The sequence below is a fragment of the Ochotona curzoniae genome, unplaced genomic scaffold (genome assembly GCF_017591425.1).
Source record: "Ochotona curzoniae isolate NIBS_2020 unplaced genomic scaffold, NIBS_Ocur_1.0 scaffold_1852, whole genome shotgun sequence".
Lineage (NCBI taxonomy): Eukaryota > Metazoa > Chordata > Mammalia > Lagomorpha > Ochotonidae > Ochotona > Ochotona curzoniae.
The window spans coordinates 10,600,639-10,744,817 of record NW_024467087.1 but is presented as its reverse complement, the minus strand read 5'-3'; the positions used below and the strand labels follow the sequence as shown (position 1 = coordinate 10,744,817).

At 42.1% G+C, this 144,179-nt stretch overlaps 2 protein-coding genes across 7 annotated transcripts; one reads left to right on the top strand and one right to left on the bottom strand.

The window, feature by feature from the left end:
• The first annotated feature begins 43,154 nt into the window (after positions 1 to 43,154).
• On the top strand, positions 43,155 to 105,806 carry FHL1 (four and a half LIM domains 1). Of its 6 annotated transcripts, none has more exons than XM_040999632.1 (7): positions 43,155 to 43,240; positions 100,966 to 101,147; positions 101,452 to 101,626; positions 102,230 to 102,399; positions 102,887 to 103,073; positions 103,724 to 103,923; positions 104,353 to 105,806. In XM_040999632.1, exons 2-7 carry the CDS (start codon positions 100,992 to 100,994, stop codon positions 104,434 to 104,436), a joined length of 972 nt encoding a protein of 323 aa, XP_040855566.1. In that variant the 5' UTR covers positions 43,155 to 43,240; positions 100,966 to 100,991; the 3' UTR covers positions 104,437 to 105,806. The 6 variants fall into 6 exon arrangements, with proteins under 6 accessions (XP_040855566.1, XP_040855569.1, XP_040855570.1 ...); XM_040999631.1 differs by lacking the exon at positions 43,155 to 43,240 and adding an exon at positions 93,270 to 93,303; XM_040999635.1 differs by lacking the exons at positions 43,155 to 43,240; positions 103,724 to 103,923 and adding an exon at positions 92,935 to 93,035.
• Positions 105,807 to 112,372: 6,566 nt separating this feature from the next.
• MAP7D3 (MAP7 domain containing 3) lies at positions 112,373 to 134,564 on the bottom strand. Its single transcript, XM_041000054.1, has 17 exons — positions 134,480 to 134,564; positions 131,366 to 131,464; positions 131,188 to 131,271; positions 129,963 to 130,126; positions 127,566 to 127,680; positions 121,894 to 122,267; positions 121,716 to 121,774; positions 121,019 to 121,214; positions 120,643 to 120,784; positions 119,442 to 119,577; positions 118,202 to 118,343; positions 116,818 to 116,922; positions 115,836 to 115,889; positions 114,710 to 114,818; positions 113,580 to 113,742; positions 112,964 to 113,107; positions 112,373 to 112,685 (listed from the first exon to the last, which is right to left on the bottom strand). Exons 1-17 carry the CDS (start codon positions 134,562 to 134,564, stop codon positions 112,373 to 112,375), a joined length of 2,484 nt encoding a protein of 827 aa, XP_040855988.1.
• Positions 134,565 to 144,179: the final 9,615 nt, after the last annotated feature.

The following is a 144,179-nucleotide window of genomic DNA, read 5'->3' as shown; positions in this document are numbered from 1 at the left end:
TCATTGGACTTTTACTCAAGAAAATATTGTCTCAGTCAGAAAAATAGTTCCAAGGCCATACTTTATATTTCTAGTTAAGTGTTATTTCTACAATCCTATTCTATCCTACATGGCAGAACTGGCATTCAAAGAGATTTGAAAAAGGATTGGAACCATAAGCTGAAATACAACAGAAACTTTCTCATCTGCTAAGGAAGCTTAAATTACATGAACATTCAAAACTGCCACATCATGCGGCTGACTCGCACAGAAAATGTGGTCAACTAAAGCTCTCAAGTCTCTGTGCACTGCCAAGTAGGATCTTCCTCATGCCCTACTTTAAAATTGTTAGACATCAAGGAACATCTTGTTGGTTTTCATTTTAAAAATATGAAAGTTTAGCTTACAAAAAGTGTATAGGTATTAAGCATACATACAGATGCACGCTTAATAATGCCTTTAATTGATAAGTTCCTTGGAATGGTTGGGAGGCTGGGTGTGGCTTCTCCCCTTATCTCTCCCCTCCCCTCAGATACGGGAAGGAAAAAGAGAATGTGAAAACAATGGTCTCACTCACTTTCCTCTAGCCCTTGACCCTTCTCACCTTAGTCAAATATATAAAAATGATCAAAAATAAAATTTATACAAAAAGAAAGAAAAAGATAAGTTTAGAGGTGAGTATGTGGCACAGTACTTAAATTGCCACTTGGTATGCCCCCACAGTGTATTGGAGTGCCTGGATTCAGTGGTAGATCTCCTCCCTTTTAGCTGCCTGCCAATGGGCCGCATAAGAAGCCACAGGTGATGGCTGAAAGCACTTGGGTCCCTAACACCCATGTGGGAGATCTAGGTGGAGCTCTGAGTTCCTGGCTTCAGCCTGAACCAGCCCTGCCTGTTAATACACATCTGGGAAGCAAGTCAGCAGGGGTGGGGAAGCTCTCTCTGTCTCTGTCTCTCTGCATTTCAAATAAAATTAAACTAAATAAATGAAAGCTTTGTTAAAAAGTTTTTTTTTTTAAGTGTAAATGCTTTTGAAATCAATGTATTTTTCCCATCACACATTTCCTATGACCTTTTGGAAATGCCTTTGCATGTATACACACAGGTGTCTGTAACCAGCAGTTACACAGAGACAAAACATCACTAGCACAAGAAGGTTTGCTTTTCTCTCTTCCAAGCCATTAGCTCTCACCCCAAAACAACCACTTTTCTCATTTCTAACACAATTGATTAGTTTCTACCACTTTTGAACTTCATATAGTTGGAATAACTCAGGATGTATTAATTTGTGAATGAGTTGTTTTTGTTCATCGCTGTGTCTGTGAGGGCATCCATAGCATTGCATAGAATGTAGTTTTTTTCATTGCTATGTATAGTTCTTTGGGTGTATCTAATACAATTTGTTTTTCGTGTTCCTGTTGATAGAAATTGTGTTCCATTTTTCAGACCTAATATAAATAATGTTACCATGGATAATATATACTTCCAGTACATAAGTATAAGTATTGAAAGTGTATGCACCTATAAGGGCCCTTCCTATATCACAGTGTGTATGTGTGATTGGCTTTAGTGCATATTGTTACATATTTAAAAAATATATATTTTTGGGGTGGGTGTTTGGAACAGTGGTCAATATGCCAGGAGGTAGGGTAGAGTGGGAAGTTTCACAAAACTCTCAAACATGTAAAATATGTGAGAATTGTTCATCTTACAAAAAATAAATTATGGGCCCCGTGCGGTGGCGAAGTGGTTAAGGTCCTCGCCTTGCACGCCCAGGATCCCATATGGGCGCCGGTTCTAATCCCGGCAGCCCCGCTTCCCATCCAGCTCCCTGCCTGTGGCCTGGGAAAGCAGTCGAGGACGGCCCAAAGCTTTGGGACCCTGCACCCGCGTGGGAGACCCGGAAGAGGTTCCTGGCTTCAGATCGGCATAGCATCATAGCATCGACCGTTGTGCTCACTTGGGGAGTGAATCATCGGATGGAAGATCTTCCTCTCTGTCTCTCCTCTCTATATATCCTCCTTTCCAATAAAAAAAAATAAATCTTTAAAAATAAAATAAAATAAACAAAAATAAATTATTTCTTAAAACGCAAAATCTTAACTAAAAAATAAAAATGCTGCTTGAAATGCTCACGTCCCATATCAGATTGCTGTGCTCTTGTCTCAGTTCTGCTCCAATCCAGCTTCCTGCTAATGTGCAACCTGGGAGGCAACAGGTGATGGCTCCAGGAAACAGGTTTCTGTCATTCACATGTGAAACCCAAATTGGCTTGGGTCTGGCCCAGCATCAAGCGTTGTGAGCATCTGGGAAATGAACCATGAGATAGAAGGTCTCTGCCCCTACTTTTGCCTTTCTAATAAAATGAAAATATACTAATTGAAAAAATTTTAAAGGTGACTTCAGGCATTGATATTTTGTGATAGCCTGTGTTATGTATCCTTGGCTTGGTTACATTTACTTATCCTGTAATCTTCTCAGTGTTACCATGAAGATGTGCAGATGTGACGAAAGGCCACAATCAGGTGACTGTCAACATGAGGGGGAGGTGTTCTCCAGACATTATGGACGGGCCTGATGGATTCAGGTTAAAGGCTTCAGGTGCACAGCTTGAGGCTTCTCAAATGAAAAAGAGATTTTGCTTGTGATAAAAGATTCTGCTCATGCTAGATAATTCCAGACTTTTCCTCTCAGTCTACTCTGTAGATTTCAAATTTGCTTTGTCAACCTCTACAATCACATAAGCCAATTTCTTACAAGTTTCAAAATATATCTTATACTGGTTCTATTTCTCTGGTTGAATCATGAATGATACAGATTTTTGTACTAGAAGCAATTTTAATCTGAGCATTCTGTGCTCCAGCTGACACATGAAATTATTAACTATTGTAAATATGAAAATATTCTGAAAACCAAGATTCTCCCCAAGCATGAAACATTATTAGCAAATTTCTTTTGATATTCTGCCAATTCACACCAGTGTGGATATACTTGCAGAATATACATGTGCTGCAGTATCTGTCCTCTTGGGTTGGTATCTGCACAAGATCAATTGTAGAACCCAGTTGTTGTCTGGAATGATAGTTAAACACACAGTTGTCTAAACATACAACATGTTGAATATACTTTAGAATATCGCAATGCAAAACTTGGTACATAAAATCTGACTTTGTTTCTACTTATTCTTGGCAAGATATGAAGCTTCGTGGAAAGACTAGAATTCAGGAGGAGTGTGAACTCAAACTGAGTTGACATGGTCCTGGGAAGACTATGAATCTCTCAATTTTGTGGCACCAACTAGAATTGGTCAAATGGGAGCCTCCTCAACAGATAGGTCTACCTTCTAACCATTTGAATGTGATCCTATTTAGAAAATGGATCCTTTGAAGATTTTAGCTAAGGATCTTGTGATCATTCTGCATTACCTGAGTGGGTCCTAAGGCTAATGACAAATGTCTGTATAAGAAACAGGTGAGAGACAGGCATTGAGGCACAGTAGATTAAGCTTCTACCTGGGATGTCTACATCACAGCTCTTATTGTTTGCTAGATGGCAAGTGACACACATAGGAGAAGCAGTGTTTCTCCTTCATTTTAAGATCTTTATGGTTGAAGGTGGTTTTCTTCCATGGTTCAGCAATGCCTTCTACAACATTTCCATTGTTCATGCTGCTCCAGCCATTCCAGCTCCTTCAAAAATATCCACTATCCCCTGTCTTCATAACCTTTATATCTGCTATTCCTTCTGTCTAGCAAAATACCGGATACCTGCATGATCTGCTCTCATTTCATTCAGGTCTCTGCCAAAATATAAAGCTTTCTTCATAATCCAAAACCACATACCTCTCCAATGCTTTCTTGGGTTTTATGTTTTGCTCCCACCATCTGACATGTTTATTTGTGTTGCATTCCATTACAATGTAGGCTCCAAGAGGACAGGAACAGGGATTGTGTCTCTGTTGGGAACTGCTGTATTCCTAATGTCCAGAATATTTCTGAATGTATACACAGTCTACCTGAGTAGAGAAGTAAACATTCCATTACAGTGCTCCCTGCTCTAAACCAAATTACATAGGGTATGTGTGAGTTTCCAGGTCTAGAATGTGTGGGAGGGGTGTATTTCAGGGAAAGGAAACTGAGACTATCATTGTTTGAAGATTCTGAATTTTAGCAAGACACCCAAGTGACTGATGCCCACAGTAAAGTTTGAGAAGCATTGAACTAGATAAAATGGGGATGGAGAGGAACAAATAGATACAGGATCATATTAAGATGGAACTGAAAAGATTGAGCCACTGATGTATTATCCTTTGAAAGCTACTTTATTCTTCCAGTTACTGACTTCATGTTTTGATCAACTAGAGCTCAAAAGTGACCAGGTCCAACCACAGCTAGGAGTTGGCCCTCTCTTTGCCTGTAGAGCTCTCTGTGGACAGAGAGCTGGATTCTTTTCAAGAGCTCCAGCAGATGGCCCCTTGTGCAGCTCCAAATCAATAAAATGTACAATAAAACAGTGTAGGATCATTCCATGTGTTCTTTGTTTTAGCCAAAGAAGACTGAGACTCCAGCTGTTGCAATTTTTTAAAATTTCTTCAAAGACAACATTTGACTTTTGTTTAAAAGCACTGGAGGGGAGGGTGGAATTGAATTACCTTGAGAAGTTTTGAGTGGTGAAATGCAAGCATTTTAATAGTAAAGTTAAAAAAAAATCTTTGTGTTCGTTGTGGATACGCATCTTAAACTCAAGAGTTCATCAGTTTCTATAATCTTTGTTTCGGCTACAGGGTATGGTGAATGGGTTAACATGGTGCATCATTAAATCCCAGAGCATCCAGGAAAGAATCCCTTTCCATGAATAATAACTCCCATATGCCAGTTTTAGAAGGAAACTGACTTCACCCTTGCGTCAATAAGTTTATTCCTGTTGGATTAGAATGACAGTTGCTTCAGCTGTTGACCTCTTGTTTCTTTGCCTTTTGAAAACCCCAAGGAAAACTGTCAATTAACAAAAGAGAGTACTTGCCGCTCACTAGACCACAGCTGCCATGATGGAAGAGCACTGGACTTCTGATTGAGTAATTTCAAGTTGGGGGCAAGGAGGTCAGATACTTACTCAGCAGATACTTGTTGCTTGTCTACCAAGTTCAAGGCATTGTAGTAACAGGTTTCTTAAGTAACTCTGGTTAATCTAGTGAGCAAAAAAGAATCACTGGGAGGAAATTAACTTGCAAATGATTGACTGGAAGGCTGGTGAACTAGGCTTGGAAAATAGTCTGAAACCAAGGGATGCTCAGTGATCAGAGTTCCAGTACGGGTCGCATCATCGGATCAGAGTGGCTACATGCTTCTGTCATCCTTCTGCACATGGTCATGGATTGCAAGAGCATACTCACTACCAATGGCCACTGGCTGCTGCAGCTGCTGTCATCAGAAGGAATTCAAGTGCGTTCCTTGCTCCTTTTTGACATTGGGTTTAGATGTTAGAATTAGACAGATGTCTCAAATTTCAATCTCTGGCCAAATTTCTTTATTGAACTCCAGACAACTATGTCGATGAGCCTCCATGATGTCCCCATTTGGGCAGCCAGTTGACAATTGAAAGTTCTAGGGGCTGATAGAAAAGTTTTGATTTCCCATCTCTGATCCTACAAACTTGTGTGTCTCACAGACTTTCTGCCATGGCAAGGAGCATCACCAACCACTAGAATTCAAATTCTAGGGATTGCCCTCCATTTCTCTCTTTTATTTATCTTCCACAGTCAATCCATAGCAACATTCTAAGGTTTCTAATTCCAAAATATATCTCAAATTTTATCTCCTCTTGCCACCTCCAACACTATTACTGTACACAAGGCCATCATCGTACTTTTGCATGAAAGCAGTCACTTGTGCCATTAAAGACATCAGCAGGAAACAGATGGTACATTTAAAAGAGATTAGCCAAAGAGAGTGTTTAATGATGTGACTATCAACCATGGTGTAGACAAGGTTAACAAAACAACCAGAAGATGATGAAACACAGAGCAAGGAGCCATAGTTGCCCCAACACAGTTATATCCAAGGCCTGGTTGAGAAAAGAAGGAACTGGGATTAGGGGTAAGTAGAAATGAATACCCTGAATTCTTCTGCAGCCTTCTGATCTGCTATCACCTCCTTTAGTTAAAATCAATCAAAATGCAGCAAAGAAACTCTGGAGATGCTGTTTCCAGGGTTTAAGCTTCAGCATCAAGAAAGAACAGAGAACGTAATGAGAGAATAGGCAGAAGGGTTAAGAGGAATAACCAATGTACCTTCAGACTGGCCACTATGCTTTCACTCTTCCCTCTGCTCCAAACCCTGAATCCGGTACCCAGAGCAGTCCCAGTCAAACCATGCTGTGTGCTGTTTCAGCCCCTGCAGTGGCTTCTGATTACTCAGAGTAAGATCAAAGCTCCTCACCATGGGCTATATTGAGTTACATGGTGTGATCCTATCTCTTTGGTACTGCCCCACACCCCATTTCTTTTGCTTACTAAGTTTCAGGCAGGTGCCAAGATTATTCCTGTCTTAGTCTTTGCATTTGCTTTCCCTCAGCTTGATATATTCTTCCTTTGGATCACTGAATGACTTACTAATTAATTCCACTAATGAGTCCATGCATTTAGGCACTCTATCACATGGCCTTATTTTCCTCACAGTGTCAATTTTTTTTCTTAATTTTTTAAAGTGGCATTTTTATTTTATTTTATTTTAATTTAAAGATTTATTTTACTTTTATTTGAAACTCTGAGTTATAGAGACAGATACACACACAGATAGAGAGATCTTCTGTCTGCTGGTTCACTCCCCAAACAATTGTAACGGTCAGAGCTGGGTCAATCTGAAGCCAGGAGCCAAGAGCCAGGAACTTCTTCCTGTCTCCCATGAGGGTGCAGGGGCATAAGAACTTAAGTCATCCTTTGCTGTTTTCTCAGGCCATCTTCAGAGCGTTGGATCAGAAGCAGAGTAACCAGAAATCAAATCTTTGCCCATAAGGGTGGCCGCATCACAAACAGCAGTGTAACTTATTATGCCATGATGCCAGCTCCAGTGTTTAAGGATTTTGAGATTCTTACTCCATAGCTAAGTTCCATTCAAGATGCCTAGTTGATCATCTGAGTAGCGATGTCAATAAATAGTTGGAAGTCTTTGCATTGTTCTTTTAGAATGTATAGGTTTTATTTTTAAAAGTGCTTAATTTATGCAAACAAAAATTCATAAATCCCCATTGTCCTGTTCATTGAATTTATGTATTATACAGCCCTTGTAATCAACACCCCAAACTATAAAGCATTTCCATAACTTCAGTATGCTCTTCCATCCTCCATTTGTAGGCAGCACTCTCTCCTCCCATGTGTGATTTGATTTTTTAAAGATTTATTTATTTATTTATATTGGAAAGGTAGGCTTACAGAGAGGAGAAACAGAGATTTTCTATCCACTGGTTCACTCTGCAAGTGGCTGCAATAGTTGGAGCTGAGCCAATCTGAAGCCAGGAGCCAGGAGATTTTTCTTGGTATTCCATTCAGGCGCAGGATCCCAAGGCTTTGGGCTGTCCTCAACTACTTTCCCAGGCCACAAGCAAGGAGCTACATGGGAAATGGAGCAGTCGGGACGTGAACCAGCACCCGTATGGTATCCTAACATATGCAAGGTGAGGATTTAGTCACTGAGCCATCGCACCGGGTTCTATGATCTGATTTCTGTCATAAAGTCTGGTATTTTTCTGTTCCTGTAGTTCATATAAATGGAATCATGCATTACACATTAGTATGTCTATGATTTTGTTCAACACCATGCTTTTGAGATTTACCCATGTTGTCACATATATCACTAGTTGGTTTCTTTTACTAGTAATGAGGCTTTATGTTAATTTGTCATGAATTTGTCCTTTCTTCTGCTAATGTATATGTTTTAATCTTCCATCCACTCTGATCCTCCCATTGACTGTATAAATAAGGCTGTCATGAGCAACCTTATGTGAGATTTTGTGTGGACATCTGCTTGCATTTGTTCTGATTAAATACTTAGTAGTGAAATTGCTGCTTGAATATGCTAGATGATTTTCCAAAGTGGTTTATCATTTTATACTCCCACCAGCAGTGTGCGAGATTTCAACTTGTCCACATCATTACTTCTATTTTTTATTTTCAATTTTTATTAGTATAAAGAGAGCAGATTCTATTCATTCTGTAGATGCAGTTAGCGGGCAGCTACACGTCCTTGCTTGTCCTGCTTCCCTCTCCCATCCTTCTAGGTTTTTGCTGTCCAAAATGGTGTAAAATGTTATAGTTTGTACTTATTTGGTGACTAATAATGTTGAGAATCATTCCAATGCTTCCTTTGTAAAGTGTTAATTTCAAGTCTTTTGCCTATTTTTCCTTTGGATCTGTCTTTTGTCCTTTGTTAGCATACATAGCATACCTAACAATATAGTGAATATTTTGCCCAATATGTTCTTTGATTGTAATTTTATTTTATTTGTTTGCTTGATTGTTTTCTTTTTAAAAATTTATTTAAGGGCTGGCATGGTGACATCACTGGCTAAAACTCAGCCTGTGGTACTGGCATCACACATGGGTTCTGGTTCATGTCCCAGCTGCTCCACTTCTAATCCAGATCCCTGCTTATGAGTTGGCAAACAGCAGAGGATAGTTCAAGTCTTTGGACTCCAGCATCTATGTAGGAGACCTGGAAGAAGCTCCTGGTTGCTGAGTTTGGACCAACTTAGCTCCAACTGTTGGCAAACACTTGGAAGTGAATCAACAGGTGGGAAATCTCTGTCTCTCCTTCTCTCTGTAAATCTGACTTTCAAATAAAAATAAATAATTATTCTAAAAAAGATTTAAAAGTCAAGAGTTACAGGGAGTGGGGGGTATCTTTCATCTGTTGATTCATTACCAAAATGGCCACAATGGCCACAACTGGGCCAGGACAAAGCCAGTAGCCAGGAGCTTCATCTAGGTCTCCCACATGATTGGTGGGAACCCAAACTCACCTAGGCTGTCTTATGCTCTTTCTCCTAGGCAGGGAGGCAGATTGGGGGTGGAGTAGTCAGGACACTAACCAGCACCCCATGGGACACCAGTGCCACAGGCAGAAGCTTTACCTACTCCACCAGAACATCAGCCCCTGATTGTTTATTTTTTTTAAAAAAAAATTATATGAAGTGAACAAAATTGACATATTTTGCCATACAGATTCAGGAGCATGGTGATGCTCCCACTCTGCCTTCCCTCCTGCCCGGAGCCCCCATCCAGCCTCCTCCTTCCTTATGTCTTTCTTTTCTTTTTCTTTTCTTTTCTTTTTTTTTTTTTTTTGTGTGTGTGTGTTCCAACTTTTACAATGGAATCCTTTCATTTCTCTTTGCAATCACAGGCTTAACACTCCATTAAGTAAAGAAATTAATACTTAGCAAGTGGAAAATTGAAAACAAAGCAAAGCTACCTACTATTCCTAAGGGGTATAGATAAATGTTATAAACAATAATAAACAGTAATCGTATCCCAGAATGTCAATCTTGCTCATGCAGAGTACATTTTTTATACTCTCTCTGTTAGTTACCACAGATCAGGAAACACATACGATAGTTGTCTTTTGGGGACTAGCTTATTTAATAGTGTTGTTTGATGAGGAGAAACTTCTGCCTTTGATTCGATTTCTGTTTCTTTTTGGACAGTGCTTCCTGTGTCACATTTAGGAGAATATTACATATCGCCAGGTCATAATCACCTACATATTCTTGTAGAAGCTTTACAGTTGTAACCTTTACAGTTAGCTATATGACGCACTTCAAACTAATTTTTGGGTGAGCAGTGAGTGATCAAGATTCATTTGGGTTGTGTCAAATGTATCATACTAATACAAGGTGTTAATAGTAGGGGAAATTGGTCAATTGTATTATATAGGAACTCTGCACTGCTAGGCAATACTTTTAAAAGATTGATTTATTTACTTATATTGAATAGGCAGATTTACAGAGAGACGGAGAGACAAAGATCTTCCATCCACTGGTTCATTCCCCAAGTGTTGAGCTGATCTGAAGCCTGGCTCCTGGCTGCAGCCTGGCCCACGCCCATCCTTAGCTAGTATGAGCACTTGGGTAGCGAATCAGTGGGTTTCATTAATATCAAATTACCTTTGCACATTTGTTGAAAATTAATTGGCAGCACATGTATGTGGTTATCTCTGGACTACAAGCCTAGTTCAATTGATCTGTTTGTCTTTATGCCAATACCACATAGTAATTTTAGGATAAAGCTTTCCATTTATGTATTATGTCATGAAAAGCTTTTTTTAATTTTTTTTGGTTTTGTTTATGTTCTTTTCACTTTCATATATCCTTTAGAATCAGCTTGTCAATTTCTACAAATGTGATTTATTGGGATTTTAAATGGAACCTCATTAAGTAGAACTTGAGTAGTGTGACATCTTAATAATATTGGTTCTTCCAGTTAACATATCTTTCCATTTATGAAGATCTTCTCCAACTTCTCTCAGCAATGTGATGTAGTTCTTATTCAAGAGATCCTGGATATCTTTCACTGTATTTCCTGAGTATTTACTTTTTAATGCTATCATCAATAATAATGTGCTCCAAGTGTTTATTCCTTCAGTTTTCATTGTCAACGTATAGACACTAGGCTAACGCAGCAGGCCCTATTCTGGGATTTTACATAATCCAAATGAGCACCTTTTAGCTGACTTGTTCTTCCCCAGCTCTTTCTCTACGTTTGTTAACAGCTGGAGAGCTCCTAAAGCTGTCCTGCTCCAGGACTATGGGCTGCAGTAGAATGGTCAGGTCCTTGTCTGACTTTGTAGGGCACTTAACAAGCAACTACAAAAATGCTAGCTAAACAAAGAGAATGTTATCGACAGACTTCTTGGACCTCATTCTATACTCCTGCTGATTTGCCTTTGGAAAATTGCAAGATCTTTTGCAATAGTAGTTGCATATTTCACATTCTGCTTCTTAGCTATTATCTATACATTTTGATTGGGCCACATGACACTAACTAATGATCTGCAAACTTCTGAGAAGCTCATCTCTGGAAGAATGCAATGGAATATTCTCTCTGTTTTTAATATTTGAAATAACTTTATGATATGTTTATCTAAAAATGAAAAGCAAACCTATTATTTGTTCATTTATAGCATTGGAGTGTACCAGTTACACTTAATCTGTGTTTGGCAATTTGAAATAGGGCTTTTAGAATGTTTCCATTCCTGGGTCCCTTTCAACATTTCTGAACTTCAATGAGGTGAGATGAACATGCTACTAAAGTAACAATCTGTAAACAGGGGAAAATCAAGCCATATTAAGCAGCTGGAACCAGATTATTGCTTGTGTAACATTCCTCTGTGGAAGGCTAGCCCTGGCAAAATGTCTGATCTCAGTTAAATTGCCCAATTTTCCTGACTGTTCGGCTTTCCATCTTATAAATTGGAACTAACAGCATAAGCTTTGAGATGAACAATTAGGAGGAATATGTTAACAATTACAGAGCTTTTTTTTTCAGGATTAGGTGTGATTACCCACATGAATCACTTAATCTGATGAGAAAATAACTGTCATCCAATTATAACACCTCCTTAGATGTTCTAATGAGGATCTCTCGAAAAACACATAGGGAATACACTTAAATGGATAAAATCTGTGGCATATGAATGGACTGATATAAAGCTGCTTTTAATAAAAGACACTTGAGAATAACCCTCGCTCACCCTCCCACTCCATCTCATAGAACCCATGAGAACAATTCTCTCAGGCCAGGAAAAACTGCACTTATATCATGAACAAAACTGTTATTTATTTTATAGATAACAAAGTTGAGCAAAATTTTGGTTGACTTAACAGACAATATGAACTCGATTTTGCTTCTTTCTTTTCTGTGTCCATCAGGAAGCCTAGAGCCAGGGTTGTGAACCACTTTTGAAGTTCCAATAAACTCTTTCAAACTTTCTTTTGAATTTTATTTTGTTTTCCTAAGTGTTAGTCTGTTTTCTGTTGCTATAGCAGAATACTGGAGACTAAGTAATTTATGAAGCAAAGAAGTTTATCTAGCAGGACTCTGGAAGCTCAAGTCCCAGATCAGATTGCATCTGGCAAGGAACTGATACTGCATTGTCACATGGCAGAAAAGCAGAGGGCAAGTAGAGGCAGACAAGGCTGGAGCTGCTTTCCAACAACTCACTCTTGAGATAACGAATTCACTCCTGCAAGAAAGAAGCTACTCCAGCAAGGAAGGAATTAATTTCTCTTAAAGAGCTCATCCACCCATACAGGCCCCATGATCTCTCAACTCCGCTACATCAGTGATAACATTTCAATATGAGTTTCAGAAGGGACAAGCCATATTCAAACAACAGCACCTACACACACTTTAACTTGGGTTATAAGTTTAATGACTGCTATTTTTATCTTGCTATACCACATAGCTTTATATGACCCATTACATATCCTCTTTGAAAAGTGCTAGTCAAGCAACAAACCACTACCTTAGTTACTTATAACCAACCAAGATGTTGCAGGAAACATCATTCATGTTAACTATTTCAAACTTAAAGTTTGTCTATTTTATTTGAAAGCCAGAATGAGAATCTATGAGTGTCTGTGTAAGGGACAGAGACATGCAGAGAGAGAGAGAGAGAGAGAGAGGGAAAAAAAACTGCACGCACTGGTTTGCTCCACAAATGTCCATCATATCCAGAGTGGTACCAGGCTGAAACAAGGGACACAGAATTCCATCCAGGTCTCACTCATGGTGGCAGGGACTTGAATGCTTGAGTCATTTTGTACTGCTTTCCATTGTGTGTGTAAGCAGGAAGCTGGATCAGAAGCGGACTTAGGATTCAAACCCAGGCACTCCAATAAGGAATGCAAGTGTCCCAAGCAACTTTACCACTGTGCAATATGCCTGACTCCGTTCATTGTTTAAGAGAGAGTTTTGTGGGAATTGACTCAGACTCCATTAACTTACATGGTAGCTTGACCAGGACAATCTACAAAAAGAAGTCTGCTCCTAACTACTGCACTCAAACACTCAGTTAAATAGCTTTGAAATTTTAAAAGCCAAGTTAATTCCTTTGCTTTCAGATATTTCCCAATTCTCATTGACACCCTGTAACCACTGGAACAGAAGGCCATGGGACAGGAGAGTTTGATAAACCTTTTATTTTCTCTGAGAAATGAGGAACAGGCATCCCACTACCTAACAGCCTGGAAAGTCCAAATGAAGCGATCCTTGTCACTCTCTACAGCCTCATTTCCCTCTCTGGCTCTTCTTCTGCAGGCCACCGTGGTCTTTTGGCTAGAAATGTCTAGGATTTTCCCTCCCATTTTAGAAACTATAAATTGTTTTCCCCATTACTTGGGATGTTCTTTTTCCATTCCACCTTGGCTGATCCCATCTCACTCGTGAGGCCGCGGCTGAAATATCACCTCCTGGGAGAGGCCTTCTATGACACCCTCTTTTTTACTTGTTTCTTTTATCGTAACACATGGATGGGGGAAACACAGGAAAGAAAAAACACAGGATGCAACTCTCCAGGATCCCTGAGGGCAAGGGGGCTAGGAGAGGAGGAAACACACAATTCAATCTTCATTTGTCTAGCTTGATGGAACTAATTGAGAACTCTGCATACTTCCATGGGTAATAGATAACTCTGATGTAGTTTCCTGATTCATGCAACATGTTTCATTAACATACCCATTGACTGGTCAGAGAGAAGTCCCTGCTTTAGAAAAGCATAAAAGTCTGAGTGAAGCAACTCTGAACAGGCAGCCTAGAGCAGCCAGTCTTTTGGGGCCAACCTCAAAGAGGAGGGGCAACAACCTGGAAGACAACCAGCTCCAACACAAGAGCTGTGCTGCTTCTGGAGAATCCAGCAGGAAGAATCTGCCACATCCCTGCGACAAGACACAGACATGTAGATGGTAGTAAATACCTCTTCCTATTTTTTTCTAATGTAATGGTACAGAACTCCTTTGGTACTTTTCATGCACAGTTGTATTACTTGTCACAATATTTTTATTCTAAAACCATCATTTTCTCAACTTGAAACTAAGACCATAGTGATTATATACCAAATTCTGTCAAAACACTTGTGTGGAAATAGTCAGATGTTGGTTTTTCAAGTGTATATTTGGTCAGGATATTCTTGATAATGCAGTATTGGAGACCATAAACTCATAGATGCAAGTAGTACAAGCCTCACACAGTATCTTCTTTAGCCATTTATGAGGCAATAAAATCTGCAGCACTTCAGAGCTTAGCTGTCCTCCCGAGGTAAACATCACCCTGCTTTACAGAAAGACTGAGTTTCCCTCCTTTTCCGTCATTTCTTTTTCTTGGTGGGGGAAGAAGAGGTAAGGGTGGTATAAGATATTGTTGCCATACAAAGAAGCATCTTTTTAGAAACAAATATTATTTTAGAAACCAGCAAGAAGGTCATTTGGTCTTACAGAACTGTTTCAGGATGTGCGAATTGATCCACTCAACAAATATTTATCAGGCTTCTATAGGTGCCAGATGCTGATGATACAGCAGTAAATTCATTAGATGATTATGAAGGAGATTACATTTTAATGAGATTCCTAACAGCAGAAGATCTTCATGGATATGAACTGAATAATTCTGGCTGAATATTTGCCTAGCCAGCTTCACTCACACTCTATTATCTTTGCCCAGGACTAGGACATTACTTTTCTAATTAAGTTTTTTATCATCCACAGGTCAATATTCATAGTGCATTCTGAGTTACATTTCTTTTTATGGAATTGCATAATTTATAATATAGTACTGGAATATATTGTTATTGCTGAACAACAAATAACTTCTAATCAAATGTGATATAATGGAGATCCACATTCCCTCCTCCCCACTTACCAACCCCAGCTCTCCTCTCAGAGGTAGCCACTTACATTGCTAGCTGTTTCTTGCAGTCATTATGATCACATTTGTTTACATGGTGATTGCATCGGTATTTCTCAATCATCAGTTCCAATCATCTGTTGATTTTTTGCTCAGCTAGAAAAACACTAGAGAGACGAACACTCTTGTACTATATGATTGTATTGTATTTTAATTATATTTTAAAATAAAACAAGTGTGTTTGCTATTACAAACAAGTTGATGCCACTTGTTGTGAAGTCAAATAATGTACTATGATTAGTTTTCTTTTCTCGTAATTTATTTTCCTGGGGTTTTAAATTCTTTTATTTCTTTTTATCTGTCATTCACATATTTAAAATTATTTATATCTTCTCTGCTATATTGTCCGTTCTATCAAATTCTTTCCTATTTTAGTTCCATCCCATCACTTTCCCAGGGTCTACCTACCTGCTCCCTAGGCCCACTGCACACTCCCTCATGCCATTCTCCGAGGCTGGAGTCAGCTGCCTGCATTTCATTGCTTCCTATGGCATTTCTTATTCCCTCACGTGTTAGAGTGTATCATCTAGTGAACATCTGGCCTTCAAGATAACTGCCTGAGCTCTGTTTTCCGTTCTCTACTACCACGATGTGTAAGCCCGACTGTATTCCTTACCATGCTATCTCACAAAAAGACTTTTCAGGATCAGGTGAATCCTGATTGAGAAACAAAGCAAAGCATCCCATTTCCCAGGGGAGTTGGAAGCAATCTGTGCTAATGGATTCAAATACAACATTAAGGGGAGTCAGTGAAGAGCCAAGCTGGGTGTCTAAGGGATTGCACATGAGATGATACATGTATTTATTCTGAATCCGGTCATTATTATCTTGCCATAGCAGCTGGAAATGTCACCGCTGAGTGGACAGTGGACATGTTTTTGTGTTCTACACTAGTAGGTCGGTCCAGTAAAAACACGTGAAGTTTTTGTTTTTTTTTTTTTTTTTGGAAGATGCATGAGTAGTTTCTCATCTATTTCATTTCATTAAAAAATATATTTTTTGATTTAAAGGCAGGGAGAGCGCGGGATGGAGGGAGCGAGGCACGAAGGGAATTAAGACAGGAGGAGAGAGAGCTTGAATTCCTTGTCATTGGTTCACTTCCCAAATGCCCAATCTGAGTCTCTGGTATGACTGGCAGGGAATCAAATACGTGAGCATACTCCTTGCAGGGTACACCTTAGTAGGAGACAGGAGTGGAAAGCAGAACCAAGATTCAATCCCAGGCATTCATAATGGGATGTGGGCCTTGCTGGTGATGTCTTAACTGCTATATCAAGTAACTGCCTCCACCCTCGGGGCTGGTGCAATGGCGGAGTAGGTTAAGTGTCCACCTGCGGTGCTGGCATCCCATATGGGTGTCAGTTTGAGTCCTGACTGCTCCACTTCTGATACAGTACTGGCTATACACCCAGGCCTTTAATACATTTAGAATTTGGTTTTTGCATACGATGTGAGACAGGAGTATAACTTCATCTATTTTGTGTCTGGATAGCCAGTTCTCTTAGCATTATTTTTTGAAGACATTATTTTTGTCCTGTTGTGAATACATTTGGCACCCATGTTGAAAATGAATATTGATGCTATGATGGTTCATTTCTTGATTGCAAATTATATTCCCCTGATTTCTGTGTCTATCCTTATGTTTGTACTATTTTGGTTTCTGTCATTTTGAAGCAAATGTGAGTCCTACAAATTTGGTTTTATCTTTTTCAGTACTCATTGGCTATACACGACCCCATACAATTCCATTTAAAAAATTGGCTTACTATTTCTGGGGGAAAATGGCTGTTGAATTGTTGGTTCTGGTTGTATTGAATTGTAGATCAGTTTGGAAAATGTTGCCACTTTAACAATGTAGTGTCTTTATATTTATTGGGGTCTTTCATTTCTCTGAATACTGTCTCATAGTAGTCACAGGACAGTTTTCCACTTCTTTTATTAAACATCTTCCTTGGAGACTAGATGTGTTCCCTTGTGGTTAAGACATCTGCATCGTATAGCAGAGTGCTCGGGTTCTACTCCTGGCTCCAACTGCTGGTTATTCCAGTTTCAGGCTAACACACAGCCTGGAAAGCAGTGATGATGACAGCTCCTGCAGTTGGGTTCCTGCCACCAGGACGACCTGGACAGAATTCTGAGCACCTAACTTTGTCCGTGGCTGGGGGCTCTTCAGAGCATGTGAACCAGAGAATGAAAAATCTCTTTCTCTTTTCCTCTCTCTTCCTCTTCCTATCTCTATGCTTCTCCGATAAATAACTATAGATCTATTTCAACATACAATTTAAAAAGAGAAGTTAAGTAATCCATATTAATTTACTAATTTTAAAAAGTATTTATATCCAAAGACGGAGAGAGAGAGAGATTTTCCATCTGTTGGTTCACTTAGCATATGATTGCAATGGCTAGAACTGGAGCAGACCTGAGCTGGGAGACAGGGGCAGGAGCTTTATCTGAGTCTTCTACTTGAGGTTAGGAGCCCATGAACTTGGGCAATCTGCTACTGTTGCAGGCTCATTTACAGGAAGCTGGATGAGAACTGGAGCACGGAAACACAAACTAATGCACCCATGAGATGGCAATGTAGCAGGCGGCAACTGAACTAGCTATACCACAAAACCAGCCCCTATTTTATTAATTTTGTTTCTGGATTATTATTAAAATGCTTCATTTAAAAGATAAAAAATTGCACAATTAAAAAAGTTGCTAATATTTTCTGGTTATTGTTTTTAGGAATTCCAGTGCTTTCCAATGGTTCATACAGTAATAAAGGTTTAGAAAACTATTCCATTAGTATTTTTCATAATGTGGAAACAATTGACTTCTCTAATGAATTTAATACTATCATAAAAATTCTGGACCAACCTCAGCCTATTTGAAAGCAAAGTCAATGTGCAACTACTGACTTCGGTTGTTTCAGAATCTTGTCTGCTAATTGTTAAAGTATTCCATGTGCTTCTTGGGTGAGTGCATATGTCTATAGTTATAGTACTTTGTCTGAAGGACACGGGAAATTCCTGAGTCCTGGTATTAATCTTCCTCTTTCTTTAATTACCTGAACATCAGATCCAAAGAGATTACAATCTTCTCAAAGACTAACATCAGGACTCAGCTATTAATGTTCTGCATGAATTTTGATGTGTGCACTAGACACAAATTCCCAGTAACCCTTAAGTAGAGAAATTATTTCCTCCAATTCATATCTGTCCCAGCCTGTACAGCCAGCATACTGGCCTCTCTTTAAGTTGTTGTTTTCACTGTTACATGCTTACTTAAGCAGTGAGCAACTTTATGAACACATGTAGTCTACCAGTTCACACTCAAACATACAGAGTATACTGAGTTATTTTACCCAAAACAGCATTTTGCCTTGGTCTTAAAAAAAAAGTTTCCATGCTAATCAAAGCTGCAAGTGTTTACTCAGATTTTCTGCCAACTTAAAAAAAGAAAAGAAAAGAAAATACACGGCGTGGAAGCATTTCCAAAGTTGAAAAAGAGGGAGGGTAGGGGTCTGTGAGTCAAGCTCCGTCTGTAGACATGTTTTATTTGGCCTCTGTGGTATTTTAAAACTATTTAACTTAGTTGCCAACATTTAAAAATCAAGCAGTTTCTCATAAATGTCTGGATTTCTGCCTTTTCTTGAAACAGCGGGCAAATGTCAGAGGCCCATGACAAAGCAGGGCAGCCGGCCTTCAGCGGGTCAAGGGTCCCCAGGAGCAGTTTCCTCGGTTGCACCAAGGTCAAAGCTGGCTGGCTGCCAGCAAGCGAACCCCTCGCCTAAGCCAAGCCCCTGCTGAGGTAGGTATTCAGGTATAAGTTTAAGAAAATCATTACAGCCCAAAGTTGGTCAGCAGCGAGTTATTTTATCTATTTCTCCAGAACTGTTTTGACTCAATTGCCAAGATTATTATTTATAAAACAGACAAAATTAAAGGAGTCATAAATGTGTATAGTACTTTCTTGCTTCAGTGGCCTCCCCATTGATATATTTAAGCTTTTTTATTTTAAGAGCTTTGTTAATTTTTTCAGATTTATTTATTTTTATTGGAAAGGCAGATCGAAACAGAGAAGAGACAGAGAGGAAGATCTTCTGTCCACTGGTTTACTCCCCAAGCCAGAGTTGAGCCAATCTGAAGCCAGGAGCCAGGAGCCTCCTCTGGGTCTCCACATGGGTGCAGAGTCCCAAGGCTTTGGGCCGTCCTCGACTGCTTTCCCAGGCCACAAGCAGGGAGAGGATGGAAACAAAAGGAGAGATCTTACATCTGCTGGTTCAGTAGCAAAGCGGCCCTAATGGTCAGTACTGAGCCGCGTTGAAACCCGGAGCCAGAAGCTTCTTTCTTTCTTTCTTTCTTCTGGCTCTCCCATGTGAGCACATTAACAAAGAGATGAATCAGAAGTGGAGCAGTTGGGATTTGAACGAGGAGTCTATCCTTGCAGGTGACAGTTTAACCCACCATGCCACAATGTTAGCCCCCTTTTTCTTCTTATAGAGTCCACATCCTTACTTTCTTCTTCCATGAGCTATTATTTTTCTTTTTTAAAGTGCTTTTATAAGGGGGCAAACTTTGACATAGCTAAATTGCTGCCTGCACTGCCAGCATTCCATATAGACATGGTTCAAGTCCCGGCTGCTCCACTTCTAATCCAGCTCCTGGTTTTCCCAGGTATTTTAGCAGGAGCTAGACCACAAGTGAAGCAGCAGTAGCTAAACTCAGTGAGCAATAACATTGTCCTTGACATAGGATCTAGAGGAGCCATGACCAATCAAAGCTCAATTATGTCCCAAACAAGGAATCTCCATTGTTTTAATATGTTTGCCAACTTTGATATGACTTCCTCTTTAAGACTTTCTTTCTCTTAATTGCATGTGTATCTGAGTAAGAACAAGATAGGACTTAATCATCCATTCATTCGGTACATGCTTACTTAACTAGATGCCAGGTGGCGCCTTACGATGTTGGGATAGCACAGCTAACAGAAGGGATCAAAATCTCCTGCACTGCCACATGCTAGTGGAAATGAGAGATAATAAGTAAGCAAACAAAACCAGTTCTATCAAGACAGCAAGAGGGGAATGTGACAGTGAGCAGATATGGGTGCTATTTAAAGAGAGTGCTGAAAGATTGGATGGCAAGGAGGCAATTCTGCGAGGGTGTGGGAAAGAGTGACCGCGGAGAGGGAACAGGAGGGCCCAGAAATGGAGAGCTGCTTGCTCAAGGCGTTCTGTGGATAAACAAGCGGGAGTGGCCGAGCAGGGGCTGAGCAGGGGCCGAGCAGGAGGCTGGCAGGAGCTGGGACCCGGGAGGGAGGCCAGGGCCCAGTGGCCTAGAAGCCTGGCTCTCTTCTCCTCCATGGCTGTTTTCTTAATCAGCTTCACCGAGAAGCGCCTCTTATGTGATCCCCAAATATAGGCCTAATCTCTACCAAACATGGCCCTCATTCCTAAATCACTCCAGCCTGGAAACAAGCAAAGAATTCATTTTCTTCCATTTTTGTTCAGTGTTTCCACAACCATGAATCAATGAACAAATAAATTATCATCTAACTCTTCAGAATGTAACTGCTGTTAATATTCAGCCAACGCTGACTGCCGTTTAATCCCAGACTGAGAGGAGCTGTGCGCATTTATATCATAATCATATATGGTAAAAATCTACATGTGGTAAACCAAACTAAGAAAATGATGGCATGAGTGTGATTTAACCCAAACAGAACAAAACTCTTGAAGTCCAAGCTCGCCCATCCTCAGTGTGTCTCTCAGGCCTTACCCCCACTTGCAGAATGCTAAACAAGGGAGTCTCAGCCTATGAAATCTGTGACTTCATTTAAAAACATGCTTTACACTTATCAATGGCTTCCATTTCCTAAGGGCTAGGAAAAGGAATAATCCATGAAATATTCTGAACATGTACTTTATGTGTACTATTGTTGTGGCTGCTTTTCCTTTTTTTCTACGAAGATATTGATTGTACTTAAACAGCAAAGAACTGCAATATTAATGGCAGAAGTTAATTAGCTTGCTTTTATCAAACACCATGCTTACTGCTATATTTGGCAACTGAACTGATAGGGAAAGTGGAGGCAGAATTAGTCAGCACATCAGCCTGTTAAATATCAAAAAGCAGAGGAGGTCTTTTGTCTCAATGCTGAGCCAGAGACTGAAAATGCATCTAATTTTAACATTTCCAGGGGAGGATGAAAAGATGTGAAACACAATGATCAGGAAAAATGTCACGCACAGCCTAAGTACACATTCGTCAGAGGAAAAATGCCAGGAGTGTGGCAGCATAAGTCAGAGACTTGCCCAGAAGCCAGGATGCATCATCACAAATGAATTCTTCAGAATAATTCACCATTAAAAGCCCAGCTTTTCCTTACATGCACGAAGAGGTCATAGGGAGTAATACAGAATATTGAGTAGGTGGCAGGTTTTTGTTTTTCCTGGAAGCACTTTAGTATTTCAGGGTATCATTAGTGCCATTGATGGAAAGGATTGAAGTGACAAAAGAAAAGCTTTCTTTTGGGTAAGCTTTTATTTTCTAAGATTCTTTTATTTTGACCTCATACATCTATTTACAGATGGGGTGGGGAGTGAGGTGGGGCATCCTGTGAAGATAGTCCAGCAATTCAAATATATTTTAAAGGCCTAATTGCATTACAAAGGTATGTCCTACATTCTTGTTTTTTTTCTTAATTCATGTCCATTTAAGAAGTGGGGAGATAGAAAGAGTGGGGGAGAGGAGAAGGAGAGAGAGAAAGAAAGGGACGAAGGCAGACAGCAGACAGAATACTCCCATCTAGCAGTTTATTGCCCAAATGCTAGCAACAGCTTAGACTGGACCAGCGTGGGCTCCAGCGGGGAGCCAGAAATTCAATTATGGTTTCCCATGCAGGTGGAAGGGATGCTTGTGCTGTCACCTCTGCCTCCCAGAGGTGGATGCAGGAATCTTCAGTGTCTAACCACGAAGCGAAATGCCTGTACTGAATTGCACATTCTTGCCAAGTGAAGCACAGAAAAAGAAGCTTGAGTTTTGATCAGCTTTGATAATTCCCTTATTTTGATATCCACAAAACCTGCATCACTGCTTGGCACATAGAGGGTCTCAGTAATTATTTGCTGAATAATAAAATAAGGGTTTCACATCAAGATGCTGAAATGAGCATATGCATAATTCTCCCCACATTATTTTAAAATCAGAAATGATCTATAAGATTTTTAAAATGTATATACATATATTTTAGAGACATATTTTTTAAAGATTTATTTTTTTTTAATTTTTATTACAAAGTCAGATATACAGAGAGGAGGAGAGATGGAGAGGAAGTGGAACTGACAGGATTAGAACCGGCAACCATATAGGATCCTAGCACATTCAAGGTGAGGACCTTAGCTACTAGGCCATGCCGCCAGGCCCTAGAGACGTATTTTGAAATTTTTATTGGAAAGGTAGATATACAGAGAGAAGGAGAGACAGAAAGATCTTGCTTTTGCTGATTCACTCTCAAGTGGTTGCAACAGCTGGAGCTGAGCTGATCCGTAGCCAGGAGCTTCTTCTGGGTCCTCAACACAAGGGGTCCCAATGCTTTGAGGACCCACCACTGCTTTCCCAGGTGACAAGCAGAGAGCTGGATGGGAAGTGGAGCAGTGAAGACACAAACCCAGTACCGATATGGGAAGCCAGCACCTGCAAAGCGAGGATCTAGCCACTAGGCTATCATGCCAGGTCCCTAAAAAATATATTTTAAAAGCCGTAACTGGGGCCAGCTTTTGGCATAGTGGGTAAAATAAAAGCCTGTGACCTCAGCATTCCATATGGGTGCCAGTTCGAGTCCCAGCTACTCTGCTTCTAAGCCAGTTTCTTGCTAGTGGCCAGGGAAGGCCCATGAAGGATGGTTCAAGTTCTGAGGCCCCTGCCATTCATGTGGGAGTTCTAGATAAAGCACCTGGCTTCACCAGGGATCAGCCATTACAGTCATTTGGGGACTGAATCAGCATGCACAATATCTCTCCTTGACTTTTTTCTTGTCTCTCTGTTACTATGCCTTCTAAACAAACAGCAAACAAACAAATAAATAAATCAATAAATCTTAAAATGGCATGTCTGAAGTCAGCACAGTGATGGAGCAGGCTAATTCTCCACTTTGTGGTGCCAGCATCCCATATGGATGCCAGTTTGTTTCCTGGCTGCCCCACTTCTGATTCTGCTCTCTGCTTATGGCCTGGAAAGGCAGCAGAGGGCAAATCAAGTCCTTGGGACTCTGCAACCATGTGGAGACTTGAGGGAAGCCCCTGGTTCCTGGTTTTGACACGTCTAACTTTGGGCATATGGAGAATAAACCAGTGGATGGAAGAACTGTCCTTGTCTCTCCTCTCTCTGTAAAATCTGCCTTTCAAATAAAAAATAAATAAATCTTTTAAAAATGCATAATTAATAAATGCCAGAGAAGTGTTGCTATAGAGGAAAAAAGAGAGAGACTCCAATGGTAAGCCAGGAGGAAGGCTTCCATCCAGCCTGTGCGAGAATGGGAACAAGCTTGCCTAACGTGTCAGGAACGGGAACTGGGATCGCCACATGCAACCTGCCTGGTCTACCTCTCCACCAGGGTTGGAGCAGGAGCTCCTGCTTGCCTGAGGCAGGAGTCTCTACCTAACGTGAGATATTTTGACCTGAGTTTGTGCCATGTGAGTATGGGCACTGGAAACCCTACGCCTTGCATGAAGAAGCCTTTATCTGAGCTTTGGATAGCTTCAGGAGCCAGGACTGAGACCACTTGAAGAATCACCTCCATGGGGATGGACATGCAGAAAAAGTTCCCCCACGAAAATTCATTGTCAGACAAAACTAGAAAATTCATGGGGAAACTGGGCACTGAAAACAGATGAGCAGATCTAATTTCTGAGGAAGCGTAGAAAAAGAATGATCTAATAGGTACTTTCCACAATGGCAATAGCAATTTATGTTCTCACCAACACTGTGCAAGAGTTCCTTTTTCTCTATGCTTAGGCACACATACTCTTATCGTTCTGATGATACTCATTTAAACTAGAGGGAAGTGCTATCGTGAGTCTGACTTGCATCTTCCTGCTGGTTAGTGATGTTCAGCATTTCTTCACGTACCTCTGTGTCATTTGTATGTTTTCCTTTGAGAGATGTCTGTTTAGGTCTACCACGCAGTTCTAAATTGGATTGCTTTTTGCTTTGCATTTGAGTTCATTATAAAGTCTGCTTATTAACCCCTTGACAGACGTGTGCTTTGCAAATGTTTTCTCTCATTCCATAAATTGTCTTTTCACTCCACTGGCTATTTTCTTCATGGTGCAGAAGTTATTAGTTTGATTAAACCCATTTGTCAATGTTTCCTTTTATTTCCTGATTGAAAACACACACACACACACACACACACACACACACACACACACACACACCTTACCCATTGTGATGTTCCCTATATTTCCTTTTTTTTTTTTTCATTCCCTTTATATTTCTTCTAGTGATTTCATGGTTTCAGGTCTTACACTTAGATTTCCAATCTCTTTTTTGAAAATCTATTTATTTTTATTGGAAAAGCAGATATACAGAAAAGAGGAGAGAGAAGAAGATCTTCCTTCCAATGATTCACTCTCCAAGTGGCCACGATGGGACGGGAGCTGAGCCAATCTGAAGCCAGGAGCCAGGAGCATCTAACTGTTCTCCCGCGCAGGTGCAGGAACTCAAGGCTTTGGGCCATCCTCAACTGCCTTCCCAGGCCACAAGCAGGGAGCTGGATGGGAAACGGGCCACCAGGATTACAACCAGCGCCCATATGGGATCCCGGTGCATTCAAAATGAGGATTTTAGCTGCTAGGCTATTGTGCCAGACTCAGATTTTCAATCTTTTTTGAGCCAATTTTTATATATGGTATAAGAAAGAATCTCGTTTCATTCTTTTGCATATAGGTATCCAATTTTCTCAGCATCATTTACTGAAAAAACGCCCATTCTCCAATGCAAGTTTGTAGCACTTCCGTGAGGAATCTGTTTGCTATAGCTAGGACTTTACTTATGCAGTCTTTATTCTGTTCCTTGGTCTGTATATCTGTTTCTACAAAACAAATGTGGAAAACAGCCAAATGATTACTGAAAAAACTAAAAATAAAAATAAGAAACCAGTAGTGTGATTCATCCAGTTAAGTTACCAGTTGGGAAACTGTTATCTTATATGGGAATGCTGGTTCAAGTTCTGGATGCTGTGTTTCCAATCTAGCTTGCTGCTGATGCTCATGGAAAGACAGCTGACTAAAGGCCTAAGTATTTTGATCCTTGTCATTCTTGTGCAAGATCTGGATGGAGTTTCAAGAGCCTGCCTTTGACCTGACCCAGCCCTGGCCGTTATAGCGTTATAGCCATTTGAGGAATGAAACAGTGGATGGATGATCTCTCTCTCTGTGTCATAGAGTGAATCAGTGGGTAAAAAATTTGTGTGTGTGCCTCCTTCTCTCTTTGTTTTTCTACCTTTAAATATATAAATAAATCTGTTCAGAAATCAAAAACAGAAGTGTTTTATGACTCAACAATACTACCACTGGACGTACAGATAGACATTCCAAGGAAATGAACTCAGTCTGTCAAAATATCACGTGCACCCCATGCCAAGAAATAGAAACACCTTGTGCGTCCATGAATGGACAAAGAAAATGTAGCCTACACAAACAACGGAACACGATTTCAGCCATAAAACATGATGATATTCTGTTATTTTTTACAACATGGGTGGACCCAGAAGTCATTTTGTTAAGTGAAATAAGCCAGGTATAGAAAGCAAAATACCACATTATCTCACTTACACGTGAAACCTATAGAAATAATCGCAATGGTGATTATCAGAGGTTTGAGAAAGTGGAGTAGAGGGTAGGACAGGGTGAGATTTTTTAACAGATCCTAAGCTACATAGTTAGATTGGTAAAAGAAGTTCTGGTGTTCTAGTACACAGTGGCATGATTATACATAATGACAACCTATTGTATATCTAAAATACGCTGGAAGAAGGGGAGCATTAGGATAGCACTGAGATGCTCCTTAGGACACCCTACTAACAAGTTGGCACGCCCAGGTTATGAAGTCCTGGTTTTGCTGGCTTTCCAGCATCTTAATAATAGGTACCTAAGAGGCAGCAGGTAATGGACCAAGCTGTTGAGCTCCTGTCAGCCTTGTGGGAGACCTACGTTGCATTCCTGGTGCCTACCTTTAACCTAAAAAAAGTCCCAGATGTTGCAGGCATTGGGGATTCCTCAGTGGAGGGGAAAGTTCTTTCCCTGCCTTTGTAATAAATCATTTTTTAAAATCTAGAAGAAAGAATTTCAAATGCTTTGCATAAATTTATGATACATATTTAAGGAGATGGATATGTTTATCCTGATTTATATATTGCACAATGCATGTATGTATTGGGACATTACATGGTGTTTCATAAGTATATATAACTTTTGTATATTAGTTAAAATAAGCACTGTATTGTGACAAAAATAACAGTAATATAAAAATAAAACATGAGAAAAATGTAGTTTGAAGCAAGCATGTTTAAAATATCCACATTTAAAATTTTGATTTTATTTAAATATAAATTTTGTATTTGCAAGATCTGAAATATTACATATATAGGTATCTGCTAGCATCTACAAAAGGCATTATGTAAGAAAGATAAGCCAAATATTAAAGACTCTGATTACCTAAATAGAGTATGAATGGCATGCAAGGGAAGGCAGTAACATTCTGTAGGTACATCTTTGGATATTTTATCTTTCAATTATATTAATGTTTCCTAAATGCATATATAAAAATGTTTTAAAATGAGAAAAAATTCAAATTTCATATAAGCAAATAAATCAACCTAACCACACATCTACATTGGAACTATAACTGTAATTGAATAAAAAGTGTTGGCCAAACAATTCTGATAACAGCGATCCCACGGTGCGCACTTGGTGGGATAAAATATATAGACAAAAGTAATGGAAAAAGTAATTATTTAATTTTAATTGTTTTTTAATAGATTCAATCTTGTTTGTATTTGCAATTCTAAGGATATAATGATATTATTATGATTAAGTATCATTATGAGCAAATGAGTAAGTTCACTGAAATATGCACACACTTTAGAAATTAGGATTGTCACTGTGGGAAAAAAGAAAGACATGTTCTAGTATGGGAGCAGTGGAATAATCATGTGATCGTGCATTATAACAGTTGTTCATATGAACTAATGATTTAAAAAGAGGTTAGAAGCAATGACATTCCAATTGGGGTCAGCAGCGAGAACCTGTATTATGTTTTCCAAACATGGAGTACATGAAAATAGTTGCTGCAAAGGAGTTTAAAACTCAAGATATTTGTCACAGATCAACAAATGTCTAAGAATTCATACTAAAGAAAACATAGGAACTACATTCTAGGCCTCCAGCATCCCAGCAAGAAGTTTTGTAACTAAATGTCTTGCCCTGACAGACCATCCCGTACCAGGGGGAAAAGCTGGGCTTTCCATTCTCTTCTTCCTTTGACACTGGAAGGTGATACCACTGTGGTGATACAGGCATGCACTTCAGTGAAGGTGTTTGCAGTTGAGCTAGACCCTGAAAAAGCTCACAACCGGAAACCACTCACTGACCACACTCCTCACAGTCTTTTCGTGAGGAATGATCTGGAAAGTATATTGCCAAGTCCACCACGCTATTCCTAACTAAAGAGAAGTAGACATTCCTGAAGAAGTGGCTTATTCCATGGTCAAAACAAGCAAACAACATGAGCTAGAACATCTTATAAGATGGGGAAGCAAGGAAATGCTTCATTAATCTATGTTGATATTAAATAAAATGCAAAAATGAGGAGGAAGAAAGAAGATCTCTCTCTTTCTTTTTTTTTTTTTTTTTTTTTTTTAGTGGCTCAAAAGAAAACTTTATTGACCTGGCACATAATGGAAGTAGATGGTGGCATGAAGGTCAGGCTTCCAGCATCGCACCACAAGAAGATCTCTTTTTACAGGACAATTTCAGTCAACAAATGTGTAAGAAGTATCAGTGACAGAAAATCACTTTGTAATTATCATAGTAATAATTCATACAGCCCAAAATCATTTGTGTGCTGCAACTATTAGTTGAAAGCAGGTTAATAAATAGTTAATTTAAGCAATGTCAAAGTATCAGGGAAAGGTATTCCTTAATGCAGATGTTTGTTTGAAAGTGCCTGAACTGGGGCTAGCACAGTAGCCTAGTGGCTAAATCCTCACCTTGCAAATCCCATGATCCAATATGGGCACCAATTCGTGTCCCAGCTGCTCCACCTCCCATCCAGCTTCCTGACTATGGCCTAGGAAAGCAGTGGGGGATGGCCCAAAGTTTTGGGACCCTGTATCCATGTGGGGAGACCCAGAAGAAGCTTCTGGCTCTTGGCTTAGGATTAGCTCAGTCCAGCCTTTGCAGCCACTTGGAGAGTGAACCAGTGAACAGAAGATCTTTCTTTCTGTCTCTCCTTCTTTCTGTATATCTCTCCTTCCAATAAAAATAAATAAATCATAAAAACAATTAGGTGCCTGAATTGAGGGATGAGAAGTTAGTAAGTAACAATAGTAGAGCATTGAGAACACAACATTGCTTCTGATATATTCCTACCAAGAAAAGGAACAAGCAGACACTCAAAATGAGGGACATTCTGGGGAGAAAAACTGACCTCAGTTTTTAAAAATGTCAACATCATGGAAGTTAAAAAAAAAGACAAGTTGATTTAAAAATTAGATCAAAGAGGTTAAAGGGACGTGACAATGATTTTGAATTTAAACTTTGAATTTAAAACATATATAAAGGATATTATTGGAAAGGCTGGGACAAACTTGCTTAATAACTCAGATTATATTGAATTTCCAAGTGTGGTAATTGTACAGTGGTGATGCAGGCATATGCCCTTGTGTCTAGAAGATACGTGTTTAAGCATTTAAGTATAAAGTGCCATATTGTCCGCTACTGCAGCTGTCAAGTGTTCATAGGCAGAGACATGCTCAACATGTGCCAACAAAGCAAATATGGAAAAAAATACTAACAATTGGTGAATGGAGGTTAAGGCTATATGAGATGTCATTATATAATTCCTGCAGCTTTTCTGAAGGCTTGCAATATTTCAAGATGAAAATTGGCGGAAGCAAAAAGCAGACAAAACTGTAAGCCACTTTTTTTTGGAGATTAAAACAAATGCAACGAGCAATAGAAGCTGGAGTTGTGATGCAGAAGGTTCAGTAGGCTACCACATGTCATGTGGCATCTCATGTCAGGGTCCTGATTGGAGTCCTCTCTGATCTGCTTTTATCTAGCTCTCTGTTACTGTCCTCAGGAAAGCACTTGAAAATGGCCCAAATTACTTGGGCCTTGCCATCCACATGGGAAACCTGGATGGAGTTAAAAATTCCTTCTTCAGCCCAGCCCAGGCCATTTTATGGCTGTTCGGGGAACAAAGCAATGGGTTAAGGTTCTCTCTCTTCTCCCCTCTCTCTGTAAGTAAAAATAAATTGTTACAAGGGAATCAATTAGAAAGAAAAAAAACTGAATAAAGTCTAGGAAAATAATAGAATTAGCAACATTAAAAGTTATTTCTTTGAAAATAAGAACATTGAAAAACCTTTAGAAAATTTATCAAAGGAAAAATACTAAAATCAGAAATAAAATAAATGCATTTTCATTGTGTTATGGAAACTCAAAGGATGGCATGTGAATTCTATGAGCAAACTCGTGTCAGCTTAATTTAGATATCCTAGATGAGAGAAAAATTCATAGAAAGAGACAAATTGGTAAAATGCCTTGAGAAGGAATCAAAAATCTACAAACAACACCTGCTGGCTTGGATGTGTGGAGAAAGGTACCCTACTTCACTGCTGGTGGCAGTATAGGCTAGTACAGTCACTATGGAAGTCAGTATGAAGAGTGTTAAGAGAACTGAAAGTGGATCTACCGTATGACACAGCAAGCCTACTGCTGGGAATATATCCAAAGGAAACCGAATCTGCATATGAGAAATATAATCCTATATCTACAGTGGCACAATCTACAATAGTAGAGGCTTGGAAACAAATGTCCGCCAAAGGAGGAATGGATAAAGGAACAGTGGTACATCTACTCTATGGAGTACTACTGAGTCATTAAAAATAATGACTTTACCATTTGCAACAAAATGGTTCCAACTGGAGATCACTATTCTTAGTGAAAGAAGCCAATACAAAAAGGAAAAATATCATGTGTTCTCTCTGATATAAGGCAATCTTCATGCAAAAAACAAGATCAATAGATGCATGGGTAAATATGTTTACACATATATTCATCTAGCAGAACAATATAATGGAGGCTAGCATACACAGAAGTGAAGATACAGTGCAATATGTGTCTCTACTCCAGAAGATGGTCTCCCAATGAAGCTGTTAAATATGTCTTTTTTTAAAAAAAAAAAGATTTATTTGTTTTTATTGCAAAATCAGATATACAGAGAGGAGGAGAGACAGAGAGGAAGATCTTCCATCCTATGATTTAATACCCAAGCAACTGCAATAGCCGATGCTGTGCTGATCTGAAGCCAGGAGCCAGGAACTTCTTTCTGGGTCTCCCACGCAGGTGCAGGAACCCAAGGCTTTGGGCCGTCCTCGACTGCCTTCCCAGGCCACAAGCAGGGAGCTGGATGGGAAGTGGAGCTGCTGGGATTAGAACCCGTGCCCATATGGGATCCCGGCACGTTCAAGGTGAGGACTTTAGCCGCTAGGCCACCGTGCTGGGCCCTAAATATGTCTTGACAATACAATACTGGACTTTCTACCATTGTCTATGCCTACAACATAATGACATACCTATACAGCAGAATGCAGGGCTTATGATTGCTGCAGCAGTGTACTATTGTAATAATATAGAGGAAAGCAGTGGTTGGGGAGGGGGAATGGGATGATGGAAGGGGAAATTTCTGACCTATAGATCTTCCTCTCTGTCTCTCCTCTCTGTATATCCGCCTTTCCAATGAAAAAATAATAAAAATAAATCTTTAAAAAAAAAAAAGAGCAGATGTAGATCTTGCACTATGACACAACGAGTTAAGCCACTGCCTGCCGCCTGCCATTCCAGCATCCCATATAGGTGCCAGTTCAAGTCTTGGCTGTTCCACTTCCTATCCAGCAACTTGCTAATGCATTTTGAAAAGCAGCAGAAGATGGCCCAAGTGCTTGGGCCACAGCTCTTGGCTCCTGGCTTTGATCTGGCCCAGCCCTGATCAGCCTGGCCATTTGTAGATGGAACTACCAGAAGACCCCTCTTTCAGTGTCTCACTCTCTGAGAAACTCTGCCTTTCAAATAAAATAAGTAAATCTTTTAAAAAATGAAGTAAAAAGCCTGAATAGTTTTGTAACTATATAAAAAGAACATACATAGATCATTTATAGTCATTCGATTTTCCACTCATGTGCCAAGATAATAAGGAAAGAAAAAAATTTAAAAAAATAATGCTAAATTCCTTGGAGACTTACATAGAAGAGAATGAAGTGGACTTCTTGCTCAGAGCCCATACATACAGTATCTATAAATGGATCAAAGACTGATAAGAAGAGCTGAAACAAAAAAAAAACTTAGTTTTTAGATTTTAAAATATGATTTATTTATTTATTTACTTGAAAGGCAGAATGAGAGAGGAACTTTCATCCATTGGTTCACTTTCCAAATGACCGCAATGGCCAGAGCCGAGCCAGTACAAAACAAGATACAAGTAGTTTTTCTTGTTTCCCACGTGGGTTGAGGGGCTCACTCTCCTCTGCTGCTTTCCCAGGCACATTAGCAGGGAGATGAATTAGAAGTGGAGCAGTCAGGATGCCCTGAAGAAATGCTGGCCCCACAAGTAGCCACGACATCAGCTCCAAAAATGTAAATCTTTTAAAAGAATATATAGGAATAAATCTTGATGACCTTGGTAAAACCTTATTAGCCATGACACTAAAGGTACAAACAACAAAAGAAAGTAGTTAGATTTAAAAGTAGCTGCTTGTCATGCCAGAATTCATGTCACAGCGCTGGTCGGATTCTTGCTATTCAGATTCCAATCTGGTTCTGTACTAATGTACTTGGAAATGCAGAGGATGACCCAAGTGTTTGGGGACTCTGCCATCTGATAGGTAGGAGATGCAGAACAGAGAAAGAAAGACAGAGTAGGAATTCACAGCCAAACTGAATTTATTAAAAGGTTGATAAATTTAAAGAGAGTGGCCAACTGCCAGTCTTTTATAGTTGTGAGGGTTTTGGGGTATTTTGAGTCATGGGGGACTTTGGAGAAATGAGAAAGTGGGCCAGGACCGGAGTAGCTTTTCACAGGCTTTCCAACCTTGGCAGGTCTTGCTCCATGGAATGAAATGTACAAGATAGGAAGTAGAACAAATGGCTGGCTGGTCTTTTGAAATGCACTGCAAGAGTCCCCAGCTGCCTCGGTTTACTGTTTTGGTAGTTCTGATGGCGGCTGAACCAGAATGGCAAGACTTGTGTCCTTGCTGCATTACCATCCATGTGGGAGATCTGGATGGAATTCTAGGCTCTTGGCTTCAACCTGGCCCAGCTCCATCCATTGCAGCTATTTGGGAAATGAAGCAGAGGGTGGAATATCTCTGCTTCTGTCTCTCATATAAATGAAACAAATATTTTTTTTAAAAAACCTTGTTTATGGGGTTGGTATTGTGTTACAGCAGGTGAAGCTGCTGTCTATACTGCCTGCATCCTATATGGAAACTGGTCAAACCCCAGCTGCTTCGATACTTATCTAGACCCCTGCTAATTGTTCCTGGGAAAAAAACATGTGACTCAAATACTTGAACCCCTGCATCTATGTGGCAGACCCAAATCAACTTCCAGGCTCTTGAGTTTAGCCTGGTCGAGTCCCAACCAAAATTGGCCATTTGAGGAGCCATCCAATAGAGGATCCCTTTCTCTCTCTCTTTTTCTCTCTCTGCCTGTCATATAAATAAATACTTTTAAGACACATTTTTTAAGTTGTCAGCACTTAAAGCTTTTGTGTTTTGTGGAACATTGAATTTTGTGCCCACACTAACCATGAAATACATATGATGAAGTTCTATCTCCTAATGGGATTATATTTGGAGATAGTACTTTTAGGAAGGTAATTAAAATTAAAATGAAATTTTAAGGATGTGGCTCCTGTTCAATAGAACTGTGTCTTCACAATAAGAGACAACAGAGAATAATTCTCCCCCATCACTCTACCTTGCTTATGTGCTCTTTCTCCCTGTAGATAAGAAATGCCAAGGGAAAATGTAGACAGAGGGTAGCCTTCTGCAAGCTGTAAGAGAAAAACCACCAGAAATTAACCCCGATGGCAACCTGATCTTGACATTTTCAGTCTCCAGTACTGGGAGACAATACATTTTTGTTGTTTAAGCCACCTCATCTGTGATGATTTTATGGCAACCCAAGCTGATTACTGTGTGCTTCAAAGCATACCATCAAGAAAAGTAATGACAACTCATAAAATTGTCAGAAAATATTTACAAATCAGATATTTGAGAAGGCACTTGTATTCAGCTCTAATAAAAAAGACAATGAAGAGTGTTGCGAATGCAAAATGGTGCAGGCACTTTGGAAAACAGTTTGATGGTTTTCCTAAATGTTACACATGAAGTTTCCATTGGATTCAGCAGTTCTACTGGGCAAATATCCAAGAAATTGAAAACATATTTCCATATAAAAACATGTATGCAAATATTCCCAGCAACATTATTCATCATAGTCAAGAAGTGGATATAGCTCAGATGCCCATCAATTGATGACTAGGTAAGCAAAATATCCATTATATTGGCATATTGGTCGGAAACACATAGGATGAATCTTGAGATATTCACGGTGAGTAAAAGAAGTCAGGTACAATGACCCTGTACTGTATGATTCCATTTGTACTAAATACTCAGAGTAGACAATACTGTTGAGCAAGAGAGTAGGGTTGCTAGTAGCTGGGTAGAGGGCAATAGGGAATGACTTGTAGAATGACTGGTAATTAGCCTTCTTTTGTGATGATGAAAATGTCCTAGAAGTAGAGGTGCTGGTTGTACAATGCTGTGAATATATTTAACAACAACAAATGATACACTTGCAAGAGCCAACTGCTATGGTAAGTAAATTATATTTCACACACAAAAAAACAAACTTGGGCCAGATCTGTGGCACACACAGCAAATTACGCTGCCACCTGGGACACCAGAATCTCTTATGGGCACTAATTTGTGTCCTGGATGTTCCACTTCTGATTCATCTCCCTACTAATGGCCTGGGGAAGCAGTGGAAGATGGCCTATACACTCGGGTCCATTTCAGTCATGGAGGAAAATTGGGATGAAGCTCTGAGCTTCTGACTTGGGCCTAATGCAGCTCCAGCAATCTGGGGAGTGAACATGCAGATGGAAGATTTTTCTCTCTTTTTGTCCCTTCCTCCCTTTCTTTAACACTGACTTTCAAATAAATAAATAAATCTTTAGTTTTAAAATCTTGACCTAAAATGGTGGAGGAAAAAAAACAAACAAACATGGGAAGCAAAAGCAGAGTGGGAGAAATTGCCTTGTTTGGGAGGATGGAGGTACTGATTACATTTGGATTAAGGGATAGAAATAGAATGCACAATTTCAAAACAACTGAGAGAGGAGAGGAATGAATAATAAAGTCATAAACTTGAGCAGTACAGGCAAAGATAAGTAGTAGAATCATATAAACCATTAGTACCATAAAATTATAAAGCATAACCAGCTTAGACTAGTGGCCAACTCAAAGAGAGAGAGGAATAAGACTGGAGGCAGTGCCAGTACGTAATGTTTATGTATAATAGTCAACTCTTTTATTTCCTAAGAGAAACACTTAAACTATTAACAGTTAATTTGGGGAATTGGAGCATGAGGGGTTTTTTTTTGTTTTTTTGTTTTTTACATTATCCTCTGTTCTTTTTTTTTTTAATTTAAAAAATAAGCAAATAGATGTGGGGAAATGTACTGGTTTGATTTTCATTCCACTTTTATTGATTCTGTGTGTTATCTGGATTGAAACACATAACTTTTTTTTAAAAAAAAGATTTATTTCATTTTTATTGCAAAGTCAGATATACAGAGAAGGGGCGAGACAGAGAGGAAGATCTTCTGTCCGATGATTCACTCCCCAAGTGATTGCAATGGCTGGTGCTGTGCTGATCCGAAGCCAGAAGGCAGGAGCTCTTCCAGGTCTCCCACATGGGTGCAGGGTCTCAAGGCTTTGGGCCGTCCTTGACTGCTTTCCCAGGCCACAAGCAGGGAGCTGCATGGGAAGTGGTGCTGCCGGGATTAAAACCGGCGCCCATATGGGATGCTGGCGCGTTCAAGGCAAGGACTTTAACCACTAGGCCATGGCACCAGGCCCCACACAACATTTTTTAACATGCTTTCTAAAACTTTAGAATAATCTGTTGTGCATGTGAGAAAATAGGAATACCAAGACTGAAAGGTGCAAGTGACATTTAGTTTAGTAGTTGTTATACCCATATCCCACTTTCGGGTGCCTAGGTTATACTCTCTGCACTCGAGCTGCCTCTTAATGTGTGTCATGTGAGGCAGCAGGATGGCTCCTGTCATTCACGTGGGACACATGGATTGAGTTGCAGCATCTGATTTTTGTCCAGTTTAGCCCAGTCAGGTGCATTTGGAGAGTGTATCTTTCTGTCTTCTTGTCCGTTTTTTGTTTCTCCTTGTCCATTGATTTGTCTCCCTGCCTCTCAAGTAAATAAATGAATAAATAATTCTTTAAACAAGTGAAAACATGGTTAAGGACACTAACATTTTTAGAACTACTCTATTTCTGACGTTGTACCTGCACCAGGCAGCACTGGGCCAGACTGAAGTCAGGATTTCCTTGTCCCTGAATGTACGCAAGGACTCCTTGCAATTCTTCCTGTGTGTCTGGGAGGGGAGCATCCCACTTAATGGAAAATGGCTTTCTGTCTCTCTCTTTCTCCCTTCCCTGTCTCTGTCACTCTGGTTTATAGGTTAAAATAAATACATTTTTTAAAGAAGGACATCCGCATCTAGATTTTCAGTTTACTAAAACTGATCTGCCTGTGGATATAGCCATTTTATTTTAGAATGTCAATACTAACTATATATGAAGCTTAGATTCCTTCATAGTGAAAAACATACCTCAATGTGTAAGGAGGTACATGGATTTTCAAAATTATTTTAGGGAGCATACGAACAAGAAGACTTGAAGGCATCTGGGTTGCAATTTACCCTGAGCCATACAACCAGCAAGAAGCCAAGTTCTATCTTCGTCCAATATCTGCAAGAATCTAAATCTCTTGGTCCTTTAATAATATCTAACAAAGACAAAATGGTCAGTGAGGGTTGCTAGGCACCTAGGTTACCCAGGTCCTTGACTTTGTTTCAAGAGAGAACTCTGGAGTGAATCAGAGAATAGCAAATAGTGAGCCACAAGTGTTTTATTGAGAAAGCAAACAAACTACAGACAGAGTGGGGCCTACTCAGAGGGGAGTGGCCCCATCTTTAAACTGTGTTTAACACTATATGGCCATTTAATGAAAGGAGAGGCACATTCTAATAAGTGGGAGGGATATTGATGTTTATTTTTTTTTCTGGGAAGTAGATCAAGATTTCCCAGAATCCAGCTAACAGCCCTTTTGTGTCTTATGTAGTGCAATGTTTTCTCTCACAGCAGCTCGTAGGTGTATTATAGAGCATGCTGGTGCATTACAATGAGCACGTAATGAACTGTAGGTCACCTTTGGCCCCCTAAACTGGTATAGCCGGGGTCCTGTCAGGGGGTCTGTTTATCTTCAGAACAAGGGGAACCAAACACATACCCTGTAGGTCTTGAGATACAGAAACTTTTATCTCCAGCTGGATCAGCCTGCTTCCTCCAGCTTAAGGATTCTATGAACGTTGGTCTTAACGATTAACTCCAGTCAATTTAGAAATAATGTATTTGGTTGCTTAAGGCCCTGTGCATGGTGTAAACAGGCACACAATAATAGGAAACCCTTGTAGGAGAGATAAAATAGTTCTCACTAACAAGGGCAAGAAACATTTGTGGGAAATGCTGCGGAAAATCGGAGGGTACTTTTCAATAGGCTATCAGAGAAGAGTGTGAGTAAGTTCTGGCATAAGATATATGATCTTTGTGAAATGTGTAGAACTTGGATTATGGGAGAAGTAGGTACAAGAAGGCAGGTGTTTGAAGTTCAAAGGTTCTTGTCTCTGATAAAGGAAAGAATCCAAGGAAGAGATGAGATGTAGGTAAAGGTTAGCAGAGAAATAAGATTTAGTAGCAAAGTTAAAGTATACATTCAGGAGACAGCATGGGGGCTGGAATGATGACTTAAGTTGATAACACTGCCTCCTATGACACCAACATCCCATAGGGGTGCTGGTTCACAGCTAGGCGGCTCCACTTCTGATCCAGCTTCCTGCTAATGGCCTGGGAAAAGCAGCAAAACATGGCTCAAGTCCTAGGGGCCCTGCACCCATGTGGGAGACTAAGAAGAAGCTCCCAGCTCTTGATTTTGGCTTGGCCCAAACCTAGTCATCATGATATGGTCTAAGCATTCAGTTAGTTTAGGGTCATGAGTCTGGAAAGCACACTTTCCCTTCATGTGTAATATTTTTCACCCACCCATGCAACAGATGTCAGTGTATACCCATCATTACCTGGGACTTGGAGTGGACAGGATTGTCCTGTTAGTGGCCAATCCCCTCTTATAAAAGCCTGAGTGAGAAAGGGTTCAGCCTTTTGGGTATTTAAAAAAAATTATTTATTTCTATTGGAAAGTCAAATTAACAGAGAGAAGGAGAGACAGAGAAGAAGCTCTTCCATCCACTGGTTCACTTCCAAGTGGCTGCAACGGCCAGAGCTGAGCTGATCTGAAGCCAAAAGCTAGGAGCTTCTTCCTATTCTCCCATGTGGGTGCAGGGTCCCAAGGCCTTGGGCTATCCTCTGCTGCCTTCCCAGGCCCCAAGCAGGTAGCTGGATGGGAAGAGGAGCAGCTGGGACACGAATCGGTGCCCATACAGGATCCTGAAGCATGCAAGGCGAGGACTCTAGCCACGAGGCTACTGCACCAGGCCTGATTTTGGCTTTTGGCCATTTTGGGCACTGTGTAGATGATTGAGCTTTCTCTTCACCTCCCCCTACTCCCACTCTCTTGCTTCCTGCAGGCAGCCTCTGAGAACAAAAGGTAGTAATTTCTCTCCCTTAAAACAAAAAGTATCAACTTCTCCCTTCTCTACCCCTTTTCTTTTTGTTTGTTGGCCCACGTTAGTTTCTATTCCTCTCCCTTCGAATAAATTTTACCACTTGTTTATGCCATATTGACCTGAGAAACAAATATTTGGCCTAAAACCTAGACCACAACAATTGCAGACATCTGGAGAGTGAACCAGTGGATGAAATATCTCTATCTCCGTGTGTCCTTCCCTCTCTCCCACTCTAAAACAGATAAATAAATCATTAAAAGAACGTGAGCAAAGCTGCTAAGATTTGGGGTTATCACTTTATATTATCGGAAAACACAGAAAGTAGTGCTTGGAGCGGAACCTTTCAGGAAAGTTTGCAGATTTCAGGGAATTTGGCGACTTCCCATTTTCTGGTCTTTATAGGAAGTCTTAAAAGTGTCAGGTACATGATGGGAATAGGAGTGTAAGTCATGGTAATTGTATTATAATAATGTTATAATAAGCTATAGGTCATCAAGAGAACATGGTCAGCAGCCATATTGGATATTTTAGCAACACTGGTTCTGAGTGGCAGCTTTGCTACACTAGTGCTTTAGGGGTACCAACCATAGGAGAAGTTTTGGAGACAAATCTGGGAGGGGAATGGTAACTCTTTCAGTCAGCCCTCTCTTCACACCTAAAGCATAGGAAGAATTTACTCATCCATCCATTTTTTTCAGTCTAAAAATCATAAATTACACTTATTAATCAAATGTAGTAAATGAGCCTTTAAGAGTTTCCTGGTGGGAATAAATGAACTGTAGAATAACATTTGGGGGACATCTGCAAAGTAAGAGTCCTGACTGGGTATTTGTTGGGATTCAGAAAATAATTTTAGTTAACTACTGTTATGTGTGGTAATCATTGTGCTTATGTTTATAAAGCAAAAATCTCTTTTAGAAACATACTGAAATACTTTTTGTTGGAGTGATATGCCATCTTGCATTTGGATTTAAAATGGTCCTAAGTGTACGCACTGGAAGGAATAAATCATGGAGAAATAGGTAAAACATAATCAATCATAATCGGCAATTGTTGAACTGAATGTTGGTTATGTGGAAATTCGTTATATTGCTTTCTTTATCAAGTATATGAGTATGTTTTCCCATAATGAAATATATTTATGAAGAATTGCTAATTCAGTGCACACCATGTGCCCAGAAACTGGAGACATAAACAGGAAGGGGCCTGTGATTCTGGGGAAACAAGCATATGAAATCATCAAGTATATCACCACTACCTTCTGTGCTTGCTAACAGTATGAACTCAGCGCCATGGGACTGATGATCCTGCCTGAATTGGTCAAGGGCCGTTTTAGAAGAGGAGAGGTTTTATTATTGCCGAAATAGAGTTTACAGGAAACAATGACTTGTTGTACATAAGGAAAGCTTCAAAAGTAGTGGAAACTTTTACTTTGAACATCTGGGATGATGGCATAATTTAAAAGAGGCAGGGAACACAAGAAGAAAAATAGGTCAGGGTGGGAGTGTTTGGCTTTGCATCTACCCAAGTTGAGCTTCCTGTGAAATATAGTAATGTCCAGGAAGTCCTTGAAACTGTGTTCTAGGCAGAAGGAATCACAGCCACAGAGTTCACATGAAGAATGTTTAGGACCCCAGACCCATCGAGTCTCAGTGGGAAGAAGCCGGAGGGAAGGCTGGCCTGCATGGGTAGATGTTCTCCCTGGGAATTAGATAGGATGCCGTAATCCACATGACTCAAATGTGCACAAAATGGAGCAACTGTCGACAGAATAGAGCCCTTTGCAGAAGGGCATTGAGGAGCACGAAGGACTCAGCACGACTTTGAAAACAGAATCATTTCTCGGAAAGGAGCCACTTTGGATGACCGCAGTAAAAGTGGTGAACACTCTCCTTTTGTTGCTTTGGAAATACAAGTGCAGGTTCGCATCATGGGCTCTGCAGTTAATGCCGTTTAGTTTTCAATCCTGGCTCCAAAGTTGCTTAACCTCTTTGAGGCTCCTTTTCCCTATCTGTAAAGTAGGGCATAATAGTTTGTAATGCACAAGTAAATAAATTGACGCATGTAAACTTTGGTATGTAATACACTTTCAATAACATACATTAGTCCTAACAGTAACTTTGGAGAAGGCAAAGGATTAATTACCTTGTATGCTGATGAGTGCTCCGCATTTCCTTCTAAGGATGTTTTAAATTCTGCTGAAGACTTTTCTTGTGCTTAAACAGACAGAAAATGAGATCAGATCTGTATACACAGCATCTGAATAGGCTTTTTAACTTTTATCTTTTTAATGCAGAAAACATCGTCAAAATGTAACACATAACTTTATAAATTAGCAACCTTCTTTTTTAAAATCCATTTTCTTTTTGTTTATCCAGCAACACAAACCGCAATATCCCGCAGTGTTCCCTGATCCACAAAGATTGAGTCAGAATCAAAGGATACGACATTTTAGGAAGCAGACAGAGCTGATCTTGAGTGCAGGCCAAGGTGAGGACAATGTGAGATGTGGGGCAACATGTCACGTACCTAGTAGGAGCATCATGAAGTTTGCAAAAGGGAGGGAGGGAAGAAATAAGTAAGGAAGACTGGCAGACAAGAACAATAGAGTGGAGTGGAAGGTGGGAGTGGGGAAGGAGGAGAGGAGGAAGGAATGAGGAGGGAGGAAAGGTGAACAACAGCCAACACTGATGTACTGCCAGAGCAAAGCCACAGGTTTGCTGAGGCATCTCCTTCCAGAGCCTTCCATCCTTTGTGCCTATTTCGTTGGACTGCACACGGCGCTGGCCTTCAGGAAGCTGCTTAGAGCTGAGCGGATGGTCATGCACCTTCTGAGCTTTGCCGTTGGAAAGACTGGCTTCCTCTTAGACAGTGTGTAGTGGGGCGTGGGGGTGTCTTCTGCCACCTAGAAAGACCTAACTTCTGTGCTTCTGATGGCTTTGAGTGGGGGGGGGGAGGCAAAGTCAGGGCTCCTGGCTGACAGAAGGAGAGAAGGGGACTTTGTAAGGCGCCCCCACTCAGCTGTGCACCTTGTGAAGATCAGGGTCATCAGATTCTAACTGCCTTTCCCCAGCACTGCTCCCCAGAAGCATACTGCTCTGTGGAGTCCTTACATCAGAGAGTACAAAACAGAGTGCCAAAATCCTCCCATCCAATCCAGCTCTCCTTCCAGTTGCCTAGGCAGGAGGACCTCAATCCTGAAGTCAACACTTCTTTTTCATGTCTCACCATACTGAGTACCCCTAAACTGTTTGCAAACAGGCTCTTGTTTCTCACATTCACAAGAGGGAAGAGCGCCTTCCCTTGCCCCTGCTCAGCCCTCAGGGCCCACTCCATTTCTGTGCTTCTTAATCTGTCCACCCTGGACTGCCTCTACTTCAAATCCACTGCCCTCTCCAACGCTGTTGCATCAAATCCTCCCATTTCACTCCACCTACACGGGCCCTAAAAATGTGTGCAAGTGAATATACACTCTTATGAGTACTGCTGTCTCTCAAAAGTCATGGGGAATCTGTCATTTCCCCCCTTTCTCTGGCAGATCCCCCCAACCCTTGGATGCTGAAGTGCCATGTAAATGTAAAATCCCATTGTACTGTATTTGCACACAATCTACTCACATTTTCTTGTGAACTTGCAATCACCTCTGAATTACTCAGATACACAAGGAAACACTCAGAACACAAGGAAAATGGCTGTTCTATCGCATTGTTCAGAGCATAAGGGTAAATTCAGACAGATGCAGTCATTTCTCCGTGTAAGGCTGACTGAGCCCATGAAAGTGGCAGGCCAAGTGTAAGAATAAAGCCGGGGAAATCAATGGGCTAGGACGCAGTCCAGGCTCCGGTCTCTGTCCACCTGCCCAGCCTTGCACCACTGCTCTCCCCAGCTCTCCTGGCTCACCTAACATAATAACCATTGCTTAATTTCAAGACGTCGATATTTGCCCCCCTCCACTTGGCTTTATTAATAAGCTTCCTCTTTCTGGATAGTGTCTCTCCGGCTGTGTATATGCTAACTTGCTTTCATCACTCTCACAGCCCACCTTAAAAACCATTTCCTTCTTTAAAAAAAAACCCACCATTTGAAGCCACCTTTTTTTTGGCTACCCAGGATAAATTTATTTTTTCAAGTCTGTACCATCTCCTCACTGGAGTGGAAGCTCCCAGGTCAAAGGAATAGCAGTGTCGACGGGACTTCACTGTATGCAAAGCGCCTGGCACAGAGCTTGGCACAAGGCGAGGCCTCAGTAAATTGAATGCTGAGTGAGTTGCCACCAGCCGCTTTGCGTGTCATCTCTTTTTAGTGATGTAACGCCTTCAGGAGGGTGGCTCGGGCTTACGGAAGGGGCTGCTCCTGCTCCCAGCGGTTTGCTACTCAGGGGAGGGGTCCTCGGACACCAGGGGCAAGCGCAGCCGCCGGTGGAGGCGAGGTGCGCTTCGGCCGCTCGCGGCTTCGCGGGGAGTGCGCAGGTTAGCGAGCCGCCAGGGAGGCGAGACGCCATCCCTAGCTCCACTCTCTTTGTTTCTCCCACCTCCCCTGCCCTGGCCTTGCTTGCCTGCAGTAACTCGTGACTCCCCGTGGGCCTGAGGAGCCTGCGGCGCTGGGGGAGGGCGGATGCGCCCCCAGCCCGCTCTCCTCCCGGCTTTCAAATCAAAGCGGGTACGCCTCCTCCCCGCGAGCCCGCGCCTTGCAGGAGCCGGGCTTCTCCCCAGGCGGGGGCACGTGGACTCGCCGGCTGCGTGGTGAGCCGCCCCCACCTTGCGCCCAGGCGCGCGCGCCCCGCACCGCAGCCCCCTCGCCGCGGGCAGAAGCCGGGCTGCTGCGACGCGCGCCCCGCCCCGGCCGCGCCCGCCCGCCCGCCCGCAGCCGCGCTCCCTCCCTTCCCGCCTCCCCCGCGCGCGCGCCTCCCCTCGCGCCCCTCCCGCGCCCTACATCCAGCGCCCGGCCGAGGGGGCTCAGTCCGCAGCCGCGCCGCCGCCGCCGCGCCTCGGCCTCGGTGCGGGCAGCGGCCGCAGACGCCGAGACAGCTTGCGCGGGCGAGCATCCCCAGGTAGTAAGCTCGCGTCCTCGCCCCGTGAGCGTGCGTGCGTGTGTGCCGCCCGCCCGGCAGCCCGCGTCCCGGGAGAGCCATTGCCCTCCTGCCCCGCCGCCCCGCCGCCCGGCCGCCCCGCTGTCCCGCTGCCCCGCCGCCCGGCCTTCTAAGGCTAGCTACCTGCGGCCGCGGGCCTCGGCCGCCTCGCCAGGGCAGGGGGCTGGGGACGTCACGGGCTGCCGGCTATGGAACCAGGCTTGGGAAGTGCCCTCGGGTGGGTGCCCGGCCTCCCCTGGGCTTTCCCCCCCCAAAGGGCTGGGGGAAGGGGGATTGCATGGGGGCGGGAGTGAAAGGGGAACGTTTTATGAGGAGGTGGGGGAGTGAGGAGGGAGAGACGGGGGGGGGTCTCGATTTTCTCACCAAGAATGGCGGGCAGTGGGTGTGGGGCGAGGTGGGGGCCCCTCTTGACAGAATTTTCGACAAACACAGCTAGTGGACCTTGGAGGGAACCAGGAATGCCAAGTGGAGGGGGTCCCTTGGTTTTCTCCATTAAGGATGGCAGGGGATTGACAAGGGGGTGGTCGGTCTGCGTGCGTTCCGAGCTAGTGGCTGGGGTGGGGGACGGGAGAGAGTGGAGGTGAGAGGGCTGGCTTGCCGGTAGGTGTTCGGGGATGTTGGGGGGTGTGGTTGAAGAGTGGGGGTGGTGTGTGGAGAGAATGCAGAGGCTGGGGGAGGGCCCGCGCTGAGTCTCTTCCCCCAGGGCCTGGCGGGGGTTTGGCGGAAGGAGGGAGGGTGGGGAGAAGGAGGGTTTCAGCATCTGAAGAACCTGGAGAAGCCCGAGGAGGAAGGTTCCCTTGCGGGGTTGAGGCTTCGAAGGCGGATTTTCAAAACTGCAGGGTGTGACCTTTCTGGCGCGCAAAGCGTGAAATCCTTACAAGATAGGTTCTAATCTAGGCTCTGGGAGAAAGGTTTCTGCTTTCGAAGTTTCTATTTCTCTTCCTCTCCACCTGTTCCTGGCCCTTCAGGTCTAGACCGAGTCTCAAAATCAGCTAAAGACAACGGAAAGACTGTGTGGGGCGTGTTCAGTGCTGTATTACTTTCTGCGTTTCGCAGTTTTTGAAAGGGCAAGACATAGCATCCGGAGCAGGTTGCTTAGCTTCCAGAAGAGCCGAAATAGTAGAAACAACGTACATCTTTGCCACTGGAGTAAACGTGGTCCCTTGTACTATTTAAATAAGTTCATTGGGATTATCTCAGCCTCCTGTGATTTTGAAGTTGGAATAGATCCAGTTCTCCTAATTGTAGCTGTCATTTTGTAATTCTTGCCTGGGTTGTCAAATCTATGGCATGGCTCTAGAACACTAGGAATTTCGTTATCTTGATGGAGACGGGTTGAATATCAATGTTATGTTGTTCTTTGGAAATTGGTTGAGCATCTGCAGAATAGCACACCTGTTCATTATGGGGCCCTGGAGATTTTGCACAGCCTCTCCCCATTCCGCAGAGTGAAGAAGCAAGGGTTGCTGGCTTGGAGGATCGTTGCCCATGTTTGCTTAACATGAACACACTTCGAGGAGGCATTGGCCTGCGATGTAGCAAGGCCACACTGCTTTTCCATTTTAGTTATGTAAGGTTGCAATCGAGTCTTTACGTAGAGTCTTTTAAGAATTCTTGTTTGAACAGAAATGATCATTTCTGAGCAGCAGAAATTTGTTCTGTTGGGCCACAGTGTGTGCAGAGCACCCCACAATAAATAGTTCAAGACCACCAAGGAGATTTCAAAATTCTAAGCGACTGTTCCAGTGTTTTAATTCTCAGAGAAGGAGCTTTTTTCCCAGTGAAGTCTATTTTTTTTTTGGTGGAGCTTTTAAAAAATGGGTAACATTTAAGTTGCTAAATTTCTTTTGAGTAATACCTGAACGTTGAAATTAGCACAAATTAAATTAATTGACCGCTTAACACTTGATTCAAGTTTACTGCTCAGGATAACCTATACATTGCTTCCACTTTTCATATGGTAGGCATGCTGTGCATATCTTTAAAGTTTTACTTTTGTGTGTCCAAAACAGAGTGGTGAAGGTAGTTACTTGGCTACACAAGCGTGTTGGTAGGAAGTGGGCCTGGGTTTGTCTAGACAAAGGACTGAATGTGGCTTTTACCTGACTTTCCAAGAACCTACTCTTCCTCTTGTGGGCGTGGAGGGGCACAAGATGAAGAGATTTCATAAATTAACAAAAAAAATTTGTTCCAATGATATAATTTGTAAGTTGGTTATTCATGTAAGCGATTGAACTCTATGTCTAAGTCTGGCCATTAAAAAAAGCAAGCTGGCAGGTGGTGGAGCAGCGGCAGCAGGGCAGTAGCGTGCAGAACTGCCCCTGGTTCCCCCTCTCCCTACAGCCCTCCCTTGCTACCCTCTCCCGTGCCAGCAGCATTGGCTTTTATAACCTGGTGGGAGTTGAACTACTGTTCCTTGTTGCTTGAACTTAGGCCTTATCTGTTTGGCTGCTTTCCCTCACTTGTGCCTATAATTATTTTGTTGTTCACTGAACTACCCAGTTGCTTTAGGGTAAAAGGGAGATGACTGTAGTAACTGTCTTAAAATTTCTCTTAAAAGATTTTTTCTTTGAGCTCCTATTTGATGACGACAAAGAAAGCTTTTTTTTTTTTTTGTTAGAAGAGTGCTTAATTGAGTAGAATATATTAGCTCTTTCATTTGTTTAAGCATTGTGTTCTGAGTTTTCCCTCCTCTGTGTTGGATACAGAACAGGTAAGAAATGGATCTTGACATTTTGGTGCAGTTACCGAAATGGAAAACAATGGGGCCTGTGCTGAGGGGGAGGCTAAGTTGCCAGTAACACTGCCATCCCATTACAATGCTGTTTCAAGTCGTGGCTACCCTGTTGTGATCCAGCTCTTTGCTATTGCGCTACTGCCATGTGCGAGACTGAGCGTTCTGACTCCTGTGTGTGGTGTGACCCGGCCCTGGCTGTGGGGGCCATTTTGATACTGAAACGGAGGTTAGAAGAAATCTGTTTTTTCTCCCTCCCTTCCTTTACCCTGCCATTTAATTTAAAATAAATAAAAGTTTTAAAGAAAAACTGAAAGTTGTGTATAATCAGGAGTTGAAGTCTTTTGGACATTAACATAGAATCTTTATGTACATTAAATGTGATTCAACCATGCAGTGAAATGCTTTTTTTTTAAAGATTTATTTTTCTTTATCTGAAAGCCAGAAAGGCAGAAAGGGGAAAGACAAAAAGGTCTTCTATCCATTGTTCACTCTCCAAAAACCTCAGTGGCCAGCCAGGGCTTGAACCAGGTCAGAGCCAGGAGCGAGGAACTCCGGCAAGGTCTTACATGTGGATGGCAGGGAACTAAGTCCTTAGGCCGTCTTCCACTGCTTTTGCAGCTGCATTAGTAAGGAGCTGGATTGGAAGTGGAGGAACCAGGACTGAAGCCAGTGCTTCCGAACAGGAGGCTAGCATTGGAAGCAACAGCTTAACGTGTTATCACTACACTATCGTTCCAGTGGAGTCAATTCTTTCAATGATTTATTTACTGCTTAAGTTCTATGCTTCACAAACTAAGACATTTCTAGTGAGTGGACACCCTATATCTTTACATTTTGTATTCAACCAACCATTCATTGGAAATATTTTGGGAAAGAATTGCTTTTGCACTGAACAGGTAACAGACTCTCTCTGGTTACTGGAACAGCTTTCCTTGTCAGTATAAATAGCTTCTTTCACAGCATTGACATGCATGAGATATTACAAGTACAATAGGGATGACTTAAAGTTTATGGGAGGATATGCCTAGGTTATTTACAAATGCTGTGCCATTGTAGACCTTTGAGTATATACAGATTTTGGTGATTGTGGGGCATCCTAACTAATTCCGTGGGGATACTGAAGAAGGACTGTAATATGGCTTATTAGTTATTTTTGGGTGTATGATCCTTTTACTTTTTATTTTTGTTTATTTATTTATTTGTTTGAAGGATGGAGATCCATGCTACGGCCGCCAGGACAGGGCCAAATTGAAGCCAGGAACCAGAAGCTACCCCCTACCCCTCAGGTCTGTGGGGAGTGCAGGAAGTCAAGTACTTGGAATAGCATCTGTTCTTTCCCAGGAACGTCAGCAGGGAACGGGATCAGAGATGCAGATTCACTGGGCCTGACACTGGTGCTCTAGTGTGGGATGTGGGCATCATGAAACAGTGGCTTAACCTGCTGCATCGTGACACCTCCCTGGTTTTTGTTTGATTTTTATTTGGAACGTAACTGGGCATGTAAGAAAATTTTCTGATGTAGTAAAACTCAATAGGTAAACAGGATGTTACAGAGTACCTGGCTTACAAGAGAAAATTGGAGTGCAGAGAAGGGAGGAGGGAGATAACTTTTAAAAAAAGATTTATTTTTATTGGACAGAGAGATTTATAGAGAGACGATAAAAAAAGATCTTCTGTCCGCTGCTTCACTCCCCAAGTAGTTGCAAAAGCCGGAGCTTAGCTGATCTGAAGCCAGGAGCCAGGAGCTTCTTCTGGGTCTCCCATGTGGGTGCAGGGTCCCAAGGCTTTGGACCATCCTCTACTCCTTTCCTAGGCCACAGTCAAGGAGCTGGATGGGAGGTGGAGCAACTGGGACCCAAACCAGCACCCGTATGTGATCCCAGTACTTGCAAGGTGAGGATTTAGCACGTGAGCCATAGTTCTGGGCCTGGAAGAGAACTTTTTAACTTAGGCAGTGGCTGGGAAGTCTGCATACCCCATAGTGCTGAGCTGATGAAGACCTGGCAGAGGGACCTGTGTGTTGGATAAAAATTGTTTGCTATAACTTCTGTGGATGTGCTTGCTGATCAGACTGATGAAAAGTAGTCTGCTTTAACTGTATTTACTGAAGCTAAGTCCATCTCTTGATTGGACAGGTAATGATTTCTCCCACAGTGCATATTGATGGAATACACTGTGATAATTCCATATGCATGTATAGTGTGTAAATCACTTTGATACAACGTACATGGGGGAATGGCATGTTTCTTGAAGTTTAAATTCAGCATGTATCACCGTGTACAGTAGTGAGATACACATAGCCAGCATCTCTTCCTGAGACTTAAGGAGTCTTCCAGTGGTCCATTGACCCCTCCCATTATTACCTTTCTCTAGTTAGCTTTGAATTATGGGCAACAATAGATAAAGAAGCAAGCCTGGAAGTGTAGTATTACAGCATACTTCAAGTGAACCTGTGATTTTCTGCAGGGCTATCTCCAGATGTCTTGGAGAAGTCCTGAATTTTTGTATTGGTGCTGGTGGTTTTCAACCAGAGTGATTATAGTGTTCAGCTCTGGGATGGTGTTTAAACATCCTCCAATATGCAGAGAAGTGTTCTACAACGAAAAAGTTGGAAATGCCAATGATGAGGTTGATGAGATTTCTTCAACATAATGCAATGAAACTTTACTTCTGGAGAGTAGAGAGCAGTGGCAGGGTCTTTGATGTGGCTGAGTAGTTGATTGGGTTCAACTGACTAGTCTTATAAGTGACTGGTTCTGAATAATTATAAAGAGTAATAATAGCTACAGTTCAAGAGGGTTTATCCTATGCATTATTTTTTTTTAATTGGAAAGGTGGATATACAGAGAGGAGGAGAGACAGAGAGGAAGATCTTCTGTCTAGTCGTTCATTCCCCAAGAGACCACAACATCCGGTGCTGCACTGAATCCAAAGCCAGGAGCCTCTTCTGGTTCTCAAGGCTTTGGGCTGTCCTCAACTGCTTTCCCAGGCCACAAGCAGGGAGCTGGATGGGAAGCAGGGCCACTGGGATTAGAACTGCTGACCATGTGGGATCCTGGCGCGTGCAAAGTGAGGACTCTAACCGCTACACTATTGCACTGGGTCCATACGCATTATGTTTGATTTTACAAATTAGGAACCATACTCAGGGCAAATAGCACTGTGTGCGCTGGGTCTCACAGCTGGTCAGGCTTCGAAGTAGAACTCAAAATTAAGTTCATCTTACTCCCTGAGGAACATAGCAGCCTCATGCTGTTTTCTTTGAGACATGCATTCAACACTCTTAGCAAATTGAAAATTATTACTTGTCATATGTACTGTTGAGTTTGCTTGAAAGTAATTAATACCATTTGTGTGTTAACATTTTACCACCTATGTATAGTCAGTGAGGAGTAGGGGGTTAAGGATAACTTACTGCACTTCCAAAAATTATACAAGTTTAAAATGCACCTGGTATCTATTTTGATTTGCATGGAAACACTTTAGAATGGTTATGATGCACGTTTTGTATATAAGAGTGAGAGAGATGCTTAAAGTACTCCATATTCAACAGTTAAACATGTGGTAGAATTTGGTTTTGGATTGATATTCATGATTAAGCTATTGTCCTTTCTACTTGCTCCTAAGTTTGGAGGTAAGCTGTTGAATCTGCTGATGAGAGCAGAATAGCTAGTTTGGGGGTTAAAAAGTCTATTTCAAAAATAACATTGGGGCTGATATGATAGATTAATTGGCTAATCCTCCACCTGCAAGCATACTATAGGGGTGCAGGTTCATGTCTTGGCTGCTCCACTTCCCTGTTTGGGGCCTGGAAAAGCAGTGGAGGATGGCCCAAAAAGCCTTGGGACCCTGTACCTGTGTTGGAGACCTGGAAGAAGCTCTGCAGTTCTGGCTTTGGATTGGCTTAGCTCTGGCTGTTGCAGAATATCTCTCTGCCATTCCTTCTGTCTGGAAATGTGTGTTTCCAATAAAAGTAAATAGCTCTTTTTTTAAAAAAAATAATAGATAACATGTTGTAGTGGCTAGCTTAGTGTGTTAAGCTGTTGCTTATGATTCTGGCATTCTATATTCAAGCACACATTTGATTCCCAGCCTCTGCACTTCTGCTCCAGCTCCAGGCCAACGTGCCTGGATAAAGCTGTGGATCATGACTCAAGTGCTTCCCTGCTCCCCATGTGGGAGTCACAGGTGGGTTTTCCGGCTCCAGCTGTTGATATAGCTAGGCCTTGGCTATTGTAGCCATTTGGGGAGGAAACCAGCTGATGGAAGATAGTCTCTCTGTGTCACTATCGTTTTTCTTTCCAAATAAATAATATATAATAAAGAAATAACAGGTAGAAGACAGGTTATACTATGTTTAGAGAATGGAGTGGCAAATTGCTGTAACTTCCTCAACTGGTGTGAATTTAGTTCCACCTGAAAATTTTCCACAGATCTATTTTTTTTTATTAACTTTTATTATTATTTCATTTTATGGCTACACATCTTTTCAAGTTGAGACTGTGACTGTCATTTTGAAGAACACCTATTTTCTGTGTTACCTGAAGTTTTGAGTCAGTGCTTTGATAACCAAAACCTTGGAAGTTAGCTAATTGTGTTTATATCCTTTCAGCAGCTGACCTTTGACCTTTCTTAAAAGTTCTGTAAAACTCAGCAAAGACAACATTTGGTTCTATCTTCTTTTTACACAGTTTAAACATTTGTGCTTGCTATGAAAGTTGTTTTTATAGTAAATATTAAACAATTCATTTTTTCATGTTGTGTGTGTTTTGTTTTGGCATTTAAATATTATTTTAACTTTTTTTTAAAAGATTTATTTTTATTATTTTTTTATTGGAAAGGTGGATATACAGAGAGGAGAGACAGAGAGGAAGATCTTCCGTCCGATGATTCACTCCCCAAGTGAGCGCAACGGGTCGATACTATGCCGATCCTAAGCCAGGAGCCTCTTCCGGGTCTCGCACATGGGTGCAGGGTCCCAAAGCTTTGGGCTGTCCTCAACTGCTTTCCTGGGCCACAGGCAGGGAGCTGGAAGGGAAGCGGGGCTGCCGGGATTAGAACCGGCGCCCATATGGGATCCCGGGCGTGCAAGGCAAGGACTTGCACCACCGCGCCGGGCCCTAAATATTATTTTAACTTTTGATGTGTTCTCTTTTAAAGCATAGGAAGAAAAAATATTAAAAACACAGTCCAGTAACACCAGTAACAATTATATTTTGTCTGGAAGGCAGTTTTTGTGTCTTTGGGCAGAAAAAGGACCTTGTGTTTCATTTCATTTACTTTAAATTGGAAAGGAATTTAAATCATGATTCTCAAGGGCCCAAATGCTGAAAAAAATTGTTATTTAGATAAAATACACATTTTGATTTCCACAAAGGAGTGTGAGCCATAGATTCTGATGATAATAACGATGTCCTGATTCTAAATACACCAATCAGCCACTTGGATAATCAGCTCTTGTGTGTAGACATCCATGGTGCTACTTCTTGATTTGGCCTTCCTCCATTGATGAGAAAGCCGACGTGAGTGATCTGATAACGTTTGAAGGATGCATAATCCCTTCTAAGATTATTTTTTTCAATGACATAAGTTGATTTTTCATTATAGGAAAGTACAGATAATATGGAGAAATCTCAAGAAGAAAATAAAATTAATAGGCCAACACCTAGAAATCGTTGAGAGTGGTTTATATGTCTCTTAAATATGTAGTGATTTTTTTTAAAGATTGATCTGTAAAGCGGAGTGACGGGGAGGGAAGGATGCATACACACAAGCACACACACGTATATATACCTTCTTTTTTTGGTCATTGTTTTTTGATACAGTTTCGTTGGCACTGGGGTCTCCCTTCCCCCTCTCCCACATTCCCACCCTTCCCCTCTCTTCTCCTCTCCTGTTTCACAATGCGTGTCTTTCATGAAATTACCCAAGTCCATCATGCTGCTGCTAGAGTGTCTCCCAATCATGTAGGGAACTGTCAGCCATTTCATGGTGAGTTCATTGTTATATCCAAGAATCCTAATGAAGGTACAATAAGGACTAGATCTTTGTTATTTATGGGCAGTAGCAATAAAAGTGATAAAAGGGACATTGACCATCATAATCACAATACCTTCTTTTTTTTTTTTTAAAGAATCATTTTTATTGGAAGGACAGATTTCCAAGAGAAGAGACCAAGAGAAAGAATTTCCATCCACTGGTTAACTTCGCAAGTGGCTGCAATGGCCGGAGCTGAGTTGGTCCAAAGCCAGGAGAGCCTGGAAAGCCAGGAGATTATTTTTTTTAAAGATTTATTTATTTATTGGAAAGTCAGATATACAGAGAGGAGGAGAGGAAGATAGAGAGGAAGATCTTCGTCCGATGATTCACTCCCCAAGTGAGCGCAATGGCCAGTGCTATGCTGATCCGAAGCCAGGATCCAGGAACTTCGTCCAGGTCTCCCACATGGGTGCAGGGTCCCAAAGCTTTGGGCCATCCTCAACGGCTTTCCCAGGCCACAAGCAGGGAGCTGGATGGGAAGTGGAGCTGCTGGGATTAGAACCGGCGCCCATATGGGACCCTGGCGTGTTCAAGGCGAGGACTTTAGCCGCTAGGCCACGCCACTGGGCCCAAGCCAGGAGATTTTTGGGGTCTCCTAAGCGGGTACAGGGTCCCAAGGCTTTGTGCCATCCTCCACTGCTTTCCCAGGCCACGAGCAGGGAACTGGATGAGAAGTGGAGCAGCTGAGGTAAGAACAGTTGTCTAAATGGGATCCTGGGGCTTGCAAGGTAAGGATTTAGCCATTGAGCTATCACACCAGGTTCCCTTATACACTTTCTATAGGCTAGTTCATTTCCCAGATGCTTGACTACAACAATCAGGGTTAAGCCAGGCCAAAATTGGGAGCTAGGAACTTCGAAGTCTCCTGCATGGACAGCAGGGCCATCTGTCTGTTCTTTCCCAGTCACATTAGCAGGGAGCTGTATCAGAGGCAGAGAAGCTGAGACTTGAACCGGCACTCCCCCAAGGGATGCAGGCATCACAAGCAGTGACTTAGCCTCCTTTGCCATAGTGCCAGCTCCAGGGCACAATAATATTAAGATGGTGGACCCAAGTTCATTGTGGTGTCAAAAGATTCTTGAAGCTGGTTCCCTCAACTTTTCTCTTCTACTAAGTTGATTAATAGAATTTTATTGCTGTCATTACCCTTGTCACTTCTATTTTATGCCTGACCAAGTTTATATATGTTATTGTTGTTAAACTAAAACTTTAGAATTGCACAGCCTGATGTCAGACACTGAGGAGAGAGAAGGATGACCAGCTCCTCAGACCTCACATTCGAAGCGGTAGGTGTTTCGCTGATGATGCAGAGACCCTGGCCTTGGGGTCTAGCAGAAACCTCAGGAGTTCCAGGTATCTACCATGCCCTGAGGAAGGTTCTGCAGCAGAATGAGCAAAACATACCTAGGTCCAGAGCAAACAGCAGAACCACTTTAACTTTTTGGTCCTCCCCATACATATGTAAAAGTGCCTTTCCTGCTTTGAAGACTCCTCCAGTTGTGACTTTTTGGTGGCTTGCCCCTCGAAAGAACAAGCTTGTGTGATGGCAGTACATCAGCTGTGGTGAAGGATACCAAAAGGCCAAATCATTACTAACTTCAGAAAACAATCGGAGCAGTTGTGGACAGTACAGAGATTGTTCGCATGCTTTTGCTGTACTGAAACTGGGCATTGGTGGTGGAGAACCTTTCGTTGCATGTAATCCTGAGTTGGATCTTCCCTGGCCTACACAGCAAGTGTCAACTACCAGGGCTTATAACATGTCTACAGGTGCAAAAATGAGAGAGCTTGGCGAATCTTGACACACAGTAGCCTGGAGAACCCCAGTTAGGGCTGTTGCTTCATGAAAGGCATTTTTTTTTTAAATTATAAAGTTAAATTTCTGTTGAAATTGTAGGAAAACAAGTTTAAAGATTACAACTGTTCCCAATACTTAAGTAGGAAGTTAAATTTTAGTGAATGCTGGCAGTGTGATGTCATTGAAACACACAAATTGTTTAATCTGGCACTCACTCAGAAGTTTCTTTAGCTTTTCTTCCCTGTTTCCCTGCCTCTTAACTTCTTTATGTAGCTGTGTGGGTCTCCATAGGGTGTGTCTCACTCTCACGGGGACTTTTTTTTGGTCCCAGGCTCACTGTGTGCCCACGTTCACCTGCTGCTATGTTTTCCCCACATAACACATGGTCTCTGCTGTCGTAAGCCTGATTCGGGCTGACCCAGAGAAGCTGATTTTGAAGGCAGGTGTCAGTCTATACAGGAACGTCACTGACAGATTAGAATTAAGCAAAAATGCGTGTGCAGATTGCATTGGCTGCTTATACAGTTACTTAACACCTGGTTGTTTCAGTCGACAGTAGACCATGTATAAAATGGTGATCCCATAGGTTGTAATGGAGCTGAGAAAGCACTCCTCATTCAGTATTGTTTACTGTCATTTTCTTGTTGTGTTACAGATCCTTGCCGTATTCAGTACAGTAATGTACAGGCTTGTCGCCTGAGCCATGGGCTATACGGTATGGTCTAGGTGTGTAGCAAACTGTACCACCTCGATTTGTGTTAAGCACAGCCTGTGCAGTTCCTGCAGTCACTTAACACATTGCTCAGAATACGCTTCCCACCCCCTGCCCTTAAGGACAGGATAAGGACACAAACTCTGTGTTTGTGTGTGTGCAATGTTTTCATTATTTATTTGAAAGGCAGAATTACAGAGGGAGAGTGGGGAGAGAGAGAGAGAGTATCTTCCACCCATTCACTCTCCAAATGACTGCAGTGTCCATGGCTGGGCCAAACCAAAGTTAAGAGCTTCCAACTCTGTCCAGTTCTCCTGCAAGGGTGGCAGGGTTCCAAATATGTGGGCCGTCTTCCGCTGCCTTTGAACACAAATTACCACTTCTTTTATTACCAGGGCCCTAGCAAATGTTAAACTACATGAAATAATGAATATGGGTACTCCTCACCAAGGACTTATTGTTTGAACAAATGGAAAAATGTACCCTTGCCGGCGGGTGTGGGTTTAAGTAGTTCTTTGCTCTGTTCCTCATTATTGCCCTCTAATTAGTATATGCATTATCAATAAGTGGCCAGCTCTTTCCTGCTTCCTCTAGCACACTGTGTTTCTCTTTTGAAAAAGAGTTTTCCTCTTGATATAAACCACAAGATTGACTTGCACTTCATTTTTGGACCTCTGTAGCTGCTATACACATTCATAGAAGACACATGTAGACTATTTTTAATGCGGCGAAACCTACAGGAAAAAAGAATACTTGGGATTCTAAGTCTTCCTTGTCAGCACTTTACACTGTGTAACTGATATATCATTTATCTACTTAAAAACTCTCTGGCTGTTATAAATATTCCAGTAATCAAGTTTTTCATGGCCATACTTCATTTTTAAAATTTTAGCTGATAACAAAAGAATTAAATAGGGCCCGGCGAGGTGGCGCAAGTGGTTAAAGGTCCTCGCCTTGCACACCCAGGATCCCATATAGGCGCTGGTTCTAATCCCGGCAGCCCCGCTTCCCTTCCAGCTCCCTGCTTGTGGCCTGGGAAAGCAGTCGAGGATGGCCCAAAGCTTTGGGACCCTGCACCTGTGTGGGAGACCCAGAAGAGGCTCCTGGCTTCGGATCGGCATAGTATTGGCCCGTTGCGCTCACTTGGGGAGTGAATCATCGGACGAAAGATCTTCCTCTCTGTCTCTCCTCTCTGTATATCTGACTTTCCAATAAAAAATAATAAAAATAAATCTTAAAAAAAAACAAAAGAATTAAATATACATCTTTATGTTACCAGGTGATGTCTCAATACATGTATAGATTGTGCAGTGTCTAATCACAGTCTGCATGGCTGTGTCTTCAAATTTTTAATGTTTCTTTCTGATGAAAGCGTTCAGAACTCTTCCAGAGTTTTGGAAAGTGTTCGAACCTGTAGCTCATTAAACCAATGAACAATTTACATCATCATAATCTCTTTGACAAAGCAAAAAGCAATTCAAATGGTCTAGGCGTAAGGTGATTTACTCCTTAGGATTTTCTTAAAGGGCATTAAAAACCGCTTTAACATGTGTCATAAAATGCACAACACAAAGAATGAACACTAATATAAACTATGGATGTTTTAAAATGATTTATTTATTTTTATTGGAAAACAGATTTGCAGAGAAAAGGGACATGTATTAATTATTAGCATTAAAAAATGTTGAAGAAGAACATCACATAATGGCCAAAAGATGCAAGAAGAGATCACCTTACTAGTTTCTTATGTTGTTTTCTTTTTCATTTCTAAATTTACTTGGTTTTTCTTTCTTTCTTTGCTATCTAGTCTCTAGCTAAAAGTTTGTTTCACTCATCTTAAAAATGGCTCTTGTTGCAATTTGTGGTTTTTTTTTTACTTTCAATTCCATTTACTTTTACTGTAATATTGATCATTTTTTGTGTCCCGTTCATTTTTTTCTTTTTTAATAAGTTCTTGCGATGCATTATTAGGTAATTCATTTCAGATATTTTGATCATTTATAAATACCTGCTGTTATAAGTGTCCCTTTCAACACTTTTTGCTACAACTTATGAATTTGGATTTTTTGGTATTATTTTCATTTCTTCAAAAATGTTTTTTTCCTATTAACTTCTTCAGTGACACATAAGTCATACAGTAATGTCTTTTTTCAGGAAAGTTTTTGATTTTCATTTCTTCAGTTACATTGTTAATTAAGTAGCATTTTATTTAATTCCGTAGTATTGTACGTTTTAAAACTTTATTCTTGTTGATTATATTTTATGGCTTTTCATCTAAGGGGATGTATAGTAACAGTATAATAGAGACTATCATATCCAAATGTGAGGATACAATGCAGTATGCATCTTTACTTCCAAATCAAAGATGGACTCCCAATGAAACTGTTAAATATATCTTGATGATAGGATGCTGGACTCTGCCATTGTCAATGCCTACAATGTTAGGATACACTTAAATAGCAGAATGATGGATTTAAGGCTGTTTATGAAGGACTTTACTATTGTAATAATATGGGTGAAATCAGGGATGGGGGTTGTGGCAGGAGGAGGGGAAATCCCAGAACCTATGGAATGGTATCATAAAATAAATAAATAAATGTTTAAAAAATTTAAATATTTACAAAGAAAAAAGATTTATTTATTTTTATTGGAAATGAGGATTTGTAGAGGAAGAGAGACAGAAAGAAAGGTCTTCCATTTACTGGTTGAGTGCACTTCCTAAATGACTGCAACAAATGATGCTGAGCCATTCCGAAGCCAGGAGCCAGGAGCTTCTTTGGGGTCTTCCACATAGGTGCAGGGTCCCAAGGTAGAATTCCAGTCATCTTTTTTATCTGAAGGGGAGTGGCTCCAGGCCCCTATTATTACCAAAATCTGTGGATGCTCATGTCTAACATGGCATGGCATTCATATACACTAATGTCCTGCACACTTTAAATCATCTCCAGATTACTTACAATAGTTAAGGCAATGTAAGTGCTATGTAAATTGCTGTTAAATTTTATTATTTAAGGAACTAACAAGAAAAATCTATGCATGCTCAGTTCACAGAGAGTTGAGTGCACAGGTGTCTAACCCCTGGCTATAGAGGGATCCCTGTGTGTGGAACGCCTGGGAGATGCAGTTGTCATGGCTTTGGAGTCAGTAATGTGACAGCATACTTTTGTTCCCTTACTGTTCACTCACCCTTTGGATCCTCATAGTTCCTTTATTCTGTCTGCTCTACCTTAATCCAGATATTTTAGGAATTCTGTTGAAGAACTTTGAGGGCCTCAGCACCGAGATATAATTTGGCCCAAGTAGTCATACTACCCAAACAGTGTACTTCTTCATTTTTCTTTTACTGCTTGTTTTGTTAGGTATCAAGTGGAACTCAGGGTAATTTGTTTTCTGACATAAAAATTGAAAGTTGAGTTTTTCACGCTTTAAGCTTATTTATCATTTGTGCACTCCCATCCTAATTTTTCTGTATGTTTATTGCTGTCCTCAAAGCAGGTGGTGGTGGCATGTACAATGAGGTGAAGGATTTCAATTGAGTGAAGCAGAGCTGCTCAGCTGCCATGCTGTAGGGAAACAGTTCAGAGTGCCACACTGAACTTATGAGAAGTATGGGACTAAGTGCTTCACAAAATGAAATCAACAAATGTTTATTAAGTGTTTACTCTGACGTACAAGGCACTTGGCTACGTGCACTAGATGATGTGGGAAATATTCAAACCAAGTAATCTAATCAAGCAAGGATTATCCGTTCTAATCGGACAATCTGTTAAAGATGTTAAGGATGAAGTGGACAATTCTGAACTGCATGTGGCAGAGTCAAAAGGTTTGAATCCTTGTCAGAGTGCTGCCCCTAACTATCCAAAACTGCAAATCACTTCCCTGCTGGGAGTTTCAGTCTGTCCAAAGGGAATCAGACTAGATCATTTCTAATCCATTTTGCGGTTTGGTTCATAGACGAATGTGGAACTGATTCCAGAAGATGGCATGTTCTCTTGCTGGATTAGTGAGTATTTTATATTTTTTGAAACGATTTATTTATTTTCACTGAAAAGACAGATCCATAGAGAGGAGGAGAGACAGAAATCTTACATCCACTGGTTTACTCCCCAAATGACTGCAATGGCCAGAGCTGAACCAATCCAAAGCCAGGAACCAGGAGCTCCTTTCCAGTCTTCCATGCTAATGCACAGTCTCAAAGCTTTGAGCCATCCTCTGTTGCTTTCCCAGGCCATAAGCAGGGAGTTGGATGGGAAGTGGAAGAGCCAAGACATGAACCTGCACCCATGTGGGATCCAGGTGCTTGCAAGGTTGGGATTAAGCCAGTTGAGCTACTGTACCCACCCCCTAAGCATTTTGTATTTTAGCTAAGACATCTGAGAAACTATTTAGGAGGGAAGGAGGGTCTATTGATGAGGCATCTGATGAGGTGGAAGGATAGCAGAAGGAAGATCACATTGTTGGGGCAGGGCAGGAAGTAGAGAGACGTCTGTGTGTTTTATAAAGCCATCATGATTTCATAATAGGACTCTATCCAAGCAACATAATCCAATCCAATCACTTTCAGTAGGCCCCACCTTCAAACATAATCAAACCTCCACCCTTAATCCACAACTTATCAACATTACTCCAGTAACCATTACATAAGACTTTGGGGGTTTAATGTTTGCAAGACTGGGGAATCAAGTGCTTCAAGCCATAACACCTGCCGAAAGAATAGCACATGTAATAGTTATAATATTTATGTTACGTATACTGGTACTGTACACTATAATAATACTAATTAAGAGTATAAACTGGTGTTCCTCAAAGTGAGGTTCTTGGGACAGCAGGATCACTAGGCAGGATCACAATGCAAGTTCATGGATCCTACCACAAACCTACTAAATCAGAAATGCTGAGTGTGGTGCTCAGATAATGTTTTATAAGCACAGATTCTCAGAGATTCTGATGCTTATTAAAGTTTGGCAGCTGTGAGATGGAGGGATTTTGGGAAGAGGTTCTCAACTTTATCTGTGCATTGGGTTTCCCTGGGTGAACTGTTTGGGAGTAGAGTGCTCTTTTTTTTTTTCTTGTAGATTTACTCATTGAAAGGCAGAATTGCAGAGAGGGGCAGGGGGAAGAGGGGAGAAGGGTGGAGAGGGCATTCTTCCATCCACTAAGTTACTCCTTAGGTGGTCACAACATCTGATCCCAGCCAGACTGACGTCAGGAATCAGGAGTTCCAACCAGGTCTCCCACATGGATGTAGGGGCAAAGGACTTGAGCCACTTTCCGCTACTTTTTCACGCACATTAACTAGGATTTAGATTGGAAACGGAGTAGCTAGGGCTTGAACTGGGATGCTGGTGTCACACTAAATGTCTTAAGCTGCTGTGGTTCAATGTCTGCCCCTGTTTTGAAAATAGTTTTTATTTGAAAGGCAGGATGACAACGAGGAGGGTAGGGGGAGAGAGAGAGAGAGAGAGAGAAACTGGCTCACCTTCCAAATGAATGCAATGGCCTGTCTGGGCCCAGCCAAAATAATTAGCCAGGAACACCATCTGTGTCTTGGACATGAATGGCAGGGACCCAAGAACGTGGACCATTTTGTTGTTTTCATAGGCTCATTAGCAGGAAGCTGGACCAGAAGCCAAACAGCCTACAGTACTTGAATCAGTACTCTGAGATATTTGCATTGCAGGCTTAGTGTCCTGTACCGCTGTCTTGGTCTGTGCTGCTATAACAAAAATATTTGAAACTGAGTTACTTAAAGCAGGTAGAAATTTCCCATAATTCTGGAGGCTGAATAGGTCAAGGTTCTGGAAAGTTATTTGTCTCGGGAAGGTTACTCTTTACTTCCCAGATGGCATCTTACAACTGTGTTACCTGGAAATGAAGAGTGCTGTGTCCTTACATGACAGAAGGCAGAAGCGCAAGATGGCCATACTGTGGGAAACCTCTTATAAAGACCTTAATTAATCCAGCTCACAAAGAAGAGTGCTTCATGGCCTAAATCTGTCTTTATATAAGGTTTATTTTTATTTGAAAAGCAGAGTTACAGAAAGAAGGATAGGTAGAGATCTTCCATCTACTGGTTCAAACCCCAATGGCTGCAATGGCTGGAGCTAGCTGATTTGAAGCCAGAATCCAGGAGCTTTTTCTGGATCTCTCAATTGTGTGCAGGGGTCCAGGGACTTGAGCCATCATCCACTGATTTGACAGGCCATTAGCAGTAAGCTGGACCAGAAGTGGAGCAGCTGGGACTCAACTGGTACCCACGTGGGAATTCAACACTTCTGTCAGAGGCTAAGTGTGGTATATCACTGTGCCACTCCCAAGGACCAATTGTCTCTTAGAGGCTCCACCTCTTAATAGTAGCATTGGCTATTAAGTTTCCATTCCTGAATTTTGAAGGGGACACATTCAAACTAAAGCAGGTACCCAGCTGTCACTATTTTCTTTGGTTCCTCAACTGTAGCCAGTTTTAAGAAACTTCTTTAGGGGATAGTGGCATGAGGCAAATCATCTCTCATTCTGAAGTGGTAATGAACTTCAGAGTCAGCCAAATCTGGAGTTGAGTATAAGGGATGATGAAAAGTGGCTTGGAATCCTCTTGGAAGACTGAATTTCATGCTAAGAAATGTAGTTAGAGATTACAGTGGACTGGCATAGGCAATGTGGCGCATAAGGGAAGTTGCTGCTGTTTGGGACATCCACATCGTATTTCAGAGTGCTTGGGGTTAAGTACCACCTCTGCTTCTGATTCAGCTGCCTGTTTATGCACTTGGAAGGCAGCAAAGGATGATCCAACTAGAGAGCTGTGTCCATACTTTGACCCATATAGGGGAGCTGGATGGATTTCTTGGCTGCTGCTTTCAGCCTTACCCAACTCAAGTTGTTGTTGGTGTTTGGAGAGTGAACAAAGTGGATGAGTGTTCATCTCTCTTTCTCTCTCCATATACACACACATTTTCTCTTTCAAATAAATAAATCCTTTAAAAAGATTACAATCACCTAAGAATTGAGGAGAAAAGGAGTAAACCATTTGAGCTGATACATTTCAGAGACTATTTTATGTGAAGACTGAGACCTACCCATAATCAAGAAGTCTCAAAGTAGTAGTGTTGGTATGAAATGATAATGGGCTAAGATAGTACTGTAGACAGGAGGTTACGGGGGTGAAAAAGTGTGAAAGCCCTTTTGTAGGAAGAGCAGGTGGGAATTGGTAATAGTTGTAAGGGGAACAGCAGACAGAATGTCTTTGGCTCAGGAATTCCTCTTGGACTCCTGGGAGGGCCAGTATTTTCTAGATGCATCTATCAGAACTGTTGCTTATGAATCTGTAAACTCCTTTGTCCCTTACTTCTTTGGTTTAGGAATTCTAATTTGTGGATATATAGCAAGTTACATAAAAGTTCAGATTTATAGTTATCTAAAACCTACTTGTGGTCTTCATATTGAGAAAAAATGCTGTTTGTGTTAATGAAAAAAAAATGTTTAGAGTTCTGGGAAAGTTTTAAACTTGGCAGTGACTAATTCAGGCCTATCAGTCACATTAAGCGAATTTTTATTTTATCATTTGTTTTGTTTGGGAGCTGCTGTAAGAGTCATTGAAAGGACATCAATCTCCATATCTTAAAAAGAAAACAAAAATAATGTTGACCATTAGGGCAAAAGACAAGAATTTCAAGGTTTTGCCTTTTGACTTTTGCAAGTATTTGCTGTTTCTTTTTTTTCCTTTCTGGATTTTGCCATTTGGTTTGTGTGTTTCCTATGCTTCCATTTGTTCATAATGCTTGGTTATTTTAAGTTTCTCTGTTTCATGTTTTAATTGGAAAGGGAGGAAAGAAGGGAGGGAGAGAGAGAAGAATGAGAATGAATGAACACAAATAAACAAGTTTTTCCTCCTCTGGTTCACTTCCCAAATGCCTGTAATGGCTGTGGCTGAAATAAGGAACCTAGGAGCTAGAAACCAAGAATTCAATCCAGGAGGGTTACAGGGATGCGATCACTTTTGCCACCACTTTTGCCTCCCAGGGTAAGCAGCAGAGGGAGACTCCAGGAGTGGAGCTGAGTATTGAACCCAGGCACTCTAATCTTGCATTTTAATATGTTTCTTTAACTGTTAGGCCAAATATCAAATATGTTTTTTCTTATTCCCCCTTTATGACCAAAAGATTGTTTAAGGTTGCTTGCAGTCAGTCACCCATGAAAATATCTCATTGGTATTTATTTGGGTCATGGTAGAATGCACTGCTCATCCTTCCACATTTTGATAGTTTATGGGTCTAGCCTGTCATGTCCGAAAGCAAAGACTCCTTTTAATTTACTAATTTAAAAATCTATGGGGCCTGCCTTGTGGCATAGCTGATTAAGCTGCCACCCATAACGCTGGCATCTGGTGTGGGCACTGGTTTGAATCCTGGCTGCCTCACTTCTCATCTGGCTCCCTACTTAGGTACCCGGGAAAAGCAGCAGAGGATGGTCCAAGTGCCTGTACCCCTGCCACCCACATGAATGAAGCTCCTGACTCCCAGGCTCTGCGTGGCCGAGTCCTGGCTTTTGTGGCCACTTGGAGCATGACCAGAAGATGGAAGATCTTCCCCACCCTGTTTCTCACCTTCATTCTGAGTCTCTGCATTTTGAATAAAATAGACCTTAAAAAAAAGAGAGAAAACCACGAAAGCAAAATCAGTATTTTAAGGAGTTACACATACTCCAACGCAGAGTTAAAAATGGCTCACTATGCCAACATTTTTGCAAATCTGTGCACTTTCTAGTTTTCTCAAGGAGCTGCAAAAGTCTGTGGGAAAATCTTGACTAATCATAGCCTTAATGTGTAGTAGAACTGGAAATCACCTTTAAACACATAACCTACATTTTCCCCAAACTGGGTGAGAATAAATCCTATCTCTCCCAAAATTGTGAAATATATCATGACACTATCATATAAAATAAATTTGGAAACTTGTGTTGAAGAAATGATCCTCCAGACTAAATCTTTTTTGAAATTTTTACTTTGTTTTTGAGATGCATAGTTACAGAGAGAGAGAGAGAGAGAGAGAGAGAGAGAGAGAGAGACAGAGACAGAGAGAGAGACAGAGACAGAGACAGAGAGACTGCTAGTTCACACCCTAAATGGCTGCAGCTGCTGGGTCTGTGCCAGGCTGAAGCCAGGAGCAATGAGCTTCAACTGGGTCTCCCATGTGGGTGCAGAGCCAAAACATTTGAGTGAACCATCCTCTGCTGCTTCTCTAGACTTCCAGCCCATTGACAGGGGGCTGGATCAGAAATGGAGCAGCGAGGACTTGAGCAAGTGCCCATATGGCATTGCTGCTTTGCAGGCAGTGGCTTAATTTTGTTATATCACACCAATGATCCCCAAATACAAAATTTGACTTTATTATATTTCTACGAGTATTAACATCCTTTTAGTTTTTGTTAAATTAATGTTGTCAGTGATTTATGTTGCCCACCTTGTTTAGGTTACAAATATTCAAAAAGTCATTTTTTATCTGAACCCTTTGTTTTCAATCAATTATTTTCCTAAATAACAGCCAGTTTATCAGTTGTTCTGCTAAGAGTAATGAGCCAGTGGTCATCTCAGTTGTCTTTATTAACATATTTCATATTTTTACTTAAATGTGACTTTATTGTGTATATATCAATATTTCTGATTCCCAGAATTGTGCAAGTATTCGCATAAAAGTAGGTTAAGTGAGATGTATACCACATATAATCTAATGGTGATGTTTGGGGTTTATCACTCTGATTTCTTGGGTGAGAGAATATTCTGAAGGAAGTGATTAAAGGGACAGTTACCATGATGGTAAGATTTGGAGAATTTACAGGAGACAATGGACTTGTGGAGATCATACATTTTGATGGATTCAACTGATCTTTTGTGTTCATTCAAGCATCCAGTGCCTCTGGATTTTATTTTTCCACACAATTCACCCAAATGACTGGTGACTTGGGGATCATTTAAATTTGGATAGCAGTAGTGGTAGGATCAGCAATGTTAAACCAACAAGAGTGAGTCTGTGTATTAAATAGCATAAAAGTAACTACTGGATTCTTCTGGAATAATGTAAGTGGTTTGTCTAATTTCACTTAATAATTCTGTTAAGATGAGTAATGATTTATCTTAAAATGTGACTGACTCTAAAATGTTGGAGTTTGATTTGGAACAATTTTGCTGTCATCACGTTTCCCAGTGTAGTTGGTAGCTGTTCTAACTCTTTGACTTGCACAGTAAAGCTTTGTATGACTGGTAAGGGCTGTGGATGTATGCTGCAGATTGAAGAGTATACACAGATATAACTGCCTTGAGTGTCTTCATCCTCACACACCCAGCCAAAGTTAATTGAGGCACAGTAGGACAACAGAAAGGTGGAGTAAGGATATACGTGTGGTTTGTGTTTCACTGTGACCTAATGCTTCTTTGTGAACTTGTTCTTGATTGTGAAACCAAAGGGGAAGGGTGCTCTAGGAGGCCTGAATTGGACCTAATGTGAGTGCCTTGTCTCCTCGGCCTTTGGGCCTTTCCCTCTTCTGCCCTCTGGAGGATAGCAGGGAGCATGAGTGTCAGCACTTCTGAAAGAGATTCTGGACTGGAGGACAATTCTCCTAACCCTTCTCCACCTGTAGTCCCTGTAGGTAGAACTGGTGGGGCTGGGAAACAGTCAGAGGGGTGGTAGGAAAGACAGTGGCAGGTTGGCATCTTCAGGTTGTTTGAGAACTGGATGGATTCCTTCGAGTGGAGCCCAGCATAAATCATATCCATCCAGGAAAAATCAATTGCAGGATTAGTAAAATGGAGTAGGCCATTAAGTCCAGAGGGTGATAGGTTCAAGTTTGCCATTCAAATTGGCGTTGAGTCAAAAGAAGGGTGTTTTTGGTGGTAAGGATTTGGGACAGCCTGACATCATTTTTGAATTTGATAAGATTTTGATTCTTTGCCTGCTATAATGCTGCAGTTATATATCTGATATTTAGTAACTACTTTCCCTGGGTCAGGCACAACCTGGTGCATTACATGTACCTTACCCCTGTGAGGTAGGTACCATTATGGTGTTCACAAAGGTTGGGCACCAATAAAAGGCAGAGCCAGTGGCTGAACGCAGGCAGTCTGTCCCAGGCTGCCCTGCTGCTAACATCTGTGCTGTGCTGTGTTCCAGCTGCAGCCTCACGAAAGTTTGTGATACCATCTAGAAACAGTAAGTTCCCTAAGGGTGGAGTGCAGGTGTGAGAGTAAGTAGAGCCTTTTGTATATACATACTATGCTGAGCACTAGAACATAGAAGAGATTTTTGTCTTTGTCACCAAGAAACATAAAGTCCTGTAAGACACACCAGGCAAACCATGGAACGGAGAATACATATTTATATGGTAGAATATGAAAATACTGTCTGTACTTAAGAATAGGTGGGAAAGAGACCAGAAGGTGTTCTTTAGAATTGAGTCACTTTCAGATACTGTCATAAATGTGCCTTCCTCTAAGGTTATGACCTTGAAAACAAGAACCCTGTTCACATGGCCAACAGGTTTGTTTAAAGTTTAGAAGAGTTGTCTTCAATTGTGATAGTTGTCCTGAAGATCTCTAAACAGACGAACCTGTTAGCCTGTGGAACTAACTGGATTTCTCTTCATTTTCAAATACATTTAAAAATTTAACCACTATTTGCTTGGCTGCTAACCTGGAGACAGTTGGTGGCAGGGGGAGAAGGTAGTTACAAGCCTGGTTATAACCCTTGGCTTTTATTTGCCTTATTTCCAAGAATTCTTCTTGAGTGAGAGCCTCTAGGTGTAAGAGAGCAGCGACAAAGACAAAATACGCAGGGTTTGCCTTTCTGGAGAGTCATTTCCTTTGCTCATGTACATTTCACGTTGATCTAAAGCGAGCTTGGTGAGTTTCAGGATTTCACCTCTGGGGGCTATGTGCAAGGAGCACACTTCCTTCCCCAGGCTGTTGTCTTTAAGGGAAGGTGGTGAGGAGGGGTTTTGCGGTTCTGTGAAGAGGCCTGTGGGGGGCAGCATGCGGTGGCTGTATTTGTGTCCAGCATGGGAACAGAACAGGGCACACCTGTTTGGCAGTGCTGCAGACCAGCCACACGGGGATGAGCCTGTCCAGTCGCCTGCATCATAATATTGTTGTTGGTTGGAGACAGCTTCATCAGTTGCACTGGCACCTAGTTTCCATGGCAACAACACTAAATATTCCTCTGGTGACTTGTGTTCTACATTCTGGCTGGATCAGAGCCCTCCTGTGGCAAAATATTCTAAAGATGTTAAGAGGGGGAAAAGGGCTCAACTAATAAATCTATTCTAAACGACTGAGTCATTTGTTTTGATTACCCGGGTGATTGCCAAATGTTAATTTAAGACTGAAATAGGCCATGAGCTCACTCCCCTAACAATGCTGAGTGTTTGAGCTAATACAGCTTGATAATGAGGGAGCCAGATCCACTGCCAGTGCTAATGTCATGATAAACAGACATTTGGAGAAATATGCAGAACATCTTGGCAGTTTTCCTTTAACTCTTAAGGGTTGTAAATAGAAAGTAAAATGTGTTACCATGAGCCATTTCAAAGGAAGTTGACTTTTTAAAAAGAATTTCTAACTTTTCATCTCAATTCTCATTTTTTCCCTGACTTAGGCACATCAGACGTTATTCTCAACTGCGTCTAACACTGCTGGAGACTGCGTGTTTTTCACACATCCAGTGTGAGGTGAGCTTTCTGAATTGGCCCACAAATTCTTACACTGAACCCCAGCCTTCCAATTTGTGGTGTTGTGGTGACATTACACAAAAACTTTATTTGTACAGAAGGTTTATGAGAGTTCACTTTAATGGAACTGCTGGTTACTCTAGATATTTTCAAGGGAAAATCTCATTTGCTTTGAATTTGGGGGCATGAAAGGTGAATGTACTTAGGCAAAACATACTGCTAGAAGGTTTTCTTGAAAAGTAAAGATCTGCTCATTTAACAGCATGAGCCGTTAGGGAGCAGGAAAGCTGCATGGTATAAACACTGCGATGGGAGGGAGGAGATTTGTGGACCACTGGGAGAAGGATGGGCTGACTGACTGCGTGAGGAGTCTTTCTGCTGTGGGTGGAAGGAGTGAAGTGCCAAACTGACACAGTCAAAGTTGGTGCTGGGAATACCAAAGACACTTCCTGTTGGGCTGTGTTAACATGGGTCAGCAAAGATTTTTTTCTCGTCTGCCCTCAAGTCTGAACAGCCCTGCCATGCTGGTGTGATGACATCTTTCATCTGCTGTACAGTGGATGGGCGTAGAACCCTCTTTGTTTAGCCACAGTGGCTTATTTATACTCTGATGGTCCAGGCGCCCTCATTTCTCTCTTTGAGAGAAGGGACCATTACGTTTCACAATAATGAAAGGAAGGAATCTACAAGATGGCTCATCCAGGCACACTGCAGGAGTGCTTACTCTTCTTTTCTGCCCTGGTGTCTGAATTTACAAAAGAGGATGTGACATTTGCTAGCACTGTGCCAGTCCAGATCGGCAGTTTACTTCAACAAAAGGCTATTGCATTTTATCTTCTTCACTCGCCTGTCTGCCCTTGCTCGCAGTAGCACAGTTAGTGTAGATAATTTTAGTTGGGGTAGTTACTTACTGAGCGATTCAAGTTGCGTTTGTTACATCTACATGCTGAAGAGTTCATAGATTTAAAAATGTAGGTAAACCGTCCCTTGCCAGAAATATTGGGGACAGGAAGTATTTCAGATTTCAGAAGTTCTCTCTTTGGATTTTGGAATGAAATATTCTGGGAATGAAATCTAAGTATAAGCATGAAACTCATTTTATGGCTCACACACACCTTGTATATATACCTTAAAGATAGCTTTATGTAGTGTTTACAGTGTATCTGAGTTAAAAAATGTATTTTTTGAGAGAAAGGAGCAACATAGATGCACACATAGAGAACCCATCCACCTATCTACTAGTGCACTCCCCAGATTCCCTCAATGATTGGAGCTGGGCTGGGGATGAAACTGGGAGCTGGGGCCTCAATCCTGGTCTTCCAAGTGGGTGGAAGAACCCAATTACTGTAGCCATCACTGCTGCCTGCCAGGATCCACATTAGCAGGAGTTAGGGTGTCAGGAATTGGAGTTGGGTGCTGAACCCAGGAATTTCTCTGCGGGTCACAGGTACCTTCACCTGCATCTTAACCGCCAGGCAACATAGCTCCCACTGTGATCCATCCCGTGAGGTTGAGTCTGAAATTTTTTATTTATGGCATCATGTTACAACTCAGTTTTGAATTTGGGAGCATTTTGAACATCATAGTTTGGATTAAAGATGCTCAATATATGTATCTATTCAAATACCTAAGTATATTAGATCTTTAAAGACTAAAATGGAAAAAGTTTAGAAATGCTTACTCTGAATTTATTAATTTTGCCCTTTTCATCAATTGTGGCTGTAGTCAGAAGTCCTTCCAATACAATAAAATGTCCAGCACCTCTTCTGAGCTGCCAGAGCAGGAGCCTTCATCTCCAGGTCTGTACTCTGCCATCCTGTCTTTCATAGCTTCTAATGTAAGATGGTTATTTTTGAAGTTAAGGATTAAGTGATACAAGCATATTAAAAACAATAGAAACGCTAATCCTGACAGAGAAAACCAAAGGCAGTTCTGTTTTAGGTCAAGTAGAACACTGAATCACCCGAGAGCAATTTGAGAGCATTGCACTCTGTTAAGGGCAGAGATTGTAGTTTTGTGTGCTCCCACAGTTCCTTTTTTTTGCCCCCAAGTTTTTCTACACTAACAGAGATGAAATTCTTCACGAAGTTAAGAGAGAAAAACGACCTTCTATCGTATTATCTGGGAATGCCAGCTATATTGAGCTTGGCAGTTCACATGCAATATTTTGTTCCTAGTAATTCCACTGCAAGCTGGGACTTTGACCAGCTCCATCAGTAGGAAGCCTCGGTAGAAACTGCGTGTACAAAGATGTGTTTGTAAAAGGCAGTTTCCTGAGGTTGTTTATTTGAGAGAGAGTAGAAAGAAAGATTTTGCTTCACTTTCTACAGCAGTTGGGTAGGGTTGGGTCATTCTGAATTCAGGATCTCAGTATTCCAACTAAGTGTTGTCTTACATGGGTGGCAGACCCAAGTCAGCCATCCTCTGCCACCTTCCCAGGCACATTATGAGGGAGCTAATTTGGAAGTAGTGAGGATTTGAACTAGCACTGTGTTATAGGATGCTGCTGTTACAAGTGGCTTCTTAACCAGCTGCACCACAGTGCCTGCCCTCAAATGGAATATTTTAATTGATTTTAGGAGAAACCACATATTTGAAGTGGTTTTTCATGGGGAATCCCTATACCTACAAAACTGTATCATGGAAAATAATTAATAATTTAAAAAAAAAAGAAGGAATACCATAGTGACATTACTGTTTCCAAACTTTGTGTCCTTGGGTTTTATTCTCCAGTGGTGAGTTTCTCAGGTGAGTCAGTTACATAGGCTCTGTTTCATTGCTTCACTGTGATAGAAATAGATAGCATTGTCCAGTTGTGTCTCGTGTTTTCTCGTCCTGTTTTTTTATTCCTCCACTCACTCAGGCCTGCTGTGTTCCATGCCAAGAATTTCATGGTGAACAAAGTCATACTGTGTTTTGAGTCTGCCATTCATTCCTTCAGGATAGAGTGTCCCTGGATTTTCCCTTTTGCAGATGGGAAAACTGAGGATTATCTTAGCTTTTTAGGTCTTTTTTTTTTTTTTTTGCATTACATTATAGAACAGTAAGTGGCCTAGTAAGGTATCCAGGGCTACAGTTCCGAGTCCCTATCTCTGTGTGCTCCTTGAGCCTGTGACTGAGGCCACCTCCAAGTAAGCGTGTGCCTGTAATAAAGTATGTGACAAGTGCTGTGGATGCAGCTGTGTCAAAGACCCAGTGTCCAGAAATGAAAACTAACGTCACATGTGTGTTTCATGCTCTGACTTTTTAGAAGTCTATTTGTAATAATTGAACAGTTTGGGAAAGTGGGCTTTGCAGTTTCCACAGGAGGATTTGAAAAAAATGATAATGTGTCTTGTTGCAGTTTTATATAGTATTTATCATAGGTCAACTTTATAATTCAAAAACTTGAAATTATCATTTTAGGCTATCTTTTAGCTTATGAATTATTTGAAATGTAAGCTGTACATACAAGGTGATTCTAGTCACCTACATGGCCTGAGTTCAATACAAGTATTCTGTGTTTGTAACGAAAGTGACAATATTATTAATTATTAAACACATGTTTCACATCTAGGAACTACTTTTTTTTAGCAGTGACATATGGTTATTTTCACTATTGAATTAGCAGTTTTTAAATACTCACAGAACGCAGTATTTTAAGGTCTTTAGAAAATTTGAAAGAGAGAGAAGAGAAGGAGGGAGGAGACACACATACACACAGAAAAACAGAGAGACAGAGACAGAGAGAATATCTTTATCTGTTGTTTCACTCCAACAAAACAGATAGAGCTAGGCCAAGTGGAAGCCGGGAGTCAAGATTTTCTTGGTCTCCCATGTGGGTTCAGGTTCCCAAGCACTTGGGCCATCTTCTGGTGCTTTCCCAGGCCATTAACAAGGGACTGAATCAGAAATGGGGCAGCTGGGATGCCGACCTGTGCTCATATGGGATGCCGGCATTGCAGGTGGAGGTTTAGTTGGTACACCACAGTGGTGGCTACAGAATGCAATGCTTTGAAAGACAGTAGACACAGTGACTTAGTTTTTTTCACATTTGTATTGGTCTGACCTCTCATGGAAAACGAGCAAGCACAAAAATCAACACAGATGGGCTAGGAGGGCTTAATGAGTTTGGAAATCACCATTCTGCAGTTTCTGTCTCAGAGTGATAGGCTGCTATCTGGCACACAAAAGCGCCCTTTGAAAGTATGAGTGAATTGCCATTATTGCAAAATGGAGAGATTTCACCGTTTTAAACAATCCAGATATTTTAAGTTTCTCCTGAAATATCAGAAGATCTGGCACTTTGGAGTCTGAATTCCTGTTAGGCAATACCAGGCTGGAGCACATAGGCACTGTTTTGTTAGGGGGAGCATGTACTATTGAGTTCTGCTGCCATATCTGTGATAGTTAGGGTAAGAGGTCAGTTGCCATGATCAGAATGTTTTATTCTTACAGAATTATGAGTTTCCCATGCTGGCTATATAAATAAACTTGAGGTTACAAACTAAAGGTTGTCCTTTCTCTCAACCAGGACTCAGGTTGCTAACTTCTGGGTGTGTGATGTTGTATAGAGTTCATTTTAACAGGGTGCATTAAAGCGTTTCAGGGTTAATATTTCAGAGGAAAAGGGATGCCAACAGATGGTCTCTAGTGAAGAGGAACATCAACAGGTATGGAATCCTCTAGATAGCTCTTGAACCCTCACTCTTTCTGTGGCCTGAGAAATAGAAGATCTTAGCCAGGCTGTTGAGGTCAAATCTTCCCATATAAACCTAGGTTTATTTTGAGTTGTGGCAAGGTAAGTAGGAAAAAACATTATTTTTATTACGGCATAACACATAAAAGCAAAATTTATATTAATTTAGAATTTGTATTTGTATTAAATTATTTCTGGTAAAAAACTGCATGCATTAAAAGGTCAGTACTCATGAATTAATGTAATAATTATAGACGAATATGTTTGTGGGACTGTTAGAAAATTTGAAAGTTAGACCACGCAAAATAAATGATTAAATCTCTCTATATGGTAATCTTAAGTCATGAAATGATGAAGAGATCAACGAATTTAAATATTTATAATCTGTGGTTAATAAAAAGTATTATTAAATGAGAAAAGAACACACTGGAAAAAAATCTGTGGCATATATAGCAAGATAATTTCTATTTTATGCAGAGTGTAAGCCTGGCACATGGTAGGGGCTTCATCATTGCTGGCTGAATGAAACCTTCCAGAGATGGGTTAACAGACGTTCGTGTTTACCCCAAAACAGATAAATGCACGGCAGTCGTTCAGGCCTTTTGGTATACAAAGACGAGTGTATTCAAGTATCAATAAAGTCTGCTTTTTAGTTATTCAGTCAACAAAAAATGGAAAGAAAGCTCTATGCTTACTTGATTATCTCAAAAGGGATATGTAGTTCCTCATTGCTCACAGCCCTGTAAACTAGTGCAGAACCTTTTGATATAACAGTAATGGGAAAAGTCACAAACACTGGGACCCTTTGAGCCGTTGATCCTCATTTTGACACTCTAGGTGTAAGACATAAATTACTGTAAGAAAAAAAGCCACGTGTTAATAGACATTGATCAGAATCCTTCTTGGAGGGAAACAACAATTAGAATTGGAGAAATGGTTTACATGTTCAACGTACTTTATTTTTTTACTAATTAGGTTGTGATACATTCATACAGTGGAATTTCATAAATGTGTTAAATTACAGTATTGATATTTGCATAGCAGTCTTAAAAGCTTATATAATATAGCATTACTGAAAATTGCAGGGTACAGGTTTGTACAGATGTTGTGACTATAACCATTTAAAGAAAGGTGTATTATGTGGAAGAAATGGGGCTGTATGGAAAGATGTAAGTATTACTTTAAGGTTTTATTTATGTTACTGCGATGTGTCTTACACATTTATTTCAGCATGCTCAGTTAGGGACTGAGAGTCTTCTACTCTCACTAACTTATGTCAACTCCATATTCCAAGCAGGCTATTCCCATTTCTCATATAGTAGATGCTTAGTAAATCATTATGAAGTATGAAGACGACTTCTTGGTGCCCAGTCATGGGAGTCTCATGATATAGCTACATCCTGCTTGTCTTGTTCCATCACACATCAGCACCCATTTCTCTTCTGATGTTCTGTAGTTGATAGAAAGCATTGTTGTGTCTCGCGTGAAAAAAGTTCAACTATTTGTTTCAGAGTTTTTAGTTGATGTGTGCCAGGCAGGCAGTGAATCTTCATGTCTAAACGTCTAATGTATGCTTAAGGAAACTTTGAGTGGAGCTGTAATTCAGGAGAGCTGCTCACCTCATGCTTTTGTCTCGATGAGCCCCCAAAGCTCCCAGTACGACTGTCAGCTTTTCTTACACGAGGCCCGTTTCCTTGCTCTGTACTACTCTGTTTCAGATACGCTTGCTTCCTCTGCAAGCACACTTTTTTCTTTTAATTAGGTCAGTTGCTTCATATCTGTTTTTTCTTTTTTGAACATGGTTTCCTCTGGCTTTGGCACCACATATTTTCCTTGTATGTCATTGCCACTGTGCTTCATGTCACAATCGTTTTTCAAGGGAAACGGAGAGCACATTGCCCAAAGGGGTAGCTCTCAACTCTTTTCCTTGCCTTTTGCTTGAATGAGCATTCGTGTTTCTTTTGGGCCTGGTTCTGTTTGGTTTTGTAGTCTTCAAGAGTCAGTTGTGTTTGGACTGAAAGATACTTATGCAAAAATAATGGGAAATCAGAGAGATGTCTGGCAAAGGTGCAGAACATGTGTTAAGGTTACTGGTTTATTTATCTCCCCTGTTTCTATGACGACTAAATCTGAGTCTGGGATTTTACAGACTTGATTTTGACCTCTTCTACCATCTCCTCCTTTTCCCAGCCTGTGATTTAGAAAGAATTTATTTTCATTTGAGGAGTCAAACTGCCTCACATATAAAATGGGTCCTGACTGGATTCTGCAAAAGTGCGATCCTGAGCCAAGTGCACATGACATTAGGACGCCTAAGAAGGCTTTCAGATGAGTATGGTGCGCACAATGCCCCTCATCCCAAACAAATAATTTTATTTTCAATGAAATAAAATATTGTTGAGCTAATATAAATGAACTGTCTAGAAGAACTTCTTCATATGAGAATGTTTTTCACTTGATCTTAGCCAAAAAGTTTAGAAGTGATAGAAGGGAACCTTTTGTAAGGATATTTGTTCACTGGAAACATCTATGGACCATTTCATTTTTAAAAGGTTGCTTTATTTATCTGAAAGGCATAGTTACAGAGAGGGAGAAATGGAGAGGGAGAGAGTGACATAGAGACACAATGGCTAAAGTTAAGCTGATCTGAAGCCAGGAGCCAGGAGTTTCTTCAGAGTTTCCCACATGGGTGTAGGGACCCAAGCACTTGGGCCATCATCTGCTGCTTTCCCAGACACTATAGCAGGGGGCTGGATCAGAAGTGGAGCAGCTGGGGCTTCAACTGGTGTCTGTATGGGATGCTGGCACTGTAGGTGGCAGCTTTCCTTGCTATGACACAGCCCCGATCCCTACATTGTTTAAAAAAATACTTCCAAGGTCAATGTGGTGGCTTATCACGCTAATCTCCTGACTGTAGTGCTGACATCCCACATGGGTGCTGCTTCAAGTCCTGGCTGCTCCATTTCTTTTCTCAGCAGAGGATGACCCAAATCATGGGGGCCCTGCATCCGCATGAGAGACTCAGAAGAAGCTCCCGGCTCCTGCTTTTGGGTTGGCTCAGTGTGAGTGAACCATTGCAGCCATTTGGGGAGTGAACCATCAGATGGACAATCTCTCTTTTTTCTCTGTTTTGTCTTCCAGATGTAAATCTGCCTTTTATACAAAATTAAATTATTAAAGTATCTCCACCATCCGTTATGGCATGCCTGACCTGGAAAACAGTGCATTGTAATATTTACAGGAAATCTCTTGGCTTCCTAGCTCTGCCCTCTCTGTCAGACCTTATAGAGTTGCCAGATGCCTGCCTCTTTTAGTCCTCTAAAAATTTCTCATTTTTCTCATTGGTACAGTTAAGGCACAAAGAGTAAGGAAGTTGTTGGGGTTACTCTCTCAATTTGTACCTCCTTCCAAAGAGTTGCCAGTTTCCTAGAGAGCAAGAATCTATGTGTTTCCTTCGTTTATGCTCTCACACTTTTTTTTTAAGATTTATTTATTTTATTGGAAAGTCAGATATACAGAGAGGAGGAGAGACAGAGAGGAAGATCTTCCATCCGATGATTCACTTGTGAGCGCAATGGCCGATGCTATGCTGATCCGAAGCCAGGATCCAGGACCCTCCTCTGGGTATCCCACACGGGTGTAGGGTCCCAATTCTTTGGGCCATCCTCGACTGCTTTCCCAGGCCACAAGCAGGGAGTGGATGGGAAGTAGGGCTGCGGGATTAGAACCGGCACCCATATGGGATCCTGGTGCGTTCAAGGCGAGGACTTTAGCTGCTAGGCCATGGCGCCGGGCTCTGCTCTCACACTCTTGACATCTTTGTTTCGTTCCATATGGCTCTAATATTCATATGCCTAGTAACATTGGAGGATATCCTTAAATGGAATGTCCCTTCTCCCTCATTTAAGATGGCATCATTTTTCTCTCTAACATTTTATCATGAATTTTGCCACTTATATTCTGAAAGGGAATAGTTCATGATATTTACTATATCACACATCCCTTAATTAGTCTTATATTTTTGGACTCATTTTAAAATAAGCTATAGGCATCCACACACACATATCACCTCTAAACACTTCAGCATGCATGTCATTATGTGGCTTTCAATTTTGACATTCTCAGAGCTGCTATCGGATTAGTTGACATCCTAGCACTTATTTTAGTGGCTGCTACAAAGTGATTAATTAGAATGGGAAATATGGTCAGTTTTGAGACTCTGGGGAGTCTCCATTTGTTTCTAAATGCTAGTAAGTATACAAACATTCATGAAGGTATTTCAGGAAGTTCTTAGAAAATGCACCATATGAAAAAATGTGTACAGATTGCCATTTGTGCACCAACATAAATGTACCTATTAATTTTATTTTTTTCATAAATTCTTTGAAATACCCTTGTACGTAATGCTGGTCCTTTCTGCTCTGTATTGGAAGATTAGCATATAAATTTAAATTGTTTATAAGAATGAAACTGGAGAACTAGGTTTGTGGATAGTAGGGCAAAAGCTTGGAATTAGGTACTGTAACAGTGAAATATGAGTGGAGTTGGTTACTATAACAATGAAATACAAGTAGGGTTAGGTAGGTTTAGAATTAGGAAGTTATCATTATGGCACCACTTTCTTATACAAAGTCTGCAGAGGCTCATGTAGCTATTTATAATATCTAAGTGTCATAATTTAATAAACATAAGAACACAAATAGATTCTTTCTAGTCTAGTGGTTTCGCCTTATGATCCTTGAAACCCTAGAAATTCATAGACATGTTTTAGATATTTCATCAGCATCTAATTATATTTTTACAAAGCGTGTGGAATACTTAATAAAAGTAGAAAAGGATAAAAGATACACTAAGCAATTTTGTAAGTTTAACATGTTGGAGAATACTTGCTGACTTTAAAGGAAGTTAAGCCTATTAATGTCAACCTAAAATAAGATTTTGAATAACACTTATCTGTCATTCATTAAAGTCAGGATAGTATTTCTGTTGAGGGAATAAAGACAAAAGGTCTACAGCAGGGCCATTACACTAAAGCCATGGGTGTTAAGGCAGTGACCTGGGAGAGCTGAAGTTACATTTTGGTTTCCACTTACCATGAGTTCTTACCCATCTGTTATATTTAGATTTTATTCCTGGTACCTTTAGGAATATGGAAACAGATGAGTATATGCTTTAAACTTGAAACAACCATAGAAGGAGAAAGATGGGCAGGAAGCTGGAGGCTGGCTACAGTGTCATCCCTCAGATGGGGTTGTGTGAATGGGTTACCTTCAGAAAGAGTCCTCTCTGTGTCCATGATCCAAACTTTTCAACACAAGTCTGAAGTATACATATTGCAATTCAGTTTGAGATTTTCTTGACTTCTTTGTGCCTGGAAAACTTTAATGTGAATTTGACATCTTTCATTATACAAGCTAACATAACTCACTTGGGTTTTTTATTCCAGATTGCACCCCATTCCCTTTGGGAAATCAGTAGCTGCTTCAATGTAGCTGCAGTGGAGTTGTAAAGATTTTGACATACCTATAATGTAATTTACTCCAACGGGTCACTTGTGCAACCCTCATGTAGAGGCAACCGCTGATAGGTTACTGTCCTCGTTTTATCACGTGTCTTCATTCCTCTGTTCATCTATAAACAATACTTTTGGATTTCCTTAGTGATTAACTTCATATAAGGTACAAAATTGTGGAATGAATTAAAAGCGAGGTTTTCGGTGTAAAAAAATTGAAATTCATGCCTGTTTTAAACATTCATTCTATTTGAAAGAATTACAGAGAGAGAGAGAGAGAGACAGAGAGACAGAGATAGGATCTTTGATTTGCTGGTTCCCTCCCAAGGGGCTGCAATGGCCAAGGCTGAGGAGGCAGGTCAAAGCCAGGAGCCAGGAACTTCATCTGCGTCTCCTATGTGGGTGTAGAGGCCCAACTCGGAGCAGCCTCTGCTGCATTTACAGGGAGCCGGGTGGGAAGCGGAGCAGCCAGGATAGAAAACACACACATGTAGGGTGCTGATTTCCCAGACTGCAGCTTTACTTCCTGTGCTATAACAATAACTCCTAGTTTTCTCATGATATGTGTTTTTTGAGAAATTTTTGAAGAGCTTTTTGAGTTTTACACAACTATGCCTAAATTGCCATAGAATATAGTGAAAGAACAATGTAAAATAAATAACTCAGTTTTAATGGGAAAAGGTTTGGAAGTAACATTTTTTTCTGGATTTCTGGCATGGAGTTGGAGAAATGATGGTGTATTTTAAAATCTGAACTTTTTTGTGACTCAGATGTTAGTTACCTATCCCCAAATAAGGATGGAGTACGATTGTCAATTTTGCTTTCATCAGCGACTGAAACTGATTGTCTTAGACTTCTTAGAGAGAAGCAGGAGCATCTGTAAGTGTTATAAATATCATGTGTTGATTACTCCCATAAAGTTGATTGCATTTGAAAGTTAGAAGAGCAATGAATTGTACTGGCTCTAATGCCAAACATTGGTGTCAATGTATTTATTGAAAATTATTTTTAAAAGATTTTATTTATTTTTACTGGAAAGGGAGGGCTACAGAGGGAGAAAAAAGAGAGAGACAGACCTTCCATGTGCTGGTTCACTGCCCTTAAATGGCCCCCATGGCCAGAGCTAAGCTGATGTGAAGCTGGATCTCATGTGAGTGCAGGGACCCAAGCACTTGGGTCATCTTTTGCGGCTTTCTGAGGCCATTAGCAAGGAGCTGGATAGGAAGTGGAGCAAGCGGGATTTGAACTGGCGACCATATAGGATGCTGACACTGCAAGCAGAGGCTTAGCTTGATAGATTACTAGTGTCGGCTTCAAAGTACAAATTATTTTTAAAAAATGGTTGCAATTTCAACAAGGAGAAGGGAATGAAGAGGAAAGGTTCTAGTGGGTGACCCTTGGCTGTTTGTGTGGAAACAATCTCTATATTGCTGCAAAGCTATCTTGTTTTTTATTCTCAATCTCCTGAATTCTATCCAAACACTGTCCTTTGGCCCAGGGGACTGATTGGGTATGTTTCCCTCTGTAAGTCTTCACTAGCACTTTGGAGTTAGCTGGCAGGGAATCATTTGAAATCATTCCCAGTCCGTTTTTTCCCACTCTGTTGGGGTCTACTCTGTTCTTTCTGTGTCACTTCCAGCTGCTATTGCTTGGGTAGAAGCAAATCTTTGCTATGTTCCCAATGTCTGCGTGGTCCAAGAATGTTGAATAGAGAGAAACAAAAAGTTACATTTGGGGCAGAGTTTAGATGGGAGTTGCAGGAGGGGAATTTGGAGATTAGATGTAAGAGAGGACATCCAAAATTACACAGAAGGGGGCCTGCATTGTGGCATAGCACGGAAAGCTGCCATCTGAGAAGCTGGCATCTCATAAGAGTGCTAGTTTATGTGCTGGCTATTTCACTTCCCATCCACATCCCTGCCGATGGCCAGGGAAGCAGCAGAGGATGGCTTGAGCCCTTGGACTTTTGCTACCCAAATGATAGACCTAGATGAGGTTCCTGGCTCCCAGCTTGGAGCTGGCCCAGCCCTGACCATTGCGGCCATCTGAGAAATGAATTGGCAGATGGAAGATATCCTTTTCCTTTTGTCTGCCTCTGTAATACTGACTTTTAAATCAATCAGTGTCCTAAAAGTATCATGGAAAAATAACATTAAAAGATAAATTTGTTGGCTGTGAAAGGAAACCTTTGCATCGTTTTATCATAATATACGATTCTGTGAACTTATCTGTAAAATACATTTTATACACATTTGTAAAATAGTTCAAACACATGGTCCTTTAAAACCCGTAAAAACTTAGTGGCTTGATGGAAAAGTATACACTTTGGTCTTGGGAGTAGTGTTTTAAGTTGAAGTTTTGATGTCCTCACTACTGACTTGCTTTTTTGATCTCAGAATGTGACCTAACTTGTGATTGCTTCATAATCACAAAGGCTATATAAGTGATTTACTGTATACTGTGTAAGAATTGAGTTTTAGACTCTGGTTTCTATTATAGCTCAGGTTTAAGAATTTTTATATGAATTATTTTATTATATACTTGAATATGAACATTATGCTCCCCATAGAATTTAATTGAATTTGAAAAGAGTAAATAAAATCTATATAAAATATGGATACTTCATATTTTATAGCTCATATTGCAGTACCACTCATTCTAAAGAAGCACAAATGATCTGTTTATTGATTTAAGACAAGTAAGTTGGCTGGGGTCCTATTGGTTGGAAGTATAAAAACCAACATGAAACTATCAAACTTTTCAATTATTATAGCTATCACTCTTAAACAAATGATGCTTCACAAGTATGGAAGGTTACTTTTCTTACTGCAAGGCGTATGTTTAAAATACCCCAAATCGATTAGATGATGTACTTAAAACTGCCTGGAAGGTGGGACAGTTTTCTAGATTTATGCTTGGGACAGGTGATAGAACTTGAGCTTCTATTCTTAGTCTGACTTTGCTTCTGCCCTCCCCCCTCAAGACAAGACAGTTAATCTTTTAAATATGTCAGTTTATCCATCTGTATCACCTGTAGTCTTACTTCATGAAAATAGTACCTATTTTATGTTTAATCATATTTGAAGACTTGATATAGAAAGTGGAACAGAAGTTCAAATTGCTGTGTAGAGAGTATTTCTATGCTAAATGACAATCTTGAGAAATTACTAATTACTACATTTAGAAAGTTACAACTCCAGAGGGAATTGATATTTGATATTGTTGTCCTGTGTGCTCTAAGTTACCACCATAACAGTAGGAAAATAAACCCTGTCCTGGCTGTGTGACAAAGGGATTAACTCACTTCTTCAAGTTGTTACTAAAGCTTCAGCTCTTTCAACAACAGATGTAAAAAGTATTCCTTACTTTATTTATCATGTTTTCCGAATAAAAGTCTTAACCTTAATTTTTCTTTTGCTGAGGGTTTTCCAAATTATTTCCAAATTATTTCTCTGTAAATAATGATTGACCATGTCAGTAACTTAAAGGAACTAAAAATACCCTGGAGAAGTAGGCAGAGGAGTATGCTTTTGATTTTTAGATCAAAGCAAAGAGGGGGCGGATTATGTTGTATTTGCTTGGTATGCATTTGCGCCCAGCTCCTTGTGCCTTTGCAAAGAATTAAAAAGTAACGAAATACTAGAATATTGAATAGCTGGACTCTTTAGCAAAGTTAAAATATCCATATTGGTATTTTCTAAATTGTATATTTCTGGAAATGTAAGCTGAAAAGAGAGAGGAGCTCTATCGTAGAGAACTCTGGTCTTTTTACAGTGATATATGCTTTATGATGACAGATGTTCTGTGCATGCGCACATACACTTCTTGTGAAAATTGTGTGAGTCATGTGAGAAATTAGGTGCCTTTGTAAAATCAGAACACATTACTTAGGTACAAAGGATGGTTTATGCACATAGATGTAATTTTTAAATGAATACATCATTTATTGTTTTTCAGTGTATGCAGTGCTTGGGCACATATCATTCACTTCTGTTTGTAAAATAATTCTGTAGCCAAAACAGGGCAGATACTAGCTTCCCTGTTTCATAGACAAGGAAAAAAAAATATGGCTAGTAAGCAACTCAATAGGGGCAGAGCTTACATTCTGGGGTTCTTTGTTACAGTGTTCATGTCTCTTTACTTGAGTTGTAACAGAATAAAATGAACAAAACTTGCTGTTCTTTTCATTAAATGAAAGCTCAAAATTAATTCAATTTTAAAATTATTTAGTTTTAAATTCTGCTAAATCTTAGTGAAATTTCAATCTGCTACAAACATTTGAGAATTAAGTATCCTGTTTTACAGCTCCCAAGCCAATCTCTTTTTTGTGCATTTCCTGATGAAATCTGATCATTTATATAGATTTTTAACATTTATTTGTGACATTAAATAAGTAGACAGTTTAGAGGTAAGGGTTTGCAATCTTAGTGTAGTCCCAGTTTGCCACAACACTGTGACTGAAGATGCGTATTTTTTAGCTGGTATGTGTACTTTCAAAATGGTTTGCATATATGAAAATGATTTAGAAACATCAACCCATTTCCTGAAATCCAAAGAGTGATTTTGTTTACAGTGCATTGTGAGATTGGAATTGAGTGCTGGTGACCTTTCTTTGTCTGAATTAAATTGGTAACTCAGTGGCAAACAGCCATCAGGGATCTCCTGGTTTCAGTTGGTTTTATGTGACCTTTGAAGACTAAGGGTTCATTTCAGAAAACTGCCCTTTGAGGCTATAGATTTTGAGCTACTCTTGCTTTAAAGGAGAATTAGACATGTTTAATCTAAAACTCAGAGACTGATATAGTTGAAAAATTTTTGACAGATTTATGTAACATGGGAGGATGGTGTTTTGCTCTCCCAGCATGCAGTTTTAAGGTCAGATGTGTGACTCAGAGCTGTGCACTTCCCTGGTGGTATGCATCGATGACATGGTGCCAGGTTAATCATCCAGAAGGGCTTGTGCCCAGCTCAGGTTGCTCCATTATAATCCCCAGCTGGGAGGCCACCTTTCGTTTTTTAAAATAGAGAAGACAACATGAACATTTGAAAGTCAAATACCATATGTACTTGATAGCTTTTCAGCCTGAAGTCTTGTTCATAGAACATTAAGATGTCTCCTTAACTTGGGGGAAGTAAGTCCTCCATTGACATTAATCTGAAGATTACATGAATATATGTTGTGGTCGTTGTCATTGTAAGGATTTTATAATAAGTTTATGTTTTCTATTTATGTATTTTAGTTTACTGACAAGCCATTGTGATCTAGTGCAATGAGTACTAGATCTGGAATCAGTTCAGTTCCAGAATTTCTTACTCTTATCTAATCATAATTTGATATGCAACCTGTAATAGATTATGATAATACAAGGTATGATTCTCTTGAAATCATTAGGCCTTTAGCATGTCAAGTGTTTCAGGAGATGTTTACCCTGATTAGATGTTATTACCTGGTATATACATATATTGAAATATCACATGATACCCCACTATGTTCTGTTCTATGAGTTAGTTTAAACTTTTGTTTATGGTATCAGAGGAAGGTAATCTGAGTAAACTAACTGCTTTTTATAATTGTTTGATTTTATCTTTTAAAAGCTTAGATATTTAATATTGCTTCAAGTAATAGGTGTGGAAGCAAGTATCTTGAGATGCAACATATTAAGTAAATTAAGTTTAAGTAAATTGTGTATGTTGACACAGTTGAATGCTGTGTGTATGATAAAAAATGGAAGCACTTTATCTGCTGACATGGATGATCTGGAAGTAAATAGAAAAGGAAAAGCAAGGTGCAGGGGGGTGGTCTAGTACATATCATATTTAAAATGTTAAAAATATATATACATGTGTTTTAATATGCTACATACTTTTTATATACCCAATGTCTCTGAAAGCATAAAGACAACATTGATATTAGTGGGTATCATTGAGGAAGGGAAAAGTCAATGTTGGAAGAAGCAATAGATGGAAAAATTTGCACTACAGCTCTTACATATCTTTTCAAAAATACATATACATAACCAAAGTAAATCTATGCACAAAAGAATGTTTACAGCAGTGTTATTTATAATAGCTAAAAATTGCAAGCCTAAATGTCTTGTAGGCTCATGACTGGACAAAAAGTATTCAGTGTATCTATGCCATGCGATGTTATTCAGCCATAAGGAGTGAAGTACTGATCCATGTTGTAACTCGAATAATCCTTGCAAATAGTCTGCTAAGTTTACAAAACCAGCCATAGAAGGCAAGGTATTGTATAGTTCTATTTTTCTGAAATGTCCGGAAGAAACATTCTTAGAGACAGAAAGGGGAGTCGTGAATTCCTGTGTGGTCAGAGATTACGAAAGAGGAAAGCGCTAAGAGAGCTCCGGAGGCTTTTGTTGATGGTGCCGTGCAGTTAGATGATAGTTAACATGCTAAAAGCTAATGAATTGTACACTTTAAGGCAGAGAATTTTGTGGAGCGTAGATTGTGTCAATAAAATTTTGAAAACTCGGTGGAGTCATGAATGCAGAAAACTTTAAAAGAATCACTGTGAGCATAGGAAACAACAACTTTCTTAGAAATTTCTGCCTAGGAAGTATGTGTTGCAAACTCTTCAGAGTCATTTGTCGTTGCCGATAGTGCCAAAGGACTTCATGTCATTAAGCTACGTCCTGTTATGCTCACCAGTTATCTATTTACTTTCTGGAAGAAAATAACTAAGGGAAGGATTTTGGTAATGTGAGATTAGAATTGAAGTTGTGGGTCTTTGCAAGTGTTACCACTAGGAGAGGAGGTTATGGGGATTTTCAAGGAGCCTCACTTGGATTAATCTGCTGTTTCTCTCCTCTTAGCTTATCCTAGAGCTATTCTTACCTCTATGCTGTTGAGATACTTTGATTCTCTTTTTTTTTTTTTTAAGATTTATTTTTATTATTTTTTCATTGGAAAGGCGGATATACAGAGAGGAGAGACAGAGAGGAAGATCTTCCGTCCGATGATTCACTCCCCAAGTGAGCGCAACGGGCCGATACTATGGTGCAGGGTCCCAAAGCTTTGGGCCGTCCTCGACTGCCTTCCCGGGCCACAGGCAGGGAGCTGGATGGGAAGTGGGGCCGCCGGGACCAGAACCGGCACCCACATGGGTTCCCGGGGCGTGCAAGGCGAGGACCTTTAACCACTTGCGCCACCGCGCCGGGCCCTGATTCTCTTTTTATTTTTTCCTGTGGTGAGCTGATTCTTATGGTTGGAGGAGTCCTTCCTTATGGTAGGGAATTACCTTTGGGGCTCTGGGTGAAATCTGTGGATCTGGCAATTCACTAAGTGTTGTGGGTTTCTGGGTCATGGAAGGCTGTCCAGAGGCCAAGTGACAGCATAGCATCAGACCTGCCATGAGTTGGTCGAATGATAGTTTCCTGAAAGTCTACTTCATGTATTTAAACCGAGAGTGGAGGGTGCTTCACTGTAATGTATCTTGCGTGAAGAGTGGGGTGGACAATGCATATTTTGATTGTGACATTTCTGAGCCTTTGAGGTGTTGGCGAATTTACCTAAGCTACAATGTCTCAGCGTGAGTAGCCCTACCTCACCTGAGCTGCTGACCATCATTTGCGTGCCCTATCAAGATAGAGTCTTCCAGGTCCATGGCTTTAGTATTCATTCATAATTAGCTTACCTTATAGAAAACTAAAATACGCATTGTAACTGGAGCTGTTTAAGTAGATAGAAGTAGCTTCTTTTCCTTGTTGCTCTTACAGGCCAGTTTAAGCTTGGAGAGTGCCTAGGACATTGCAGTTTTGTCTCTGGCATTCTTATCATTCTTAGACCCAGTGTCTACAACTAGGCTTTTGGTCAAGAGCCTAAGTTGTTTTCTCTTTACTACGTGTCCCCTAGAAACTGATAAACATGAGGATAACGTGTGCTTGCAGGAATGTGCTGCCCAAGGCAGCCATAGTTAAAGAGAGTAGTTGAATAACTAATAATACACAGTACTTACTATGTACCAGCCACTATTCAGAGTGTTAGATATATTTACTGCTCTATTTGTCATAATGGTCCTGTGATATAGGTATCCTTATTTCCCCATGACCCAATTGAGTCACAGGGAAGTTTAATAAAATTCTTCAATAGTGTACAAGCAAAAGGTAATCGAGGCTGCATCTTTTTTTCGACATCCTGTCTCTAATTCCATGTTCTTAGTCATTGCTCAGTTATTTCCAGGGAACTTTAAGCACACTCACTAACTCAGGACAAGGTTTCATAATATTTGTGTTAGAACTAAAAGTGTAGAGTTCAGGCAATCTTAAAATTAAGTCTTGATTTTTTTTTGTCATGGGGACCTTCAAAAATAGGAATGATCCATTCTGATCCATTTTATTTGAATTTCTTTGAAAGCAGTGGAATGATCATCATCACTCTTGATTTCTGCATCTCTCACAATCTGGTTTTATTTACACTGGGTGCACACTGCACGTATTTGTTCTCTTTAAGTATCATACAACTTGAAAATGAATAAGAAGGGTTGGGATTTGAGGAATGACTGTATTAGTCTTTCCAAGTGCTTGTCGTTCAGTACCCACTGCTACTGTGGTCTAAGAATCCTGTTGCATCTTAGCTGCTGGGCTTCATGTTCCTGTCCTTCTCCTTCATGTACTTGCTGCTTGGCATGGTTTAACTTCGAGAGTATTGAAATCATTTTGTTCCTTAGGTATCGATGTTTCAGGTAGACTGCTCCTACATTCATCCTCAGCCATGTGTCTCTCAGCTTTATGTTAACTATTGTTTCTCATTTGTTGTTAACTGCTGTTTCTTGTATGTTTGTTTCCTTTGACTTTGTTCTTGTGATGGTAACGGTGATTTTATTAACTGTTTTTACCTGCAAATCAAACACCTGTCCCTTAGTCTCAGAGTCTGGGACACAGATTCGCCTCTGCTGATAACTGCTGAAGTCGAAGGATCATGAGCCGTATTTACCATAAAGCACATTCTCAGGTTTTGCATTGTAATCAGTAAGGATCTCTTGCTGGAATCAGTTCAGTATGGTGCAAGAAAAAGGCGCCTTCAGAGTGTAGATAACCATATTCTAGACCCAGAGCTGTTGTTAACTCAGGAAATCAAGTCAGCTGCCCATCTCTGGGTTTCAGTTTTCCTCTGTGAAAATGAGGTTCTTTGACCTAGATGGTATTGGAGACCTTTCCAACTTTGTCATTGGGCAATCATTATGAAGATAGAAATGCAGCTTTTGGAGGAAGCTAGACTGTCCTCACTGTGTGCAGGTGGATCAACAGGGAAGATAGAAATCTAACCAGAGCTCACATATCAGCAACCAGAGATCACCCTGGCACTCTGCGCTCTTGCATGGAATCCAAATTGAGACACTGCTCAGACAAATAGTGGCTGTCAGGGAAAGTTGGCAGAAGAAAGTCAACCAAATTCTCATTTGATTCACTCTTCTTTCCTTTTATGGATATACATTAGCTTAGTAAATTAGAGTAGGCTCACGGAATGTTTAGCTTTCAAGCATCTAATGGCAGCTTGAAATGTCCAGAACAGGTGGGCTTGGTGAATGCCAGGACTTAGCATGGCTGAAAGGGTGTTTTGAGTCATGGCACATGGCAACATGGAAATAAAACAGATACATCACAAGTGGGTGGTAGAAATAGACTGGAAGAGAATTTTAACACCTAAACTATGACAAAGATTTATCCTACCAGCTTCTTGATTTCATGAAGCATTCATCTTCCTTTGATTTGAGATTCCATATTTGTATTTATGCTAAAATTAATTTCAGTTTTCATTTGTTTTCTTTTGGTTTTCTCATGAGTTATCTTTCAAATGCACCTCTACTGTTTTTTAATCTGAAATCACAATTAATTGTTTTGAAAGTTGTATTTGATCAGTGACATTGTGATAGTGATTTCTGATTAGAGGCTCATTTCTATAGGATGCGGTTGAGATAGTTGCTACTTTTTGACATAGCAAAGGACAGGCTATTGGGACAGGGAGGCATTCAGAAGTACAGCTAATCATTGGGTGATGTTTTCTAAAACTCAGATGACAGATTCCATGACACATGTATAAGTTTCAATCCTTGAGTGAATAGTTTAATGAAACCTTGTAATCCCTGGTCCATTTTGAAATGAACAGATTTTCAGAGGACTAAATGAGCCCTGTCAAGGCATTTTGTTGTTTGTGGAATTTAATTTCATGTATTTTTTCCCACTTGTCGTAGCCATACTTTACTTTCTTCTGAGATGCAGACAGTTCAAGGTTTGCTTTCATTCGCACCTTGTCTGATGAACTCAGCCCTCATGTGACTCTGAATGTGCTCCTTTATCTTAGTCTTTAGAGGAAATGCCATGAATTATGACATTTAAGCAGTGACTTTGCACAATTGGACTTGTCAGTAGGAAAAAGTACTCTTCCCACCTTAAAGATTGACAGGAACATGAGATGGCTGAAGCTCTCTCTACTGAGGTTTTTCTGGCAAGAGTACATAGGACAAGAAATACTTCAGAGAGCTCAATGTTGAATCACATCGTTATCATAGGGCATGACTAGATGCCTTAATCTTGCAGTTGGAGTCACTTAGGAGAAATTGTTGGCGGAGGAGCTACTAGCCTGGCAAGACTATATATTGAGGAAAATACTTGCAGTGTATTATTTTAATATAGTAGGCAGCAAAAGAAGAATGTCAAAAAATTAAGATGAAACAAATGCCATGTTTGTATCTTAAGTTGTATCTTAAAAGCTTGGAGCTTTTAAATAAAAAAAGGTTTATTTATTTTCATTGAGTAGGCAGATGTACAGATAGGAGAGACAAAGATCTTCCATCTACTGGTTTGCTGCTTAAATGGCAGCAGTGGCCAGAGCTGAGCTGATCCAAAGCCAAGAGCCAGGAGCTTCTTCTGGGTCTCCTACATGGGTACAAGGTCCCCAGGCTCTGAGCCATCCTCACTGCTTTCCCAGGTCACAAGCAAGGAGCTGGATGGGAAGTGGAGTAGTTGAGACATGAACCGACACCCATATGGGATGTTGCTCTTGGAGGTGCAGGAGTAACCAGTTGAACCAATACGCTGGCCTCAAAGAATTGTAGGGAAAGAGGGGGGGTGGGACAGAAAACAAGACATCTTCCATCCTTGGGTTCCCTCCCTTAAATGACAGTAACAGCTAGCGCTTGGCAAGCTTTAAGCCGGGAACTCCATCTGGGTCTCCCATGTGGGTGGTAGGGGCTCAAAGACTTGGACCATCCCTTCACTGCTTTGGCAAGCTGTTATTTGGAGCTGGATCAGAAGTGGAGCAACCAAGACATGGACCAGCACCCATATGGGTTGCAAGTGCTGCAATCTCTGTCTTTACCCACTATGCTGCAATGCTAGACCCACCACTTTGAACTTTAGAAGTGTGATCCTCTTGGTAACATTTCAGAGGTGAAGCAGCTATGATTAAAGTGCAAGAATTCCATCCAATGGAATTCCATTGTCATCTTACTGGTGTTACTATTGACAGTTTGGAGCTCATTAAAGCAGGAGTGGAGATTGACTCCATTTGGGTTTCTGTCATTTTGCCTGGCCCTGCTTAGAAATAGGACTCTAAATTCAATAAATGTGTAGCAAGTCAATTTTTTAGTTGATGATTTATGTATGGCTTGCGAATGATGCTAAAAACATGCAACTTGCCTTGGCAGAAAAAAAGTCCCTCACCCCTGAACTAAAAGGAATTCATGAACATCTCTGAAGAATCTTATTGCAAAAAAACAAAATAAAAGATCCCCCTTCCCCATACGCTTTACCTGCCCATTATCCCATTTATGTTCCTGATCACCTACAATCTGAACTTGAGAGCAATCTTTTGTTCCTTCCCTTCCTTTTTGGCTCATCAGCCCCTTCAGTCCTTCCTCACAGTGTCTTTCGCAGCTAGTTTTTCCTGGATGCTGATTGCCAGCACCTCTTGTTTGTCCAGTCCCTCTTGACTTCTCATCTGAGTAGTGTAGTGCCAATCTAAGCCATGCCCTGCCTCCAGACTCCGTTCCTCTGAGATCAATTCTTATCAGTGCTTGCATCACTCTGCTCTCACCATTCCCTTGCACCAGGTGCAAAAATGCTGTTCACATTCTGGCTTTTCTATCTGTAATATTGAGTATCACCACTTCCTTGTTCTATACTTTTGTTGCTCCCAGCCCACCTCCAACTCCATCCTGCTTCCGCAGCAATCCCTGTATTCTTTTATGTTTACTCACACTATAACATTTTCTCATAATGTCCCTCTTTCCTTGCATATTACAGACTTAACCGTTTCTCAGGAACCACTCAGTTGCCACAAAACACGTCAGATCTTTTCTGATCTGCAAGCCTGGTATGCTCTTTCCTTATGAGTAAGTCTTGGAGCTGGCATTGCAGTGCAGCTGTGATGCCAGCAACACATATGGATGCCGTTTGAGTCCAGGCTGCACCAGGAAAGTCGTGGATGATGGCCCAAATACCTGGGCCCCTGCCTCCCATGTTGGAGACTTGGATGGAATTCCAGGCCCCTGGCTTCGGCCTGACCTCGCCCTGGTTGTTGTAACCATTTGGGGAATGAACCAGTAGATGTAAGACATCTCTTTCTCCTTCTCTTTGTGTAACTCTGTCTTTCAAATAAGTCTTTAAAAGCATCTTGATAATACTGTGTCTGTCTTACACTACTTGCCATGTGTGGCCGTTATTTACGATTTGTTTAGGTGGACATGGTAGTAAACTTGGACTGTATTTTATTCTTTGTAACCCATGAAATATTTCGTCACATAGCAGAACATCTGTTTAGTTCGTGTTTGTCATATAAAATAACTGAATGGATAGCATGGCATTAATCCCAGATAAGCTCTAATGTATCTGCAGAATGTTGGGAGACAAGGATGTTTAGATAAACTCTGAAGGAAGTGATTGTCTGAGGATTGCAGGCAAGAGGGAGCTTAGAGGTTTTGATGTCTAGCACTCACTGAAAAATCATCCTGAGTGTGCCATGGCCTTCCGGCAACTAAAGAGAATTGTTCACCAGACAACACACAGCCACACCAATCATGTTTTAAGACACTTTGTAAACAGTATGGTGGTTATTCAGGGTTCTATTAAACATCATATCATTAATGTGTAACAAGACTGGCTCACACTCCAGTTAAACAAGTGTCTGTTTGCTAAATACAACTCAGGGTTTCTGAACCACAGGTCAAAGATGGAAAGAAGTTGCTGACAATTCTTACTGAGAAATTATTTTTCACACTGGAAAGAGTTCTTTCTTTTTTGGTTGGTGAAAGGGCTAGTATCGTGCTTGGAGTATTAGCAGTGGAGACAGATACACAATGGTCGTGCTTCCTGAAGTTCATGGGAAGGCAGAGTTGATGTAAATTGCAGCTGGATGAATGTGGTTGCTGGAACTCTCTTGCAGCTCAGAGAGGCTTGTTGCAATTGACTAATTAATGGTGAAGAAGTAATTCTATTACTTTCATATTTTTTCTAGTATTTCAGGGAAAATAGTACTAGGTTTATGTTTATTTGTAAGGCTGTAAGTCTGTCCATATTGATTTGTCACTTTTTGTTGTTAGATTTATTTCTTTATTTGAAAGGCAGAATGAGGAGAAGAGAGAGAGAGAGACAACTCTCCACCAGTTCTCTTGGCAAATGGCCTACAACAGCTAGGGCTACCCAGGCTGAAGCCAGAAGCCTTGAACTCCATCCATGGAGACAACACATGACGACTCAAATAGTAGGGTCCCTGCCATCCATATGGGAGACCCTGAATAATTTCCTAGTTCCTTCTTTAGTGTGGTCAAACCCCAAATATTGTGGGTATTTACAGAGTGTTTTTTTTTAATTTATTTAATTTATTTCAAAGTCACTGTTAATACGGAAGGAGAGGAGAGAACGGGAGATTCCATCTACAGGTTCACGCCCCAATGGCCACTGGTGTTGGGGCTTGACTAGGATGCTCAGTTACTTGGTCCATGTTGTGCTGCTTTCCCAGGCCAGTAGCACAGAGCTGAATTGGAAGTGGTGAGACATGAACCAGTGCCCACATGGAATGCTGGTAATGCACATGGTGGCTTTACATGCTATGCTACAGCAGTATCCCCAGGGTGTGGGCATCTGAACTAGCCTCTCAACCATCTCAGCTGAACTTGTTTTTTGACACTAACATGCAGTACATTTTCTGTAACTTCCTGGATTTAATTTTATTCTTAAGTTGTTTTTCATTCTTTAGTTAAACATGAATTACTAATAGTTTTCAGTTATCTTTATGGTAAACTTTTCTTGAAGCTGTGAAAACCATGACATTGGAAACCTTATTCATTTGTCCACGGAGCACGGAACATTTACTGCTTACCTACTATGTGTTGTAGTAACACGGCAGCAGGCAAAACACTTCTGTAGCCTTTAGTTTGTTGGGTGAAATGGATTAACAGGGCCTGGAGTGGCTATGTGCACTCTTGAAAATGCAAGGAGCTACTAAGTAACCAGGCCCTGTGGTAGTGTGAAGGTCAGCCTGCCTTTCCTGAAGTTCAATCATCAAAGCTACTTTCAGGATTCCAGGTGTAACTCTATTTTGGAGGTTTGATAGGCACTTTTAACCACTTGTAATTCATTCTTTTGACAAATAGTTTGGCCAGACCTCTTGGGGCCTGAGCAGTGTTCATGTTGTTGAAACTACCCGAATCCCCGTAGTCACGGAGCAGAAGGGAGAGCCAGGTGACAAGTGCGAGCGATCTGAGTGATGGCTGCTGTGATAGAAAGGTCTATGGACTGTGGGAAAGGACAATTTGAGAAGGAGGGGTAGGAGTGTGTGATGGGATGGGGGCCTGGTTGCAATTAGAAATAGGGTCATCAAAGGAGACATCAGTGACCAAGTGTCTTAGAGCAGAAACTTGAAGGGAGTAGAGAAGCAACTGTGGGAGGTTATGTGCTGGGAATGGGACACATGACGGTGAGAGGGAGCAAAGGTGAGGAGTAAAGCCAGAGAAAGACATGAATCCTGCAGGAACTCAGAGGCTTTTTGTTGAGCACATTTCTGATTGCAGGTCTCTATAGAGATGCGATGGCCAGGAGAGCTGTTCAAACAGGTTTATTTGATGTCTTCATTATGTTTTTGTTTTGTCATCTTTGAGGGGGGAAAGCAAGAGATATCGTTTGCAAGGCAAGTCTCTTGTGCATACATAGTGTAGCTTTGTGGGTGTGTGTCTGTCCTGTTCTGGTTGATTTGATGCTAGGGAGACGATGGGAGGGCTGCGATTGCACTTCTTTTCCGTATGCTCTTCTCTACTGCATGCCAAGGAGGACACTGAGTTAAACCTCTGTAATGCCCTGATCACTGTTCATCCCCTTTGATTATACCGGTAGTATAATTCTATTTCTTATAGTTACTTTTATGATTAACAGCACAGAAACGAATTATTGGTAGGGCCAAATGCAAGCTCTTGAGGCATATAAAGTGGATTAAAAAGGTTGGCTCAGCGTTAAGCTATGCCCGAGCTGAGTCCACATTTTATTCCGGTACAAGGATGACTTTCTATGTGGCCTCTCTAGCTCTGGAGCTAATTTGGATGCTGAGTAGCTCTGCAGGTATTTATATGTAGTGTTTGGTATTTTTACTGGGTCCTATTCTTCTCCCTTGGATCACCTAAAATGGTTAAGAATTTTCTAGTGGGATTAAGGTTGTGATCTCTGGGGAGGGGTGGGACATCTGCTCTTGGTTATTTTTGTGTTAGCTGCTTCCCCTTAAATGTATGTTCACAAATGAGCCACAGTCTTATCAGCTGGGATTGAGGGAAGACTGGTCTAGGTGCTGCTGCCGAACTTGGTCTCTGAGCCATGGCTTCTCGACACTCTGGTAAAAAATAAAAAGGCCACTTCATATTATTTATCTTCTGTTGGACAGTTTTGTTAGGGAAGGGACTCTATCATTGGGCTAAAATATTTATATAGATACGTATATATATTCGTTAAGTTATTTTTAGTTTGGCTAAATAGTAAATGAATCCGATTGTCTGCTTTTTCTCCTTGCCTTCTCATGCTATTTCCAAGATGAAAGATTTTTCTCATTCAAGCAAAACCAGCAGTTTGGGTTACTTTTTAGATATATATAAATATGTTACTTTGTTTCACATTTTTTCAGGACAGCATATGAAATGAAAAGAGGTTAGATGAGGAAAAAAGGTTTTTCTGCTTAGAAATTTTCGGTTCTTTATAAGAAGCATTTCTTCATCTTGACAGTGCTTTACAAAAGATTAATCGAATATGGGACAGGAAAGAAATACTTGCAGTTTAGAAAGTCTGTAGTGACTTGCTACGTCTTCCATGTCTCTGAACAGCATTTTTAATCTTCCGGAAGAAACACATTGGCTCCTTTAGGTAGAACAAGTGTGTTACTGTTTTCATCGGAAAAGAGGTCGGAGTTTTGGACCCCCTACAGTCGTGATCATGAGAGCCTTCTTCTTCTGTTTTGTAACTGGACTTTAAGGAATGCGTTTGGCCATAGACAAGAAACCCGTGCATTAGGGGCTGCAGGACAGAAGCCCGGTTCTTTGAAGTCGGCCTGCTGCTAGCCTCTGGAAGCCAGGATGCGGCTGTTGTTCTGTTGGTCTCTCCCTAAATAACGGCTACGGTTCTTGGAGCTGGTGAAGTAATTGTTGGGCAGAAACCAGGCACTTTGTTCTGTCTCCCACTTTTCATATTAAGAGACAAAGTACTTATTGGTGGTGGGTGTGTTTTTTTAATGGGGGGGGGAGTATTACTTGTAATTGCTTGGTGATATTTCAAAATTTGGATTATTTGCCGGTTGGGTGTTTCTCTTTTGGTACTTTAAAGCAAGTAAGCTGCAATGGAATGCCTTACTTCGATGAATTAATATGTAGTTCCTTCCCATATTCAGTGATTCAAAATCTGGTTGTTTTCTCCCAGCCCCCAGAAACCATTTTGCAAACATGTGTGCCTGAGATTGTGGTTATCAGCCAACATACACATTTTCTGGATGTTGGCAGAACAGTCAGCTGTGCCAGTTGTCCAAATGGAGCTTGAATGCTTATTTATTGGCGGAGTGGCTTCACATTTTCCTTACTAATTAAGTGACCGACCACAAAGAACCGTTTAAAAGGAGACATATTTATAGCATGCCCAGCCTTTGGTTTTAGGTTGCACCAAATTTTTATTTTTACTTACATAAATCTGGATGCTACTGCTGAGATTAGATTAGACTTCTCTCTCATTTACACCTTTCAGATGACTTTTAGGATCAAGAAACAGCATTCTGTATTCCATTAAAGTTTATAGATCCATGAAAGACAAGTCTTTGTCAAAAGAAAATCGGAGTTGTCCTGAAATGGATTTGACATGCCTTTACATTTTCAAGGGCAAAATGTCCTTTGGACATTGAACTCCTTTCTGTCTGCAGACTTATGTAGTTTCAAACCTTTTACTCTTTGGACTTTCAAGTCAAGGACCAGTGTGGGAGTTTGGAGAGATGCTCATTTGCCATCTTCCAAAGTGACTAATCTCTTCAACAGCTGAGCTGCAGTAGCTTCCACATACCCTCCAGCCTTTTCTCAGGACAAGGATGGAAAATGAGAGAGGGTACATTGAGAGGGGAAGGGTGTCTACCCGGATTGACTTGAGGAGTGAGGAGATTGAGTTGAGGGTGAAACCGAATGTTTTGCATTTCTAATGGCCACCTGATTGCTGCTACTTCACTGGAAGTGCAGAAACACCAAAATGCATACTCTGTTGCCATCAGGTTGGCAGCATGCAGGACATGCTGCATCAATACAAGCAATATTTATATATGGAGAAAATAGTATCATGATGGAATCTGGCTGAATGCAAACTCATGACACATGACATTTTGCTTAATCTACACGCAACTCTCCTGGTTCTAAATATAATCTGAAACAGTACTACCTATACATTACTGACCCAAAAGAAATTCCCCTCTGCCAAATGCAGCATACCAGCAAAGTTGCTAATAACATTGAATCATTCTGGGCATGTTCTGTTTTGAAGGGAAAAACACTTTCTGCTTTTTCTGTGAGATTGTGTGAACAACTACTTTTTAGCCATGACTAATAAGCTCCATTACATTGCAGCTATTTAGGTATTTATTTCCAAATGTCTGACGACACCTCCAGGTGCATTGGCATGTCTGCTGCACAAGTGGCCCATTCATCAGCCAAGGCTTCACTCCACGTGGGAAATGTTCTCAGGAAAGCAATAGAGCTTTTTTTTTTCCCCCCAGAGAAGTGTGGAGTCATGAATGTACCAAGCCTTGCAATTAACAAATCAGAAAAAATCAAAATTGTTTTCCATTTAAATTGGAGCTCATTATTTATACTACATTAGACCACCTGGAGAAAGTGTATCCTTACAAACCTGCTAACTCATCAAAAGAATTCTCTTTCTCCTTGATTGTTCTCATTTAAGCTACTTAGGCATGAAGAAATGATGAACACTGAACATTAGCAAGAGGTACGTGAAAAAAATACATATAAAATAGGAACAAGACTCATTAAATAGAAATGGAATCTTCTTTAATGAGAGATTTATAGTAAAACAAAAAAGTTGTGATGTTGTTACATCACTTGTATATGCACATACTGCAGTTGAAAGTTGCAGGCTTTCACTGAGATACTGAGGTTTATTTGAGCAATTTTCCGCCTGTTGGAGGTAGTTCAGGAATTTTTCTGAAAGAGGAAGCTTGTTTATTAAGTGAGGAATGATATGTCTTTTGAAACAGACAAAAAAAAGTTAGGCTACTATCTTGTAATAATCTCTAAAATATGATCACCCAGTCACATTTCTAACTGCATTCTAACTAAGCCTGTACAAATTTTTTTTAAAAAAATTAAATATGTTTTATAACAAAAATTTCCATCTTTTAAAATCAGAGGACAGCTCACATGACCCTAAGATGTAAATTAGACTTTAGCACCTTAGGATCATAGGAGACGATTTTAAAAATCAGGAATTATGGGGCTGGCATTGTGGTACATCAGGTCTAACCGCTGCCTGCAATTCTGGCATCCCACAGCGTGCTGGTTTGAGTCCCAGCTGCTCCACTTCTTCTGGCTCCTGACTTTCTCCTGACCTAGTTCCAGCCGTTGTGGCCATTTGGTGAACTGGAAGATTGTCTATTTCTCTCTCTCTTCCAAATCAGGCAATAGTATTTGTGCTAAAGCATTAACTCCATAAAGACAGACAGTAATAGATCCATAAAAGAGAAGTCCTCACAGAAAGTGAATCAAGGTTGCCCTGAAACAGACTTTAGATGGACAAAGTCAAGACTCAGAATCCATCATTAGTGACTATCCACATATTGTAGTTGCCATGCCTATACACAAGAAGCTGGATTCTGTACCTAGGGTTTCAAGTATGTTGACCAAATTTTCTCTGTTTATAAACTGTGTACATATGAGGACCACATTGAGATGGTGAAATTAATCAGAAGGCTACCTTATGGCAGCCATGTCACTGTAATTATATCTAGCAGACATTTCTTTTAATTGTGACATGCTGTTTCCCAAATAATAATAGGACAAGATCGACGTATCTGAAATTTTTGGAAGGTTAAAAGATTTCACATTTCTTGTACTTAGAAGCTACTCAGAGGATAGAAAGCACCCCCTAGCATAAACCCTAAACAGATATACTTCATTAAAATTAAACACAGCCCCAAGAAGAGGTAAAACATTATCTTCATTTTTCTGTGATGTTAGGTCATTTCTAAGAAAGCAAAATATTAAAGTGCAAGCTTTTCTCACCCTGTGAAGTCCAAGTTGAACTGCGGCTCAGTCTGGTGGGACCCAACATTCGGGATATTAGCTGTATTATAGGAACCTCTCTCACCATTGCCATGTATTAGCTGGTTTCTTAGAGTGATTAGCTTCTTTCAAGATAAGTAATAGCAAAATAATTTGATCTTGTGCTCATTGTCCATGTCCTATGCCAAGTTGTGGTATGATAATTGTCTATAAGAATGTGTCATTCCAAATTCATCCCGAGCACATGACAAGAGGACTGGAGACAGTTGTACACCAAATAATCGGAAGGTTAGATTTAGATTGCCCAAAGTTCCAGTTAATCAGATTTATTTCAAAAAAGTACTAAGGTTCATGTATTTGACACAGACATTGTGAACACACTGTAATAATGTCTGGTCTTTTTACTTGTTAGGCAATTGGCTAACATTCCCTACAAGTGCCTATGTTATCGTGATTAATGAGTGTTACCACATACATAAAAATGACTTAAGTTAACTGTCAAAATCAATTCTAATAGAATATGGCCTTTGGAATTTGTTTGCCTATTTATAAGAGTACTTCAAAATGTTAGCGTGAAATTGAATTTTAAAAGAACCGAGTTTTGGTGCAAACCATTTTTGAAATCAGAACATGTAGAAGATGTTCAAAAAGTTCATTATGAAAGAAGCTGTCCACGGATTCCAAAATTTTTCACTCCAAAACAAAAATATCTTAATGCCAGTTTCCATGAACTTTTTGAAGTTGCTCAGAAACAACAACATTTTTTATTTAATTTTTTCGCATATTTGAAAGGTAGAAAAGATAAAAGAGTGTCAGATTTGTGCTTCACTCCCCAGATGCCTACACAGTGTTGGGGTTGGGGAAGTGGGCAGCGGCTAGATCAGTCCAAGACCTAGAACCAGGAGCCCAATCTCCAGTGGGGGTGACAGGAACCTTGTCAGCTGAGCATCACTAAATGCCACTCAGGATCTGCACTGACAGAATTCTGGTGTCAGGAGGGGAGTTGAGAATCAAACCCAGCACTCAGCAGCGTGTCTTAACTTGGGAGGTTAAGCATACCTGTCCAGGAGTCTTGCTATAGGCATCCTTAACCTAGGGTGTGCCGATTCATTTCATCTTACTTCTGCTTGGTTTTAAGACCTTTTGCTAGAGGAGTAATGTAGAGAGGTGAACAACTTCATTAACTGGTCATTTAACACACTTTGCAACTTTCCTAGGTGAGCTACGGTTTATTATCTAGATGCCTAGAAAAGCTGAGTCATGTTCTAGAACTGTGAAAGTAAGCAGGAAAGGATTTAGCACTGGTATTACAACATGCAGTTCTCAAAGCCTGTGTTTCTGATGTGAGAAAGGTTTGGCAGGTAAGAAGACCATGGTGTGGGAGAATGTGCGGCTTTCAGAAGTAGTTCATGAGTATACAGTGTCTCTAGGTAGGGCTAAACCAGCCATGGTGCAGGAAGCCAGTGCTATGTAATCTTAGAATTCTGTTTTCCTGCCAGATGGCATTTAGGAGCCACTGATAATTTCCTGGCATTTCCTCTTGTTAGATTACTGGTTTCTCAGTGCTTAACAAGAAAGCATACCCCTGTTGAAGGCACAGTTTCAGTATGGTAGAAGAATTGCATGTAACTCAGGAAAGACCAGCAAGAATAAATTAAAGCAGAGTCGTCTTCCCCATGCTGTCATTGTCACGTGTGTCTTCATTTCATTACCTAAGGGTACATCCCGGTGTTTTTTTAGGGCTAAGTACAAGCGTGAACATGTGTGTGCTCTTACTTACTCTCCCAACTCTGAGCCAACTGTGCTAAGCAATGATCCTTGCAAGAGAGTGGCACTCATTTGCTGCCTGCCTGCTCTGTGTTTGTCAGTAGCAGGCAGAAGGCTCCAGGGCTGGGGCAGTGGTGCCCTGGTTCCATTGCCTGACTTCCTTTGCTGGGTGGCTGGCTGCCGAGACAGACCAGGGTCTGAGTTCAACAGCCGTGGCCCCGGGTGGATTTGGAGACAAAGGGTGTGGTTTCCTTAGCTCACTCTCTGCTATTTGGTTGCCTGTGGCAACAGGATCCAAACAACTTGAACATGTGTTTGTATAAAAAAACCTGGGAATGGAAGTGAGAGCAGGAGTTTGGGGCTGTTCAGCTGGCTGGTGGGACGCGCTTAGCTGCGGTGAGTAGTCGGCAGCTCCTCGTTTCTTTGCCCTTTCTAAATTACACTGCGGATGTTTGCTGGCACTGAAATCTTGTTTGTGGGTAGTTGGCAAAACTAGTCTCCATTCTTGTCCTGTGCAAATTAAATAATTGCTACCTATTTACCGATGTAAACTTCTTTTTCAGCGTGAGAGGAACAGATTAGCATATGTTTAAAGGAGTTAAGAGCTCATGGAAACTCGGGCTTGGCCCCTTTGTGCTGGCAGGATTCTGAGGGAACTGAGTGGCAGAGGGGCTCTGTGGATGTGTAGGGGGGATAGGGAGTGCTTGGCGGTGCACAAACCTGGGCTTTAAGTGTCACAGTGTGGGGCGGGTGAGCTGGGGTGTGGGAATTCTTTATTGGAAAAGATTGGAAAGGATTCTTGTAATATTCAGGTTAACTCTTCTGAAAAGTCATTTTCCCCCTAGTTATACTTTAAAATTGCAGCTTTTTAAAGAAAGAGCAACTGTCTCAAGTGGTAACACTTAAGTGAATAAAATAGATTCTCAGTTACTTAACCAGAGAGGGGTTTAGCACATCACAAAAGCCCCCATCACTGTGACAAATAATTTGCAGATGTCAAACTTGCTAGTGTCAGTGCAGAGTGCCAGTTTTACAAAGTTGGTAAACTCTATCGGATAGAACTCTTTAGAGACTGCTCTGGAATTAAGTACTTTTCTGCCAAATCTTAAGTAAATGGAAACATCTTTAACAAATTAGGATTCTGTGTGTCTGGCATAGTAGAGTCAGCTAAGTTTTTGTTTGGCTAGGTTTTATACATGGGCAGAAAGGGAAGCCTTTAGTAGTTGCCACCACTCCCGCTTCTGCCTACCCTAATATCCTACAGAGAGAGAGAGAGAGCGGGGGGGGGGGGGGGGGGGGGGTAGGTGACAGGAAGAGCTCCAGGAGCTGCAGGAAGGCTTGTGGCTTGTGGCAGGGTCACTGTCGCAGCCCTCAGAGTGTCTTCTGCCTCCTTGTCCAGGCTGCCAGCACTGGCGTCTGTTTTCTGGGGAGCGGCTTTGTGCAGATGGCACACCTGCCTCGTTTTCCCACTGTTCCTTTGACCTCTGCCCAATGCCCTTGCTCTGTGTAGTATACCGGTTTCTTCCTTCTTGCCTGCTCCATCACACCCCTCCACTCGTTCAAGCCACTTCTCACAGTGACTGCACCTCCCAGAGTCCACGTCCGGTGCTTCCTGCCAACACAAGAGCTAATCTCCCTGTGGCCTTCTGTGTCCCTTGTGAAACAGCACAGTGGTCTGTTCGACCAAGCAGGGATTTCCGCTGTCTCCCCAGGGACTGACTGGCCATTGGCCTCTGGTCTTGGGCGAGCTGGACTCGGCAGGCAGTTTCTTCTCACGAAGCCATTGTGAAGTGACTGTTGCTTAGCACCTGGTGACCAGCTGGGCTCATGGAGAAACCGGGCTCTGGACCCCGTGCTCCAGGGACGTCTTGACACACATACGCACAGGGAATTGTCCAGTGTCTGTGGGCCTCTAGATGGCAGAGCATTGCAGCAAAGCTGACATTTGTTCATTTGTTCTGCTCTTGTTCCCACAGGCCCCTCAGGTTACAAGGTTGGCACCATGGCTGAGAAGTTTGACTGCCACTACTGCAGGGACCCCTTGCAAGGGAAGAAATATGTGCAGAAGGACGGCCACCATTGCTGCCTGAAGTGCTTTGACAAGTTCTGCGCCAACACCTGCGCAGAATGCCGCAAGCCCATTGGTGCGGACTCCAAGGTAAAGCTGTCCTCCGGTCATGACGGGATGGGCTTTCCTGCACCCGGGACAGCTGCTGCCTGTCACCAGGAGTTCTTATTTTCAAACGACCTTGAGGTAGCCCTTCTCATGGCTTCATACCCCCTTACTGTTTTGCAGAGGTGGAAGTAGGGCTGGGACTAGATGAACGTAGAACAGCTGTCTCTGGCCACTTCCAGGTGTAACAGACTGTGTGTTGTCAGGATTCAGATCTGAGATCATCTGTTACTGCCAGGGACCCCAGTCGTGCTCACAGGGGTCTGTCTCTCTCCTACTTGGTTTCTAGGAGGTGCACTATAAGAACCGCTACTGGCACGACAACTGCTTCCGCTGTGCTAAGTGCCTTCACCCCTTGGCTAATGAGACCTTTGTGGCCAAGGACAACAAGATTATGTGCAACAAGTGCGCCACTCGTGAGGACTCCCCCAAGTGCAAGGGGTGCTTCAAAGCCATTGTGGCAGGTACTGTTCCCGTCCCACTCCGGGCGGCCAGGGAGGAGGCCCTGCGGGCAGATGTGATGCGGGCTTGCTTATCACAATGGGACTAACGTTTGCTGTGAGCTGCTTTGAGGTTTTAGCATATATATGTACACATACACATATCCACATGTATGCGTACACATATATGCTCGCACACACGCACACACTCGGAGACTAAGGAACACTGGCAAGAACAGCCTGGGACAAGAGAAGGAAGTGAAAAGTATGTAGCACTTTGTCCTTTGGGTGTAGTGAGGGATCATAGCATGCTGCTTCTCCAGGATGTGATCGTGGGTCAGGCAGTATCCCTGTCAAATCTCTCCATCTGCACAGGGTATAGAGGTGGGGGAACGGGGAGTCAGGTATGTAATCCTAAAACACTGCGGGGGGCCCTGCCCGTGACCGAATCCCGGGTTGGCAGAAGTGCAAGTAGCACACGAGTAGGTGAGTTGGAGACCTGAGGCCACTAACTGCAGGGCCTGCATCCCCTCACTGCTGGCGGGCCAGGGGAGGGGGAAGAGCTGAGTGGATGCAGCGCTCTGCAGAGCCTGTCAGTGGGGCTATTTCCTTGCCTCCCCCTTGCAGGAGATCAAAACGTGGAGTACAAGGGCACCATCTGGCACAAGGACTGCTTCACCTGCAGCAACTGCAAGCAAGTCATCGGGACTGGAAGCTTCTTCCCGAAAGGGGAGGACTTCTACTGCGTGACTTGCCACGAGACCAAGTTCGCGAAGCACTGCGTCAAGTGCAACAAGGTACATTCTCAAGGGGGTTCTGTGGCAACCTGTTCTAGAAGTGTCTCCCAGTGGGCAGAGCACTTGCACACACACTGTCCCATTCCGTCCTCACGGCAGCCCTGTGACATGGGAATTATTACTCTCGTTTCACAGATGAGGAGACTCTGAGATTAGACAGTGTCCTGGCCGCGTCAGGCCCTGAGATTGCACCCTTACTGCGCAGGCATGGGCAGTTTACATGGCACCCTGAGCTGGGCATCCCGGCCTAGGGGTTCACTTCTGCCTCTTACTTGCCGTGTGACCTCACAAAAGGGCTCGTCTTTCTCCCGGCCTCAGTGTCTTCATCTGTCATTCGGGGATAATAATAGTGCCCACCTCCCATGGTTGTTGTGGAGATTAAATGAGATACTGCCCACCAGAGCACCCAGCACAGTGCCTGGCGCATAGTAGGCATTCAACAGAAAGGTGGTTGAATCTGAATCCGGTGCTACACTCCCTGGTCTAGGCCATCACCTCTGGAGGAATCACTTACCAGGATCAGCCCTGGCATGCCGATTGCTTTGTGTGTGTTACCTGCTCTAAGAAGCTGGCTGGGCAGCGTTTCACCGCTGTGGAGGACCAGTATTACTGCGTGGATTGCTACAAGAACTTTGTGGCCAAGAAGTGTGCTGGATGCAAGAACCCCATCACTGGTAGGCTTAACTAGTCCTTGCTAAGTTGGCCAGGCTAGGTTTTGCGCATGGTAACCATCTCTCATTTTCCTGTGCCGTCGGTTTCATCCACCAAGGCCCCACAGAATGCCCTTCTCCCCTATCATGGTGCTCCCAAAGGTCCTCAAATAGTTTGGATTCCCCTCAAGCCAAGTTAGTGTTTGCAATACAGAACACTTCCTGACTACTGCTAACTAACCAACCAGACTGGGAGTTCACACGCCTGAGACCCTTCGGGCCACAGGCAGGTGCTGCGCTATGCGGGGCTGGGGAGGCGGGGGAGAAGGGGGTGGCTGGGAGGACTGGGGCTGGGGGTCGCAGGGGGAGGAGAGGGACAGAAGGGGAGGAAGAGGACGGGTTGAAGGAGGGAGGAGGGGGAGGGCCAGGCTGGAGAACCATAACCTGGGAATCTAACACCCCGTAGCTGAAGGCTAGTACAGGGGTACCTGTTGGCAGGTTTTCTTTTTATTTATTTATTTTTGTTTTTGCGATCAGAAACAAAGCTAATCACTTCATTCCTCATCTCGCGGCCGCGATCCACGTGCCCTGGGCCCTTTTCCCCTGCCTCCAATGTTCCCATCTCCCCGGGGAGCCTTGAAATGTACATTTGAGAAGACTTTTGCCATCCTCAGGGAAAAGGACTGTGTCAAGAGTGAGCCACCCAGTCTCTAAAGCTAGGAAGCCCCCAGTGTGCCACGGGAAACGCTTGCCTCTCACCCTGTTTCCCAGCGCCAACCTCCGGGGCAGGCATCCGGGTGGAGAGAGGACTTGTCCCTCGTGGGTGGTGGTTCTTTATAGAAAAAATCGAAGCTTAGCAGCTCCTCGAGGCCCGGTAAGTGCACACCCTATGAACAGCCCAAGTTTGCCTCCTGGTGGCCACTTTGATGCCGTGGCCCTGACCTAAATCAGAGAACCTGGTTATGCTGGGAGGTCCGTGCGCGTCTTAGGGCGATAGTGGTGGTGTGGGAGTGGGGTCCTTTAAGTCAGGGAAGCTCTTGGCTGAGCTCCAGCATCTCCTCAGGTCCTGGGGAAGCCGTAGCAGAGTTGCGATGGCGGCATGGGGGACAGTGGCAGTGCGGTTAGCGGCATGGGGGACTGTGCGCGGAGGAGCGGCGGGGGTGCTGGGAGCTGGGCAGATACTGGTTCTGGGTGCTTGCGTCTCTGTGATGGGGCAAGTTGTCATTTTATCTCTTGCGGTAGTGGCCTCCTCACCATGTTGCATTCAGCCACATCTCTCTTGTTCTCTTTTGTCTTTCCACAGGGTTTGGTAAAGGCGCCAGTGTGGTGGCCTATGAAGGACAATCCTGGCACGACTACTGCTTCCACTGCAAAAAATGCTCCGTGAATCTGGCCAACAAGCGTTTTGTTTTCCACCAGGAGCAAGTGTACTGTCCCGACTGTGCCAAAAAGCTGTAACTTGACAGGGGCCCCTGCGCTGTAAAATGGAAGCTCAGTCATGCCCTTTGTGTCCCTGCCCTCTGCCCTACACCATCAATAGGGCAAGAGTGGCCTTCCACCTGTTTCAAGTCCTTCTTCTTGTCTTTGCTACCATTTTACAGTGTCTCTTCGAATAAAGGCACGTAGCAGTCATACTAGCATTTAGCAACACGCAAACACTGCAGCAAAGTTCATTTCTCGCCAGCCCCGATTAGAACACAAAACCTTAGCTAGATTGACTCTTCTGCATGATTACCATAGAGCAGAACAGTGCTAACATGTAGCCACTTAGTGACATAAGCAAAAAGCCTGCAAGCCACACCCCCTGCCCACCTGCCTGTCAGGGCCCAGCGGGGCTGGGGCTCTCTGTGTACTCACGTGACCTGACCCGGCACCCTGTGACGACAGCAGAAAGGAAACTTGCCGAAATGCATGGTTTGACTTCATCAGCAAAACTCCCCCCCCCCCCCCCGTTCTTTTGTGCTTTCAGATGACTTAATGTGGATTTCTGGAACACTAACATTTGAACTTAGCTGTAATTCCTGAACTGCCCATGCCCCAACACTAACCTTTGAATTACCCGCGGGGCCTTGTGTTCCGAGCCGTCCTTCAGAGCCTGGGACTGGCAGGTAGATCTGAGAAAACGAGCAGCATCGTGACAGTGATTGCTTCTGGAAGCTTGACATTAACCTTGTTGTGCTTTTCAGTTTTCAGTTATTTTTTGTTTGTTTTAATGAATAGCAAGTTAGTTTATGGGTTTGAAAAGTTGCATGAAAAAACTCTTAGCCCCCTCCTGCTTTCCTGCAGAAATAAGCGCAGAAGTGGTGCGGGGCAGCTCAGCAGGTGTCACAAGTGTCATCACCGTGGATGTAACACTTTGATAAGTGATGAGCGAATCCCTTGTAACATAGTAGTTGTCTGCTCTTTGTCCGTGTGTTACAGAGCACTACCAAGTCCCTGCTCTTGTGATTCTAGGGCTTTTCCTCTAGAGCTTATCTGGATCTCTGGGGGAGTGGGAAAGCCAGCGTCCTCATGGACAGAACCGAATTTGCACCCACTGCCTCCCTGACTGCAGGATCACCTCCTTACTGTATTCCATGTTATATCCTACATAGTATAATCAGAAACTATCAGAAGTAAACATGTAATGACAATGCATATTAACATTCTTGTAGGAGTGGTTAGAGACGCTGATGCCTCATTGCGCCATTTTGTTGTTGGCTGTTATCATCTTAACGGTTTCAGTGTATCCTGACAAATAAAGCAGCATATGAATAACTTGCCTCCTGTCCTTTATTCCTACCCAGGGCAATGGCTAGAAGGTGCTGCCATTGGTCCAGCGACTGCAGAGACACGCTTCACCATAGTTACAAGGATGTTCTCACATGTGTACCATTGCACGCAGTGCAGGGACAATCAGTGGAGCGTAACGGTACCACTGCTGTGCTCCAGTGGAAAACACGACAGAGAAAGCAGCCTGCCCCACAGCCTGATGCCGAGAGGCGAGATAGGGGGTGATCTCAAAGGAAACCTGCCGTGATCCCTTTTCACTGGGGCTGCGTTCCTTTCCCTTATACCCACTGGAGAACTCCAGGATCCATGCTGAATGTGGCTGGAAACTCATATGCCCCTGCGCGGCTTTAAGGGAACCCTTGTTCCTTGTTGATGTGTACTGGGGAGATGACCAGTTTGGGCCTTGGTTTTTCACCTAGGGCTGGGGACTGGGGTGGTATGGGTGGAAGGCAGCAGGTTGGCCTGGCGTTGCTCCCCAGCCATCACGGTTGTTTGCTGCCAGGACCACACACTGGCAGCATTCCTTGGCCTTGGAAACTCGTGAGCTGGGGTCACTCACCTCGGCCACGCCCAGATGATCATTTCTGGACAGGAGGTTTACTGCGCTCTCACTCACGGCAGGGTTTACAAGCCTTCAGCTGTTCCCTTTCAGCTGAAGATACAGGAGGGAGGCAGCCAAATGGGGAAGTTTGCTCTGACGGGCCCCACACTCAGGGTCATGAAAGCGAAGGCAGGAGCATTCGGACCTGAGTTTTCCCATCTGAGAAGGAAGTCACAACTTGTCAACAAGAGCCCATGGGCATTGTTCAGAGTGTGGGCCACCCCCTTGTATGTTTTCTCTGCAGGAATTAGTCGTAGTGGCCTTAAGCCAACAAGGAGAGCTGATCCAGCTAGCTGGGCCCCCGGGGGCTGCTGGGGTTGGTTGGGGTGCAGAGAGTGGCTGCCCCCTGTGCTTCCATGGGAACTGAACAGTCTGTGTCCCTGAGACTGCAACAAGGAAAAGCAACCAGAGGGGTTAGACCTGGAGTGGAGAGGACAGTGGCCTGCACGGAACTTCTCAGTACCTGGCCCAGCCTCTTGTCCCTGGCCACATGCCAGAGCCCTTCATCTCTGCTCTCAACTCTGGCCAAGCACTGGACCTCATCAGCTTGCAGAGAGGCCCTCCCAAAGCTCAGATTATACCACTGCAAGACTCTCCCACTGCACGACTTCAAGTGGCCTGCAGACCGCTCCCTACCGGAATTCCTTCTCTCAGCCCCTTCCCACCTCCGCTTCCCTTCTCTCCCTAGGCCATGGCATTTCAGCCACACTTTTCCCACCTCATATCTGTTACTCATTGGCCTATTGGACCGTAGCAGCAGAACTGCTGGCCACAGCTAGGATAAGGAAAAGCTGCACTGCCCATTTCCCAGGCTTGGTGCCACCTCTGGCTCCATATTCCTACCCTCAACACCATTCTCTGCATCCTGGCAGGCCAGTGTCGCACATGAATTGTGTCCCATCCTCACAGCACTGCCATTATCCTCCCCATGGTCCTGATGAGAAAACAGGAGATAATAGAGATTATGAAGTTTGCTTGAAGTCACAACCTGCACACCTCCAGGCCATCCCTCATGACATTGTTGTCATCGAAAGGGGTGTGTCACAGTGAGGAAAGTACCATCAAGAGCTCAGTACTTAAAACATACCTGTGTGTGTTGAATACCTGGCTTTAACAGGGTCAGAGCCACAATGTGCAGGAGAAATGTGGGTATTTAGCCTTGACAGGGTGGGTTCCACAGCCAGGCTACCTAGGCCCAGACCCTGGCTGCCCTGATCTGTGCACTTTGGCCTCAAGCCAGAGTTCTTCTGCATGAGCTCTCATAGCTAGGACAAGTTCCTTGAGGCTCTTGAAACTTGGTTGTTGCGCATAAAATGAGCCTTGGAGTTCCTGCTTTGTGAACGGACTCATACAGGTGATCAAGTAAGTGTGCATTGGGGTGGCTGGCACTTTAAAATAAAAGTGCTTAACCCATGCTAGCAGTGGGTTTAGTACTAGCACCAAAGATACTGCTCCAGTGTGTTGGGTCTCCCCTGCCAACCACCATTTGCACTCCCTTGCATCAGAGTGGGGTTTCAACTTGGGGGCCAGACAAGTGCCTGAATCCCAGCTCTGCCTCTTTCTAGCTGTGTGCCCTGGAGCTGCTGCCACCCACTGTAATAAAGAAGAGCATTCCTCTGGACAGCAGCACCCATAGTGTGATGCCGCCAAAGTGCCTGGCAGGGTGAGGGTGGGGCACACTGGTTCAATTTGCTAATCCTCTCCTTGCAAGCACAAAGATGCCACATAGGCACTGGTTTCTGTCCACTTCCCATCCAGCTCCCTGCTTGTGGCCTGAGAAAGCAGTGAAGGACAACCCAAAGCCTTAGGACCCTGCACCTACTTGGGAAGCCCAAAAGAAACTCCTGGCTCCTGGCTTCAGATCAAGCTATTTGGGGAGTGAATCAGTGGATGGAACATCTTTTTCTGCCTTTTCATTCTCACTGTAAAGTCTGCCTTTCCAATAAAAATAAAACTTTTTTTAAAAAAGTATCCTGCAGATGACAGGTGGCAACCCAATTACTGCTGTGACAACTGTGTGACACAAGCGAGGTTAGATGAGTGGCTAAGACTCACTTGGGCAACTAAACTGCTTGGGTGAGAGATGGAAGGCAATGAGGCTGCTGGATAGTGAGCAAGACACTGGATGTGACAGGGAATTGATCGTGGCACTAGCTGCCATCTGCTGGCCCTGGTCTCCAGGCTCTAGTCACAAGGTGGGTGGAGAACACAGTGCCGTTGTAGAACTGCAAGTCCCATGGAGCCTATAGTGCAGCCTCATGCTTGACAGGGGGCAAGGCTCAGACAGTGAAGTCACACAGTTTGCTAGCTGCCCTCTCTGTGAGGGTGCCGATCTGAAGGGTCCGGCTTTATATTTTTTGTAGTGCTCTCCACTGCATTCTAGTTTCTAGGGGGGTGAAGCTATGAACAGCTTTGTATCACTGCTGCCTCAATATCCCTGATGACACAAGCATAGGAAACGCATCAATCCGCAGTATCTGCTGGTGATGGCTAAGGGTCTGCCCCTTGTGGGAGAGGACACTGAAAGGCTATCCAAGGAGGAAGGGAAATGTGAGGGAACCAGTGTTCCTCGGGGAGAAAGGGGAGGTCAGCATCCATCATTCAGAGTTGTAAATAGGACCCTCCTGGTTCAACAGTTCCAGCAGATGGAGCCACAGTACCTGGTAGCAGACTTGGTAGTGAAGTTCCTGGCCTTAGATGAAGTATATCCTGGAGGTATATGTCTGACAGGAATGGGAGGTGTTGAGAGCATACAGAAAGCTCTGGAATCCTCAGTGGATCTCAGGAATATTATCATTCCAATCATCATTGTTACCTCCTGGGTTTGTCTTGGCTGGAAGCTGGAGTCAGAAACTGGAGCTGGGAATTGAACCCAGTCACGTGATGTAGAGTGGGCTGTCTTAACTGTTACATCAAAGGCTTGCTTCTCTCCTAGTCTTGGCATCGCTTCTCAAACAGTATTTATTTTAAAGTGTCAGAGACAGGGAGCAAGGGAGAGATAGATGGTCCCTTTTTGTTATCGGACTCTTCCGACAATAAAGCTATTTAACACCTTCAGGGCCGGGCGGTGTGGCTTAGTGGCTAAAGTCCTTGCCTTGAACGCGCCAGGATCCCATATGGGCGCCAGTTCTAATCCCAGCAGCTCCACTTTCCATCCAGTTCCCTGCTTGTGGCCCGGGAAGACAGTCGAGGATGGCCCAAGGCTTTGGGATCCTGCACCCGCATGGGAGACCTGGAGGAAGTTCCTGGCTCCTGGCTTCGGATTGCCACAGCACCGGCCGTTGCGGTCACTTGGGGAGTGAATCATCGGACGGAAGATCTTCCTTTCTGTCTCTCCTCTTTGTATATCTGACTTTGTAATAATAATAAAAAAAAACCACGTTCAGCAACAAGTCATCATGAGGAAGAGTAACTAGGATTGACAGGAAACTCACACCTAGGGTGCTGGGAGTAGAACTGTCAACTTGGCAAGCTAGAGAAAGAGGGGACTCCAAGCACCTGATTATTATTTGCTGAGCCTGCTGGCTACCTGCCTTCAGAGCTTGGTTAGTAACCAACATCAGCTTGATATCACCACCAGTACATGTTTTTCAATTAATGACGAAAACTTGCTTGTATCTGCAAAGTTGATTTTATATCGCACACTTCAATTGGGAATTGTACCCATGTATTTCAATCTATGACATCTGTACAGAAAAGCATCAGAAACTCATTTGTTAGGATGATTGCTGCTGCCCTCTATTTGAGCCAGATTAGTGCATAAAACACTTTCTAGACCTAAGACATCTGGCTTTATCCGTAACAAAGACACAAATCTCTGAGAAAGAAGGGAAGCCAGAAACAATGATCTTTGCTGATTTAAGACTGGTTTCCCAAAGCAACTCTGGCCTGCTCCAAACACTTTGAGGCTCAATCCTGAAAATTCATCAGTATTAGAATGTTCAAGTTTTTACGGAATTGTAGGTCGTGTGTGTGTGTGTGTGTGTGTGTGTGTGTGTGCATGTGTAGGGGCAGGGTACCTCTATGCATGGACATCTGTGTGCCTACCACAGGGACTGAGTAACAGCACCCTTCCTGTCCTCACGCACAGCCAGTGCCTAGAGAAAGGCAAGTCCATTTTGGTCACAGATGAGCCCAAGTAGCCCAAGTAGATGTGGAAGCATCTAGCAAGGGCGTACCAAAGACTGTGAAACAACACTGAGAAGAATTAAACACGTGGCATGGGACGACCGCAAAGCTGTGTGCGAATAATGCACCTCTTGGCAGAGAAACCCCATTAGGCACTGACAAGAGTATGAGAGATCTAGAGCGTTCCAAGATTTGGCTTTTTCATGCTCCTGGCTCTGTGGGCCTGGAACTAACAATGGCAGAGTTAGAAACACACATCTATCACAGTAAAATACGCTTGATGGTATTTTGTAATCTTCAGCATTTATATATTAGAAATCTGGCATGGCTCTTGGGAGAAATCCTGAGATATTAACATAATCCATTTTGTTCTCTACCAGATCAAACTATGTTTTTAGTTGTTGAAATTAAAGTCAGTGTCACACAGAAAAATTATTTTGTTATGATTTTCAATATACACAGAAAGAGAATCCTTCCTTTGGGAGGACCCCATACAAAGCCGGCAGTTACCACTTCACGTGAATAGCTTTGAGCTGCATTTATGCCAGCACATGTACTGTTAAGCAAAACACAGGACTGGAAAGCACTGGTGAATATTTAATGAAAGCAAGGATGACCATTTCCTTGGAACTCGTGCTTGCACACAAAAGGCGATATGAATGCCTTAGGAACTGTATGTCAAGGTGACCTTCGGATGCTTCTCTTGTCTGTTTCTTTTCTTGTTTTCCTTTGCCAGCTTTACTGCTTGCACCGAGAAGTTTGGGAAATAAGACCTGGGATTTGAGCTAGATGGGGTGGAAGATGCGTTCCTTTCTTAGGTCCGAAGAGGTCTACACATCTGATGAGAAAGGAAGAGAAGATAGATTAGTACATATATACGCAGAGTCCCGTGACCCTGACTGACCTCCCTTCAGGTTAAGCCCAAGACTCCAGGTCTCCCCCTAGACAATGCAGATGCTTTGACAAACCTTTCCCTTTTCCTCAGCCCCAAGAAAGACCTTAGCTATGACTCTTAGTTTCAAAGACAAGTTATTAAGCAAAGAAAACTGAAAACCTATTGGTTTTGGAAGTACAGGTTGAGAGACCAATTCCAAAGACCTTGCAAAGCTCTGTGCCCTAAAAAAAAACCACATCTGTGCTGGGACCTGGCATGATGGCTCAATCCTCCTCTTGCAAGAATCAGTACACCACCTAGGTGCCGGTTCATGTCCCGGCTGCTCCACTTCCCGTCCAGCTCCCTGCTTGTGGCCTGGGAAAGCAGTCGAGGACGGCTCAAAGCCTTGGGACCCACACTCAAGTAGGAGACCCTGAAGAAGCTCCTGGCTCCTGGCTTCATATCAGCTCAGTTCTAGCTGTTTCGGCCATTTGGAGAGTGAACCAGCGAGCAGATGCAAGATCTTTCTGTCTCTCCTTCTTTTTGTAAATCTGCCTTTCCCATAAAAACAAATATTCAATAAAAGAATATCTGTGCTGGGCAAGCAGCTGGCCGAGCAGGAGTGGAGAGAATTGACTCTGAGAAAGAACATTTTTTCCTTCCTTCCTTCCTTCTTTCCTTCCTTCCTTCCTTCCTTCCTTCCTTTCCTTCTCTCTTTTTTTCTTTCCTTTTTTCTTGCTTTTCCTTTCTTTCTCTCAAGTCTCATAGAAATGTTCGGCACAAACATTAAAATCAGTTCATCAACTTCTTCAAAACTCACTCATGAGACTATCCCTACACATTATCCCTATACGTATGCCACTGACCACCTCCCCTCCCAAATTACATGGAGCAAAAGCTGTCCTGGGAACAGACTGATGGAAGATAGGCTTCAAGGTGAACTGCCTTTCAAGTAAGGTGAAGATGAAAGGTGGCCTTAGCAGAACTACCTGAAGGATCAGGATTTGTTTTCTTCTTGTTGTCAGAAGGTATTTCAGGATTTTGGAGCAATGCTGTGGAACCCATAAAGTTTTGTGCGTGGCTCCCAGAAGGGATATCTGTGATGGCTGATTCAGATATGCCATCATGAGCTGGGGCAGCAACAGTGTTGCCAGCCATCTCTTGGTTAGGTTCAAGACATGGAGTATATTTGGAGGTGCTCTTGGTTTCATTTGCTTTCTTGGTTCTGGGTTTACATGTGGATGCTCTTTTGGTGGATGGTCTGGAAAAAAAAAATACTTTGATTACAGCCCTGATTATTCCAAGCCCAAAGCTCTGTCTTGAAAGAATCTTCATCTTTTAAATCCCTTCTGAGAAATGCTGTGGAAGTAAACGAGCTTTTGAATCAGAGAATGGGAAGCCTGGAAGGAGTCCTAGAGATCACAGAATACATTAGCTTTCAAAGTATATTCTAGAAAGCCCAAGTGTGCCTTGGGAGTGCTAGGCACCAGGAGCAGCTAACACACAGGGCTCTGGAGCCCCCGCTGCCCTCCTTCACACTCTTCAGCGACCCCCCCTGCGTGAGTTGCACTTAGAGAAGTGGAGCACACTTTGTAGCTGTCATGCTCTCCCACACCATCACCGAGCTTCTTGGCAGCTGCGTTGTTCCCGTGCAGCTTGCAGGTCAGTGTCTTTTCAGACAATCTGCCAGGAAGAGGGGCTTTTCATGTGACACAAGGCTATGACTATCAAGCCAAGAGTTTCCACAGGAATTAAATTAAGCAATATCAAATGCTTGGTAGACAGCACTCAATCAATAAGCATCCCTTCCTTGTTTTTTGTTTGTTTGTTTGTTTTTTTTTTTAGACAGCATTAGCCAGTAAGAATTAAAGGATGGTTTGGAGTCAGGTGCATGTTTGAATTTGGCCTCTGATAGTGGGATGTTGTTTAAATAAGGTCCCTGCCATCTGTGCATTGTAATTTCTCGGTTTTAAAAAAAAAAGGGGGACTTGATGCTTCTTACCAAGCAAGGCTGTTGTGCAGATTTATCTGTTTTGCTTGACACAGTGCTGGATACATAGAAACCAAGAGCTCGATGGTAATATCATTCAGAACTCCAGGCAGGCTAATCATAATGCTGGTACATGTATGTGGGTAAGTATCCTGAGTGATTTACCTGCAGCTTTTTCCATGAGCTAAGTGGTCTTTCTTGTTTGTTGGCATGACACTGCTGATATCGGCATTAAAATATATGTTTGTCTCTTTATAGATCGGTTCTGAGCTGTCTTTCAAAAACACCAGCCTTCGAGGTATTGTCTTCAGTTTTCTGAAATCTCGACCTTTTAAGAAACATTGAGGAGGGGGAAAGGGACAGAATTCAAGCTAAAGTTTTAACAACAAATGCATGGGAGGGCAGAGGCTGTGAGCCTGATGAGATGAGGCAGGGTAAGGCCTGGGCTGGCAGCAGACTCAGCGCCCCAGGCCATGGCCGGGGCACTGTCCAGTGTACACACGCTAAGCACAAGGGGGAAGGGGGGCTACTTTGACCTGAAAAGCCTGACAGGCCAGAGGGTGACCACCAGAGGGCAGGACTGCTCCGTGTTTGTCACCCTCTCCCCAGTTATTCATGAAGCCACTTCTGCCTGCTACCTTCTGCTTTTCTCTGTGCCCTAAAGGTGGGCCCAGGGGCTCCTATTGTGGTCTACCTCCCCATAGCTGTGGCCTGTGGTTCCTGGAAGCTGAGGATTATGGCTTCTCCCCGCCTCCCCTCCCCTTGCTCCCACCCCTGCAGCATCCCCAGCATCTGGAAGAATGTATCCTTGACTTGCTCAGGACCCACCTGCAGGAAAAACAGAAACAAACAGGGTTTTCTGTGTCAACCCTGCTATGTTAAAGTGGTCCCTATTCATATGGGAGTCAGGGATACATTTCAGGGGGTACCTGTATCATGACATGATTTCATTTTTTTCTGAAAGAAGTAGAAAAGATAATTTTGCCTGTGGTCCACCATAGATGACTTCTGAGGCCCTGAGCTTTGAAATGCCAGTAGTCCTGAGAAACAGCTGTCATCTACACTCTTTGGTATGACCTGTACTACATTAGTAGCATTTATCTCATTGAAACCTCATGCCCTCACTGGAAAGAGGACATCAGCTTCCCCTTTGTCAGATGGGAACCAGCATAGAGACATGTGACATGTGACATGCCCAAAGCCACACAGCTCAGAAGCAGAGGAGCCTCTAGACATGAACACAGATGGTGTCATTCTCGCACTGTGACTAACAGAACCACGGAGGGTAGGTCAACCTGGTGAGAACAGCGAATCTGAAGAATCCTTGTCACTGCCGCTCGCTGTTGTGTCTTCATCATCAGCCTCATCCTCCTTGCACGTTTCATTGCCGGATGTTTCTGCAGTCTGTGAACAAAACAGAAAAATGTGATCACACATCAATCATTCCGATTTGGAATTTCAAAGAAGCCCAATGTCAAGGCTGGACTGGCGGCTAACTTTTCTCTAATTAAAATCCTCCCTCCCCACCAACAAAAATTTACCTTATCTTTAAATGGACCTCCTGTGAACTTTAACATAGTGACACCCCCAGCACTTTTCAAAAACAACACCTCTAACTCCTCTTGCTGCTTAATGATATGAATGATCACAACTGGGACACGAACTGGGCAGAATAGTTGTTTGGAAGCAGAGAATGTAAAGAGCAGAGAATCCAGAGGGAGAGAAACCTTGAAGACCCACGCTCTGTTAGAAGGCTCAATGCTGATGGAAGCAAAGGATTATGAAAGAGATCCAAAAGGCACTCACTCTAAAGAACAAAAAGGGCTCAGTCGGAGTTAATTGAGAGGTGGAACTCTGGCTCATCAAAAGACATTAAGAGAGTGAGGCAAACTACAGTGTAGGTGAAGATATCTTCAGTACATATATCCCAAGGGGCTCCTAAGAAAAGCGCAGGTGATAAAATAGGAAAACAGGCCAATAACTTGAAAAGGCCCTTTGGCAAAGCAGGTATCTGAATGGGCAGGAAACAATTGAGAGGCAGAACAGACTGCGACCTTCAGCAACAGTAAAGTCAGGCGCTGCCATGCAACAGAAGATTCAGAAAGGCAAGTCATAAGCAGGGAGCAGATGTCTATAGTCAGGGAAGCAGTGACAGCCCCGGCTATGAAAAGAACTTCAAGGAAGAAGCAGCCAAGGCGACCAAAGGGTTTCAGGTCAAAGACTGGAATAACCATCTTACTCAAGGAAAACCAGAAAGATTAAAACTAAAGATATGAAAGGCTGCTCCACCATTTCCAGAACCAGGAAGACAGAAATGGGATATGTTGATTCGTTATCACCAGATTGGTCAAAATGTAGAAGCTGGTAACAATGTGAAGTGATGAAAATCCAGCATCCCGTGGGCAGAGGCACAAAGACTACCTTTGGGGCACTTGCATCTGTTTTTCGTGTCCGCTTCATTATTTCCTCAATTCTCTATTTAAAGAAAAGTAAAAATGCAAGTATGAAAACAGGTTAAAAACTAAATGGCAATCCTGAAGTTGATGCTATCTACTGCTCATAGGTGGATAATGTCAGCAATGGATCCCAAGCCACAGAATTTACCAACACAAGGCCCTTCGTGGGAGGTGGAGGGGTTCTCTCCTCAGATCCCCATTTCTACCATAAAATGCTTGGAATGGTGACAGCTGAATTTGTTATCATAACAGAAAATTACAAGGTCTCAATCCTAACTTCAGGGATGTGGAAATTCATTAGAGCAAGCACCTATTACTGCAAGTCAATGAAAAGTTTGAACATGGCTTTATTCTAACAGACCATTCCTGGAGCTGATAGTAATGAATGGCATGCCTCAGAGATGCCACTGTCAAAAAAGAGAAGACGAGAGGCAGAAGAGGGTTGTGTCCAAGCAAGGGCTAAGAATTGTCCCCGCTGCACATGCTTGTTTTCCTGAAGGCAAAGAGAGCAGCACTTCTTGGACTCTTCAGAGCAACTGGTGTACTTGCCTGGGTATCCTCAAGGGGCCTTGGCCTGCACCAAGGCCTCCATATGAGTCATCCATGGCAACATTTTTACAAAGCAATGTGGCTTCTCAGAGCTGCCTTAGAAGGCACGCTCCCTCCCATCAAACTCTTCCAGGACCTCAGCACCGCCTATGGGAGCTTTGCTCCCAGGGGTCTGATGTACTGAGACATCATTGCAATGGTCACTGAGGGGCCGAGAGGAATGCAATGTATGCAGGGGAGGTCAGCTCCCTGAATGAAACAGAATAGAGTGCAGTGGGACAACCCCCAGGGGACAGCATCTATTGCATTTGTGATGTCCTGAAACTCACTGTGTGTTATAACATGCCCCACATGGTTTCAAACAAAAGACAAACTTCCCAAAAACAGACAGTGAGTACCTTTTTTCTTTCTAATCTTTCTTGTAAATTTTGCAACATAATTCTCTCGTGCTCCTTTTTGCAATTGCCAGCTTCTTCTGGAGCTATTACTCTGGTAACCTCTTCCTAGGAAATTTGCATAAAATATTTTAAGTATAGTATAGCTGAGTGACATCAAAGAACATTAGTTGAAAAGATGACATAATATTATGTTATCTAGAACAACAAAACTATGTAACCTTTTGATCAAGGGTTTTAACGTATATAACATTCACTGATGATTGCTTTTCTTTACTTGGAATGTACAAAACTAGACTAAATTGTATCTGAAAGTTTTAGGATCACAAGGTTATTATGAATATTAGGGCCACCTTACTTTAAAATCCTGTGACTATGGGGCTGCCCACTAACACAATACAGGAGCCAAAATCCTACATCTGTCAAAAAAAAAAAAAAACTGGGAGGATAATTTTAAAATATTTGTCTGAAAGGCAGAGCTACAGAAAGGGAGAAAAGAGTGACATAATTCAGTCACTAATTCACTCCCTAAATAGCCACAACTGAGAGGGCTGAACCAGATCAAAGCCAGAAGCTTCATCCAGCTCATTCAACGTGGATGCAGAAGTTCAAGCACTTGGACCATGTTCTGCTTTTCCAGTTGCATTAGCAGGGAGCTGAGGCAGAAGTTGAGCAGCCTGAACTTGAACTGGATACTGGTGCTGCAGGCGACAGCTTTACCTGCCACTCCACAATACTGGCCCCCTGAAAGGATTCTTAAAGGCATCTTCCATGAGGAATGCAGGTCCCTACAATCGTTTATGAAATTGCAACATTTCGTGACTGATAGACCAAAACAAGGAATAGGAATTGGGCTATCGATGATCATAACTCACAGCGAAAGTAGGTTGAACTCAATGAAATTTACTTTCCGCTGACTGGGATTTAGATGGGGTAAGGCAGGCATGCTTATTGGTGCATTCGGAGATCTTAGTTTTTTACAAGTGTTCACAATGAAGTGTTCACAAAGAAGTGTTCACCTTCTCATGTGTTCATGGGGGATGTGGGGAGCAGCCATGGGTGTTTTGAGTAGCACCATGCATGCCAGATCCGAAAAGCTAACCTGGGACCTTTGTTCTGTGTAAGTGACTTGGATTCCAAACAAAGTGATTGATAAGCTATACTTTACTGTGTTCTGCTGTTTTCTTTCCCTTGGACAACATCCTGGGATTTTGCCCAGGGTGGTTGGAGGTGACAACGGTGCTGGTGGGTAACAGTGATATGAAAAGGCAGCCAGAAAATATTGCATCTCTTTATCTTCTTCCTCAAAACAGTTTAAAGAATCTGTCTTCCAACTAAATTTGTTAACCTAGTTCTCAACCCCTATTTGAGCATGAGGCCAGCAAACCTGTGGCAGGGTCTCTGAATCTTTCTGACTTCCTTTCTTGTTTCCAATCTCCTTTTGTAGGTTTTCATCATCAAATTTGGAGACTTCTTGGGGTTGATCTTTAGCTGCTTTCTTTGTTAAGTCTTTCACTTTTGTAGCAGTGCTGAAAGTGTTTAAGTAATGGTTAGGAAATGTCTTGGTTGGCTGCTTACACAGCTTGCAGTATATACAGCATGCGAGCTTTTATTGGGAGACAGCCTGTGCATGGCAGTACAATTCACATCAGAGTCGCTGCTCTAATTTCTTGCTTTGTTACTATATAAAAGTTACACAATTGCAGCCTTTTTACAGTGGAGAAACTAGTCCCTGGAATTAGAACATATCTGAATCAAGTAGCAGGCTACTTTGCATTTAAAAAACAGGCACACACATGTACACATACGTGAGACACATAATCACTCCGTGACTGTTTTACAAATAGGAGACACTCTAAAAAGCCTTACTGATACATGCTCACATCCAGTCTTGTGTAGGGGTGATTTAGAGGAGGGTCTGGTGGGGCTCTCCAACACTAACCCAGCCCTGCTTACAGAAAGTGATGAACAACTGAATTTGGGTTATATATGGTTTCTCGTTAGTCACAATTTCCCCTCTCCTTTCTTGCCGCAAGCCCATCTGTATGGAAAGTATGTGACTCTATTTCAAAGAGCACTTAATATTTTAAAACAAAGTCAGTGCTGTAGTCATTCCTTGAAGGTTGTGGACAGAGGCTTATATTACAAGGCCCAATGTAAAATGAATCTCAAGAAGCCAAAAACATTTTACTTAAGTACAAACTCATGCAACTAAGTGTACATGAAATTTGCTGTGCTCAGCAAATGTGCAGTGACACTTCAACACACAGCATAACACATAGTCTGTGACACCATTGGACTGATGAGATTCTGGTGTCACAAAGGTCATTGGAAAACACCCAAAATAACATGAAGAAATTTAATGATCAGGCTTGCAAATGGACGGGAACTAGAGGGGACTGGAGCACTGATGCACAAGGCAGGTTCCTCTGTGCTCTGCCAGCTCCAGGGATCTGAACTGCTTCCTGTTCTCTATTTGCTTAGAAGGCAGGGAGCTTTTTCTGACACTTGCAGAAGGAAACTTCATTTGTACTTTAGGAATTTGTAACACGAGGGTAAGATGTTGCTGTTCAAGACCTTGACTCCACTCAAAATTTACAATATGGAAAGGACAACGGTTTGTTCACCTTGGTTCCATTTCTTTTTGTAGTCTTTCTTCTTCATCTCTGACTTTTTGTTCATGAGCAAGATGATGTTTTTCTGTTAAAATTTTTGTGGCCTCCTCGGCATTCATAGTTTCTGATGTGCTTTTACTATCAGACTCTGTGTGAAATAAACATTCCAATCCATTAGCACAAGCAATTTACTCTTCTTCCATCCAAAGTAGTGCAACACAACCGAAAACATTTAAAGAAGCAAATAGTATGAACACAAGCCAAAATGTATAAACCAAAAATCAAACTCGAGGTGATTTATTTAAAACTCGCCCTGGTGACATTCGCTCCACAGGAGAATTAGCATTTTGCTTTTTTTAAACAACTGCTTCCTCCAAATGAAAGAACACATTTCTACTCTGATTTTCGTTGGTAGGAGATAACGGACTCCGCTGACTGTATGGGACAAGACTAAGATATTCTAGGGGGAAGACAACCTTAGGCCAGGCCCAAAGGCAGGGTAAAACTTTTAAAGATTTGACTAAGCAAAGATATAGCTGTCTTACATATTGAGATTTGTGCATCATCTCTGCCTAATATTACTATTCAGTTCAGCACTGAGAGCAGTATGTACAGTTGGTTGATCAAAAAGTGGCTAACTGCAGACAGCAAAGGAAACCAAGCCTAAGACACAGTGAGAATGAATAATTCATACTAAGAGTATTCCTGCTATAAAGAATTCACGTGGAATGTCTTAAAAAGGCACAACTCCCTCGTGTGTTTGAAATTAAGTAATGACTGTTGGCATGGAACACACATGTGCCAGGCAAAAGAGCAGCAAGGCACCTTCAAGAACTCACAACCACACAAACCATGTATTATGGCCTATGCCTGGGAACTGACCTACATCTCCTGAAGAAAACTGGTTCATCCACAACGGGCTGGTGTGTGCTCTCTCCTCAAACGATTTACTATCAGAACTGAAAAGTCCCCTAGATCAGTTGGAACAAACCTTTCACCCAACAGAGATTTTAATAACAGCTCCCAATATGGATTTTCCAAAGCAAAGGGATTGGAGCAGCAGGAATGAGCAGCCAGAAGAGATGTGTTCCTCCAGGGTAAAAAGCAGTAAGATTACCTTCTAGAGAAACCATCCCCTAATCAATGGGGGAACAGGATGAACTTGAGCATTCCCATAGTTCGCTAAAGCAAATCTCTTACTGAAATGCCTTACCTTGAAAGACCACACGCTTTTTGCTCACAGCCTCAGACTTTCTTGTAGTTTTCGAAGTTTCTCTTTTCTTTGGCAAAGAGGGTAATACATTTTGTGAAAACTGAGCACGTTGGTCAGGTGTCATTTTATTGACCTGAGAATTCTGTATTGATTGTTTTGATGTGAATGGTAAAGGTGAGGGACTGGTCTTATGAATTTCCCTGCTGAGAAAAAGTGACAAATGTGTGCTAATTAAGTTTCAACGCACAAGTCTGTGAAATATCACATTTTGATACTACGAGATAATACTGTAATCTCGAAATTAGAGGTTAGAGACAAAAGTAAATCCACTTTAAAAGGCGTTTCCATCAAGAACAGTTATAAATAAGCAGCTTACTTGGTGTACTGAGAGAATGGGAGATGCCAGCCAGGTGCGGAGGACGGCCATCTCGGACACGGTGCCAGCGATGATGGGCGCTTCTTGCCAAGAGGACACAAGGACTGTATGGGTCTTGCTGGATGCTGAAGAGAGATCAGGGCAGTAAGAAAAGACAGGATCAGCAATTGCTTTACGGCAGCTGGCTTTTCTTTTCCTGAAACAAATCTGGATCAAATGCAATCACTCCTCCTTAAATCCCAAATTGAGTACAGATACTTGCTTCCAGATTAACAAGTTCAATTTCATAATTCAACCAGGTCACAGAAATAATTAACGTAAAAGAAATCCTTTACTGTAAAACCTATTTCTGTTTCTAAATCCTAATAGGTTTGGGAACATCTCCAAACTGTTTTTTTTTCCCCCTGAGGAAGAGAATTGATATATAGACTGCTGTGTCTTTTCTCTTCTAAAAATTAGTACTGTAGCTTTTGGAGGAAATACTGGCACAATGAATATGAGAGACTTTAAGGGGATAGCTTAAGAGGCTTAGCCAATTTTATTAACTATTTTATTGCAGAATACTAGTAGTGACTAGCTAGGTTGTGAAATCTGACCTGTTATCAATACAACGAACATGGATCTATTTTACTAGAAAACACGCCAATAAAAGGCACTTGACAAATCTGCAGAGCTTCCACTTGTGTTCACAAGGTACCTAAACACGCCCTTTGGGAAGTACTTCCACATTCGTCTCAGGGGCTGCTGCACACGCACCTGGGGAAGGGGGTTCCATGCTCACCTCAGGAGAGGTGTCCATGTTCACTGTAGGGGACATTTTCACACTCCCCTGGGGGACATGTCCACACTTGGCATGGGGCGGGGTCTACGCTTACCTCTGTAGGTGCTGGAGCGTCCACTCTCACTTTGGGAGGCGCATCCCCTCTTGCCCTGGACAGCATTTCCACAGTCACCTGGGGTGGTGCTCCCTTATTCGCCTTGCGAAATGCTTCTTTCACGGCTTCAGGGGACATCTCTGGGGCATCCTCGAGGGGCACCTCAGCGCTGCTCTCAGGGGGCGCCTCGGAGGAGCTAGCCTCCACACTCTCCTGGGGGCGTGTTTCTTCTTTTTTCTGTGTAGTTGCTTCCAATGCGGTTTGAGAAGGGGTCTTCACTTCTGTAGTAGGAAGCAAGGAGGTGGACTTCCATTCTTCCATGCTATATCTGCGTAAAGGCACGTGTACATATCGGAACACAGGGGTACTGCTGCCTGCCAGTGAATAAACACAGAGAAGGATCACTCAGATCTACCAAGATAAACAAACAAACAAAAAACCACATGCACGGTCTGAAAGACTGAGAGAAGAGAGGCTGTCTTGTTAGGAATTCACAGGGATTGCACACATGTCAAGTGTTTACTGGGACAAACCAGAGAGCCAGGACAAATGGAGCATTCTGGAAGCCACGTCAACAACAGAGCTGCTGTGAAAGTGGTAGTCTACCTGAAATGAAAGCAAGCAGTTTCTCCGGAGTTGATGTTAGCAATAGCTATTTCTCTTTATTTTTTTTTTGAAAGATTTGTTTTTATTGGAAAGGCGGATATACAGAGAGGAGGAGAGACAGAGAGGAATATCTTCCATCCAATGGTTCATTCCCCAGGCAGCCTCAATGGCTGGAGCTGAGCCAATTCAAAGGCAGGAGCCAGGAGCTCTTCCGGGTCTCCCATGCAGGTGCAGGGTCCCAAGCCTTTGCTTTCCCAGGCCACAAACAGGGAGCTGGAGGGGAAGTGGGGCTGCCAGGATTAGAACTGGCGACCTTTCGGGATGCTGGCACATTCAAGGTGAGGACTTTAGCTGCTATAGCGCCAGGTTCAGCTATTTCTCTTTCAATCATACTACATTTCAGAAGTATTTTTCACACACAAAAACAGTGTTTCAACAGTGAAACAAAAAGGATAATCCTTGGGATTGGGTCAAGTTGAGCTGAGGTCTTGGTTGGAGCTGACAAAACACCACCAGATGCATATGAAGTAAGTAATCAAGAAAGGCCAAGCAAGAAGTGATTGATCTACTGTCTCTTAGAGGGCAGGACTAGGATGGGTTCCAGAAGGGTTCTGGGCTGGAAGATTGTAAGTCTTAGAATGTATGGTTGGACTTGTAATTTTAGAGATGGAAAACCTTTGATTCATGTGCAAATCTCTTGTATTACACATTCAAATCAGTCAGGATCAAGGAGATTATCAATCAACATTTGTAGATTGAAAAATCAAAATAATCTGAACATCTTTCCCAGACTAGAGATCTTACCATCATGGAGGTTACACAAGGTGTCCCATATTAGATTGTTTTAAAATAGAATGTGAGAAAGAACATTTTCCCATACATATTATAAACTGTTATAAATCAGTAATCAGACTGGGTTGGCTCTCTAAGATGCTTTCCAGACTTAACTACATAGATATCTATCTACAGATAGGTAGATAGATAGATATAGATGTATGTGTAAACAATAGACAAGAATAGTACTGGTTTGTCTACTAAAATGGAAGGAAATGAATTATTCTAAAGTCTGAGAACAAGAAACCTCCTATACTGTGATAGATGTATAGATTTGCACAATTTTCCTGAGGGGCATCTTGGCAATATGTTGCAAAAGCCATTTAAAATGTACACGCTCTGTGTTCTAGTCAGTGCACTTCTAGATTAATCCTTAGGGGAGGAGGGAATCAGGTAAATATATTAAAATGCATGTACAAGGTTGCTAATTACAACATTGCTTATAATACTAAAACAATTGAAAATATATCTCAAGTATCCAATAGAAAATTTGGCTCATATTAAGGCAGATATTTGTGAGAAACAACATGAGGATTTTGGGGCGTGGAAAATGGTATATATGGAATAAAAGCACAGTATTACACTGAAAAAAAATTAAAAAGCAAAGAAAATATTATTAGTGGACACTAGGATGACAAGGAATTATGTTTAAAATTATTTGACATTAAATATTTATTGCTTATATAACAAACGTTTTAAGAAAGATACTTGGTTGTGACTCTCTTAAGATTTGGTAATTTTATTTCCCAATTAAGCTTAAAATCTGGATGGCAAATTCTTACATGATTTTGTTAAATGATTACAATTGTCCAAGTTATAAGATGGACATTTTGTGAATAACATTTTGACGGAATTGTTATTCCTTAGTACCTCGCTTTGGTGGAGAAAGCATTTTATAGACATAGCTGAAGGTGTATCAGCAGTCACATTATTTAGTACCAACAGTCTGTGCTTCAGAAACTATGTTTAAGTATAGCATAGTTTATGTAACTATAGTAACTAGATTATTATTAGCCACAGAAATTGAAGGCACAGAGTTTTTGATGGTGGTGACATATAAAACTAAAATTGAAATAATTAGAAATACCTTATAATAGACGGGAGGTGAGGGAGACTGGCAGGAAATGATGTGACACACATGAAACTGGGCACCAAGTCAGGAAACAGAACCAAAAGAAAGAAGGCTGTGCTACAACAGAGTCAGGGATGATATTTCAACTCGTTTTACTAATCATATAAATACTGACAGAAAAAGATAGCAAATGAGCTGAGATAGATCGTGGAAAAGAGCAAAGCAGTGTTGAACAGTGATGGGAAAACCCATGAGAGCTTTCCCTTACCAGGGACATCTTACGATGTACAAGCACGTCTGACATTAGATGCAAACTTTAAGTGAACAAGGCCCAGACTTGAAGATTTGGGATCTTTTACTAACAATCTTGATGGCCGTAAAAAAAGGAAGGCGACTGATGCAATGTCCTGCAGCCATAATTTAGGGGGAAAAAGTGGGGAAGATGCAGTCGGAGACTTTGTTGATGTCAGTTTTTTTTTTTTTAAGTTGCACCAACACAAAAATTACCTATCTCGTTTTATACATTGCCCATTGCTCCAATTTCCCCACCATGTTGGAAGATATAACATTCGTGACAATAAGTATCACTAGTTTGGTGACTACTGATTCCAGTTATTTCAATGCCTACACATGACAAATTAAGTGATGGGTCTACTGTTCTAGATCCAAACACTAGTATTTTCAGGCTTTCTACTACATGCCTGCCATTCTATGTCTGTTCTTCTTTCAGAACCAAAAAGTGCTGCAGCACTTTTGCTTCTGGCTGATGATGCTTTTGTTAGGATAAGCAGGTGACTGACAGGTGACTGACTCAAGAGTGACTTCAGAACAGATACACACAGGATGAGAACATAAATGAGAACAAGTGGGAAGGATTCAGTCTCAGGCAAAGGCAGTAAGAGCTGTGTGAAACACTATAAATTTCCCAGCAAGTCACAGCACAAGAGGACTCAGATGCCATACGATCTGAATACAAAGGAAGAGAGGTGCCCAATAACTCCAGAGAAGCACTCCAGCTAAAATATCTCACAGAACCATTCCCCTGTCTGGGGATTCTCTGCAGGAACTCACACACAGTGGAAAAGGACCCAAGTGCCCGGGCCCCCGCCAACGATGTTGGATACCCCAAATAGAGTTTCAGGTTCCTGGCCACACCCCAGGCACAGCACTGTGGATATGTGGGGAGTGAACCAGTGGATGAAAGATATCTATCTCTCTCTCTAAGTCTGCCCTTCTAGTAAATACATCTTTAAGAAAAACAAAAGAATTTTCAAGCGACTCAATGAGATTTTTACTTAGAAATAGCTACCCACCTGGCCCGCACTCCATTTTTTTGTCGTAAGAATGCAGTTTATCTTTTTGACTTAGAGATGAGCTTCTTTTATTTTTCATTATTCCTAGAGATCAAGTGCAAAGGAATATTATCTTTCCAAAAGCATTCTTCAATATATGACTTCAAGAGTGAATCAACCCTGATGTTGAACATTTTCTTAATCTCTACTTTTGCTTGCAAGAGTTTTATACAGAGATTCTACATACTTAGACTTTTTTTTTTTTAAAGATTTATTTTTATTATTTTTTCATTGGAAAGGCGGATATACAGAGAGGAGAGACAGAGAGGAAGATCTTCCGTCCCATGATTCACTCCCCAAGTGAGCCGCAACGGGCCGATACTATGCCGATCCGAAGCCAGGAGCCTCTTCCGGGTCTCCCACGCGGGCGCAGTGTCCCAAAGCTTTGGGCCGTCCTCAACTGCTTTCCCAGGCCACAGGCAGGGAGCTGGAAGGGAAGTGGGGCTGCCGGGATTAGAACCGGCGCCCATATGGGATCCCGGGCGTGCAAGGCGAGGACTTAACCACTTGCGCCACCGCGCCGGGCCCTACATACTTAGACTTAAAACTGCCTTATTCTTTAAGTTATCTGAGATGAACTTTAAGGTTACGTAATTTTAATTCCATTTTCAACAAAATTTTAAGGTTACGTAATTTTAATTCCATTTTCAACAAAATTATTAAATACTGTTGTATAGTATTGTTATTCTTACATAAGGTAATAATCATGCTACTTAATCATGCTACTTAAAGGAAACTGAATGAAAGGCTGGTCTCACTAGTCCCTAGAAAACACAATCTCATTAATAAGTTAGCTAAAATAGGAATAATTTTAAAATAAAGTTAATTATTAGGCCATTTAAAGACAATATATTTTGAATAAAATGTACCTCAGTTTGAATTAGCTGAATTCCCAACAACTCATCTAATATGAACAATGAAAAAATTAAAAAACAAGGATTTATATTGATAAAATTACACATCAATTGGCCATCTTTGTGTAAAAGAATGTGCTACTTTGCTGATGTATTTGTAGTGATCTGTGATCATCTTAAAATTTATGGCGAAAAAATATGAAAAAAAGCAAAGTGTTCTACGATTTAAAGAAGTGAGAGTATAAAAGCATAATTTCGTTACACTGTAATTCAGTACAATATATGAAATAACTACTTGCTCAGATCAGTACAATACTAAAGATCTTTGTAGATGACAAGGGGTTTGTCTACTGAGAGCAGGATGGTTCTGTTCTGGATTTTCAGTAGATACAGACCATTTACAACTAAGAAATATATGGTATTTATTTACACTCTTATTTTATGAAGACAGGCTTTTTGGCTAAGACTGGTGTTTGTGATTCAGCGGTGCCCAGCAGGCACACGCCTTCACCAGGCACATGAGTTTAACTGGCAGTCACTGCCTCTAAAACACATGAAGATAACTTTCATTTTATAAAACCATATAGAACTAGGTCCACAGATAGGAAAACATACAGCAAATCAGTAGTAAATGAGATTGACTTTCTTTTTACAATGTGACCTGGATAAGCTGTATAAAGTTCAGTAACTTCATCACTTTATGTTGACAATGAACTGAAACAAGATGCTTGGCATATTATTGAGTTATCTAGAAAATGTCCCCTGGTTTTTTTTTTTTTTTTTTGCTGACATTGATGAATGTAGACACAAAGATGTAGTTTATATAGTATTTTTGTTTAAAAAGATTAAAAGTTTGCTACAAATGCATTCTTCTTTTGATAACCAATATTTAAACATGAACATGAGCTTAAACTTAAAAACATGAGCTTAAACTTTAATAGTGGAGTTAATTACCCAATTTGCTGTCATAATCCAGGGGAAAGGAGGTCTCCCATGACCACCTCTTTTGTTGTCGGCCAACACGACTACTCCGCTCCAAAGTACGATGAACGACAGCTTTAAATTTTGCCTATTTGAAAAAGATGCCGTCACATTTTTACACACTCTTCATATAGGTGAATGTGGTTTGGTTCTGTGGCTTATAAACCAATCCTTTTATCAAATTTCTGTATTAGGTAAAAGTTTAAAATAATGGGAGATTCGGCTTAAGTGTTCGTCAATAGCAGTAGCTCGTTTTTCTATCTTATGCACTCTAAATGGAGGAATACATCAGGCTTTTCTCTCTGTCTTTCGCATGGGGGAGTTCAGAGCCAAGCTTTCAGTGTGTTTCTCACCAGCGCACCGTGGGAGAGTGTTAATCACACCTCACGCTTCATCATTCTTCTACATTATTCTTCTTGTTCTTGATTTCCTTCCCTCAATCATTTTTATCATCTGTTGTGGAATGTATTTTTAAAGTCACTTTTTCATTTATAAAATAAAGCAGGAAAAAAAATCAAAACATGCATAACAGAAATCTATGCCAATGTCATCTATTATACCCACGTTTGTTAAAATGCCAAGTTCTGATTTTAAAAAAACAAAATGTCAAAAAAAAATTCAAACATCTCTGACCCTGCCTCAGCTTCAGTTTAAACTGGTCAGGGAGACAACTCTACAAATTAAAGGCCGCACTGGGAGAAAACAACTCCACTTTCAGAAATGAATTATTTTCTCCCTATTTCTTATCCCTGCACTGCAGCATACCTGGCAAGCAAATCAATTTCAAGGCCAGAGGTTTTCTAGTCTTCCCTGACAACAACCGTTTCATAGCAACCTCCTCCTTCCCATGTCTTCACCATTGCTCTGAGGGCAAAGATAAATGTGCTAAAAAAATGTATGAAAACTTACATAACAGCAATGGTGGGAAATTCTATTTCCTAACACAGAGTTTTCTAATTAATTACTTAGAACTATAATAAGCTAAAGTCAGAGATTAACCCTATCTTGTTCAAATATTTCTGCTTTACTAAGATCCTGTCCTGCTGGTTCCACACTTGTCCCTCCCTGCTCAGCACCACCAGCTTTGTGGATCTCTGCTCGGAGGAAATCTGAATTTTCAAATCTGCATCAGTGCCATGGAGATAGAAAGCTCCTGGCTTCTCTCCTCAGGACCATTCTGACACACCGTATTCTCTTCTGCTAGATGCTTCACAGAGGATGCTGAACAGTGACAGTGATTCTGAATCAGCGTTTAGCAAATCCTGGACTGTGAAACATGGCAAGGATCAGCAATCACAGGAAGCGATTCAGAAAGACCAAGAAACAAAGTGGTGGTAAAGCATGCCTGGGAAGCAAGAGCACAGGACTCCAGCAGAAAGACACTTCTCTAGGCGGGATGTGGGGCCAGGGGTGGGGCAAGTGTGCATGTCAGGAAGGGGGACAAAGAGATATGAGGGTTTAGGGTGGGGAGAAGTGGAACTAAAGAGAAGAAAAGGAGAGAAAAAGAAATACAAAAATCCAAGCAGCAGAAAACAAGACAGACAAAACACATATTCATTGAGGGAATCAAAGGGAGTCCAAAACAGGGAAAACCAGAGAGAAGCTAAGACAAAGAAAGTAGAAAGAAAAGCAAGCTGATTTTGGCGCAGAAAAGCCAAAGGCAGATGAACCAGAGGCAGATGAAGCCTCACTTAGGGAAAACTTTGGAAAACCTCTTTGGAGAAAGATAGTAGAATGATCTACAAGAGAAAAAAAATCCGGCAAATGAAAGAGTCAAGGAAAAAAGAGGGCATGACAAAGCCCCTGACTTACATCAAAGAAGGGTTCAGATAGAAGAGCAGAGCAGTGGTGTCACAAAACAGGAGACAAAATGCTAAAGCATTGGTTCAATGGGTCCCAGTCCAGAAAGGTAAACTTGAGGAACTGGGGGCGGGATAGGGGGGCGGACGTGGGCCATGCAAGGCAGAGTGGGAATGTCCACTAGAGGGAGCAAGGAATACGGAAGGGAGAGCAAGTGTGCAGAGAAGGCTAAGAGGTGCTGCAATTTTAGGAGCTGTAAGCAAAGTCAGATGGGATCCTATGAGGGAGGGTCAGCTTCTTGGGTTTGCTCCTATTCGTTAGGCTATGCTGCAGGAGTGAAGGCTGTTTGGTAGTAGAGATAGCTGTGGCTAGGACTCCACTCCTGACTTTCAGGGGCTCTTCCTTCCTGAGGCTCATGTGTGACTCGCAGTGCCTGGGATCTTATCAGGAAAAGGAAAAAGAAAACGCTGGGATGGATTCCCTCCCCACAGGACTAGTCAAGGCAGAGGAAGCCAAGGAACAAAAATATTCCAGAGCCAGGCAAGAGGGTGTGGCACTTGATGGACGTACCTGCTCTTCTGCCAACCTCTGCCTCCTTTTTTCTTCCGCAGATATCTTCCTATACTCATCTTTGTCTTTTTGTTCTTTCATTTTGCGGTGTCTCTCTTCTATCTGCTTTTCGTACTGGAGTTTGGCTTTTCGTTCTTTTTCACGTAGTTGGGATTCTTTGTTGACTGAAACAGTCCACCATACATTTGCATGGTGTAAGAGCCAGGGGGAATATCCCAGTTTTTCACATTATACACAGATAGAAGGAATAAACTAATAGACCACATTCTCTCTCCAAACAACATAATCCATGCTAGTAATGAGAGATTTATTATAGAAGAGAGCACAGCTGGCCACTAGAGAATCATTTTTTTCACTGGATGTTCCTTTAACTCTGGAGAACTGGCTTATCTAAGCCAGATGATCCTCTTCCTGTCCAAACTAGCATTCTAAATTCTGAAGAAATATTTTCTTCATATGATACTCCTGTTGGTTGGCGCTAAAGTGAAGCCTTGATAAATATGTTGTGTATTAAAATATGGATTTAAAATACACAGAATGTTTTTGTTTCCTTCTGCTAGGAAACTTTTTTCAAAGTGCTCATCTCTACAGACTACATTAAACATGATACTTGCACATGAATGGCCCTGTAAGTTACAGAACACTCTAACAGCTTCCTACAGATAGAGTTTCCATGCTGTTGTAAGCTATTGTACTGCTTTGTCTTTCCAACTGGTCTGTTTCAAATAGAAAAATTTGCTCTCCATTTAAATAGAATACTAGTTTTGCTCATGGATTTAGTAGCTATAACCAAGATACATTATTGAAAAGTGTGCTCTCAAGTTGAAGGTAGATTATTTGGAGCTCAATTTATACAAAGTCATACTGCAGAATCATAACAATCAGCAAAATTACACTTTATCTATTTCTGGTTTACTAGACATTTTTTATCATTTTTGAAATAAGTTTCGCTTACTTCCTGTTATATATGCTTTCACAAATGCTGAAGAAATTTTCATCCTGGAGCTTTTAGAAAATCAAAGCCCTAGAGTTTGCAAACTAAACCAATAGTTGCAGATTCCCCTTGCGCCTCCTTTATCTGGCTTGACAAGTGGATTTAGTCTGATCTAATACACACTGTAACAATTATAATCTACCATGTTACCAGGTTAGGAAATGTAAAACCACTTTGGAAAAGATAACATTAACATAAAATACATGCATTTTTATTTAAAATATGTTATACCATCTTCTTGTCTTCTCTTCTCCTCCCTGCGTTCCTTTGCCATTTTTTGTTTTGAGTCATTTCGGAGTACAGATCCATCTATAACTAAAAGAAAAAGGATATAGTTAAGCATCAATACAATGTCAACTTTTAAAGACAGGGCACGTTGACATGTATCAAATCATTATAGAGATTATACCTGGTTTAACTGACGACTTTAGATTTGACTGTTGGGATGCAATAGAATTAAATTGATTTCGATTTCGTCTTTCATCAGCAATTGCTTGGGCTTCAGCAACTAAAATACAGGTAGACAAGAGATTAGATATTAGCAAGATAAACAGTTAGCATGTGAGCTGACAAGCCACAACAGTTGTGCCTTTGATGACAAAGCCTGGAAAAACCTCCATATAGTCAAATCATAACTGAGTAACCCGGGTGACAGTGACGATGCACTTGACGCCTATGACGTTCAGCACTATTTTAGTAAAGAAATAAAAGCACCTGCTTCCTATGCCAGTGCTGGGTAGATTAATGGCAATGGTGGCCCTGAGCTTGTGGATGGATAAAAGTGTGTGATCAATAATTTTCAAAATTATCTCAGGTAAGACATTATGCATTGCATGACAGTAGAAAAACTGAGCTGGCCAGGTATTGGAAAATAATTTGTTTCATCATAAATTGGGGATGTTAGAACATCATACGTGAACAATGTATGGATCTGAATCTGAAAAGCAAAGTGTTGGTAATAAGTCTCAGAGAGTGGGTCCACTATTAAGAAGCAAATATATAAATGATTTATATTAGGCTTTCATCCCCAGTTTTACCCTGGGGTTACTTGAAGTGGCATTGCCTCCCTGTACCACTAGTCTTTGGTTTGAGGTCCATGAACCTGTTGTTGTTAAACGTTCTATTCTGATGCACAATGAAGGTAGAGGGAGGACCATTTTCTAGGAGAAGAAATCTCCAGTGAGATGATATCATTTTGAATACAAATAGGCCAAGCAAACAAAGAGAAATCAGACAGGTGTTAACATATATCTTTTGTGATCAAGGTCACTAACATAGAAGTATAAGACCCAAGGGGTACAATTTGAGGGAAAGTAAGGAAAACTAAAGTTATTATAGGAGATCCCGGAGTCCTTCAATTCCATGCATGATTGAATCAGAAAAAAATGTAAATCCATGGAAGGGTATTGAAAACCTGACCACTATGTCTCTACCTCTGTCCTACCCTGATCTAAAAGCATAGATCCTATGCTAAATATGCTCCTATGATACTACATACAAATCTGGTTTCTACAGACAAATGTAACAGTTAAAAATGGACAGTTTAAATAACCAAGGGAACAGAGCAGCTGCTCTGGCACATGTAAAATACATGGGCTTTGAGGAAAGCTCTCTGGGAGTCATCTTAGTGATTACCTTGAAAGCAACTTCACAGTAGAAATACCATAGAGATCACCACTTCAAAAGAGAAAAGTATTTTTTTTAACCCCAAGGCCCTAATAGCTCTGATATACAGTTAAACCTAAAAGATTAGCCTCTTCTCAGCTGTTGTAACCAAATACAACTGGATTTGAGCACTAGCATATTACAAAAATTCTTAAATATAGCCTGGAAGTTAAAATGTTCCACAACTTCACACTTGGCAATATTTCTTATGTAAGCATGGAGAAAATGAAGTCCCTTTGTAGCACTCCTTGTGCACAGGGCATTTTCTTGTAAGAAATGAGCTCCTGTGGCTGAGAAAACTGAAGGGAAATTTTCCAGGTTACACAATCAGTACATGGCAAAGCCAGAGCAGGATTTGATTTTACATTAAAAGGCAACTTTCTTCCAAAAATATTAAAGTAATAATAATAATTTAAAAACATGAAAAGGAAAAAAGATGTGCAAACAGGAAACCACAAAATAAGGCAAATTCACTGAATTTTGCCTTATTGGGTATAGGAACAAAGTCATAGGGTATAGGTCTGAGACAGACAGAAGAATCCCAAGACCAAATGGAAGACAACATGTCTTGAAGATGAGGAAAGTTGGGCACAGATTCTACCAATGAAAGGCACTTAAGCAGAATGGTTACTTGGAAAGATACAAAGCTTGCTGTTGGAGTGGTACACATTCAAGTCGGAGAAGCTGCCCAGATTTTTCTAGCTGGGCCTCTGGCCTGGACTAAATAACCTCACTGTTCCGCCAGTTCAGAAATGCTATGGTAATTTGATTTGGAATCCTAGTAGCCTTCTTTGCATTTGTAGAGAACATTGAGTAACTTACTCTAAGAAATCACTTGGGAATTTAAACAAGAAAAAGGTGACAAGTCAGAGGCAAAGTTTCTGATGCTCATCTGGTTGAAAGATTGAGATAAAATAATTGGAAAGCACTCACATCTAAAAACATTAAACATGTGTTTTGTTGAAACAAGCATATTTCTCTGGCATGTTAGAAACAGTACATTGCTATGCATGTTAACAATTCAATAATTAGATATGTATATTTACACATGATAATTCATGTATACATATATAGATATATGACAACTACACTAATCACCTAGGTAAGGTTTTCCCTTCAGGATATTATTTTAACTTGTGCACCCAGGCTCCCAGAAGGAGATGAAACTGACCTTTAAGCCAAGCTTGGGAAAATGTGGGACATGCATGATATAAGCAGCAAGGAAGCAAGCTAGGGATCTAGATTAAGCCTTTTTGGTTGTTTTTGTATTAAGTTTCTGGCTAGAAATGCTGTGAATCCAAGCAACTGCGTGAAATGCTTCAGGGGTATCCAGAACACAGCTCCTTCAACAGATAGGCTAAATACTGGCTAGCAATGTCAGAACATTGTAAGCATTGATAAGCACAACAGCACTCAGTGCAAAACCTCCTGGCGCATTGTTGAGCTACAGACAGAAGGAACGTTGTTTTCTCCTTAAGGAATGATGACGTGTACTCCCTTCTGATGCGTTCTTTGGAGAGACTTAAAGTGTCCTTCATGACATACAGCTGCCCAGTTTCAGCCAGTCTAAATTGGGCTCTTAATTGCACGTGAGAAAAAAGCCCTAAGGATTTCAGCAAAACAGGGACAAAACCAATACTGTCAGCCCAGAGGCAACTGAAAGAACTCCCACCCCCCCTCCCACCCTGCAAAGCAAGAGATACTGTCTTATTCAGGTAGCAGTGTAATCCCCTGCTTTAAACAGCATGATATGTTGCTTAATTTGTTTTAGAAGATGGGCGGTTTGGAGGGATACGGAAAGTTTATTGGTGATGGGACACGTTGAGGAGCCACACTCTGGTGGCTGACACCATTCAACTTAAGGACTGCAACGTGGAAGGTAAGGTCTTGTCGAAATCATTTGCTACAGCAGGCAAATCTGATGTTGCAGAGAGCCGTTTCATCTCAACTTTCAAAGCAAGTTTTCAACGCAACCCCCAACCCTTCTCCAGGGACTTCCTCCCTGGATCCTGACAGAGTGGGTGCAAAGGGCCACGTTTGAGAAAATCTCAAACTTTGTGTGCCTCAAAGGGCTGTCCTGGCCGCGCAGGCAGTGCTGAAGCACGGGTCCTGCCGAGTGCCCGCGCATGCCGTGCAACAGAGGGGTCGCATCGGATTGTTGCACTCGCGTTAGTTGCTCTGGACATCTGGTGCGGCGGCTCGGAACTGCCCATCAGGTCAAAGGTTCGAATCTTCCTCTGCGATCTATGTCACCCCCACCCCCCGCAGAGCCCATTAGTTCTCCTACGCCCCGCCCGCAGTTTTGGCCCAGGGCACCGATACTTCGGTCGCTGGTGGCACCAGCTGTCCATTTCACCTCCCGTGTCCGGCCCAGGATTCCCCACGCCCGTCCCATCTCAGGAGACTCTGGTGGAACTGAGGGAAAGACCGGCTGGCGCGAAGGGGCACAGGAGGAAAGTGTTTTGGTGCCTGCCGCGCTGCTCCGGTGGGTCAGTCGCGGGAATTCCGCCCCCCGCACTGGTCCGAGTCGCCAACTTGCTCACCCATTTGTTGTCGCAGCCCCTTTAAGGATGTGCCGCTGCGGGCGCCACCACCAGAGCTGGGGCGGGCTGCCATCACCCGGACGCGGATGGGAGCTGCCGGTGGCTGCTCTGCCAAAGTGCGCTGGCGTTGGTGCTGCCTCTTTTGGACCTGCGGCTCTGATTGTAGCTGTGGCCGTGGCTGTGGCCGTAGGAGTGGCCGTGGCGGTGGCCGAGGCCGTAGCCGTAAGGGGTGCCGTGGCCGTGGGGGGGCCCGTGGCCGTGGGGGGGCCCGTGACCGTGGAAGTGGCCGTGGGCGGGGCCGTGACCGTGGGGGTGGCCGTGGGGATGACGGTGGTAGTGGTGATGGCAGTGATAGGGACGGTGACAGCGATAGTGGCGGTGGACAAGATTGTGGTGAGGCTGGGCTGGGCGGTGGGGCGGGTTGGGAAGGTGGATAGGGGCGGTGCAGCAGCAGCAAGACTCGGATAGTAGAGTTGGGGCTGAGCGGCGGGGCGGGACAGCGGTACAGCTGGGAGGGACGGCGGGGCGGGACTGGGCGGAGCGGTAGGGAGAGGCGTTGGGATGGGGCGCGACGGAGAGGTGGGGCGGGGCGGGGCGGCGGGGCGGGCCCTAAAGGGCCCGCCCGCCCACGTCGAACCTTTGGTCCCGGCAAGGCGGCTCTTGTCCCACCTACTACCCTCTGGACTGTCAGGGCTGAAGAAACCCTAACTCACTTTCCGGGCTTTACGCTACAGCATCCTGGGCGCCAGCCAATCAGCAACCCGCGTGGCCGCTCGGCATTCCTGGCCTGCTTTATTACGTGTACCTGTCAGTTCTGTAAAGTTCCACTGCTTGAGGTTCAGGAACATGCACGCCATCACACTTCCTTGTGTGCACTTCGGTCATGAGTTTTCTAGTCTTTGGGACACTACACAAAGAAAGCCCTATTTGCGGAGGCGGGGGATCGGTGGAGGCCCAGGGAAAGGCTGGAAGGAAACACTTTGCTATGAGGAGCTTGGGCCCCTACTGTGAACAGGTTTTCTTAAATCGTAGAACAGATCGTGGTACTTTTAGGTGTTAACGTGGGGTGAAAAACCCTAAGGGTGTTTGTGTATCTTTAAATTGAAGCAGGAGACATAGTCTCTACATCTGGGATTGGCGAGGGAGGTCTCCAAGGATGCAGGTTTTATCAATTAATTCAGCAAAAACTGAATTGGCCTATCCAAGGTGCAGTCAGCCTTGTTATTTATGTGTTGTGACACAGGGTGGGAGGAAGCAGCTTATGATTGCAGCTGCAGATATGGTGGAGACCCCCCAAAGGGGCAGATCACTTGGAAGATAAACCCTTGAAGACCCCACACAGTCTCAAAATGATAAATGACCACAGGGACCGAGGGGACAGCGTTGTGATGTGCTAGGTAAAGCTGCTGTCTCAGAAGGCAGCATCCCACATGGGCACCAGATCGAGTCCTGGCTGCTCCATTTCCAATCCATCTCCCTGCTAATGGACATAGGAAAGCAGCAGCAGCAGGCTCATGTGCATGGGCCCCTGCACCCCTGGGGAGACCTGGATGAAGTCCAAGGCTCTAGGCTTGCACCCAGTTGGCAAGTGAACTAAGGGACAGAGGACATTGCTCCTTCTCTGTCTTTTCCTGTATAACTCTGCCTTTCAAATAGATAAATCTTAAAAAAAAAAAAAGCAAGAGAGAAATACAAAATGGAAGAAACAGAGTAGAAAATATGTACTTCATTCTTTATTGTGTGTCAGGTACTTGTTTCGAACGTATTATCTCCTGTAGTCCCCCTACATTCCATCATGACTCCTATTTTACGAATATAACTAAAAAGGTAAAGTCATTTGTCTAATGGTAGATAGCAAGGGATAGAAATGGAATTTGAATTAACAAAAATCTCACTGGGGTGTCATGTTAGCATCATGTCCCAGCTGCTCCATTTCCCATATAGTTCCCTGCTTGTGTCCTGGGAGGACAGTGGAGGATGGTCCAGGACGTTGGGACTGTGTGCCCAAGTGGGAGACTCAAAGAAGGCTCCTGGCTTCAGATTGGCTCAGCTCTGGCCATTGTGGCCACTTGGGGAGTGGGCCAGCAGACAGAGGAGCTTTCTCTGTCTCCTTCTGTCTGTCTGCCTTTCCAATAATATAAAAAAAAATGAAAATAATACAAACAAGAGTTATTGTTTTAGTTAATATGTCTTTTAAGGATTTTATAACTATATATAGCTCTCTAACATCTTTCATAGATTACTGTGAAATTTAGCCTTCACTCTTTCATTTGGTAACTAAGTCATTGAATTAAATTTTTAATGAATACCTACTGTGGGTCTGACACTACGGGGAGAAGGAGTCAGGGAAGGAAGACCCACCCCCTTGACCTCTGAATCTTCCTGAGTGACTCTTCAGCCAATGATGTGGATCAGGCCATACTTAGACATTTCCTTGGGGCCACAGAAATTTCTTAAGGAATTCCCATGAAACTGCACTTTTCTCAGAAAAATATTGGAACTGAATGCTGCCAGCTTGGGGAGAGTGGAGTCTATTCTGGAGCCAAAACAGATGTAGAGCTGGGAAAGAACCCAGGCAGTGCCTCTGCTCCCCTCCCTGTATTTGTAATGTGTGTGTTCCCCAGTGAGCACGAGAAAACTGGAATTCTTTTCTCTTACTTTCCTTCTTGGCTGTTTTTTTTCTTTTAACCTTATACCAGCAGGAAAAAAATATTCAGAAACCGCATTCACAATAGGTTGAGGAATTGTGACTTTTTCCATTAAAAGTTGACATTTTTAGAAGTGATATTCACATAAAATAAACGTTCCATGAACTTAGCAAGTTTAACAAACTTTCCGTGAAATTCCACCATCATAGCACTGGCTGAGGGGTGTTAAACTAAAACAGTCATGTGGTGGACCTTCTTCCCCATCCTGAACTACCTAGTTAATACACCCACCCTGGAGACAGGGCTTTGCACTGGCGCTTTTTTCTCCTCCCCCCTCTGACTCCTGCCCTGAATCTGTTGCAACTTGGCTGTACTGTACTGGCAAGAGCCATGTTTCTCATCTGTTCTTCTTGTCTCTTGCCAAAACTCACATTCCCCCCATCCCCCAAATTAGTGCTTCCTTCATTCCCAAGTTACAGGCAGACTTTGGAGCCTGATTATTTCTTGCTCAGTTGATGGCAGCTTTTTCAGCTCTGAAATTGTCCCAGCAGCAATGACTCCCACCCACTGATGACCCTTCACTCTGCTCTTTTCCTTGTCATGGACTACCGGGAGGACCTTGCTTTCCCCTTTCAGCAGGCTGAAAGGATGGAATAGGCAGATTTTTGTTGCCCAAGTTCACCAGGGTGAGGACAGTGAGCTTCTGAGGAGGGGCAGAAGAGGCCACACATGTTGTGGAGGGAATTTCCATCAGAACTAACTGTAAGCTCATACAAGGCTCACAAGGGGAGGGTGTAGCAGTGGTGGCAGCCTGTTTGGAGTACTAGTTAACTTTTTGTTCTTAGAGGAAGATAAACAGATCTGCCATTTGTTGAGTGCCTACTCAATGGCAGGCACAGTGGTAAAGGTCTGATATGACCTAGTTCTTGTCATCCTCACTATGAACTCATGAGCTAGCTTCTATTATCACCTCCATTTTACAGATGAGGAAGCAAGCATAAGATTATCTAACCTGCCCAACGCTGGTGCATCTAGGTAGTGACAGAGTGAGGATTTGGGTTTATAACTACAAAAACCTCGTTCATTTTGCTTCAAACTTAAAAAAAAATCATACATAGTTTTTCAATAGTATATATTTTCCACAAATGTTTGGAAGTGTCCTTGTACATCTAATTCAAAGTAAGTACTTCTTTCACATCTCCCAGTTTAGCAGTGGATGAGCCCTACTATGCTTGTAATTTGTAATTCACCTCCTCCATCCCTCCTCTACTCCCTCCCCAACACTCTGGCTACTGGGCCTTTTTAGTCATGCACTTTCTAATTGGTAAGATCTTCCCTCAGCTACATCTCCCAGTGCCAGTATCAGTATGACTTTCTCTTAAACCATTTAATGGAATCGACTCAAATAATTGGGTAAGAAACCATTAAAATGGGAGTTCAACATCTGGCAGTGGAGATAGGATTCCTCCAAGACTTCATTGTAGAAAGGCACTGCAGAGTCAATGAATGTTGAATTTGAGGGACTGACTTCAAATTACTTGTGTAAAGGAACACATACCACATTTATCACACTGTGTGCCCTGTAAGCAATATTTGTGGAATGAATGAAAGAGGGCACTATGAATCCCTCTGGGTACTGCAGGAGAAAGGAATGAAAATATTTTGGATGACTTCTGGAGTGTTGAAAAGGTCTAAAAATTATTAAAGGGCAAGAAAATGTCCTCATTTTTTTTTCTAGACTTCAAATAAAGTAGAGTAAATATGGGCTGTGCCTTCTCATTCTAAATACAGGCCTGAGATATAAAGGAACCTTCATAGGAAGCCAAAAAGCCTGAAATATCAAGGAAATGCCCTTTAAAGAGACTTTGGAATTTCCAATAGGGCTAAAATTTGCTAAAATACAGATGGGAGAAAATGAGAGGGAAGAGGACTTATAATGATTTGTTAAAACACAAATAGTTGGGTCCTATTCCTGGAATTTCTGTTTCTGTAAGTATTACTGTCTGTATAACACCCATCCTAAGGAAATGCACCAAATAGTGTCCAGTGTGATGTCAATTACAGTTGGGGAGAATAAGAAATCTAACACATATTTAGTGCCATGCACATCCTGAATACTTAATATATTTTCTTTTACAAAGAACGTACAGATAATTTGCAATCCAAAGTGTCACCAGAAACATTGCTGATGAGCAACACAAGGTAAGAGCTCATCACAATACAGACAGGTGGAAAATGCCCGTACATCCAGAGCGGCACAGAAATGATGCTCCTATGACAGAAACTACTAAAGCACTCTATGGACATGATTTTCCTTCTCCTTTCCCCATGAGGAACAGGACAGGCACACACTCAACTGCATTTTAAAAGAATGGTGTAAAGTGAAGACAATCAGATCACACATGACAAGTGAAGTGCATATCTCCTCTGAATCAAGAGAGATGTTTCTTGGGGAACTTCAATCAGATATAGAATAGTCCCTGTTCCCTCACCCCCTACACCCAGACCCCAGTTTATTAACCGTGTACACTCAGGTGTCCTCAGGTGTCTCCTTGTCAGCGGAAATCTTTTTTTTTTTTTTTTTTTGAGTAGCAATCCAGAGGTTTGGAAACTTTGCAGATGGATTCTCTAATCCCATGTGCATGTGCATATATGGTACTTCATTAATCACCAAGTTCTTTCTAGGACTATGTGGTACTCTAAAAATCCTTAGATACTTGAGACTTTAAGGATCAAGCTGAAACTGTTTCCAGTTTCCAGTGGTTAAAAGTCTGTCAGTGTGTGTGTGTGTGTGTGTGTGTGTGAGAGAGAGAGAGAGAGAGACAGAGAGAGACAGAGAGAGAAACAGAATCTTCCATCTGCTGGCATACTTCCCAGATGGCTGCAATGACCAGAATTGTTCTAGGATCCAGGAGCATCTTCTGGTGTCCTACATGGGTGGTGGGGACCCAGGTACATTGGCCACCCTCAGTTGTTTTCCCAGGCCATTAGAAGGGAGCTGGATGAAAAATGGAGCAGCTTGGACTTACACGGGTGTCCATGTGGGATGCCAGTGTCACAGGTGGAGGCTTAACCTGTTATTTTAAGAAGACTCTTGGAATGAATTGGGAAGGGAAAAAAAATGTTGGTGATTCCTCAAGCCAGTGTGTAAAGTAGATCATTTGCCTCTGCTCTGTGAAAGGCACTGCCTTTTGACTTTGCTTTTCTTTAGTTTCCAGATGTTACTGTCGAGGCCAGAGCACGTAATGTCAGAGCTCGAAAGGACAATCACAGCTGCTTAGCTTAGTCTTCTTATTTTTCCTGGAGGATAAGAAACATGAGTTGATGCCAGTTCCCTTAATGGAGGCCCAGGTCTCCTGACACACTATGTAATGGTCCTTTCCTCTATGTACACATGAAAGACTTCTCATATAATCTTGGAAGAAAGTAAAAGTGAGAGATGATGAACCAAAGCTGAGGGAATGGTTCTGTAATGACCTGCATCCTCCCAATGAAATTGAGGAGATGGAAAGGTAACAAACAGGAGATGCTGCAAAGTTGTGAAAGGCAATTAAAGGCCAACAATTGTGCTTTTTTTTTTTTCTTGTGGAAAGATTCTTTTCAGTTGGTATCCAACTGCTTTTATAGAATCACTTCTCACTACTTCCTCCCAGGAACCCATTTCTTTTTTTTTTTTTTTTTTTTTTTAAAGATTTATTTTTATTATTTTTTATTGGAAAGGCGGATATACAGAGAGGAGAGACAGAGAGGAAGATCTTCCATCCGATGATTCACTCCCCAAGTGAGCGCAACGGGCCGATACTATGCCGATCCGAAGCCAGGAGCCTCTTCCGGGTCTCCCACGCGGGTGCAGGGTCCCAAAGCTTTGGGCCGTCCTCGACTGCCTTCCCGGGCCACAGGCAGGGAGCTGGAAGGGAAGCAGGGCTGCCGGGATTAGAACCGGCGCCCATATGGGATCCCGGGCGTGCAAGGCGAGGACTTAACCACTTGCGCCACCGCGCCGGGCCCTAGGAACCCATTTCTGTATCAGCAAAACAAAGCAATCACCCTGACCCATACAGGAATCTGCCTCCTGATCTTAACTCGTCTGCCATGTCAGAGTTATGATTCTAATCTAAGAGTTCAGGAACTTTCCAGCAGGCTGAGGAGCCTGAGGAAGAGAGGGCTACTAAAACAGTGAGAAGTCAAATGGAATTACCCATCTGAATCCAGGAGGGAGGAAGGAAGGTGGGTGAAGGGCCAAGTGCTAGTGCATCTCAGATGTTTCATGGAAGAAGGGGTTCTGACACCAGAGCTTTGTAAGTGATTGCTCTCCCTTGCGTGGCAAGAGCTCGCCCGTGCCCTCAGAGCTCAGCACAGTGCTGCATAGAAGGCTTGTGTTCTGTAAGCTTTTGGTGTTGGTGATGATGACGTTTTCAGTTTGGCCTGGGGATAATTAATTCAAGTGGAACACATGCAGGAGGAACAGTTTAGTCTTTTTTTTTTTTTGGAAACAACCAGTCCTCTTTTTCTAGGAGTGTGTATTTGGTGCCTCATTTGGATTCCTTCTGGATGTGTGTACACTGGGATGCTGCCGATAAACGTGATCCAAGAAGGACGGTGTGAGAAGCGAAGTGTTGACTTCAGTGTTGGTTCTGTAGAAATATTTGGGGAACTTGTCTGATGGTGTTTGCATGATTAAAAATGACCCAGTGTGTGTGTTTGACAGGCACATGGGCCACAGCATGCCTGACATATGCTTTTTGCTTTCTCCATATGTTTCATTTATGTCTGAGTGCACAGCTTGCTGAACAGTAACTGGGTAAGACAGTGCTTATATGACCTCTCTCGGTGGTCTCATGCTACTTTCTCTGCCCACGATAGTCACATATCCTCCACTTGGAGCTGGAACCTGGTCCTGGATTTGTGAAACTGCCACAGGACTGACTAGAGGGGGAAGAAAATCGAAAATGTGAAATGAGTCTGTTCAAGTGTGACTCAGGGATGTGTTGTCTCTGTTTCTAGAAGGAGGAAATGGCATTTGAAGGAGATTGATTCAGGGAGAAACGTCATTATGCAAGTATTCAAATTTGACTCACAGACTAGCCGAGAGAATCACCCACTGGCTGCTCTATCAAGTCTCCACATGTGTCCTTAATCCACCATAGTGCACTCCAAAGAGCTGAAAGAAATGGGGCTCTGGAACTTTCTATATATATCTGGGCTGGAGTCTCAGTTCTATCGCTTACAGATTATGCCACCTCAAGCCTCAATTCCCTGATTTGTAAAGTGAGGATATGAATAATTGTTTACAGCTGTTTCTTTGCTGTTCGGCTCAGTTTATATAAAGGATTAAGTCCAGAAGCCAGTGTACAATAAAGGCTCAGTATGAAATGGCTGAGAGTAATAGCAATAACTAATAGTTTGGAGGCAATTTAGTATGTGCCTGGCACTGCATTAGACACTTTATTCACATCACTCAACTTACCCTTGGCAATCACCCTCTGAGGTCAGTGGAAATTATTCTCAAAACCACTCATACTATTAGTAATGATTATACACTACATAGACCACTTTGCTCTAGATAACTCCATGCCCCCTTACCCTGCCTTAACTGGAAAGCTTTTGCTTTCTCATCTGCACTCCCCCATCTTACCCTAAACGTTATTAATTGTAGACAGGGAACTGGGGATGTTTTGCCAGGTGATTAGCGAAAGAAGAGGAGGCCAAGAGAAGCAGCAGTTTTGCCCCGCCCCCAAGTACTTGCAGAAGGATTTGCTGTCAGAGATAAGAGATCACCTTTTCAGGCAAAGAGCAACAATTGTCTAGGACTACCAAGCAAAGAGGCTTGTTCCCGGGGGCATAAACACAGGAGTCATTCATTCACTAGAGGTCTTTTAAAAACCAAAATAGAGGCACTTCTCAGAATGTTAGTAGACTGTGTCCCTGGCCCGTCCCTGCCTTTCCCTTACTTCCCTCAATGACTGGCATGGGAAAGTCAGCCCCCAAAACAGACAAGGTAGCATCTATTCCCTCCAGGTGCTGGCAACACACGTGGTGCCATCACAGATCCACTTCCAGGCACATCACCTGGCAGGCAAGCCAGAAGGCAATAGAAAATAGCCTATAAAAACAGAGATCCCTGCTGATGCCATCTTTGAACTCTTTTTTTTTAAAATTTCCAGTACCAATTAGTCCTGAAGGAAATAGCCATTTTTTCTTTTATTTAAATTATTTTCCATGATAGAGTTTTGCAGGTACAGATATTACCTATTTTTCCTCCCCTTTCTCCCTCCCACCATTTCCCCCATATTATCACAGTAGTATAGTCCTATATTAGCAGTTACCAAATTAACATTCCGCTGTTTAATTTTAATTGCATGATAAA

What these genes read in the sequence shown, in the direction of transcription:
- FHL1 (XM_040999631.1), top strand. An exon ending in CCATTGGTGCGGACTCCAAG is followed by an intron (nt 101,148 to 101,451) that starts GTAAAGCTGTCC and finishes CTTGGTTTCTAG; the next exon opens with GAGGTGCACTATAAGAACCG. An exon ending in ACTGCGTCAAGTGCAACAAG is followed by an intron (nt 102,400 to 102,886) that starts GTACATTCTCAA and finishes TCCCTGGTCTAG; the next exon opens with GCCATCACCTCTGGAGGAAT.
- MAP7D3 (XM_041000054.1), bottom strand. Translation starts at nt 134,564, where the DNA reads ATGAAACGGCTCTCTGCAACATCAGATTTGCCTGCTGTAGCAAATGAT. An exon ending in AAAGTCGTCAGTTAAACCAG is followed by an intron (nt 131,272 to 131,365) that starts GTATAATCTCTA and finishes TTTTTCTTTTAG; the next exon opens with TTATAGATGGATCTGTACTC. An exon ending in CCATTCTCTCAGTACACCAA is followed by an intron (nt 120,785 to 121,018) that starts GTAAGCTGCTTA and finishes CAATCAATACAG; the next exon opens with AATTCTCAGGTCAATAAAAT.